This window comes from Dermacentor variabilis, chromosome 7, assembly GCF_050947875.1.
Source record: "Dermacentor variabilis isolate Ectoservices chromosome 7, ASM5094787v1, whole genome shotgun sequence".
Classification (NCBI taxonomy): Eukaryota; Metazoa; Arthropoda; class Arachnida; order Ixodida; family Ixodidae; genus Dermacentor; species Dermacentor variabilis.
Window position 1 is genome coordinate 54,729,581 of NC_134574.1, and position 144,179 is coordinate 54,873,759.

General features: G+C 46.6%; 2 protein-coding genes across 2 annotated transcripts; both read right to left on the reverse strand.

Annotated features, from left to right (window-relative positions):
• Positions 1-48,285: 48,285 nt before the first annotated feature.
• On the reverse strand, positions 48,286-99,214 carry LOC142589043 (putative thiopurine S-methyltransferase). Its single transcript, XM_075700831.1, has 8 exons — positions 99,006-99,214; positions 96,138-96,230; positions 80,515-80,644; positions 73,745-73,797; positions 69,931-70,005; positions 68,844-68,929; positions 53,017-53,061; positions 48,286-48,472 (listed from the first exon to the last, which is right to left on the reverse strand). The coding sequence occupies exons 1-8, from the start codon at positions 99,095-99,097 to the stop codon at positions 48,351-48,353; spliced, it is 696 nt and encodes a 231-aa protein (XP_075556946.1). The 5' UTR covers positions 99,098-99,214; the 3' UTR covers positions 48,286-48,350.
• Positions 99,215-113,041: 13,827 nt separating this feature from the next.
• On the reverse strand, positions 113,042-117,527 carry LOC142588639 (uncharacterized). The gene is made up of 3 exons (XM_075700467.1): positions 117,108-117,527; positions 116,757-117,061; positions 113,042-113,153 (listed from the first exon to the last, which is right to left on the reverse strand). Exons 1-3 carry the CDS (start codon positions 117,525-117,527, stop codon positions 113,042-113,044), a joined length of 837 nt encoding a protein of 278 aa, XP_075556582.1.
• Positions 117,528-144,179: the final 26,652 nt, after the last annotated feature.

Below are 144,179 nucleotides of genomic sequence, written 5' to 3' on the forward strand. Positions count from 1 at the left end.
ATTTTGCGCGTCGAAATATCCGCTTCTTTCTGTTGCCCATGCGCTTTAATTTCTTATTGAACCATGGAGAGCAAGTACTTGATGAAGCTTTCCTTTTAGCTATAAAACGATCAATAAGAGACAAGAGTTTGCTTTTATAAAGTAACCAGTTGTCCTTAACCTATCGCTGCTCAAAACCGGCCAAAATCCGATCAGCAAAGCTCTGAAATTCCCTATTCATTCCAGTTACGTCTGCTTTACCGTAGTCTTGGATGACCCCAGTTTTTTTTTTTTCTTGTTCGAAATCTTTGCCCGCAGGTTGAAGTGAATTATAGAGGGATCGCTAATTCCCGGTGAATGAGTTAAGCTGGTTGCTAGGTCTGGTGCAGTGGTAAGTATTAAGTCTAGAATATTAGCGGAAGGGGGTTTATGCGACTGGGAAGGCGAACGAGCTGAGTTAAGTTGAAGTCCTGACAAAAAGTTAAAAATTCTTTGCTTTCAGCTGACTTGTGTTTTAAGGAAACCGAGTCTCGTTCCCTCCTGATGTCAGGAAAATTGAAGTCGCCAAGTAAGAAGAGGAGCGATTTTGGGTATCCGATCAACAGCTGATTGACGACATCGTGCAGTTCATTACAGAAGGACAACGATGCAGTTGGTGGCCGATAACAGACACAAAAATATTTTTGGCGAGAATCAATGAGCACGCGCCCATACACACAAGCTCAAGCGCGGATACAATTGGAATAACACGGGAAGTAAGACAATCGGCAACCGCCAGCAGAACACCACCAACACACCGGTAATCGCGATCACTTATATTACGAAACGTAAATTCTAGCGCAACTCCTCTGCTCTTTGAACTTGTCATGCCGGCGTACCTTTCTCGCAGCTTTTTCAAAGCTTCCATTTGGTAGCGGCAGTGCATTACTCGGCACAGGACAGGTAGATCTTCGCGCACAATCTTCCCACAATAGGCAGCATTCCAAATGTGCCTAAAAAACAGGGCCATACAACATTATTAAAACATGTATGCAATGGAATTACATCGTAAATGTTTTCACATGCCAGGTAATATTGAGCTCGAGACATTATTTTTAACGGGGCTCGAACACGCTGATCCGTGTGACGAAAAAATTCTGCTGATTTTGGGAAATCTGGGAATATGTGAAATCGAAGCATCTTCTGTAAAAGTTCGAAACATTTAACAACGAGACAAAAGCGCAAATACAAAATGGCAGGTGTCGGCGTTCTTTTCTGTGCATTTGTATCCGAAAAACATTGTAGCAGAAAGGACTACAGAAATTTTCTGCAACATAGACTTGAATTCTTAAGGATTAATGATCCCGTCGTTGTTCTCAAAGCTAGTCGTCGAAATTGTCAAGGAATACTCAGGCCGCACTGTGGGCGCGTTGTCTATCAAGATAATATACGTATGTTAGTGTCTGCCTCAAAATAACTGCTTACTGGCATCGAAGAATGCACTGAGGACGTAAGGAAGCTTGCCTTTCACAGCATTGTGTGTATTAGTGCGCAAGTATTTCTAAATCATCTTGCTTCGCATAGCACGTCCACTTTCGTGGAGTGTAATGGTAGCGCTTATATTCAGACGAAGCGGTCTCTGGTAGGGTCGTGCATAGCAACGCTCTTGAGCGACTTGTTCTCGTCAAATTTCGATGTTGTTTGGCAGAAGCGCTTGGGAAGAACAGATCTCTTAAAGACATCTAGGATAGTCGACCGCTTCTAAGTCATCATGCAGAACGACTAAAGTGACTTCGCCTGAGAGATCAAGCGTACGTTGTCAGTGTTTAAGGAATGATAGCACATACTCGTTCTGAGTGGTTGCAGAACGAAAGTCGCGCACATGTTTAGATTTGCGGTTGACTTTCGCTTCTGGCCACACGTGTTGGAAATACGAGCCTCGATCAAAAATATTGCTGTTGTCCTACAGATCCGTGCAGAGCAAGTAAGTAAAAAGGGACATTATTCACACGTGCTTTCCTAATGCGCTGGGCAAATCATGACATCACAACAAGGACAGGAAACAGGCAGAGCGGCTCAGAAACGTAGGTTGCCCACAGCCTCTGGCACCGATCGCAGAAGCAATCTAGAATAAAATCGCGGAACTTTCGCGCCGAAAGCCAGCAAGCAGACGGTAGAAACATCCGTAGTTTCCGCCATCGCCTATATTTATTCAACCTCGCATCGCTTAGAGAAGCTGGGTCATCCATTAATCGGGACTAACACTATTAATCGCAAAAAAAAAAGCCAGCTGGCCTGTCAAAACGGGCAAGTCTCAATGCAAAGTCCAACATAGTACGTAGTTTGTAGAACACGTGAGTGGAGTTACCGACAGACCAACCCTTTCTTACGGCTCCCTGCCCGGCACAAGGGTAAGCATCACAACATTATATGAAATGACAGGGTGAGTTTCTCAGCGCTCCAATGCCATAAATGTTGGTATCGTCTAGTGCTTGAGCGTACCTCTATGGTCAGTAAACACAAGAATGACTGCAGGTGCGTCCTCACTGAAGCAGCCCTAATGGGGCATTAAGACAAGTGTGTTAGCAAGCCTTCTATCTCACAAAGACTTATCGTTTTCAAGTTGACGGGCACACGTGTACAGGGATGGATGACGCTCCAACTCTTTTGTCCTTTAGTTCAACTATTGTTTTCTTTCACATTGGTCTGTGCTCTTTCATCTTCTGTGCGATCTGTACCGATATACAGTAAGTATGTCGTGGAAATAAACTACGCTCGTCCTCGTCCATTTGTATCCCTCTCTCTCGCTGTCAAAAGCTTCGCGCTCTCACACATGTTTCAGCGGCAACTAGCCCAATTAATTACGTTACTCAGTGAAGTAGGGTTTAAATGCGATGGCAGATTCGAAGATCGTGACTTTTATTGACGTTGTTCTCATTTCGCTCTTTGTTGATTTCGCGACTGCGACCTTGTTTTGTTCGTGGTGATTTATGTAACTTTTACGGGGACGCGAAGTGCAGTACGCGATGCAGACTACCACGAGAGCTTTTCATTTTGCTGCTTCCTTGCAGTTGTCTCAGGGGCGACACGAATCCGACTTCTTAAATGTTACTTTCCATTTGAAGTCGCGCGCAGGTTCATCGACACAGTTGTCGTCTAATTTGTTGTGCCTAATAGGACCACCCCTTTAAAGCGATAGCTTTCCTGGTAGTCATGGTGGTCTGTCTAACCGAATTGCAGAGAAGGAGGGGCAAGATGTGATCTGGAGAGGGCGAAGGCACCGGGAAGAGGAATGCACAAGTACACCGTGGAGCTAGGAGGGGGCTCTCTTATCACGTTAAAAACTCGAGAGGAGAAACGCAGAGCTATTGAAGATGGTGGTGATTCGTTGGCATCTTCGAAAAGGGGCGGCGACAAATAGTCGCCTAGCTTGGTTGACCTAATCAAGTAACATACCGATATTTATCGCTCTAGCATCTTGTCTATGTCTGCTTAATCTTTGCTCTGTCTGTTGAAACTTCTATATCTACTTCGTAAACTTACCTATGCCTGTAATAAGTCTGGTTCGATAAATTTCTTCCCTGCTCTTTTTTATACCAACACTCTAAACGTATCTTGCACATCTCCAATGCTAACCGGCTTATGCTTCTATCCGCTTTAAATACCAGCGCTGGTGAGAGTGGGGTGCTCCCGCCAGCGCTTCTTGGCGGCAATCAATCTTCGGCAGCTGTCTGGGGCCATTTATGATTGAACACGCTATCACTGACTGACAATCCTCTTGGTTGATTTCCGTAAAAAAAATTATATTTTCTTTCTTTTTGCCGACATCTACTGCGAATTCATTCACTTATACCCTTGTGGAGCCTTACGCATCCTAGCTTGTCATGGCACCCTCGATTCATAGTTCAAGGTGACCGAACACTACTCTGCCGCTTGCTATTCGCGAACGCTCACTTCTCGTTGTTTAGTATAGACTATGGCTCTGCTCGCATCCACCGTGTTAGCGAATAAACTATGCAACACCTGCTATTCAACTGCCCCTTTAAAGATCTAAGACTTTTCCTGCGCAGCCCCCGTAGCACGCTCGATGAAAAGCGTTCAGTGGAGAGCAAGATGTTCTTGCCATGGTCTTGCACGTAGAAGCACATAATCATAAGAAATATGAATGGAGCTCAACTAGCCCTAGCCTCGGGATCCAGATGTTTGCACACAATTCTGAAGAATCTTGTGAACTTTTCTGAATAACGCCATGTGTGGATTGTGATAATAATAATAATAATAATAATAATAATAATAATAATAATAATAATAATAATAATAATAATAATAATAATAATAATAATAATAATAATAATTTCTGCGGTGCGTGAAGCCAAGGCGACAGAGCGACCTTCTCTGACGCAGTACTAAGCCTTTCAATTTCTCTGTCTCCTCCAGTGCGCCTAAACCATGCCCCATTTATTTGCAATTAAATTTTTCGGCCCTTTCTCTTATTCGGGCTGTAGCCTAAGACGCTGTTAACCTTCCTGCCTTTTCTGTGTATCCCTCTCTGCCTCTCTCTCTTCCTCACCGAGAGTGGATTGTACATTTTTAAAGTGAACAGACAGCCGTATTCTCTTCTTGATTGCCCTTCGCCTCCTCGCAGATAGTTTCACATTAAGAAAATGAATAGCTTTCTCGGCGCAAATTATTGAAGTTTTTTTCTTTCTTTTTTCTTTCCTTTATCAGGGGATAGTTGAGTTTGCAATAGTCAAGCTATATTAGAGAAAACATTAAAAAAAGTAAAGAGATGAAGACACCGTGTTGATTTCCGAAAAGTTTTTTTTTTCACAAAATTAAATTTTCTTATACAAAAGAAAGATGCAACGCCGAAGTGAATATTTTGTTCAACAGAGCGTCTGTTATGAAGAGCATCAGCGTGGTGAGTTCTTTCTCGGCGCCCCACGTAAAGGGAACACGCAGAGAAAGGGAGATATACATTTATTATAAAACAGAGACTGAGAGGGCTGTCTGAGCCACTGTCGTCAAGCCCGCTAGTGAGTGTCGGGGTAAGGGGAACAAAAAGGAGAGAGAGAGAGAAATTGAATATCACGACGACGAAGGAAAAATGCATGATCCTAAATAAAGTGAGCGCGGCAACATCGCCTAAGTTTGCGGACAAATAGAAGCTAGATTTCTGCTTTAATATCGTGCACACTATGAAAAATATTCAGTTTCTACACAGTGGATGGTGGGAAAATGAGCCGCGCGCATAATGTAGTGCACCGCATCTTTGTTACCTCTCCCTTATTCTAGCTCTCTCTTCAACACTGCAGGGATGCCCTTGTCAGAATGAAGTCGTAATGACTCACTTACATTTACGGGGACTGTACACCACCTAGCCGACAAGAATTTAATTTATTTCTCGATGACTTTCTATCAGCTGTAACAGATCAATACTAGTGGGTCATCTTTGTTAACAGAAACAACCTGCATAATATGCATAGCGGAGCAGAATGTCCAAGTGCGCTAAAAATTGATTGACTCAACGCTGTCGTTCGTCATATTTATAAAGATATGCAATGGGTTTGCCAGTGCGTTTCATACCTGAACACAGCTGTGCATATGAGCCTTCGTAACACCGAGTGCGTGTCTTCATTTCTGGAGCTGCATGCCTGAAAATGTTTCGTGAGATCATGATTAATCGCTTTTTTTCTGTCGTCTTCCTCAATAAATTTGGCTGTGTCTTTCAGCTTGAGGCACGGCTTATTGAAAGGTTTAGTTAGTAGTTTTTGATGAAAGTGAAGTCGAAAAGCCTTCACAACTCTATCAGAACTATTTGCAACATTGAGATCATTCGTTAGGCAATGGCTGCTTGGACTAGGATGAAGGCATGACCCGAGATATGACATTTTACTTCAACATGCTTCGGAAAAGTGCCAGAGCGAATAAAAAAAAATAATCTGAGAAAAATGAAATAAAACGAAAAGCCCAAAAAGCGAATGCAAATAAAAGTTAGGTCATACATGGTTGCATCGTTGTTTTTTGATCACATGAACCTTATCCTTTCCCAAAGCAATCAATATAAATACTTTTCCCTCTGTAAAGGTCACATGTATTGACCAGACATGGGGATAAAGGTTAAAGATACATGGTGTTGGACATTCAATGACGATTACGATGCTCCTTTATGCCAAATTTTAACGCACCTCTACACGAGTTTTCATTTCGCGGTATGTTGACTAGCGCAGACCATCTGTCTCGTGCGGCACGTTGGAAACGGAGCAGTGTGCGACGCGACTGCCTCGCTCATCGGGTGGCAAAAAGAGGCGGTACGTGGGGGAATCGGGGGAGCGATTCACAGCAGCCGCCGCAGACAGACCTCTGCTCATTCAGCGCTTTCTTTTCATAAAGACGACGCGCGCTATTCTGGCGCCATCTCGTAGTTATTGTCGCCGCAAAACCCGTCTTGGTGGCACTAAACTTTTCTTCTCAAGGTTTCGTCATAGTCACTTCCTCCGATTTCCATCTCATGGTTCCTCTGCACCCTCTGTCTGTGCTTTCCTCCTCGCGCACTCTTCGCTATCGCTGTCTTTCATCTGCTATGCACTCCGCGTTCGCTTTCATCCTTCGCTGTGTTAGTTTCCTCGGTTACGAGGGACAACACCAATGCTCGCCGCAGAAACGGGCGCCTAAGAGCTGCGCTCTAAAACCGCGCACTTTCACGTGTGGGCGTTCATACAAGAAAAACTCCTGGTACAAAACAATTAAAATATCTAAAATTTGTGAGGCGAAAATAAGCATCTTTCTCAGTATACTCTTCCAAACACGTGGACAAGTGGGCGCCAGCGCCCATGTGCCTTCTCAACCTAGGGAAAACAAAATGCTGTCTGTAGGAAGATGCAAAAGTTCATTCGGCTAATGCGGCCCCCATCCAGACCAAACTCACACACGCGTGCTCGCTGCGAACATTCACGATGCGCGTTATCTAGACGACCGTGGCATTATTCGGAACTCTAGTGTCATTACATCATCGTGGAGTAGCCGAAAAATTAAAAAGTTCGTGTGGTGGTGGTTCTAGAACTGATGAACGAAACGTGTATGTCGGCCTATTCACTCACGAGCACGCAGACTTGCTAGACAGTAATTTCACAGGCGTGAGGTACAGTGTCATTGAGTGCTGACGCGAACGAGTGCCACCGAGTTTGAGTAGGAGTGTCTATTAACAGGACCGAGTGCGGGTTAATACAAGTATGGACTAAAGCCATTGACGGTGATTTTGAGTGGGCGTTGATATGAATGCGAATAAGTACCGTCAAATGTGAGGGACAAATGCTGGGAGCTAGTAGACTGTGAGAGTAAATGAAAGCGACTGTGCGCGTGAGATGGTGAGCATGAGTAGGCATGAGTGGGAAAGTGAGTAAGTGCCGACAGTGTGAGTGCACATGAGTGCGAGCGAGTACATGGCGTGCGAAAACTTTGGTTAGTGTGTATGAGTGAATATTCGCTCATTCTTCCGAACTTATGAAGAAACGCTAGGACTGGTGGCATAGGATGCGGCACTGCAGCGTGCCTTCGATGCTATCTCGTCATTGTGCAAAAAATGGCACATGCCTATGAACTTATCGATATGTGAATCTATGTCTTTTACCCGAAAGCGCTGTCCCTTTCAGTCCACTTATCGCATTAGCTCTGTCAACATCAGCGCCACTTCAGCTTACAAGTACCTGGGTCTTATTTTGACGTCATCACTCTCTGGGATAACACATATCGAAATAATGCGTCGCAAAGCTGCGCGCTCACTCGGGTATCTACAAATAAATCTAAAGAAGGCATCCCCAGAGGTAAAGAAGTTGGCTCACGTGACATTTGTCCGTCCACAACTCGAATTTGCTTCTGCTGTCTGGCATCCATCTCAAGATTACCGAGCCGCATCATTGGAATCCGTTCAAAACCGAGCCGCCCGCTTCATCGCTTCACATTATTCACGGTACACTAGTGTCACTTCTTTGAAGCAAACAATAGGTCTGCCAACACTGAAGTCTCGCCGCATCATATCACGTCTTTGCTTGATGCACTCTTTTTTTTACAATCCACCCTCAAGACACCACATTCTTAAACCTCCATTACCAACTTCCTCTCGCATAAGTCACAGCTCTGCCATAGCACGTTTACCCGGCCGCTCATCTGCCATGACCGCTTCCTTCTTTCCTGATGCAATCGTTTATTGGAATGCGGTCCATGACAACTTCGTTACCTGTACTGACCGCAAAAAAAAATCATGAATACCTAACAAATCACTTTGAATGACTTTCTGTTCCCAGTGTACATCGTTCATGAACCCGTCATAAACCACTCGGAATGGTCTACCCCTCTCAACCCTTCCACCTAGTCTTTTTCTTTTGTTTCTTTTATTGCGAATGTATTGCCGTGTTACTTCTTTCAATTCGAATTTTTTCTTTGATTGTTTAAAGTCGTACAAAATCAGCAATGTTTTCTATTTCTTTTTCGTTGTTTTGCACGAAACCACTCTTACACGTGTTTGTACTGCCCCCCCCTCCTCTGTGTAATGCCTTCGGGCCTTCAAGGTGATAATAAATGAAATGAAATGAAATCAGACGAAACTTTTATATCTGTCACTCGGCAACATCGGATATCGTCATAATAATAACCATCCGTCATCAGCATAATCGCTATCAGCCTATTTCACACTCATTTAAAAACGGCGGTATTTCTCAGTGCTTTTCAGCTACCTATGTCTTGCGTAGAGGAGCGAAAGAACATAAAGAATGAAGACCATTATATTTGGTGTGATTTCGAAAGCGTACCTGTTTCCCCGGCTTTGCAACGACTGGTGTGTATTGAAGGCTTGAGTAAATAAAGCTGCCACATATCGTTACAACAAGAATGGCGTTTGATGCCGACAGCCACACTTCCTTCCACGTGGAAACTGGAGAGTTCTGAAAAAATGCAGTATTTGGCTTCAAAATTAATATATCGAGCGTTTGAAGGCAACAAGAAAGGCCTTAAACCGCTGTTGAGAGCATCAATTTTTTCTGGTGCCGGTGGTGGTTAGAGGTTTACATTGTCCAGTGGAAGGCCCGTGGTCTGAAGTCCTGAATTGCAGAGGCGCTGCGCAACTGGGCACAGAGCTAGATATACTTGGGCAATGTAAGCAACGTACATGTGCGCTAAAGGCAGCCAGAGTGCTAGTTCGCTTCCTGATGTCTGCGGGCCTACAAGGTAGGATGCCATGATAGACTGCAAATAGACTGCTTCAATTTTGTGCGATTCCTGCTTATATAATCGTCTTTCTCCCTTCCTTTCTTTAAATCAGCTTTTCATTTTCCCCCGAGTAGGGCACCTAACCGTATACTTTTTTCTCGTAACTTCCTTACATTTCTTATTTTGTTCCCCGCTGTCTCTGATGCGTGGGTGCGTGCGTGCATGCGTAGAAGAGCACGCGCGTTGCTGTTCTGTGAAACTTAAACCCGGAGTGCCATAATTCTCTCTAATCAAAGCAAACAATCATGTCTTCGCCAGGAGAAATGGCACAAAGAGCGCGGTTCGGCCAAATGTCCGAAAATAAACAAACAACACATGTTTGCTTTCCACCATTTCGAGCAAGGGCCCCGCCTTTCACGGAGATTTTTGTCCAGGAAAAAAGGCGACTGCGCGCGCGGGCTAATACCGTGCACTCAACTATATCGCAACTGCCACGCGGGCTTCGCACGCTCACCGCCGCTCCTGAGACCATGTCCGTCAGGACCGCCACAAGGTGAAGAAAGTGGCATCCCGACAGAAGAAAAGGTGCACCCAACTGGCGCCACCTGGCACATAGTGAGGAAGTAACCGAGGCAATCTGAAAAGAAAAGACTAGGTATGTTATGTAGAAGAGTATGCTATAAGAGTAAACAACTGTTCACGTTATAAGTAACCACTGGCACTGTTTCCCATCTTATGGTCTATGTACAAATGACAGAAGTAGATCAATTTTAGGCGTGACATGTTGAGACGTGATTATTAGTGCCCACAGGCTGACGAGATCTAGAAAAGTGGTAGGACGCATCATATTGTAAGCTGCATGATTTTCGCCCCCAAAACAAATGACGTAATTCGCACCGTCTTGACGTAAATGTCAACGTGTTGTGAACATAAAAAACGATGTTCAATTCACTTCATATATTCCATCTGACATCTCGAAAAAATTCTTGCCCGTCTCGCCGCAACAATACTCTACAGGAGAAAAATTCCTGCAGAACCCACATCACAATGATCGTCGACGCTACACCGATTAGCATTAAAGTAATATAGGGTCGCACCGTACTGCCAACGCCGAAACGGGTATGCAGCAGGCGCGCCCTCCTACGCTTCCAGTTGCACACGCAGCGCCATCTAGCTGCACTGCCTCAAAGTGCGCACTCGATTGCAACCCCGCCGAGCTTGGGAAAAAAATAAAGGATATTTTTTGGCGTTATAGAGCGGCACATTCCAAATGTCAGATATCTAGCTACCTACCTAAGTTGATGTCAATGACGTTCAATGACGAGCAGCACATAGCCAGTTTTCCCAGACGGTGTCGAAGAGGTTAATTGAACATCAGTACACGCCACATAGCCAGTACCCATACCCAAGCTGGTCCGATGGTTGGTTTCGAGCCTTCTTCCTTCAGCATAGCAACTCGATGCGCATTCATTTGATCATGGACTGTCCATTGACCCAGGTTGGCAGGAAAACGATTAGAAACGCAGGCAGACAGTCAGCTCCGGAAAGTGCTTGAAGTACCCGAAGAACGCTAACCGTATGAAGAGCAAGGCAATGTATGGCAGCTAATGCGACACCTCGAAACTGGGATTGCTTTGTCCGCCCGTACGTTTCATCGCACTACCCAAGACTGCGATGACCGTTGTCGTCGTTATTTTCTCGTCCAGCAGAGTTCCTTGTTGGGCTTGTTGATGCACACTCGTGAATGAACAGTAAATCACGGGACGGATGCTTTCACCACACAAGTAGACAGGACAAGCGCCTGAATGTTCAGCGCTCGTCCTGTCCACTGGTTTCATGCAAGCCTCCATTCAATGGCTTTCTGTTCATTGACAAGTACACGCTCGCCACACCACCTCCTCACCCACAGTCTCACTTTTTGCGCCGGGAAAAGAAAAAAAATTGTCCACCGCCGCCACTGGAAGGCTTGCCTTGCACACATATATTTAGATCCATCAGTTTATTGATTCCACTGCCTAAATCACATTTAAACTAAGCACATAATAGATATAGTAATTCTTATTAACTACATGGGTAGGATACTCAACCTAAGTGCAATAAATGCGTGCCATAGGCACAACCAACGTTTGAACTTATTTTTTTTTCTAACCACCACAGCAGTAAGCAGCGCTGTGGAACCTACCAGAAAAACGAAGAACCCACTTAGAAGCGTGAAATCAATCAAACGTATTATGAACACGTGATGCCGCGATTCCGCCCATGGTGCCAGAATCCATCCTTGCCAAGCACACGCTGATGACGCTGCCACGTTGCAAACCTGCAACACAATTGCACCAGCACATAGATTAATAGTTTTATGAAAACAATTCTGTTGTGCCTTACGAGCGATCCTGTGGCAAAGATTAAAGTGTGTGGGTTAACCAAAGATTATATGAAAAATACCAAGAACTCACATTCTGCCAGTTTAAAGACATTATATGAAGCTAGTGGAAACTTCGCCTGTTGCCATTGAAAAACCAGTTCAACCTATCTAGTGAGCCAAGTCGTTGCAAAAGACGTTCATTCAAGATGGTCGCATACGTTGTGACAGCTACCCAGGGCCCCAAGTTGTTGTAAAGCGGTTCGTCCAATAGCGGCACATTACCAGTTACACATTCACAGTTGCCAAAAATGGCATCAAAGAGCTTCATCAAAGTGTGGCACATGCCTAGTTTCCCATACACAGTGACCCAAGTTGGGATAAATGAGGTTCAATGAACAGCGGCGCATAAGGCACTGATGCATACCCAATAAGACAAGTTGGCGCTTTTTCATTGAACTGATGTCATTGATGTGCGCCGCGTACCCTGGGGCGCATGCTCAGTTACCGAAGTTAGCCTCAAAGAGATTCATTCAGGAGCAGCACATACCTAATTTCTAATGCCGAGTGGCTGAATTTGGCGTCACGGTTCATTGAAGAGTGGCAAAGACCAAGTGGAACGTACGCAGTACTCCAAGTTAACATCAGACAAGTTCACTGAACAGCGGCGCATACCTGAGCATTGTCTGCGAAGCCCTCTGCGCCGAAGAGCAGCTGTCGCGATGATTAGCACAGTACTCTCGAGCTTCTAGAACACACTCGGAGCATTGGAACCATTAGGTTTGATATAAGCTCTCAATCACTCATCTCCTTAACCTATCATTGCCATATTTCTTCTTCGCAACAGGTCCGAAATCATTTCATCCGCATTCTCACTAGCAGTAATCTTCCTCTCATGTTACTGATGTGTGCTATAAGCTCAGCATACTCCGTATTAGTACCCTAATAGAATTTAGTGTTTATCTATGTGCATATCGAGGAATTAAAGCGCATAACCTTCTCACGTTTTTTTCTTATGCGAGAGCTTACTGTTAAAATATTACACGGTTTTTTCTGTGCAACAATTTTTTTTACTTTCCAAGGCCCGTACTATGGTACCGAAAGGAAAGATGTTAACTTCTGTGCCTTATAATATTAAATGTATTGTTTCTGTGCCGTCATTTAAAGGTCAGCTTTATCACTTCATTTGTAACCAATAGGAAGGTTTCTTCATACGTGAACTTGTGAGCTAAACCTGAACTTTGTCTGCGCCGTCTGCGCCGAAGAGCAGCTGTCGCGATGATTAGCAAAGTACTCTCGAGCTTCTGGAACACACTCGGAGCATTTATTTTATTTCGTGATTCATCATTAGTACAGAAGGAGGTCCCGGAGTTACAAGAACTGTCAGGGGGACCTCCTATTAGTAATTTAACATTGCATGAATTAATACATTTTGGCAACATAGCAGCGACAGACATCAGAAAACGCGAAGTTAATAAAAAAAATAAACAATTACGAAAGGTTGCTTACAATAATTGAAGTTCCAAACAAGCAAATGAAAACGATACAGCGTATGAATAAATAAATATGTAGTGTTTGACGCGTTATGGAACATAGGAATGACACATGTCAAAGAACACGGGGTTAATGTAACAGATAATTAGAAATAAATATATGCTTACAATACGCAAAGTACAAATGTTATATATACTATGCGACAAAAACTTTGAAATGCCTAAGAAAGGAGAAAAAAGAAGACAAAGGAACATATAGAATAACCAATAAATAAAGGCTGTCGATACAATAGGTAAGTACAGAACCATTGAAAACTGGGAAATAGATTTGTACACAATATATACTTATAGTAACGAATCAGTAGCCAGTAGTGTCGTTAGTAAAGATTTCTTCGTCTCTCTCCTGAATGTTAATGTTGTGCGGCAGGCTTTAATATGGGATGGTAGATTGTTCCAGTATTTAATGGCCGTAAAAAGGGAAGTAAACATTCCATAATTAGTGTTTATTACAAACCATTAGGTTTGATATAAGCTCTCTATCACTCATCTCCTTAACGTATCATTGTCATATTTCTTCTTCGCAACAGGTCCAAAATCATTTCACCCGCATTCTCACTAGCAGTAATCTTCCTCTCATGTTACTGGTGTGTACTATAAGCTCAGCATACTCCGTATTAGCACCCTAATGGAATTTAATACCACTACGCTCCAGATCATCAATCAAAAGCCGCCAACGAGATTAGTCATGATCATCTGAGCGCCAGCTCACCAAGGCATTCCTGGCAACGAGGTCGCCAACCACGTGGCTGGAGATTTGACCCACCGAGCCGACGCCGAGGAATCTGAACCCGAGCGCATGCACCCTCTAGACTCGTACCAAGACATCACACAACACTACAAGCTAACCCGCAGAACCCACACAAGTCACTACCTAGAGAGCAGGAGCGATTCCTCCGAGCTCTACGGGTTAATACATTTCCCCACCTAACCAGAAATAACCTCATAGACCCTACACGATTCTCTCCGCAATGCCTCTTTTGCGGAGAGCCCGGGTTCCTCAGGCATATAGTAGGGGGTTGCAGAGCGGCACCATTAAATCCTGCGAACCCTTACTCCACTAACGAGCTTTGGGAGAGAACCTTGGCCAGCTCCGACCTCGAGGATCAGCAACGGCTGATTGCGAGGGCCCAGGACGCGGCCCGAGCTCAAGGCATTCTGGAATGAGGACGTCTCTCCTAAGCTGCATTCATCGAATAAAAATGTTTATTCTCTCTTTCTCTCTCTCTTTTAATTAAACTTTGGCTCTATTTTTCCCATGCAACTAAATAGGGGAAAGGAAAACACACTAAAAGCTACAAACGTGTAGCTTGAGTGCCCCTGAGGCCCAATAGAATTAAATACATGGCAGAGAAACAAAAACTCAGCCAACAATCAGTCATAACATGGTACATACACACAAGATTAAATTCAAATGAGTAGAAATTGAAAGGGGAAACAATCGTGTATATAAAGCAATAGAAGGTTTAAAAATGTGAAAACATTACAAAAAGATACAAAATTCCTTAATTAAGAAGTCGCAATTGATTAACCATTTTTGAAATCCCCTATGAAAAATTTGCACAATACCAAGGCGTATATACTCTGGACTTGGAATTATTTTGTGAGTTTAAGTAGTATTTTTGTATTGTCAGTTCTTTTATGTGCATTGCTGGTGTCTTTACTGTATTAATTTTCCTAGTTAAATTTTTTGGCTGTTTAGTATTGGTTTTCCTTATAACGCATTATAAGAGGTTCCTCCACAGTGGTTCAGTATGGGGCCGATTTCTGTACAATAAATGTACGCTCTTACATTCGTTCTTACATTACGTTCAGTCACATTGGCTGGTGCAAATAGGTGTCCTAAGCGCATCCCTATAGCTTTCATGTTTTAATTCTCTGTCTTCACGTTTCCGGTAGCGAATTTCCACTAACAGTCTGATCCAACGAGAACCGATATAAGCTACAATCTCTTTGTAACGAAAGAGCTTTGTTGTACGAGCCCATTCGTTCATCTACTTGTTGATTTATTCACAAGGCGTCAGGTTATGCTCGTTGCATATTTCATCTATCGCGATGTCTTCAATTCGAATCGCCTATATATCTTGTATGTGAGGATATGTATGCGCAGTCGTCTCAGCATTCACTTACTTTTTTGGCCTCCAAATACTCCTACTGTCAATGTTTCGTCTTGTAGGAATTCACCGCTGGCTCGCGCCCTTGAAGAAAAGTTGGCATCGTTCCGACAACGCTTCGCAACCATCCGTAGATTTAGTTTGTAGAAGAAACTACGGGTCCTGTCTGTTGCGATACAAGGTTGAATGGTGCAGAGGTCACATTTTCTTTGCTCGAAGTCTTCGAAATTGACATGAATGTTATGCGCCTCCTGCAACAGTTCCTGCATCTTTGCAGTCCTCCACAATCTCTCGACATATGACCCAGCTTGAGGCACCAAAACGATCGGCCAGCCTCAGTGGATCTCTTTCTTACTTATCGTGCTCACGTCATTACAGTAACAGGCCTCGCTGCGATGATCGGTACATTGGCAGAACAACATCCATTGAAGGCTGCTCGCTAAATTCAGTAGAGCGTGCTGCAGTGGGCTCAGTGGACTGCTGCCAACATATAGGGACTTGCCGCAGTTCTCCTGCAGCATCAAGCATTCCCGATGTTATTGGTCCGCCCACAGCTTCTCGGCACTGCAGCTGGTGATCGAAGAACAAGAATAATTCTTGCAGTTGTTGCTCGGTTAGTGTAAAGCAATGCCCTCTGACGTCTGTTTCTGTCGCCAATGAAGCCGCTTTCGACGTCGTTGCGCGCTTGTGAAGCTCGTGGAACCTCAAAACTAAGTCCGTTGGCAGAGCTCCTAAGAGAATTTCAGACAACTTGGCCCAGTAGTTTGCCACGCTTCTGCCAAGCGCCTTCAGGCCACATACACGCACATGTACTTTGCCATAAAGGTCTCGAAGTTGGCAAAGGTTGGACGACGATGTCCCATGCTGTAGATGCAGCCGACATTAAAAGTCTTGACTATGATCCTTTCGTTGCTGAGTTGGCTCTTGAGGATGTTAATTGCGTCATTGTAGCAATCCTTGGTAGCCTGGAATCAAGTACTTTACTCGTCATTGTGCACGGCTTCCGAAAACAACATGCAGAAACGTTGCCAATTCTTTCAGTTTCTGTCAAACTTCATTAGCTCGAGTTGAGGCAGCTTGGCCTTCGCACGTCCTGTCTGGCTGCTCATAGGAGGTTCTAATGGCGGCCGTCCTGAAGTTCGAAGCGTAGCTTCGATATAGCAGTCACAAGCTCGTCACAGTATTCTGTAGTATCGAAAGTGTCACTGTCAAGCAGGTTGTCGGACGTCTCGTGAAATATACCCCCCGCCGTAATTTGGCATCACAGCACCTCGCTTCGAGCTTGCAGTATACTTACCTTGGATCCCTAGGGACCTTGCATTCGCAACGCGCCTTGCACTTGGGCTATAAGGAAGTCCGATTGCGAGCGAATGCCTTCACGTGGTCTGAGCAGCGGTTCAATCTGTGAGCAGGTAGGCGGCAACTTTTCGTAAACTCGCAGGCTTCGATGAGTGATGTTGTGTGTCGGTGAGGTTTGCATCGTTGAGGGAGCCCTCGGTTTCGGCCCAAGGTGGTGGAGCTCTCGGTCCCCCAGCTACCCCACATTGTCACCGAAGGCTGACAATACCGCGCAGTGGAACGCCACAGAACACTGATTTAAATGACCGGCGTGCCGCTGCAACTCAAGGGTGCGAAGGAGCAAAATGGCATGACGATGATTGGCCATTTCCTAAATGTGGGTAAAAGAATTTCCAACAGAAAATAAATAGAAAAATGTGGGCTGTTCTAGTAAACTGCACTTCTACAAAGCTGCTTATGATGTTACGATGCTTGTATTGGTGTTTATAGTACTAAACCATGGTCTTTCGCTTTCCTTGCGGTTATGACAGTGTTTCCTGATCGTGCCATCAAAAACAATAAATTAACGAACCGCATAAGCCGCATCAATGATTGTGATAGACGGTATCCTTCTTTTTGGTACGTTGTCATTTGTTATGCCCATGCAGCTTATCAACCCGCAGAGTAAGGCAGTCGATTTCAACGCAGCAGAAGCCAGCTGAGGAAATACGTGTGCCTGCAATAGAAGGAGAACAAATGGAAGTGTCAAAAAGTTATAGCGTTTTGCTTGCAAAAACCACAACCTGAATATGAGGCACACCATAGCGAGAACCTATGGAATAGTTTGTAGCTCCTGGGGTTTTTAACGTGCACGTAAATGTAAGTACACGGGTGTTCTCGCATTTCGCCCCCATCGAAATGCGACCGCCGTGGCCGGGATTTGATGCCGCGACCTCGCGCATAGCAGCCCAACACCATTGCCACTCAGCAATTCCATGGCGGGTCAAATGCAAATTTTACTATTATGCTCTGAGAGTTCATGAGAGTTCATGTCTTACTGCCTGTGACGGAAGTGTTTGTGAGTTCAACAAGGATAACTTAAACACTGATCGCCGATATAAAGAGAAATTTTCACTTTGCGATGTAAATGCCTCCTCACAGATTCATTATCCTGCACTAACGACAACAGTCGGCCCTTTTTGCGCTGCTAGAATACTTGGGAGCTCTTCAGTGCATAAACCTCACTTAGGTTACAAATAAAACAGCGGTTTTATCATTACACACCACATTATATTCATAATTAGTGACAATCCTGTGCCAAACCATTTCTATTTATTATCACGCGTTCACAGTTCACAGGCTTTGCTTTTCTGTCGGTGACCGCTCTTTCGCCGCTCTTGCGCAAGTCTATACGAAAGTTTTTGAGTATTGTCGCGAATTCTGCAGTGAATGCGTTCTGTTTTAATCAAATTGCGTGCGCTCACTGCAACGTGATTCAAGGAGCAAATTGTGCGATAAATAATTTATATCTGAATGATATTACTGCTGTAAGGAAATGTTATGAGGCAACAGTGAAAAAAATATTAAACATGCAACAATTGTCAAAAACAAGAGGGAAAAGATGGCTGCGAAGCCTATGGCTTCTGTTATGTGGCAAGCATAATGCTTACATTACTAGGTTGCAGCGTCTCAGCAGCAGATTATTCGCTTGTGAAATCGCTCTTCGTGTATTTCTAGGCCCTACTTATTCTAATACATAATATTATGTAAAATTATGCAAATGCATTTTTTTGCATGCAAAGGTGCGTGGTTAGCACTAGAATTAGTAGAGGCTGTGGTAATTTATATGCCTTGGTTATTTTTCGTCAGGTTGAAAGGTACCATAGAGGTGACCAGACATTGTCGGAACAATTTATAGATTGTTGCAGTGACAGGTGTCGTGTTATATACATGTGTAATGAATGCACGCCTGGCGCCATAGAAGAAAACCACTGGTCGCATCCAACAACACAATACTGAGCTGACTGAAAGAAACACCACGTCAGCTGTTGAGATGCTCGTTTCTTTAGTGATCGATCTGTACTTCAGCGAATCAGGCATTTTCGAACATTTCCTTCGCAGGATGGCGCCATGGTGCTCATGACGGAGGAAAATGCGAGGCTGTAGGAATGCGTGAAACAGGCCATGCTCTGATTTCAGGGTCTAGCCGCTGCGATGTCCCAGGCGTCTTGCCTCATTGATTAGGTGGACAGCGTAATGGCAGAGAGACGCTACGGCGCATTTGCACTATTTACGTTATGTCCAATGCCTACTTTTATTCTTAGCCCATACAGTACTAAAAAAAGCTTCGCTATTACATTGCGTGTTCTGAAGCTGTTTTATTTTTCTTTCTTTTCTTCATATGTGAGATTGTATTTACGCTTCAGTTCCTTATTTAACAGACAAGGAACAATCTCAGTAATTCCAAGAATGACAGTTTCTAAGGTGGCGAAAACTAAACATTATACAAAATAATTCTGCAGAGCCAACCTTACAAATACTCTCCAATTTAATGCGATCAGCATGCAAGCAATCAAGCGAAAATCTATTTTCTAAGGACGCTTCTATTTGGAGCCTGCAGTGCTCATTCTGATATTGTCATTGTCTCGGCTACAAACTGCTACGTCATACACTTTTTAGGGGATCGGCTCTCTCTGCTATGACGCTCGCTCTCCAGGGTCGCCCCTGACCATGGTGGCATGACGAAGACGCAGTGACGACGATGGAAGGACGAAGAAAAAATGACGTCGACGGAACGATGGTGTGGCGGCGCGACATGACGACGCTGCATTTACGGTTCTCGGATTATGAACGCAAACGATTGCAACGTGACGAGGAGTGCGTTGGGAAAATTAGAAAACTATAAGTGTATAAATAGAATGAGGTGACGAAAAATGTATGACGATGACGACGTGACAAAGACGACATGACGAGAATCGGTTGGAAGTACGCCATTGTTCTTGTTTCTCGTCGTCCTGTCATCATTCGCATTTTTACGTTTATTAGGCATGATAACGATGAAGTGACGTAGAATGACGTCATTGGAATGACAAAGCCGGTCTAAGACTCATGGTGGAACGACAATGCGATGACATTTCAAAAACGATGACGATGGTGAGACGACAGCGCAACGATGACGGCATGCCGACTGTCAAATCACGACGTTGGTGTGATTACGACGGCATGTTAAGGCTAGATGGACGACGACGGAACAACCACGAAGGCACCAGGATGAGCAGCACATACTTAGTGGTGCAAACTAGTAGACAGCATGGGTCGCTAGGTCGGCCGTAGACAGACAGACAGACAGACAGACAGACAGACAGACAGACAGACAGACAGACAGACAGACAGACAGACAGACAGACAGACAGACAGACAGACAGACAGACAGACAGACAGACAGACAGACAGACAGACAGACAGATAGATAGATAGATAGATAGATAGATAGATAGATAGATAGATAGATAGATAGATAGATAGATAGATAGATAGATAGATAGATAGATAGATAGATAGATAGATAGATAGATAGATAGATAGATAGATAGATAGATATGCAGGCAGGCAGGCAGGCTCAAAATGCCCAAAAAGTGGGAAAGGATGCTCATCGCATTATTACACCCCATCTTTCACCACGGTTTAAGCAGATTTAAGCCAATTCTTCCTTAGAGAAACAGGAAAACTTTACCATTCTGCAGAAATTCAGGTTGTCCTGAACGCAGGCATCGACCTCAAAGTGAATGGAGTGAGTGGAACCAAAGTTAGAGGAGCCCGCTGACAGCAGTCTCCTTTTGGAATTTCTCTGCAGTCACGCCAATCGGTAATATATTCGCAGTTTTATTATGTAACATACCGTCAGTTCCCAGGGGGTCAGATAACGTGTCACGAAGTGTTTTCTGACGACTTTCATAAGTATGACAGCGTGGAGGCCCTGCAGACGCTGTTACTGCTGGCGATACAAGTGTGAAAGCGGGGCACTAGTATTCATTTTATACTGTGTATGCCGCCGATTCTATAGTGTGCGAGCTACCGACAGCTACAGCCATACGCGTCCCAGTTCGACAATAATGAATGTAATCCTCCCAGGAAGGCATTAGGGTAGCCGCCGCCGTGCGCTTTCGCTAAACAGCTGTGCGCTGCCACTCGCGCTCGCAAATGTTGCAATAATAACTGAGACCAACAGCCAGCAAATAAAAAGACAATCCGTCTGACAGACTGACAGTCACGTGCGGCATATTTTGATGTCATCAGTTCAACGCAATGAGTGAAACAATTTTCTTAAATGATCCATTGTGTAGCTGCCCCTGTCACTCACGACAGTATCCATTTTATATTGCTTACTAGCCACTAATTTAGTTGTACATGTGCGGGCAGCAAGCAACGCATGTCATTTCCTCGGGTGTTATCATCATCGAAGCCCTATGCGCAGGGACGCAAGTTGGCTTCGCAGGGAAAGAAAACGAACCAAAACACCACTGAAAGAGTCGACACCAGGCAGTTTAGGTACCATGGCAGGATCGAAATTTGACGTAAGAAAACGCAAAAATCACACGATGCGCGGCTGCCGCAGTAATACCTTATTTCCGCTGTTAAAAGGCGAGGGCCTCGCTTCTGCTGCCGGGAAGAAACATGGTGTTGCCGCTAAGCTTTACACGTGTATGCGCTATGTCTGCATGCTTGTACTATCACACAGGCACAAGCTTTGTGAGAGTTAATAGGGGAGCGCACTCCGCATGCTAGATGCCGAGCACTCTGAGAAGTACCTATCGCATTCTCGTACTTCGTAGGTTTAGTGGAAGCACTCCCTAATAGCGCTCGCGCGTCGTTTGCTGCTGCCATCACCGCATGGAATCTGTAAATGACGGAGCAGGCGGTTCCATGCACATGGGCATTGATTATGACCTAGTTGAACGCTTTCAAATAACAACGTGTAAGCGCCATCAGGGAGTGCACCAACTAAGTCTGCGAACTACGAGAGTGCGCTAGCCGCTCGCCAGAGTGCTCTGCGTGTACCTTGTGACAGAGAAACTAGAGAATACAGAAACTAAGTGTGAGGCACAAATCACCTGGGAGTCTCGTAACAGACAAACGATCATTGACTACTGCTTAATGTCGCAAGGGTTGTATAGCAAGCTCGCAATAATGCAAATCGACAAAGAGGGGAAGTGCAGCCTCGGAAGTGATCACAAGCGTATTAGTCTACAGTTGGGAGCCCTGCTCAAAAGAGAAATGCAGGGAAGTCAAAAAGAGTACGCCAAATTAAATGACGAACAAATAGCGCATATAGCGGCCGGCATAGAGGAGGCAATAGAGAAACATCCCATGGAAAGGTCGGATTATAATCAGTTAGTACTGCTCATTAATCCAAAAATAAAAGAAGTAAAAGGAGTAAACCACTGGAGAGGAAAGACGAAGCCACGAAGTTGGTCGAATAAGGAAGTTAGAGAGGCCATCGAACAACGACGGTTAGCATCGCGGGAACACAGCGAAGCAAAGAGGGCGCAGTTATCTGAAGAGGAAATAGGCCAAAAATTGGAATCTTATCGACAAAAGGAACAACAAGTGCAGGTCCTCGTCCAGGCTAAAATAAAGAAGTCCTCTGATCGCTGGCTGGCTGAAGTTCGCTATGCAACTAAAGGGGGGTCAAGAAAATTCTGGAACCATATAAGCTGGCTGGGTAAAGCGAATCATAGAAAGCAGGAACAGATTCACGATGCCGAAGGAAATTTTTTAGAGGGAGATAACACTGTGAACTACATTGGTTCAGTTATAGCAGAGTCATTTAGGAAAGACGATAGGGTAATCGCCCCAAATGAGGGAGCAACACAGTATAGCATAATATAAAACAGCTTAGAACTGACCAATCTTAACCGGAAAAAGGCGGAAGAAAATATTCCAAAATGCACGTCCGTGGCAATAGACGAAATTCCAATCAATTAATGAATTTGGCCCAAGAAGCAGGGAAATGCTGATAAAAGCATTGGATGCATTCATAACAAATAAGCAAATTTCGCACAGCTGGAAACAGAGTAAAATGAATTTTATTTATAAAGGGAAAGGTGATAAGAAGAACATAAAATCCTTCCGACCAATTACGATAACATCGCCTATATATAGGCTGGCGATGCAGGCGGTGAAATTAAAAATGCAGTCATGGGTGGAAAGTAATAGAATACTCGGAGAACTTCAGAACGGTTTCAGAAGTGGTAGGCGCTTAGATGATAGCCTCTTCGTGCTTACCCAGTGCATAGAAATAGCTAAGGCGGAAAATAGACCTCTGTATTTAGCCTTCCTGGACATAAGTGGTGCATACGACAACGTGAACAGGGAACTCCTGTGGAACATATTAAAAGATGAAGGTATCGGCCATGAGGTAATCGATTTTCTAAAGGAAATATATCGAGAAAATAATGCTGAAATAACATGGGAAGGAATTAAGAGTACGACAACTGTCGAGGTACACAAAGGATTAAGGCAAGGTTGTCCTCTATCACCGCAGCTGTTCATACTCTATATGATAAGTATGGAAAGAAGGTTACAACGAAGCAATATAGGGTATAATCTGTCGTACAGATTAGGCGGAAAGGTTGTTGAGCAGCGACTACCGGGTTTAATGTATGCGGACGATATTGTACTGTTAGCAGATAGCCAGGAAGATTAGAAAACTCTGGTAAATTACTGTGGAGATGAAGGTGACAGTTTAGGTTTCAGTTTTAGTGCAGCTAAGTCTGGTGGGGTGTTTTTCAACGATACAACTGATCAGGAGCATACAAGGCCATGAAATACGCCAAGTGGCCGAATACAAATATCTCGGGGTATGGATAAACAAAGGGCACATGTACACTGAAAACCACGAACAGTCTGTCATAGCAAAAGCGCGAATAGATGCCGGTATAATGAAACATAGAGCCTTGGGGGGGTACAACAGGTATGAGGTACTGAGAGGTATTTGAAAGGGAGTAATGGTGTCGGGGCTTACTTTCGGGAATGCGGTCCTGTGTTTAAGGGCAGAGGTTCAGTCGAGACTAGAAGTAAATCAGAGAGCTGTGGGAAGATCAGCACTAGGTGCCCACGGGAAAACCACAAACGAAGCAGTACAGGGGAATATGTGCTGGGCATCGTTCGAAGCACGGGAAGCTCAGAGTAAAGTCCTATTCGAAAAACGTCTGAGGAAATTGGACGATAACAGGTGGGCAGCTAAGGTACATAAATACCTATACAGAAAGAGCGTTGACTCACAATGGCGGAAAAGAACTAGAAAGCTAACCACTAAATATGCCAGACACGAGGACGAAGAAAGACAGAGCATTAAACGACAGGTTAAAAACGCGGAAGGTAAAAATTGGATAAATTCAATGGAAAAGAAGCATAGTGTGGAACTATATCGATACTGGCAACAGCAGATCAGGAAGGAAGCGCTTTATGATAACTCAAGAGGCAGTGCCCTACTCTTTGAAGCTAGGTCAGGATGTCTTAGAACGTGGAGCAGTAAAAAGAAATTTAACGAAGAAGAAGACGCATGTACTGTGTGTGGTAAATATGTAGAAACAATGGAACACCTCATACTAAAATGCGATGGTATCAATCCCGATGTCGATGCGGCCACAGTCACGCTTCCTGAGGCCCTAGGGTTCAGAGATAACAATAGTCATGTAAATAAATATGCGGTCTAAATTAACAAAAGGTGATTGGAGGATTGGTGGATCAAAAGCAGAGAGGTGACGTAAGGTTAAAAGGGTAGGAAGACGCATTTAAAGAAAATCGCGAATTTTAATAACACACAACCCAGGTAAACATAAATAAAAGGCAAAATAAATATCTGAGCATGGTGGCAACTGCCATCACCCCGTTTCAAAGGGGACGCTCCTACCTTCCATCGATCCATCCATCCGACACGCGCTCCCGCATTCCCTGTCATGAAGCCTTTGACTTTACACGCACGTACAGTCAACCGCTGTCTGAGTTTGAGGTTTCGAAGCAGTGACCATGATGTTCATTATTCCTAACGGTGAAAAACCAACTGAGAGGGAAGTGTAAAGCCCCTTTGTTCAAGACGCTTGAAAGGAGTGAACAGCCTCAAGCTTTAAATAACACTATCAATGTACATAAAACTCTGAAACACTCCCGAGTAACCGACAACAGAGTCGCGAAGTCATATAACTTCGTGATTAAAGCGCAAAGTATGAGCTCCCTGGTTCGGCCATACTTGGACAGTGTTTTTTCTGCGTGTATATATGCGTTTTAAGTGCATCACTTCTTTGAGCGAAACAGATTCAGATTCAAGTTGATTAACGCAAAGGCATATTACGTTACAACGATATAAGGGAGGAGGTCTCGAAGATAGTTACTGTAATGGTACATCCGGTGCAATATATGTGCAAGAATGCAGAGAGCAGTCGTAATAGTGAATGTGAGAAAAAAGAACATAAGCAAACATACAGTCAGTTGAGGTCTCCACCAATATAAAAAATATAGGCTCAATACAAATATGATGTTCGAGACATCGAGGAGCTTTTAATGTGTACAAAACTAGCGAAAACGCAGTGCCATATTATAACGGAAAAAATAATTGTACTCCACCAAGTACAAAAAAATGGAGTTAAAAGAAAGTAAAATAACTATAAGCACATTTTAAAGTAAATGCTATGCAAAGCAAAATTAACGGAATGTATATTTCTGTAGCATTATAATAAACGTAATGTAAAAATCACTGATAATAAAAGGAAATAGAAAGTTAAGTGGTAGAAGCAGATAAAATGTAACCCTCCAGCTTTCTTTTAAATTCATTGAGCTTACGTAATAAGACATTAGGTGGTTCTCTGTTCCAAAAAGCAATGGTCAAAAAAATGAGACTCTACTTACCGTACTTAGTGAACACCTTAGGAATAGAATCAAACATAACAATATAAAGGAAACAAATTTTTAATGAAACCACCCCGATCGCTACCAAGAATGCGTCTATCATGCTTTGGGAAGTGGTTATTTGTGGCACTATGTTGCACTATTATGCAAAATAGAAGTGAGGCGTGCAGACAGGACACAAGAGTAGAGAAGTGGACAACACGAACGCCGACTATCAACTGAAGGGAGCACCGAGGCGAAAAAAGAAAGAAGACTCAAAACTCATCTGCGCATGCTCATGAATGGTAACACCACGTGTAAATCGGGTACACGTGCCGGTCTGCGTGAGAGATAACTGTTAAGGCACTTAATCTCTTCCTTATGTAAAGTAATCGAAGGCTGACTCACGCACGCACTTCCACCATTATAGATATGCCATGCCTCTACCATAAGACGCGTATCTTCATTCTTATGCCTGTACAATATCGCGCATTCATCTAACTCTGGCGTGCAGTTACAATCTCGGCAATGTAGCGAAAGATTAGAAGGCGATCCACCGGTTAACGACCTTTTATGTTCCATTAGCCTCTGGTTGATACACCGTCCCGTTTGTCCTACGTAAAACTGGCCACAGCTAAGGGGAATTTTATACACCACACCCATACGACAGTCAGTAAAACTGTTGTTCTTATTGTGCTTCACTGGACAAATATCTGTTCGTTTTTTGCCTTTTACCCGCTCCTTTTTATTCTGTACGGCAGCGCATATCTTACCTAGCTTACTGGGAGCAGTGTAAACAACATTAACATCATATCTACTAGCAACTTTTTTAAGCCTGTGCGACACTGAATGAATATAGGGAATAGCCACTACTCCTTTTTTTTGCTATTACTGCTTTCTGTAATCACGTCCGTTCCTCTCGAAACCGACTTCTTTCGGCGCTAAGCCACAGTGGCCACCGCTACACTAGGATAACCTGCTTCTAATAGGCGCCGGACCTGCACATTAAAACTGGCGCTCATATTGTGCATGCAGGATCTGGTGAGGGAAGACTTAAGGCGCGACATGGCAATTCCGTTTTTTACTAAATTAGAATGCTTGGATTGAAAGTTTAGCAACCGCTTCGAAGGTCTTGGGGAGTACTGCCAACAAACATGATTTTGTTCGAAGATCGAGGAAATGTCAAGAAACTGAATTACGCGTCGCTGAGGAAATTCCTTCGTAAACTTTATTCCTCCCCCATAAAGTTTAAATTGCTGACTTACTGAGGTAGCAGCGGAATCGAATTCTTCCCTATTACAGAAAATCAGGTAATCATCAACGTAACGAAATATCTTGATAACGCTATCACCTAAGGCTTTCTCTAAGCAGTTGTCAACCTTACTCTGGTAAAGGTTGCTAAGAATAGGGGCAACTTTTGAGCCAATACAAATGCCTGATTTCTGCAGAAAAACGCCATCTCTCCACCCAATCAACGTCGACTTCAAGTACATTGAAAGAATATAAGGAATACTAGTGGCTATTCTGTATATTCATTCAGTGTCGCACAGGCTTAAAAAAGTTGCTAGTAGCTATGATGTTAACGTTGCTTTCGCTGCTCCCAATAAGCTAGGCAAGATATGCGCTGCCGTACAGAATAAAAAGGAGCGGGTAAAAGGCAAAAAACGAACAGATATTTGTCCAGTGAAGCACAATAAGAACAACAGTTTTACTGACTGTCGTATGGGTGTGGTGTATAAAATTCGCCTTAGCTGTGGCCAGTTTTACGTAGGGCAAACGGGACGGTGTATCAACCAGAGGCTAATGGAACATAAAAGGTCGTTAACCGGTGGATCGCCTTCTAATCTTTTGCTATATTGCCGAGATTGTAACTGCACGCCAGAGTTAGATGAATGCGCGATATTGTACAGGCATAAGAATGAAGAAACGCGTCTTATGGTAGAGGCATGGCATATCTATAATGGTGGAAGTGCGTGCGTGAGTCAGCCTTCGATTACTTTACATAAGGAAGAGATTAAGTGCCTTAACAGTTATCTCTCACGCAGACCGGCACGTGTACCCGATTTACACGTGGTGTTACCATTCATGAGCATGCGCAGATGAGTTTTGAGTCTTCTTTCTTTTTTCGCCTCGGTGCTCCCTTCAGTTGATAGTCGGCGTTCGTGTTGTCCACTTCTCTACTCTTGTGTCCTGTCTGCACGCCTCACTTCTATTTTGCATAATGAATCCTTACCAACTAGCTCAGCTTTCTGTCGTTCTATGTTGCACTATGTGCAGTGGACGGTTTTCCTAAAATACCACCGTGCCTTATTTGTATGCGGGAGCCAAACGGTACATAGAGCGCGACTTCCTCAAGGACATGTTCGGAACACCATGCAGCATCTCATACGACAGCGTCTCAAAACGATAGTTGTCACGAGGGAAGCAATCTCCTCATATCACCATGTCACCGTGAGGTACCACCGGTACCTAAGCACGGTGGTACCGTACCAGTGCCGGTTTGGCAGCTATGTTAGCTTTCACTATCTTCGGTAATAGGTCTACCAAACAGTTTAAACATGTCACAAGAAATGGCAATTAGCTTACAAGGAGAGTTAAACGCTTTAAAAACCCTTTACCTCGATTAGCGGATCCATGGATGCACGACACAGCTGGGAAGGCGCACTGGGAAGCTACTAAGTTATCTCGTACATTCACCGTGTCTAGCGGTTACAGTGCATTCGATCACAGCTGTAAGGTATGGGCTATATGTGTCGAAATTGTACAACGCCGTTTTCTGCATGTTCGGGCCGGGCAAGGACCGTAATGTAGGCTGAACATATGCAGCTGGAAATGCTCGCTTATGCACAGACGCACACACACAAAACAAGTAACTTTTCAGTTCAGTATTTGTGAGTGGTCTTCTAAATGAATAGTAATTTACCGCTTATGTAGCTTTGTCAACTGTGCACGTTTGAAAGAGTGCAACCAGCTGCAAGTTGCGGAATCTTGTTTTTACGTTTTTGACGTATACAGTAAATAAAAATGAACGTATTGTCTCCTTGCCTGACAGGCCTCCTCAACTGGTACTTTTTTTGTAGTTTAGTAGCTGCGGTGACTTTGAAAATATTTGGTGTGACGTCTAAGTTCGTTTTCTTTTTCTTAACTGCGCAACGCTTCAACGATTGCTGATGTCTATATTTAATCAAAAGCTTTTCGTAATCGGTGAAGGACATTCAGATGTGTATATTCCTCAACCTTCTAGGTTATTTTTTCCTGGAATGAATGTGACCTAAGGTGCTATAACTTAAAGTTTTTCCAAGCAGTTCTGTTCCATTTCTTCAATCAGACCTCCACAATTCGTTACAAAAAAAATTCGGGCCACGCCCACTTCGCTTGTCTTTCAGGCGACGTCAGGAAAACCACGAAAGCTGCTCACCTGATAACACTTGTATGCAATTACTATGCATAATTAGACCGAAAAAAATATTATTTCCGATTCTGGCGCGTTCTTCATCGTCAGCCTTTCGCTATTGATCAAAAGGTTTTGGGCTGAGCCCTGTTCACCTGTCTGTCACACCATGAAACGCTAAAAACTCACCACTTAGAAATAATGTGTACGCATTAAGGAGGCTATAATATCCCCAAAAAATCTGTTTTTTTTTTAAGAATAGCCGGGGACTTTACCGTTCCGATATGAATAGAATATGGCTGCTCGCCAATCACTCTGGCAGTGGTTTCTCGAAGCTACCGGAGAGAATTGATTTATTTGTGTATAATAAAAACATTTGCGCTGCGGATAGCGTTGTCGAGCCCTTCCGGTTCGTACACGACACCGCTCTGTCAACCTTTATTTACTGAGTGTACGTTTTAGCGGCTTTTGTACCCTTCGGTTACACGTCGGCAAGACTTTCTGCTAGATACCGAAATTTTAGGAAGAAGTTGGTCGATCGTCGACGCCGGAACTGGCCTCCTCATTCGGTTATTTGCTTTCACTAAGCTAGCCTGGCCTCACGGATGCGCTATCCACTTCTGCATGCTCCTCGCCTCTCGTCAGCTAACTATATTTCAAAAAAAAACATTGTCAAGGTAGGCGATGCTATTCGCTTTGAAGGCAAACAAAAGTGACCTCCGATAAAACGAGGAGAACGTTTCATTGGCATCCGTCAATAACGCTGCGAGTGACCGCCAGATGCTTGCTTTGGTGGTTACGCAAAGTTGACGTCAAGAGATTGGAATAAAAACAGATGGGCATAGTTTCACATAATAGGGCCTGTGTATTGTTTCAAACTGTTTGTAAATCGAGCCTGCTTTTCTTTGCTTCTCTATTGTGTTGCTATTATTTTATTTATTTGCTATTACTTTAGTAAATATATTGTGCATTGCTGTGACCATCTAAATGCATCTAAATTTCTTCATCATCTAGCCTGTCATTTCATCGTTTAATAATCAATCGTTAGCATTAGGCGTACCTGGTACACTTGTGAATTGAGGCCATGAGGCATCGCCATAAAAGATGGCAAGTTTTCGCTTACAAAAAATCTCGATTCTATTTTGTGCGACAGCATTTCGCTGGGACGTATCCTAGCAAGCCCTCCTAACTTGTATCCCTGATGCCCTTCGAGCTACGCGTCATCTGCACCTACTTGTAGTCGGGGTTGCTAAGCAGGGATTGCCCGGACACATTATTTACACCCAGGAGCTCGTCGTCATCAGCAGCAGCAACAGCAACAGCAGCCTATTTTATGACCACTGCAAGACGAAGGTATCTCCTTGCGGTCTCCAATTACCCCTGTCCTGCGCCAAGCGATTCCAACTTGCGCCTGCAAATTTCCTAATTTCATCACCTCACCTCTTTTTCTGCCATCCTCGACTGCGCTTTCCTTCTCTTGGTACCCATTCTGTAACTTTAATGGTCCAGCGGTTATCCGTCCTACGCATTACATGACCTGTCCAATTGGATTTTTTTCTCTTCATCATCATCATCGGCCTGGTTACGCCCACTGCAGGGCAAATGCCTCTCCCATACTTCTCCAACTACCCCGGTCATGTACTAATTGTGGCCATGTCGTCTCTGCAAACTTCTTAATCTCATCCGCCCCCCTAACCTTCTGCCGCCCCCTGCTACGCTTCCCTTCCCTTGGAATCCAATCCGTAACCCTTAATGGCCATGGGTTAGCTTCTCTCCTCATTAAATGTCCTGCCCATGCCCCCCCCCCCATTTCTTTTTCTTGATTTCAACTAAGATTTCATTAACTCGAGTTTGTTCCCTCACCCAGTCTGCTCTTTTCTTATCCCTTAACGTTACACCTATCATTCTACCTTTCATAGCTCATTGTGTCGTCCTCAACTTAAGTAGAACTATTTCTCTGAATGTCAACCAGAAGAGCGGCTTTTCCCGTTTGCCCTCTTGTCCAAAACCTGCATCTTAACGTTATGCTCAACATTTCTCGTTGCATCGCGTTTTGCGCGATCCTTAACTTGTTCTCGAGCTTCTTTTTCAACCTCCGAGTTTGTGCTCCATATGTTAGCACCTCTAGAATGCAGTGATTGTGCACCCTTCTTTTCAGTGATAGTCGCAAGCTCCCAGTCAATGAGTCCCAGTGCCCCGTATGCCCTCCAACCCATTCTTATTCTTCTTAAATTCTATTCTCATAATCAGGATCCCTTGTGAACAATTGAACTAGATAAACCTCCTCCTTCACAGACTCTAGAGGCTGACTGGCGATCCTGAACTCTTGTTTCCTTGCAACGCTATTGAACACTATCTTTGTGTTCTGCATTTTGATCTTCAAGCCCACTCTAACACTATCTTGAGGTGCTCCATCATTTGTTGTAATTCGTCCCCAGTGTTGCTGAACAGGACAATGTTATCTGTAAACCGAAGGTTGCTCAGGTATTCGCCATTGATCTTCGCTTCTAAGCCTTCCCAGTTTAATAGTTTTGTAATATACAGATTTATTACGAGACGCTAGACACACTCTAGTTGCACCGACAGTACACGAACGCTGATCGCGCGCACAACCGACACAAGAGCCGTCTTCATCTTCCGCCATTTCACTACATTGGCCTCCGGGAGAGAAGAGGAACCATCCTGGTGACTTACGGCGTAGGTACGATGAGGGGGCCATAGTACGGCTTAAGTCGGTTGACATGAACCCTGTCACGCCCGCGATGCCTAAGGTCGGGTGATGGTCTCACAGGTTCTACAACGTAGGTGACAGCGGAGGTACGGTCTATGACGCGGCAGAGGCCATCATAGCGTGCAAACAGTTTAGTTGAAAGGCCAGGGCTGTGAGCCGGGACCCACAACCAAACAAGGGAACCAGTCGGGAAAAGTGGTGTAAGCGGGCCACTGTCACGCCGTAGCTTTCGACGACCTTTAGCAGCGGTCGTAAAGGTTCGCGTGAGCGGCCTACAGTCCTCGGCGTATTTGGCGGCTTCAGACACAGGCGTGCATTCGGAAGCGTCGGGTCGGTATGGTAGCAGTGCGTCCATAGTACCCGAGGGCTCTCGTCCATACAGCAGAAAAAAAGACGAAAGGCCAGTGGTAGCTTGTGTGGCCGTAATATAGGCATACGTGACCAACGGCAAAACAGTGTCCCAGTTACTGTGGTCCGAGGTGACGTAAATAGTCAACATGTCACCGAGTGCGCGGTTGAACCTGTCTGACAAACCGTTCGTTTGCGTGTGGTAGGCTGTAGACTTGCGGTGAACGACGCTGCATGCAGCGAGAAGGGCTTGGATTACTTCGGACAAGAAGACACGTCCCTTGTCGCTGTTCTCGTCGTGCGCCATGTCGAAGCACGAAGTTCCGCAAGAGGAAAAACGCAACTTCGCGCGCAGAGGCTGCCGGGACTGCGGCAGTCTCGGCGTAGCGCGTCAAGTGCTCAACGCCTACAATTATCAATCGGTTACCCGAGTAGCTGCAGGGAAGTGGCCTGTATAGGTATATGCCGACGCGATCGAAAGGCCGAGCCGAGCAGGGCAGCGGCTGTAGCTCACCAGGAGGGCGCTGTGGAATTTTACGCCGTTGGCACGCCGTGCAAGTGCGTACGTACTGGCGCACGAAGTGATACATACCGTGCCAGTAGAAACGCTGCCTTAACCGAGTATGCGTTTTCAGAACGCCGGCGTGACCATTATGGGGAGCAGCGTGAAAATGAGCGCATATGTCAGAACGCATGTGTCGTGGTATCACAAGGAGCCATTTGCGACCATCAGGCAAATAATTTCTGCGGTAAAGGACGTTGTCGCGTGCGGCAAAGTGAGCGGCTTGGCGACGAAGTGTTCGAAAGGAGGGTGCGGTGGATGGGTCGTGGAGGAAATTCAGCGTAGCTGAAAGAAGGGGATCCTTACGCTGCTCGTCTGGCATGTCAGCGACGTTGAAGGCTGACATGGATGCGAAGAGCGGAGACACTGAAGCCACATCAGAAGGTAGCGGTGATCGGGAAAGAGCATCGGCGTCAGAGTGCTTTGTGCCCGATCGGTAGACAACGCGGATGTCATATTCTTGTAAGTGAAGCGCCCATCGGCCTAGGCGACATGACGGGTCCTTCAACGAGGACAGCCAGCAGAGCGAATGGTGGTCGGTGAAAATGTCGAAAGGGCGATCATATAGGTATGGACGAAATTTGATGGCATCCCAAATAATGGCCAAGCATCCTTTTCTGTTACTGAGTAGTTGGCTTCTGCCTTCTTTAAAGTGCGGCTTGCATACGCGACGATGTACTCATCATAGCCGCCTTTTCGTCGTGCGAGGACTGCACCAAGTCCGATGCCGCTGGCGTCTGTGTGTACCTCTGTAGGCGCTGTGGGATCGTAGTGTCGAAGAATCGGTGACGAAGTAAGTAGACGACGTAGTTGCTTGAAGGCTCCGTCACAGGAAGTTGACCACGCAAAGATGCCGTTGGTAGCGGTAAGCAAATTGGTCAATGGTGTGATGATAGTTTCAAAATTGCACACAAAACGCGAAAGTAAGAGCAGAGCTCTATAAAGCTGCGGAGCGACTTAAGAGTAGTGGGCATCGGAAACTCTGCAACCGCGCGAAATTTGGCTGGGTCAGGAAGCACACCGTCCTTCGATACAACGTGTCCCAATATTGTTAACTTGCGGGCAGCAAAACGGCACTTTTTGGTGTTGAGTTGGAGGCCAGCAGAGGTGAGGCAGGTCAGTATCTCACGCAAGCGAACAAGATGGGTCGGGAAATCTGCCGAAAACACCAGATTATCATCAAGGTAGCACAGACATGTTTTCCATTTATAATTACGAAGGATGGTGTCCATCATACGCTCGAAAGTAGCGGGCGCGTTGCAGAGCCCGAATGGCATTACGGTAAATTCGTACAAGCCATCGGGCGTGATGAAAGCTGTCTTCTCGCAGTCATCTTCTGCCATCGGCACTTGCCAATAGCCGGAGCGAAGATCGAAAGATGAGAAGTACTCCGCGCCTAGTAAGGAGTCGAGGGCGTCATCTATCCGAGGCAGCGGATAGACATCTTTACGAGTGATCTTGTTGAGTTGACGGCAATCCACACAGAAGCGTATTGACCCGTCCTTCTTGCGTACTACTACAGGAGACGCCCAAGGACTGTGGGAAGGGCGAATGACGCCACGGTACAGCATATCGTCGACCTGCTCGTCAATGATGCGTCACTCGGCTTCCAATGCACGGTATAGTCGCTGGCGTAATGGAGGATGGGAACCAGTGTGTACGCTGTGAGTGACGGTTGCCGTACGCCCCAGAGATCGTTGTTCACAATCAAACGACGAGTGAAAATTCTCAAGAAGCGCGAGGACTTGCTGGCGATATGGAGGTGGCAGATCAGCGTCTACGACAGATTCAAAAACGTCTGACGACGACGACGACGACAACGATGATGATGACATGCACAGCACGGGAGAAGTGAGGGCGTCGAGCTGAGAACAGGCCGTGTCATCGGAAGCATCGAGAATGTGAAGCGGGTCAAGGGGCTGAACACGACCTAGTGATTCGCCGCGCAGTAAGGTCACAGGATAGTGAGACGAGTTACACACAAGCATAGAGGATAATCCAGATGTAGTGGTGAGGACAGCAAAAGGGAGAGGTAGGGCCTTGCGACGTAGCAAAATAGGCGACGGTGTAAAAAGTAATGTAGCGTTTGGCGCGGTAGAGCAATAAGAGACGGGCACAAGCACAGACATTTCGGGTGGTTTGTCGGTATCGGACACAACGGTGAGCCTGGAGGCTTTACCTTCAGAAGAATCCGGCAGCGGGGAATCGGCAAGCGGGAAAAACGCCACTACGGCTCGGGCACAGTCGATGATGGCACAAGGGTGAGACAAGAAGTTCCAGCCGAGAATGATGTCATGTGAACATGAAGACAACACGAAAACTTCGACAACATAGACAATGCCGTCAATGATCACCCTTGCAGTACATTGAGGAAGCGGGTCTATATGCTGCGCAGTCGCGGCGCGTAGAAGCATGCCAGACAACGGCGTTGTGACCTTGCGGAGGTTACGACAAAGCTTTTCGTCGATAACAGACACTGCAGCCCCGGTATCAATAAGCGCAATTGCGGCGGTTCCTTCGACCAAAACATCCAATAAATTGCGTGGCGACTGTGCAGGCCTTGTAGAAGTCGCGAAGCTTGCAGTTCGTGTCTGCGGAACTTTAGCAACTAGTTTCCCTCGCTAGGTGACTCGCGGCGACGCAAGAAGGAAAGCGAGCATCGACGCGGTGATGGCGACCGATGGGTGCCGACAGGGCGTCGTGGAGGCGGCGAGAACTCTGGTTTGGGAAGCATCACATGCCCGGTAGTATCGTCGGAATAGCCATATCCAGGCGTTGCGACAGCAGCGTTAGCAGGTGGCATGCGACGACGGCAGAAGCGTGCGACATGGCCTTCGATACCGCAAGCAAAGCATGTGGGCCGGTTGTCGCGTGTACGCCAAGGGGTCTGAACTGGGCGTCGAGACGGAATTGGAGGCGACGTGGGAGGAGGTGCAGCTTGAAGTCGTATTGGCGCAGGAAACGCTAACGTCGGCGGCGCAGGTCATGCGGCGACTTCGGCATAGATCAGAGGTGCAGCCACGGGAGGGCAGGGTTGAACTTAGGTAAAGACCCAGCAAGTTTCTCGCGAATGGTCCGCCTAATGGGACAGACAGACAGACAGACAGACAGACAGACAGACAGACAGACAGACAGACAGACAGACAGACAGACAGACAGACAACGAACTTTATTTAATCCGGGGGAGCTACTGTCAGGACCTCCTAACGGGAGGCCATTGTAGCCGCTGGCCGCGCCCACGTAAAGTATAGAACGCCGTGACGCTCCGCTCTTTCCTGGGCCCTCTGGATAGCCTGGGCTTGCTTTCGGAGTACCGTGCTTCTGATGGCCTCCTCCCATTCGGCCTCGCTGGAGAGGAAGTCGTTAGGCAACGCGGGACATCGCCAGAGCATGTGAGCCATTGAGCAAAAGGTTTCAGTGCAGTCGGGACAACTAGGGTCCACATGCGAGTACATCCTATTGAGGAATCCCCGCGACGGGAAAGATCCCGTCTGCAGCATTCTAAGTGTAGCTGACTGACCTCTACTGAGCTTCGGGTGAGGCAGAGGATAAATTCTCCGACCAAGTTGGTAACGTTTAGTAATTTCATTAAATGTGAGGAGTGGATCGTTCTGCTGAGTCCCTTCCTGCCCCTCCGGAGCCTCCAGACCTTCGCGGCGCGTGAGTTCTCGCGCACGGTCATGGGCAAGCTCTTTGAGGTTTGGGAATCCCTCGAGAACGTTCGTCCCCATATGTGCGGGGAACCACGTGATATAATGAAAACCGGGGCAAGCCCCTTTTTTCCAAAATAGAGGCCGCTTCTCGTGCGAGGTTACCCGACTCGAAAGCTCTGATTGCTTCTCTCGAGTGGGTGTAAATGTAGGAACGCTCTGGGTCACACAAGGCCAGCGCAACCGCAATTTGCTCTGCTATACTCGCCGTGGCCGCTCTGACCGAGGCCGAGGACCGAAGCACCCCCCGCCCGTCTACAACCGATAACGCGAACACTCTCCTGTTCCCGTACTGCGCCGCATCGACAAAGACCGCGGAGTCTCTGTCATCTCTAACTTTCTTCAATATGGCTCGTGCACGGGCTTTACGTCTACCCTCGTTATGCTGCGGATGTACGTTCCGCGAGGAGGGCCTCATTAGGTAGGTCGCCCTCGTTTCTCGTGTCAATGTTATACGCCGGTCCTCCAATATCCTAGGAGCCATGCCAACCTCGTCGAGAATTCCCCTGCCAGCTTGGGTCGACGATAGCCTAACCACCTGGGCAGTGACCTGTGCCTCTATGATCTCGTCTATGCTATTGTGCATACCGAGTTGATCTAGCCTGTCGGAGATCGTGGCAATAGGCAAGCCTAGCACTTTCTTGATGCTCTTGCGCATGAGTGTATTTAATTTGGTCTTTTCCGTTTTTGTCCACACTAGAGCTGACGCCACATAGTTAATATGGCTCATGAGAAACGCGTTGTACATCCGAAGGAGGTTGTCTTCACCTAACCCCTTCTTTCGGTTGGACACCCTAGCAATTAGCCGCAACATATTCTCTGTTTTGGCTGTAACGTGGGTAATTGTCCTGGCATTACAGCCCCTCGCGTCTATAAGCAGGCCTAGGATCTTAACTGAGTCGACTCTAGGAATTTTTTGCCCATTATTCGCGTATAATGCCATGGGTAGCTGGTTGAGGGGTGTCAGACCTCGAACCCGTTGCCTTGCGGGTCTGTAAAGCAACAGCTCCGATTTACTCGTAGACAGCTTGAGACACGTGTCCGCGAGGTAAGCCTCCGTCTCATCCAAGGCCGCTTGTAGAGCTTGCTCCATTTCAGCTAGGGAGCTCCTTGGGTACCAGATCGTGATGTCATCTGCGTAAAGTGCGTGACTTATGCCCTGGAGGCCGCCCAGCCTATCTGATAGACCCTTCATGACTATATTGAAGAGCAGTGGCGAGATGACTGATCCCTGAGGGGTACCCCGAGCTCCCAATCCGTACACGCTCAACCGAATCTGCCCCACCTGAATAGTAGCAGTTCTATTCATGAGAAACGACCTGACAAAGGCCTGGAATTTGACTCCCTGGCCTATCCCGGCCGTGGCTTGCAGAATGTATCTATGAAACACTGTGTCGAACGCCTTAGTGAGATCCAGGGCGAGAATCCCTCTCACGTCTCGGGTGCCACTATCAAAGATTTGCTTCCTTAGCATTAGCAGAACCTCCTGCGTCGATAGGCCGGGCCGAAAACCAACCATATTGTGTGGGAAGAGGTTTCTGCGCTCTATGTACCCGGAAACACTGTTCAAGATCGCGTGCTCCGCTACCTTGCCTATGCACGAGATTAGTGATATTGGCCTCATGTTGTCCAAATGAAGGGGTTTTCCTGGTTTAGGGATGAGTGTCACTATAGCCGACCTCCATCCGTCAGGCACCTGTCCTGTCTCCCATACCCTGTTGACCTCCTTAGTAAGTAGTTCCACTGCGTTATCGTCCAGGTTTCGTAATAGCCTGTTAGAAACTTTATCCGGACCCAGGGCTGATCTGCTGTTTAAATTGTAGATCACCGCCCTGATCTCTGATTCTGTGAAAGGCGCGTCCAGTTCCTCTACCCTCGCGCACTCGATCTGCGGATAATCATCTTCCTGCGTCGGCCCTATAGGAAGGTATCTATCCGCGATCGCATTCAAAAGTGACTCTTCAGTACCTGCCTCCTGTTTGTGCCAGTGAATGAGTTTATTAAGTATTTGCCTTTGATTATGCTTTGTCTGCGAGTCACCCAGGAGGTGCTTGAGGAGGTTCCACTTCCCTCCTGAGCGCATGGACCCGTCTACTGCCGCGCAGACCTCGTCCCATTGTAGCCTATTGAGCTCCGCACAATATCTCTCAATCTCTCTATTAAGCTCCGCAACCTTTTTCCTCAGCCTACCATTTAACCTTTGTGTTGTCCACCTCATCAGAATTGACAATTTCGCCTCCAGCAGATGCGCTAGGTGCGGATTCATTCTTAGGACCTCCGCTTCTGTTTGTACTACCTTAGTAGCCCTCTCGACGTCCTCCGTTAGCGATTCGATGGCCTCGTCAAACGAGGAAAATGTGCTCGTTCGCTCCTTCCTAAGTTTCCTGAACTCCTCCCAGTCCGTGACTCGATATACCCTGGCGGGTCGGGCTTCCACCGTTAATGTTACCGCTACTATGAAGTGGTCACTGCCCAGGTTCTCCTGCTTATTGGCCCACGTTACGTTACCTACGTTTCTTACACAGGCCAAATCAGGCGTTGTATCTCGCGCAACTGACGTGCCCAGCCTAGTGGGGAACCCCGGGTCAGTAATTACCGAAAACGCAAGATCATCCAGGATCCTAGCCAGGTTCTCTCCTTTTACAGTCCGTCTGACGTAGCCCCATGCATTATGAGGAGCGTTAAAGTCCCCAGCAACTATCAGAGGGGATTGTTTGGCTATCGAAGTCGCCTTCCTAAGCAGGGAGTTAAATGTCTGTCTCTGGTCCGACGGCGGGCTATAGACATTAAGAGGAAGCTTTAGCTCGGGTGCTCCTATCTAAATACATGTAAAAGGAGAATTGGTTTTTCTCGGCAACCACAGCACCGAATTTGACGAGGTTTGTTGCATGTAAAAGAAAAACTTAAAATCTAGTGACTGTTGGTTTCGAATTTTTGAGTTAGGTTGTCAATTTTTCATTAAAAATTGGCGAAAATTGAAAATTTTCAAGAAACAAAGCTATCAAGTTTACAACTCTGTAACTCAACAGCAAAAAATGATAATGCAATTCTGTGAATTGTATCTAATAGTACATATAAAGCGGACAAAATCGATATGTTGCACATGAATATAAAAAAATTAGTAATGTGGAAATACAACTTTTGCACAACCCTTGTAATCTACGTAACAAATTTACGTAAGATGTAAAATGACATATCGAATTTGTCCGCTTTGAATGATCTAATGGATGACGTTTACATAACCGCAATATCTGTTCTCAATGCAGAGCTATGAATTTGTAAACTTCGTGCTTCTATATTTTTCAAACGGTGAAATATTTGAAAATCTTTTTAAGAATATTCTAGCCCTAAATCGAAATTGCGCTTACAACAGTCACTAGAATTTAACTTTCTCTTTCAAGTGCAACAAATTTTATTAAAATCGGTCCAGGGCTTATCTCATAAAAACGTTTTTGCGTTTTACATGTATTTGAATAGGCCACGTCGGAGTTGGGCCCGAGCTAAAGCTTCCTTAAGCACAAAGACGCTCTGCTTGAGACGCCCATGTGGTATAACCTCCACGAAAAGGGCCTCCATTTTACCCCGTCCAGATTGGATTGGATGTTCAATAAAGGCTAGATTTTTTTATCATCGTAGCTAGTCCTCTGCCTCCCTCGTTCCTGACCGACACAGTGTTGAAGCCAGAAAGGGTAGGATCGTCGCATAGTGTCTCCTGTAATAACAAAATCTGCGGTTTTTCCACCTCATTCGCCAAAAGTTGCCGTAGCGGAGCCTTGCGCCTTTGAAAACTAGCGCAGTTCCACTGCCTTATTACCACCTCTTTGTGATCACCCGCCATGATGCTACAACATACCTTGCTCCACAGCCGGAGCAACCTCGGAGTGATTCACTGCCTTGCTTTGCGCTCGGACCTTGGCTTTGGCCTTAATCGCCGCCCTTTTTTCTAGTATGGTCACTCTTTGAACCAAAAGCTTTACGCTTTCCTGATTTTCTTTACTTATCCTAAGTAGTTCCTCCAGCATCTTTCTTTGCTGGACCTCTCCCTCAGACGTTTCCGAGTCGCTCTCGTTGTTAGGAAGGGGGGCCTTACGCTTTGCTTTAGTGAGCCCTACGCGGGGTATATGTTCGACTACCTGTGGCGTCTGGCTGCTCGCCTCTACTTCAATGGACTTTGGATTTGCCTTGGCCGCTTTGAGTCGGCGTACCTCCTCTCTAAGCTCCTTAACTTCCTTAAGTAATGCGTCCACGTGCGACCTATTACCATGCTCTGGCGAAGCCGACCGCGTTACCTCCGTGGGTCTCTGTAGCTCCTTCTTCTTCTTCCCTTTGACACGATCCGCCCAGGTAGGCTCCTCCTGGACCCGCACGCTGGACACCGAGTGCCCTCTTGATCTGAAGCGCTGCCTGATTGCGCCGCGCTTCTGCGCAGTTGGCGTGCGAGAGCGGCTTCTTCCGGTGCTGCGCTCCTGCACAGCTGGCGTACGCGAGCGGCTCCTGCCGCCCGCCGTGATGACGTCGGTTCCCAGCTTCAGCTGCTCGGCGCGTCGACGCCGCTGCCGTCGTCTTCTTCTGACGATATATGAAACTTGAAATTTGTCCCTACACTCTTTGGCCGCTGTGGGGTGCGGGCCACCGCACAACGTGCATTGCGGATCGCACTGGTGATCTTCCGCCGGCGATCGTTTGCCGCAGGTGCGACACCACTTGCTTCCCGGGTTGGGACATACGTCAGCCCGGTGGCCCAGTCCTCCGCAACCGTAGCAGACTTCCGTGTGGCGTCGGTACAGCGTGCAGCGAAACATGCTCGCGCCGCATGCCACGTAGTTGGGCACCCTCATTCCCTCGAAAACTACCACCACCGCTGTAGTGTTCTTGATCCGCCTGGCCTCCAAAGCGCCCGGATTCCGATTATTTACAATCCTCGCTCTGAGTTGAGCCTCGCTGACTTCCACGTCGACTCCTCTTATAACTCCTCTACACGTATTCTCGGGTGGGGCCAGGTACGCCGCCACCCCAAATGGGCCTTCACCGAGCCTGATTTGCTGCACTCGGGGGTACGCGTCCGCGTTTTTCTCGTGAGGAGTACACACGACAAAAATGTTCTGAACTCCATTGGGACACATCGTGTCCTCTTCGATTGCGGCCGGAGCCAAGGATGCCGCCATGGCCAAGGCTTGCTCAAAGCGTATTTTACTGATCTTGTTGACATTCAGGCCGTCGCGGGGTCTGACAATGCGAAAAGTGTCCCTCGGCAGTCGAGGCAGCCTGGAAGCAGCGGTGACACGTCGTATCGCGTCGCGTGGTGCGGCGGTGCGGCCGCCGTCCCTCCGTCTGCCACTTGTAATTCCACCGTCTTGACCCGAAGAATATTCTTCCCTGCGCCTGCCGGGCCGGCGGCCGTACGCCACCTTCCATCCCGCGTCGCATGCCTCTTCTTGACTAATCTCTTCTCCTTCCACAATGTCCATCCTGGATTCAAAGTCCCACATGCGCGGGAGTAGGCCTAAGCCTACCCTCGCCGTGTTTCAAACACTCGCAGAACGGCAAAATGTCCTCCCACCGACGAAAATCCGGTATTGGCAGAGTCCTCTTGACGTGCCACGTCGATTAAGGCATAACTCGCCCGGTTTCGCAGGGAGACCCACAAGAAAATATTGATGAAAGCTGGAGCCGATGTCAAAGCGTCCGCACTAGTCGACTTCTTCCTCCCTCCGCCTAATGGGAGCAGTCAGAGATGTGCCAAACTGGGGAGGTAGATAGTTGAGAGGCAGCGTAGACAGCTGGCGCGCCGCCTCCTCACGAATAAAATCTTTAATCTCAACAGAGAGCGATGCCGCTGGCGTGGAGTGCTAGCAAAGCGTAAGGCCTGAGAGAGAGTCGCCATGTGCAACAGCGCTGCGCGAAAGGACCCGTTGTCAACGCAGCTCATCGATGCTCTGGCAAAGAGTGACGACAGTAGCGACAGAAGTAGGGTTTCGCGCCAGGAGCACTTGAAATGCGTCGTCCTCGATGCCATTGAGGATGTGCTTCACCATGTCCTCTTCACTCATAGTGGAATCGACGCGGGCGCAAATATCCACGACATCCTCTTGTAGCTGGTGTAAGTCTCGCCGGGCTGTTGAGCACGCTGGCGCAGGCGCTGTTCAGCACGGATTTTTCGCAAGGCTGGGCGAATGAAAACTTCCGCGAATGCTGTTTTGAAAGCGGACCAGGTTTGCAGTTCCCGCTCATGATTCTGGAACCACAGGTTTGCTACGTCAGCAAGATAGAAGGTGACGGCATGTAGCTTTGTCGGGCCATCCAACTTGGGATCAATGACGCGCTCGTAGGTAGAGAGCCAATCTTCCACGTCAGTCTCACCTGATCCGCTAAAAACAGGAGGGTCCCGCTGCCGCTGGACGGCGCCGCACATGATAGGAGCGGCGGATGCTCCAAGCGGATTGTTGGGAGCCTTGTTCATGGCAGCGGTTGGAGGAGTTCTCAAAGTTCGACTGCGAAGTTCCAGGGTGAGGTCGGGGAGTGCAGCACCTTCCACCAAATGTAATATGCGGATTTATTACGAGACACTAGGCACAGTCGAGTTTCACCGACAGTAAACGAACGCTGATCGCGCGCACGACCAACGCAAGAGCAGTCTTCTTCTTCCTCGTCTTCACTACAATTTGAATACTTCTAAACATGCAGTGAATAGCACTGGAGAAATTGTCTGCTTGTCTTACCCCTTTCTTGATAGGTAAAGTTATACATGTGCAGAACCAAAGTAGCTGTGGAATCTTTGTAGCTATCCCCTAAGACATTCACGTATTCCTCCCGTGCTCCTTGATCACGTAATGCCTCATTGACTGCTAGTATTTTTACTACATCAGATGTCTTTTCATAATGTATGATTGGTTGTACTCTGCAGATTTCTCGGTTACCTAATTGATGACATGGATGTGATCCATTGTAGAGTATCCTTTCCTCAAGTCAGCCTGTTCTCTTAATTGAATGAAGTCAACTGTTGCCTTCATTATATTTGAAATTATGTTTGCGAATATTTTATACAATGCTGTAACGCACAGTTGAGTGACGGTGCTTTAATCACTTTAACTTGGGCGAACCTGTGCCCGACACACAGCTAAACGAGAGCCTCACTAGAACGTCCACAGTCTTTTCGTAAGGGACCCGCACCTCTTCTTTCCTCGTGTCCCGCGCTGATTGCACCTTGCTCCGATTGCGCGTGCCTTGCGAGCCCTGTTGCCTGCTTCACTGCCGCTATCTTTCGCAGGTAGCAGTGAAACGCTGGACGGACGCAGGAGGCGGCTGGCGCGCGTAATTTGAAATCATCTTGTGTCATTGTCCCACTTCCAAGAGTGCATCGTCCCGATGCTCATACAGAAGACGGTGGTATCTTGACTGTCATGAATTCGCAGTGTTTGTAGGCGGAAACAGTTATTGCCTGTCATAGTACGGTTTCATTCGGATGACATGGACGTTTTCTGTTTGGTGCCGCCGTCGTGATGAGGTTACTTGACCTTCTGGAGCAACTTCGTAGTTTAATGGACTAATTCGGCGAATTATCCGACACGAGCCAAAATAACGACGAAGAAGCTTCTCGGATAGACCGCGCATCCGTACGGGGGTCCACACCCATACTTTGTCTCCAGGTGCATACTGGACGTCTCTTCGTCGCAAGTTGTATCGGTCCGCGTCGGTTTACTGCTGCTGCTTAATGCGGTGTCGCGCCAGCTGCCGCGCTTCTTCAGCTCTTTGTGTGAAGTCGGTGACGTGAGTGTAATTTTCGAAGGTCTCATCTACTGGTAGCATTGCATCAAAGGTTGTGGTGACGGTCCGGCTAAAAACGAGTTGGAAAGGTGTCATTTGAATCGTCTCTTGCACAGCGGTATTGTACGCGAACGTTGCGTACGGTAGTGTCCTGTCCCATGTTCGGTGCTCCATGTCCACGTATATTGACAACATATCAGTGAGCGTTCTGTTCAGTCGTTCAGTCAGTCCATTTGTTTGCGGATGATATGGGGTGATTTTTCGGTGACTGGTGTGCGTCAATATCGTGATGGGCTGTGTCAAATGGGCAATAAATATGGTTCCTCGGTCTGTGATGAGAACTTTAGGAGCGACATGCCGTAGTACTATGTTAGTGACGAAAAAATCAGCTACTTCACTGGCCGTTCCCTTGGCAAGAGACCCTGTCTCGGCATATCAAGTTAGGTAGTCAGTTGCAACTACGATCCAACGCTTTCCTGATGACGATGTGGGAAAGGGGACAAGTAAGTTCATTCTCACTTGTGCGAATTGAGTTTCCGGTGGCTGTATCGCTTGTAGGAGACCTGCTGGCTTGAATGGTGGTATTTTACGTCTTTGGCAGTCCCGGCAGGTTCTTACGTAGTGTTGCACAGAGTTCAATAATTTTGGCCAGTAATACTTCACGTGGATGAGCGCGAATGTTCTACGCACTCCTAAATGTCCTGCTGATGGGTCGTCGTGGCATGCTTCCAATATCTCGAGTCGTAACTTTGAAGGTACGAGGAGCACAAATGTCTCTGCACTGTGTTCAAGATTTCTTTTGTACAGGACATTATTTCTCAGGACGAACGACGACAAGCTGCGGACAAAAGCTCGTGGAATGTCGACAGGATGTCCTTCTAGGTAATCAATGAGCAGGCGTAACTCCGCATCGGATCGCTGATGCTGAGCCATTTGCGATGTTGTCACAGCTCCTAGGAACGGGCAATCCTGTTCATTTTCCCTAAGCGTAGATTCCGTGTATTCAATCGGTGCACGTGACAAGCAATCTGCATCACTGTGCTTGTGACCGGACTTGTATACGACCGTTATATCGTATTCCTGCAGCCGTATACTCCATTTTGCCAGCCGTCCAGATGGGTCTTTGAGATTCGCCAGCCAGCACAACGAATGATGGTCGCTGATAGCTTGGAATGGTCGGCCATATAAGTATGGTCCAAACATGCTGATGGCCCATATCACCGCGAGGCATTCTTTTTCTGTCGCTGAGTAGTTCACCTCAGCCTTCGAAAGTGTTCGACTAGCATACGCAATGACTCGTTCCTCTCCGTTTTGCCACTGAATGAGGACGGCACCGAGGCCTAAATTGCTTGCGTATGTGTGAATATCAGTTTCGGCTTCCTCGTTGAAATGACCAAGAACCGGGTGGTTCTGAAGACACTTTCGGAGCTCATTGAAAGCATTATCCTGCTCATTCAACCAGACGAAAGGCGCCTCTTCCTTTGTTAGACGCGTTAGTGGTTTGGCGATCCTTGAAAACTTTTTGACGAAGCGTCTGTAATAGGCACAAAGTCCTAACAATCGCCTAAGATCGTTTTTGTCGGTTGGTTTTGGAAATTTCTCCACTGCCGCAGTCTTTTCGGGGTCCGGGCGAATGCCTCCTGAACTGATGACATGGCCGAGGAAAAGAAGCTCGCGAAAGCCGAAATGACATTTCTGCGGTTTTACCGTCACACCTGCTGATCTAATAGCTTTCATCACAGCCCGCAGTCGTTCTACATGCTGCTCGAAGGTAGTAGAAAAAACCACGGCATCGTCAAGATAAACGAGACAGGTTTGCCATTTCAGACCGGTGAGCAGTGTCCATCATGCGCTGAAATGTGGCAGGTGCGGAACAAAGGCCGAATGGAAGCATTTTGAACTCATATAGTCCGTCTGGCGTCACAAACGCCGTCTTTTCACAATCTCGTTCGTCCACTTCTATCTGCCAGTACCCGCTTTTGAGGTCCAGGGAGGAAAAGAATTTGGCATCTCGTAGTCTATCTAGAGTGTCATCGATTCTTGGAAGTGGGTACACATCCCGCTTTGTGACGGCGTTCAGTTTTCGATAATCAGTGCAGATGCGCAAGGTCTGGTCCTTTTTCTTAACAAGTACCACAGGCGACGACCACGGACTTGCCGACGACTGAATTACATCGTCTTCCAGCATTTCCTTAACTTGACTTCCTATAGCTTATCTCTCTTTTTGTATCTGGTGCTGAAGTAAGCTTAGGGACCTATAATTTTTCAGTTCTTTAACTTCTCACTTTTCGTGGATTAGTATATTGTTGGCATTCTTCTAGTTCTCTGGAAGCTTTGAAGTGGTGAGAAATCTTGTATAACGAGCTGCACGCTTTTCGAGCATGATATCTCCTCCATCTGTGATTACTTCGAGTCTTATTCCAGCTTCTCCAGCCTCTTTTCCCCCCTCATGTCTTGCAAGGCACTTTTAACTTATTCGCTAGTTATAGAAGAAGCCTCTGTATTCTGTTCATTGCTGCTTCGAATGGAGGTAGCGTGACTGCTCTCGGTACTGCGCAGGGTCCCTATAACGTAAAACTATTCCAATGTGTTTTTATTCCAATCTCCTGACGTCAAATTTGCGTAACCGCCGATGCAAGCATCGGGCGGTCACCCGCAGGCTTGTCCGAACGGACCAATCAAACGCTCTCCTCGTTCATAGGACGCCGCTTTCGTTTGCTTGAAAAACGAATGACATCGCCTACACTGAGCAGCTTGTCTTATCTAATTGGCTGACAAGAGGCAAGGAGCATGCTCAAGTGGAGAGGGATTCGATGGGGCCGAGCCAGCGCAGTGAAAATCGATAACCGGATGAAGAGGGTGGTACCGGCGTCTCCGATTGGTCCGCTTTCCCTTACCTAGCTTGCGATGGCTCGTCGACAATCACGGCGGCCTGCAACGGAAGCTTAAGAAGGACGCTAAAACGGATCCTCAGCAAAGAAAAGTAGGCAGAACGGGGTTGTAAACGTGCTGAAATCGCTCGAAGACGTTACACGGCCGCGTAAAAAACTTCTATTACACACAAATAAACCCATGCTCTCCGTCAGGTGCGAGTGTCGAGTGCCTGAGCGATCGGCGGCGGCCATCTTTTATTCCTTTCGGAAGGGGGCAGCCTGCGGCTATTCAGAAGAAAATTCAGTTTTGTTCGGCATAATAATGCATCTTCAACGCGTACACGTCACTTTGACGCAATGAGTTCTTGCGGTTTTGGGACGTCGCGTGAGAGGCACGTGAAATGGGTGCAGCCCCAAGGCTTTTGACCAATAGCCTAGGTCTAGTGGCGAAAAGGCGTCGAATCAGAAATAAGAATTTTTCTTTGGTTCGGTCAAATCATTCATAATCGGTGTGTACACGTCATATCAGATGGGGAGCTCTCGTGGGTTTCGTGACATCGCGTGACAGACAGGTGAAGTGCGTGTGGTCCAAAAAAGTTTTTGACCAATCGCGCAGGGCTGATTGCAGAATTGGAATAGAAAAGTTTGGAATAGTTTTACGTTATAGCGCCCCAGGTCAGTATAGAATTGTTCCGCTGCTTTTACTGCACCTTCGAAATTGCATATGATCTTACCCTGCTGGGCGTGGAGCAGAGGTAGAACAGGCTTTTAATCTCAAGGTCGTTAGCTCGATTCCTCCTTCAGTACACTACATCTTCAGGCTTGGAGTGGGGCCCGACACCAGCAAAAGATGCCGAGAGCCAGTGAGGCCATACTAGTCACGTTGCAACGAAATTAGGGAGGCCCACAAAGCTACTACAAAAAGACACTCCCTCGCCAGAACAAGAATTGGCCTCCCTGGTGCAGCATTCGGCCACTACCTCCCTGATGACTCCTAGAATTAACCGGGAGCTCATAGCTTCACCTAAAATGAAGCTCGTGAGCGTTGTCTGCACTGTCACCAAGGGAATGCGCTAGGTGGTGGCAATGTTTAAGCCGGCAGCGTTATCCTCACATGGTTGGCCGAGAATCATTCCGCCTGAGCATCGCTGATCTACTTCGTGTCGCGAAGAAAGGCGATCAACAGTCGTAAACTTTCGTTCCCATTGCTGCGAACCTTTCAGGGAACACTGCGCTTTCAAAGCTGGCGTGTCGAAAGTCTTTCGCAGAAATGTATGTTATGAAGCAACGTCTTTCTTTCGACGTCAAATTGTGGGCATAAGCAGATGGAGTGCTCTACATCACCGGTTTCAGCATATATGACACAAAGCTGGGGAAGCAGATAGTCAAGTTTTAAATAATCAAGGCCGGGCACGCGGCCCCGGTAGTCTACGGCATACCCGATAGCATGCTTACCGAGGTGCATACTAATCAACCCTGATGGTTCTAATCATGGCGAGGTAGGCAATGTGCATCGGTATACAAGAGGCACACAGAATGTTCAGCGTAGAAGAATGAAAAAAAAAACATTTTTTTTTATTTCTCGTAAGAAAATAATGCATCTGTCGTTGCTACCGGATCCATCACTTCGAGCTGTTCGCTGGTGTCATGTGCCACAAATATGTTGTCGCGGCGGCACGTCCATCGAGGAAACGCGGGCGCTCATTAGTTTGGCTGCCAAGCAAAGTGATGTTTGCAATGTCTCCTGCGACAGAGAGAGAAGAGAGCACTGATCAGTTGTCGTCTAAACATGTCGCGGAAATAAATTATCTTTTGTATGTTGCTGTACACCCTAACTTATAGCAGTCAACGACCCCTTGTTTCCTCTGAACCTCATTTCTGAACTCACTCAGCTACTATGTAGGCCACATTTCTTTCTCTTAAAATGTGGTTTGATAATGAAACCAAGCGTTATTCATATAAAGAGCATATGAGCTGAGGTTATGTTATCATCGTCAGTGATTGAACAATTATTGTCGCTTTAATAAGGAACATGAAATATTCCATGTTCAGCAACTGCTGACGATTTCAAGCCTCATTCTTCCTGTGCACTTCTGTTTTGTTGGAAGGTGCGTTACAGTCGTTCATGCGAACGTTACATCTGGTCAGATAGTTTATGTGGCACTTGTCGTCTCTGACCCAGGGCGCGGTGATGGCTTGCCTCAGAAAGGAGGACGCTTACGTCAGGAGAAGGCAGTCAAAACGTTAACGCTTCTTCAACATCAGTACTCCTTCCTGCTCTTGATTTGCTAGACATCGACGCAATGAAAGAAACATCAAGCAGACACAGGTAGTCCTAAATAACCAATCACCCGACCTCTCGTTCATTCATATGGAGGACAGTGCTTGTCTCTTGATTTTATGTCGTGAGGCCATCTGAGCCTCTCAAAAGGTTTTACGTTTCTTAATCCGCAACATCGAATATATTGTAGCGTAGACAACACTTCTGTGAGAATACGACTAATTGTACAGCACATTAGGCATATTTCTAGTTTTCGTAGAAGCTATGACTGCCAAACTTTTATTCTACGCGAATCTTACACCGTATAAAATCAGCCAAACAATATTGCCTCCTCTAGTATAACGCTAGACGTTGTTTATGCTCGCATTAAAGGCGGAAAAGTTTCTTCTGGGAAAGCCACATGGGTTTATTTTAAAGCTTCGTGCAGCTTGTAATGGGTATCAGTTATTGCTTTGATTTGAACAAGAAACTATTTTTGCGCGAACGAAGAAAAATATTGTAATCAGATTGGATGCTACAGCCTTCATTTCGGGCAAAAATGAACTTCCGGGCCGCGATGTTTTTTTTTTTTTTCAGATGTGTGGAAAAATTATCTGATAGCGAGCGCTCTCGCACTTCATGTAAGGTGCGCTCTGTATATTGCCGCCTAAGTACGCGAATGGTGAGAACGAAGAACAACTTTCAGAATGCCACAAATACTCTGAGCCATGAAGCTGCTTGTGCCCAAATTATTGAAGCTTGATCGTTTACTAGCTAGCATAAGGAATACGTTTCTATCCTGGCCTTCAGCTACTCACCACCTCTTGATACCACCGTCTGCTTGTTTTAATGTAAATAAAGAAAAGGAAAATCAATCTCGTTCTTTTTCTCGCCTATATGACGATTCCAGAGGTCACCATGCTCTCACTATTCAGAGCGTTCAGTTGACATCTCTCTTCCTGTTCGACCAATCAGCTACATTTTATGGTTGTTGCCTTGTCACGTAGGTATCGGGGAACCACAGTCATTATATGGCAGACCACTCTCATAATTGTCATCCAAAGATAACTCCAGGCAGGCGCAGGCGTTACGGTTAGATTCACGCGAAAACTGGAAAGAATCAGACTACTACTTTCGCTGTGCTCTACTAAAAAAGTGCTATCCTGGAATGAAATTTTTTCGATGGCCAGAAAATTAGCGATTTATTTAGTGCCAACGCCCCAATACTTCAAAAATATGGAAACATATTATTTTCGAGAGGAATTGACGTTTTTTTTTTAGATTTAAATGCGTAAGCATTTCTATGCCTACCCAAGGAGGAAATCAGTCCGTCCGTCTGTCACGTATGACTAATCGCTATAATTAAATTAATGTATAACTAAAAATAAGTTCGAAAGTGAACACGTCGGCAGTGGTGAGTTTCTAACGATTCCACGCTCAGAAGCCGAGTGTCTTACCCACTGAGCTAAACAACCACATTTTTTTTTTCTTACAGGAGAGCACAATTTTGAGCAAGACAAGAAAAGCAATGTGCCATAGAAATTTATGATGACTGAAAACACACTCAGAAGTCAGGCAAGCACGTGAAAGCGTCCAATAAAGGCGCGCAGCCCGGCGCTGTTTCTTGCGCAGCGTGCACACTTCGAACCATAAGCAACAGATTTCCGAAAAAGCAACCGAAGGCTAAGCGATGACTCAGTGTGCCTGCCGCACATTCTAGGGGGCGCCAAAGGATATGTATGCCAAGTAACATGAACTTGTCATACGGCTTGGTCACAGGGGTCTTTCAAAGGTAGGAAACGAATTATGTGTTGTGTTATACCTAAGTCGTTATTAAGTCATCTTTGGAGAACGTGCCAGACGAATACGGCATCCGTACAGTCTACCAAGCAGTGATCAATAGCTTCAGCATGTGGACAGAAATGGCCGTTGGTCGACTACGGAACGAAACAGCCCCTTTGGTTCAACCAGGTTTTGGCAACTCTTCCTTTCAAAACCTGGGCTAAACCCCTACGCCTGCACGAGGTGAGTTTTACCGGAGGTACAAAGCACATGGCAAAAAAAGTTTTTCTCAAGGCTTTCTTGAAAGATTTGGTGATGGTGGACTTAAAGCCTTCTCTAGGACCACATGCAGTGTCGCATTATAGACAATATGAAAATTCCAATATTACGAAAATTTAATTCTAAACCAGCCACATGCCCGATGCGTTTTGGTGGTCGCGGGATGTGGCTTTCTTTGGGGTGTTCCTTCAGCGACGGAAATGTAACCGATCTCTGGGCTTATGAGCCTCACTTTGCCCAATACAGATACATAAGCAGTCAATGAGTCTATAAAAAGTGATGAGGGGTTATGTGGGTCTGATAAAGGTTGATAATGGCTCGACGGGGATGGATAAAGTGCTAAAGAGCGATTAGGGCTTATAAAATTGGAAGCAATTCTGATAAGGTGAATAAGCACCAATAAGGGTCGGATCAAATCCAATAAGATTGATAAGGACCGATAAGGGTTGATAAGGCTCGGATCGAGTACGATCAGTTCTATAACAACCAATAAGTGCTGACAATGGTCGTATCTAGACTGATAAGGTTTGTAACGACCAATAAGGACAGATAAGGTCGGATCAAGTTCCATAAACATTGATAACTACACCAGGCTGTGTGGAGGTGAGCGAGTGGCACAATGCTTACGCATACTTGGACAACTCCCAGATGAGTTTCTGCGTGAATTTTCTTCCCCACAAAAGAGCCACGAAGGCCGTTACAGGAATGCGGCGCATTCTTTTAAAATATTCTCCAGGTGATTATTCAGCAACTATACACGAGAGCAGAGATTAACGGGACTTTCCGGCAGCATATTATTAGCGTTGGTGGGACCGAGTCAGCATGTATGTAATAATCCCTGACGAAATAATTACTTAAACTCACTAACCGGCTTTCAGCGATATCTAAGGGACATGTTAAAATCCCTAAATTCAAGTTTTCCGACTACGCAAAACAGAATTGTCTGTCAAAATTCTGTTGCTAACGCCTGGCTCACAAAATTCACAAGCAAATAGCGTGGAGAAACATATTGGTATTACGGTTGACATTTAAAAGCAGTCAACAGTGAAGTGTGGCGTTCAGAGATAGTCCGAGCTTTCTTGTTTGCGATATCTTCGTGAGGCTTGAACAGACCTCGGGGACATAATGGCTTTTGAAGTGGGTTCTTACTTCCAGGTGGTCTGTTACGAACGTGAAGAAGTAATTTTTCGAAGTGCCCCGTTCAGATGCTGAATCTAGCATCGCATTGTGCGTTTTTTTTAATTGTATTCAAAGAGAGTTCGGTGGCTATGTGTGGCGCCAGCTGCTCCTCCTCCCCGATGGCAGTTTTCCTCATTCCGTCCATTGAAAAAACTGGGACAGAAGCACTGGAATATTTGGGCACACAAGGTTCGCGTACAAAAATATAAAGGTACAAACATCATAAATGTTCATAAAACATTAATGTTCACAAAGTACAGCTGTTATTGAGCAGTTGCAAATGAGATCACTCTTGTGTGCCGCATTCCTAGCACAACGCTCACTTACCGCAAGCAAAACCACACCAACTCGACAAATTCAATGACAGACACTTCAACAGGAATACATGCCGCGCCGTTTCAAATTCATTGTCGCGAAACCCGATGTTCATTGCCTGTATACAAACATGACGATTTAACACCATGCGATGACAATTTTGATCGTGCCTGCTGGATTTTCGCGTCAACTCGAGCTGTTCGAAACTTCGTTCACGGGCGCTTTCCGTCGTCTGATGCCAGACGACGGTCCAGATATATTTGGCGCTAATTTTCACAAAATCTGGAAGTAAGAATATGCTTAAAGGACTTCCATGCAGTTTTTCCATGCGTCGGACTTTATATATTCAGGATTTCATATACCCTGGGCGTGACAATTTATTACACGATCGCTTCCCAGTCAATTTGAACAAACACTGAAGCCACTGAGCAGCATAATGTCCAGGAGCTCGCACGGGCATACTGCATCCTTACCGTATAGTTTACGTATGGTTGCCTCATCCAGGCTTCGCGGCGAACCTGAAAAATAAAAAGTAAATATAATGGACTTTCCTCGTCTTAGATTAAAGGTTGAAAAATGTTTAAGAGGACCCCGAAGCACATTGTTATGAGCTGAGAACGCGAAAGCGCTTCTTCTGGCCAGTTTGTTGTTACGAAGGGGTACTGCAAAATGCTTTGCCGAGTTGTGTTATAAAGAATGAGACAGTGTGAAAAGCCGAATTGTGTTTATTTACATGATTTGCTGCAATCCAAAGTGGCGTCGACATCACTTTACATATCTCTCTATATTTCGTCGAGGCTGTATGCGTCACAGATTTCGGGTACACCGAAAGAGTACGGCCACCACGGTGGTACTATTTCCATCGGTGGTATCATAAGGAAGCAACCAACACAGACACGAAGGGCAGCGTAGGGAAAAAATACTTCTAGTCATTAAATGGATTAAACAAATGATAAATTGAGAGGAACGAAAGTGGAGTAAAATATGACACCCATTCCACTCTGTGAAGATGGAATGGCAGCGAAAGCTGACGACAGTAAAAGCTCTCAATCTAAAAACTAAGTTTTTTCTCTGCCATTCCATCTTCACAGAGTGAAATAGTTGTCATATTTTGCGTTCCGAGTCGGGCGTTGTTGCTCGTTCGAAGGTGCCCGGGCTCGCGATTGTCGTTTTCGCTCAGCATCGCGGGAACGTTCTTTGTCCGTGGTCGTTTCGCGCCGGCGCCGTTTGTATTCTCGATGCTCTTCCTTTCGGCGCTCCTCCTACGCATGTTGTTCTTCGGGTGTACGAACTATACGTGTCCGTCCCATCGATAACGCAGCTGTCGAATGGCTCACACCCCCGTAGACGCGGCCTTCCAATTACGACGACAAAAGAGAATTCCACGCTGGAATGATGAGCGGCAACGGAGCCAGATGGGGAAGAACACGACGACGACGACGAACACGCGAACAGTGGCACTAGCGCGTTAACGCGGTTAGCGCAGCAAATTTTCGAGTCCTCTTCGAAAAATTTTACGAAACATTTTTTTTTTCAAAAACACCTGCTCTTATCCGTGCGCCTGGGACCTCCTCGGGTCCCAAGTGCGAGAAGAATAGTTCAAGGGCGCATAACAAGTTCCCGAGCCCATAGCGGTACGTGCCATTGAGCTTGGGTCCTTTCTGCACTATCACCGGGATCGGCCCACATGAAGATTTTTTCCGTTGCCGGATGCCAAAAAAAAATATGCAAGGATCGTGATAAACAGCGAAGTTATGTGTGACTAACCTTCCGTAGTTCTGGTCGCAGGTGGGATGCGAATTCACGCCTTCGCATCACGCGTGCGATGCTCTTAGTAATTCGGATACCGTAGCGCCGTTTTCCCATCCACTTTATGCGGCATTTATGTTTATCTGCTAGAACCAACTCTGGAAGCATTAGCCAGCACTGCCAGTCACAAGCTTTGGCGATGGATGTGGAACATCGTTTCTGCCGCAGGCGCCAAGTGTACTTCAACTTTTTGGGTGTAGGCAAATAGTCAATAAACCCACACATGCTACCTGCAGGCATCAATGCTGCCGGATTCGAGACCCTCGCTATGTAAAAAACGAGAAGAAAGAAAACAGAGGAGCCCAATTTTTTATAATGATATAATAAGAAGCCAAACAACAAAGGTGTGTGAGTGGTGGCGCTGGTTAACACTCCCAAGATTATTTCTAGCAGATAAACATCAAAATTATCATCATCAGCCTGGTTACGCCCACTGCAAGGCAAAGGCCTCTCCCATACTTCTCCAACTACCCCGGTCATGCGCTAATTGTGACCATGTTGCCCCTGCAAACTTCTTAATCTCATCCGTCCACCTAACTTTCTGCCGTCCCCTGCTACGCTTCCGCTCTGTTGGAATCCAGTCCGTAACCCTTAATGACCACCGCTCATCTTCCCTCCCCATTACATGCGCTGCCCATGCCCATTTCTTTTCCTTGATTTCAACTAAGATGTCATTAACTGACGTTTGTTCCCTCACCCAATCTGCTCTCTTCTTATCTCTTAGCGTTACACCCATTATTCTTCTTTCCATAGCTCGTTGCGTCGTCTTCAATTTAAGTAGAACCGTTTTCGTAAGCCTCCAGGTTTCTTCCCCGTAGGTGAGTACTGGTAAGACACAGCTATTATACACTTTTCTCTTGAGGGACAATCGCAACCTGCTGTTCATGATCTGAGAATGCCTGGCATACGCACCCCAGCCCATTCTTATTCTGATTATTTCAGTCTCAAGAGCCGGATCCGCGGTAACTACCTACCTATCGTAAACTGCTGTTCCCTTCCGAGATTGTTAAACATTACTTTAGTTTTCTGCAGATTCATTTTTAGACCCACCCTGCTGCTTTCCCTGTCCAGGTCAGGGAGCAGCTGGTCCCCTCAGTTACTAAGCAAGGCAATATCATCAGCAAATCATAAGTTACTAAGGTATTCTCCATTAACTCTTATCCCCAATTCTTCACAATCCAGGTCTCTAAATACCTCCTGTAAACACGCTGTGAATAGCATTGGATAGATCGTATCTCCCTGTCTGACGCCGTTCTTTATAGGGATTTTGTCGCTTTCTTTATGGAGCACTACGGTGGCTGTGGAGCAGCTATCGAATCTTTCAGTATTCTTACATACGGCTCGTCTACACGCTGATTCCGTAATGCCTGCATGACTGCTGAGGTGTCGACTGAATCAAACGCTTTCTCGTAATCAATGAAAGCTATATATAAGGACTGCTTATATTCAGCACAATTCTCTATCACCTGATTGATAGTGTGAATATGGTCTATTGTTGAGTAGCCTTTACGAAATCCTGCCTGGTCCTTTTGTTTACAGAAGTCTAATGTGTTGCTGGTTCTATTTGCGATTACCTTAAGTAAATAGCTTGTAGGCAAAGGACAGTAAGCTGATCGGTCTATAATTTTTCAAGTCTTTGGCGTCCCTTTTCTTATAGATTAAGATTATGTTGGCGTTCTTCCAAGATTCCGGTACGCTCGAAGTCATGAGGCCTTGCGTATACAAGGTGGCCAGTTTTTCTAGAACAATCTGCCCACCATCCTTCAACAAATCTGCTGTAACCTGATCCTCCCCAGCTGCCTTCCCCTTTTGCATAGCTCCCAAGGCTTTCTTTACTTCATCCGGCGTTATTTGTGGGATGTCAAGTTCCTCTAGACTATTTCCTCTTCAATTATATTCGTGGGTGCCACTGGTACAATATAAATTTCTATAGAACTCCTCAGCCACTTGAACTATCTTATCTATATTAGTAATATTGCCGGCTTTGTCTCTTAACGCATACATCTGATTCTTGCCTATTCCTAGTTTCTTCTTCACTGCTTTTAGGCTTCCTCCGTTCCTGAAAGCATGTTGAATTCTATCCATATTATACTTATTTATATCAGCTGTCTTACCCTTGTTGATTAACTTGGAAAGTTACTCCAGTTCTATTTTAGCTGTAGGGTTAGAGGCTTTCATACATTGGCGTTTTTTAATCAGATCTTTCGTCTCCTGCTATAGCTTACCGGTATCCAGTCTAACGAAGTTACCACCGAGTTCTATTGCACACTCCTTAATGATGCCCATAACATTGTCGTTCATTGCTTCAACACTAAGTACTCTTCCTGAGGTAAAGCCGAATACCTGTTCTGTAGCTTGATCCGGAATTCCGCTATTTTTCCTCGTACGCTTAATTTATTGATAGGCTTCTAATGTACCAGCTTCTTCCGTTCCCTCCTCAAGTCTATAAACATAGACACCCCATAAATTGAATGGAAAGACGGTGGCGCGATAACTCAATTGGCAAGAGCACCGCACGAGTAATGCGAAGGCGTGGGCTCGCATCCCACCTGCGGCCAGCAGTTTTTTCATCCACTTCCATTTTCATAATTTAGCATTCCTTTAATTCAAATAATAAGTACGTGTACTTTCCCCTATGCTCTCCTTGGTGTCTTTGTTGACTTCTTATAATATGACTAATAAAAAGTTGGCCCCTCGGTTTCCCTTGTTCTCTTCCGTGCGTGATGTCGTTTAACTGCCTCCGGTGTCGTCATTCTCTTGCCATTCCAGTGACGGTGTACTTGTGTCGGGGTGCAAGGGCACTATAATGGCTTTCTGATTCGAGTATCAGGTGGAGACTATACACACAACCCGCACCATGTATGGGAGGTACCGCGGCTGCAGGCGTTTGCTGCGGTGTAGTGGAGCGCGCGCCGATTGTTGCTGTCGCAGGCGTTGGCGCCGGCGTCACTTCCCGTGGCAGAGGTCACGTCCTTTCCAGACACGGCTTTTTCGGACGCCTTTTGCGCACGCCAGATGGGTGCGCGCTTTCGCCACTCCAGCCAATAAAGGCTTTAGCGTTAAAAACGTATCCGATTGAAATCCGTTTCAAGAGTTGAAATATCATAACGACACACTGTGAATGGCGATAAGTACGTTTTACCTAGAAATGAATTTCGCCAAATTGGTTCGAACACGCGCATCTCTTTATATTTTTCCTGTACGCATCAGACTACGAGGGTGATGAAATAATGGTAACTGGAGCGATCCACGAAGGTCTATAATAAATTGGACTAGCCGTATCTCTTCTTTTACACCGGAAATAAACACGCATTATGTAAAAATTTGCACCGTATGAAAACGTAGAACATCAATAGGCAATAACGAAGATCAACTTCGAACTCCTCAAAGTAACCGCCTAAATTGTTTGACAATCGGTAGACTGTTTCGGTAGGCACAAGAAGGTCGAGTTCTTTAGCAGAGCCATAACAACGATGCAATTGTAAGATATTCCACAATTAGTACCATTTTATTCACACTCAATTCGTCACACGGGAGTTACTGGCATCGCGTCTTGGAAAGGTCTGTAAATTTTTTGTTTAAGAACATAATATGTCCACTCAGAAGTTCTTGTGTTTTCAATTGATGTTCTCTTTCATTTACTTCTACCTTTATTTAGACCAGGAGCACAGAAATGCGCCAAGAGCGCAGCCGTCGAGGTTATGGCATGGCGGGTTGTTGCAATAGCACAACGCTACAACCTCGCAGATACTAGGCGCATAAATGTTGTGCGTACTCAAAACTTTGTCACACTGTTAGGAGCTGGTACAGCCAGTAATGAACTTGTGTTTGCACATAACCTTATGATGTGTTCGATACCACAAACATGTCATGGCGTCAACGTAGAGTGCTATACACATGCGTTTCCCTCCTCTCCACGCTAAGTCCCGTTTTCCAACTACTCTAAGGAAGCCGTTGCATTGAGGGTGTGACGCGGACAGCGCCTATTAAGTTCACCTCATTAACTTCTGTGAAGCAGTTATATTTCAAAGAAATACCTTAGTTATTCTCTCATAAAATAAGATATTGGATACATTTATGTTTCTCGCGTCTTTCAAAGTAGTCATTATGCTAGCTAGAATAGAGAAAATAATCGTTGCAAGTTGATTGAAGTATTATGGATTGGTGATCTTATGTGGAGACTTATAGAAGTGAAAGTATGCAGATTATTTTTCCAATTAAGGCGCATTGCCCTGCTGAATACTGCGGTAGCTAAACTATGCATGTCTTCCTGGTGTTAAAGGTGTTCAAGTTATGAGCGGGCATTTGTTTTATAATATTGTCACGCACGAGTTTGTGCCACTGTGGACAAAAGACGTTGGGAGGTGAAGAGGAGGTTGAAGTGTCTCGACGATCGGTAGATGGTGTTACCCTGGCTACTGAGCTACATTTAACGTTGTAACTGTATATACTGTAAATAGATATCCCCGTAACATTTTGGTGGAGGTGCAGGGTACTCGCGCCACAAGCCGGCCCTGAATATTCGCAGCGGGCTTCACATCGGTTCCGCTGTTATGGCTACTCACGCTGCCTCCACCGCTCAGACGTCAGCTGAAGTAGTGCTAACCCAGCTACGTTGCTCGGGAATTGTCATCGGCACTGGAAAGGTCGACGTCGAATACTGGCTGACGTCGTAGGAACGCGTCGGTAAGCACAACAAGTGGGATGCCACGCTTTTGCTGGTCAACGTGATCTTTTACTTGGGAGGAACCACGAAGGTATGGTTCGAGATGCATGAAGCCGACGTTATAAGCTGGGACTCCTGCAAGGAAAATCTACGCGATCTTTTCGGAAGACCTGTGGGACGTCAAATGGAGGCCAAGCAAGAGCTAGCGTTTCGTGCCCAGATATCAACCGAATCGTACGTCGCGCATATTCAAGACATTCTGGCTGTCTGCCGTAATGCGGACGCGGATATGCTGGAGGTCGACAAGGTAGTACCCATCTTGCAGGCCATCGCGGACGATGCGTTCAACCTCCTGTTTTGCAGGAACTGCTCAACGATCGAGTCCATCGTTAATAAATGCCGGAATTTTGAGCAAGCGAAGAGCAAACGCATCGTACAACGCTTCAAGCGACTTCCGAATACGGCTGGCACCTCCTCCTGCAACGACCCTCCGGCGTCACATCCGCCTACAAGGCCAAAGAAGTTGGCGACGAATTACACAGGTCATTCGTCGCGAACTTGAGGTTATGGCTCCAAGTTCTCACTGCTCCCACACGCATGACAACATGACCATGTCGCTCATTCAAGCTGTTGTGCGCCAAGAAATTGCAAACACGGACATCCAGTCTGCCGTCCGACCATGTCCCACCCCTACCGCTCTTGTGATTGCCTCTGCTGCACCTCGATAGTCGCTCCCGAATCGATATTGAAACCCCTCTGAGTGGCGAACACCGGATGACAGACCAGTTCGCTTTGCTTGCCCCTGGTTGGTCACGTCTCCCGCCATTGCCATAATAGCCACTGGTACTTCTCACCTCGACCGTATGCTGATCGCCGCTTCGACTGAGACCCTCGGCCTCTGTCGCCCCTCACTGAACCACACAATGCCGACTTTCCCTCTCGGGGAAACACCACTAGCCGCTCGCCCTCGCCGCAACGCCGTCAGTCCAGTTCACCTACACCCCGACGTCCCTCGTCCCTGTCCTACGCAGGTCGCTTCTCGGGAAACTAAGCAATCTAGCCCCCGGAGGTGAGGATGCATTGACGACTCGGACTGCAAAACCTCTGCTGTCCCCTGCAGCTCGACCGAACCTTGCTGAAATATTTATTATGACCCGTTGAAGCCCTCATCGATACTCGCGCTGAAGTGTCGGTTATGCGATCAGACCTTCGTAGCCGTCTCCGAAAAGCCCTGACACCTGCCGAATCACCTGCCGTCCGAGTAGCTATTGGCAGTACAACAGCCGTGATGGGAATGTGCGCTGCCCGTGTTACCATTGCCGGCCGTCCAGTGTTAGTCTTGTTCACTGTACTGGCCGAGTGTCCCCACGAAGTGACTCTTGGAATCGACTTTCTCACTGCCCATTCAGCCCTTATTGACGGTGCAACCGGCACCCTTCACCTTGAACTGCCTCGTTATTTTGTCGACCCGACCGACAACCACAAGTCCCGCCTTCGTTCTACTGAATTAGTTCGACTTGAACCTGACGCTGCGACTTACGTCCTCATGTCGCCTTCTCCACCACTTGGAGATGGCCCCACGGTGTCCCCACTTTGCGACGTCCTCCTGGCCCGTCAAATAGCACTACCCAGCTCAATTGTAACTCTTGTCAACAATCAAGCGTGGCTTCCTCTTCTGAATTTTCGTTCGTGTCTGCAAGTGCTTCCTGAGGGTGTATCTCTCGCTGTGCTGTCCCCTTTGGAAGACTGTGGAGTAGCTGCTCTTACGCCCGAACCACGATTCGACACTGCTGCAGCTTCGGCCCTACTCACGTCACGCTACGGCATGTTTACACCAATGATAGCTACTGATTTACGACCTGCGTACGCCGACGCCCTTCAGCATTCTGATGTCCTCTGAAGACAACTTTGATTTTGGCAATCGCACGTTAGGTCGAACCCGTGTCGTTACACGTCCAATCCACACTCATGACGCTCCTCATATACAGCGGCGGCCCTACCGTCTGCGGCTGAACACCAGGTGATCCAAACGGAGGTGGACAAAATGCTCTCCAATGTTATTATCGTCACTTGTCGTTTTCGTTAAAAAGAAGGTCAATACCTGGAGATTTCGTATCGATTACCGTCAACTCAATAAGATTACCAAATGTACGTGCATCCGCTTCCACGTATTGATTACGCGCTGGACCGCTTACACGGTGCCAGTTATTTTTCGGCGATTGATTTGCGGTCTGGCTACTGGCTAATTGCAGTAGAGGAACGAGATCGCGAAAATCGCCTTCGTCACCCCAGATAGTCTCTACCAATTTAAAGTGATGCCTTTCGGACTGTGTATTGCCCCTGCTAGCTTCGAGCGCATGCCTGACATGCCTCTGTTACCTTGATGACGTCATTGTTTTTTCATCGACGTTTGAGAGCCACCTTCACCGACTCTCAGCTATCCTTGCTGTTTTTCGACGAGCTTGCCTACAACTCAATTTTGCAAAATGCCATTTCGGCCACCGCCAAATACGAGTACTGTGTCACTTGGTTGACGCTGCTGGCGTCCAGCCTGATCCTGATAAAGTTTGTGCCATTGGTGAGTTTCCACTTTCGCGTTCTTCTACCGATGTCCGAATTTTTCTAGCACTGTGTTCCTATTTTCGGCGATTTATCCAGTATTTTGCCGAAATCGCTCATCCTCTCACACACCTCCTCAAAAAGGAGCCCACTTTTCGTTGGAGACCCAACCAGGCTGCAGCATTTTCAACGCTTATCAGTCGCCTTATCAATCCAACCGTGTTGGGTCATTTTGATCCGCATGCCTACACAGAAGTTCGCACTGATGCCAGCGGCCATGGCATTGGCGCTATCTTGTCCCAACGACAGCGGGACACCAATCGCGTGATCGCGTATGCATCCCCGTAACAATATTGTCGATACAACACCCGGCAGTTCTGTATCGACTATCGGCACCTTAACTAGATTACAAAGAATGATGTGGCGCTTTGCGGCCAATACACGATGTACTCGATTCTGTCCATGGCGCAAGGTAGTTTTCTTCTTTAGATCTGCGTTCTGGCTATTGGCAAATTGCCGTTGACGAGCAGGTTCGCGGAAAGGCCGCATTCCTTACACACGATGGGGTCTCGACCAGTTTAAAGTCATGCTCTTTGGGTTGTATCATGCCTCAGCAACATTCAAACGAACGATGGACTGCCTCCTTCGCGGGTTCAAGTGGCCCACTTGCCTATGCTACCATCACGATGTCGTTTTTTCGCCTACATTTCCCAGTCATCTACAGTGACTATGGGCTATGCTGCAGCTATTTCGCAACACCCGTCTTCTACTGAACTCCTCCAAATGCCGTTTCGGCAAACCTGTGATCACCATACAAGGCCATCTTGATGACGCTGCCGTTATCGAACGTGACCTTGCCAAAGTACTTGCTGTTACAAATTTTCTAACACCCGTTCTTAGCAAGACGCCCGATCGGTGCGTCGTTACGTAGCCCCTTGTGATTTTTGTCAGCGCCAGAAAAATGTGCCACTCCAGGTGCGTAGCAAGGGGGGGGGGGGGCTTATGGGGCTTCAGCCCCCCCCCCCCCCGAAATTTTTTTCGTGCTGTCATGCACCGCCGACCAAAACAACCCGCGGGGCGGGAAATCATTCTGGACTGTCTAGAATGTCTTTTTCACACTCGAAAAGACATGTCAGCGCGAACACTGCGAACTCGTACTGGATATCGCGGCAACGTCCATGCACCGGAATTCGCATAATGCCACGAGCTCTATCCGAGCACAAAGTTTCAAGAGTATATTATTGGTGAGCGGGCTCATCGCGGCATCTCGCGGAGGCCGCGGAATCTACCGAGCGCATGGAAATATATTTCGAAAATTTATGGGTATAAAGTTCTCATAAACTTTTGATACAAAATGTGCATTGATATATGCAGAGTCCTGCTTTAGAATTTCAATTCTGGAACTTTGTGGGTTTAATGTTATAAACATTTGACGTCAAAGGTGCATTAACTTTTCTAAAGTCGTACATGGGACCATACAACGAGACAAGCCAAATCAACACATTAGCCGACAAGTTGGCAAAGCAAGCTGCGAGGTCTGATGAGATGAAGCCTAGTGGTGGTTCATTTGTGCCGTGATGTCACTGAAAAGAATAACAACATATTTTTCTCCTGCACCAAAGCACCCATTCAAGACATTAAAGCCGGCAAAGATAACTACGTTCTTATTTATTTTTTTACTTTGACTTTTGTTCCCGAAGACACATTGAGCGTCTTCAATTTTCTTGTTCTCACTACCCGCGGGCTGCTGCAGTCAGCTAGAGCGCATGGGGTTTTGTCGTGTTGCCCCAACCGCCGCATGGCGCACTTTGGTGCGCGTTCGTTTTTGTCTGGCCGAGTGGATTTTTGCCTGGCACAGTTTGGGACACCTTCTGGCTAGTAGCCGAGTAAAAGAAACAATGGTCGCTCTTCGCCATCACTGTGGGGACTCGACGGATAGCAACGCGTTCGCTTGAGCGTAACTTCTCCGGAAAGTCTTGTCTCGCCGGTGTAGGATACCGATCAGTATGCGTATGGTTCTCTATGGGCCAAGCGTCTCACGTTTCCTTCGATATTCCTTGGGTAGCCACATTAGGTGCCCAAAATAGGCATTTGATTGTGGCCAACATGCTTTCCTTGGCGTTTTCTTTTATTTCGGTGCTCCGGCCCCACAATAAAAGAAGACATTGTTGCGGCGCAGACAATTACCCCATGGTCAAAGTTCGATTTAGTTTCTTCTTTTTCGGAAAGTAATGGGCCACGGGACGCTTCAGGTGTCGGATACTCTTATTATATCAATTATATGTACACTCTAGGCACATTCCTGCCGTCACCTTCAGGTTTCGTATACAGTCCTAGCGCGATAACATTGAGCCCGCGCGCCACATGCTGCATGTGCGAGTGAAAGCGTAGGGGGGGGGGGTGGCATGGGTGAGCCGACGATGGTGGCTCGGTCTTGTGTGCGCAAGGGAGAAAAGCGGGGAGAAAGCACGCCGCCTTCCATCGCGTGCGATACATCGGGGGGAGTGGAGGGAGGGGGGGCGGGTTTTAGGATTCTGTGAATTTGTGATTGTCCAACATATTTATTTGCCTTGTTTGACGCGTTATATACGGTAACTTTTGTTTAGATATGTACATTTATTGGAGATTTATACGTATATTTATATATCTTGTTGCGGGCATTTGTGTATACGTGCAGTGAACTTCGTTTCCAGTGACACTTTTCTGTCCTTTATTAAGCTGTATCTTCGCATTTATAAAGTACGAGGGCGAGTCAAATGAAAGTAAGCCTACCCACACCGCGCAATAATGGTTCGGTTCATTATCTCCGAGGCGTGTGCGTAGCACACAGGCACCTTTCATTTACAAACGTGACAATCAAGTGAGAGTAAATGTTCTTTAATGCTCTTATACGCTGGGTTGAACACGGTTGCGTGACATAATGGACGCTCCAAAATTTGAACAGCGTGCGGTCGTGCGGTTTCTTGACAGCTGAACGTGTTTCGCAAAAAGACATTAGTCACCGTATGCCGGCCGTGTACGTTGAACATTGTATTTCATTGGCCTCTGTGAAGCGTTGGAACAAACGGTTCAAACAAGGACGTGAAAGTTGCAAAGACAATCCAAGACCGAGCCAAAGCCACCGTTTAATCACAACCAACACAATTGCAAAGGTCGATGAGCTTATTAGACAAGAACGGAGGATAACCATCGGTGAGCTGGCAGAGCCTGTGAACATCAGTCACGGTTCGGTTCGCATCATAATTCATGAACATCTCGGTTATCGGCTCTTTGTGCTTAATAAATGCCCAGGATTGTGAACCACCGACAGAAGACGGAGAGGTTCGGCGCTGCCTTGACTCATTTGGTCCGCTATCACAATGAGGCTGACGACTTCTTATCTGTAATTGTCACCGGGGACGAATCATGGTGCCACTACTAAGAACCAGAAACACGACGGCAATGCTTACAGTGGAAACATTCGATTTCACCCCTTCCAAACAAAGCAAAGCCCTTTATTTCTGCCTGAAAGGTGTTGACCTTTTCTTTTATCATCAGGGGCCATTACTGACCGTATTTGCTAAAACTAGAGAGACTATCAATCGTTTACGGTATTGTGAAACACCGGATCGGCTGGGTGTCGGTATCAAGAACAAACGACGTGGAAAATTGATGAATGTGATCATCTTGCTCCTCGACAATACCCGACTCCACGTCGTTGATATGGTTAACACAAAACTGGCCAAGTTCAAGTCGGAAACGCTGCTACATCCGCCATATAGCCCAGACCTGTCGCCTTTCGATTTCCACAATTTGGGACAATTGGAAAAACAGCTCAAGGGAACCATATTCGTGTAGGACGATGACGTGAAAGAGTCAGTTACAGATTTTTGAAGCAGCAATCCAAGGAGCTTTATGAGACGGGAATCACGCGACAAGTTAGTCAGTGAAACAAATGTCTTAGTGCTCATGGAGACTTCTTTTAAATAAGGTACCCCATTTGTCATATATTCGCGTTGGCTCACTTTCATTTGACTCGCTCTCATATATTTTGCAGAACTGCTGCATTTTATAAGTGCTCTCTGTTGCGACCATAATTTCGGTGCAATTACTCACAATACACGACCGGTGACAGCTCCTCCTGCGTAATACATTGGCACGAAGGGCACCGCCACTGAGATTTCTCCCTGGCCGTTGCGTATGTAGAAAAATGTATACAATGTTCTTGAATGAAAAGGTTTCATTAAAACATTTGTCTTCAACTTCTTCATATCGCGGCCCTTACATTTTTCATATCAGCTGCGTGCACTGCTTTGCTGGTTGCGAAGTGATATATGGAAGATGGACCATGGAAGCATTGATGTCAGTTACTTCGAACACAGTAATTTTGGGGGCATAGGAGTATATTCATTTATGAAAAAATACATAGTTTACTTGACAGTGCATAGAATTAAAAAATTCCTTTGCAGCATCTTTGGCAATGGCATTGCAGTTATTGTCGTGTATTTGACACTTCGACAAATTCTATTAAGAAGAGGCCGAGCTGCAACCTGAGACCCCCCACCCCTCCGAACGAAATTTCTGGCTAAGCCACTGCGCCACTTCCACCTGATGGCTATCTTCAGTCTCTCGATATTCCATATGACCATTTCATTGCGTCGGCCTCGACTTACTTGGCCCGTTCCTCCTGTCTGTCCCAGGAAACAGATGGGCAGCCTTGCTACAGACTGTGCGATTCGATTCGTGGTTACCCGGGCACTTCCCGCCAAAAGTGCGACCGACGTTGCAGACTTCTTGCTCCTCAACGTCATTCTCCAACACACGGAATCTAGGCAACTAGTAACCGACCGGGGTAGACAGTTCATTTGAAGCTCGTCGAGGACATTCTACACTCTTGGTCGACGCAACACAGACTGACCACGGCTTACCACCCACAGACGAACGGCTTGACAGAGCGACTGGACCGAACGATTAACGACATGCCGGCAATGTATGTGTCCACCGACCACCAGGGCTGGGATACTGCGTTGGCTTTTGTGACATTCGCGTATAACACGCCAAGACATGAGACCACTGGGTATTCGCCTTTATTTCTCTTATTTGGCTGAAATCCTGCGTTGCCCATGGACGTGTTGGTGCGTTCTGCATCCCCTCCTACCGCGTATGCTCGAGAGGATATTGCCCGTGCCGACCATGCAAGTCAAGATTCCCGTGCTCGATTCAGCAGGTCCCAGATCCAACAATAATCTCGGTACGATATCCATCACGCGATCACCCACTTACTCCCGGGTCCCGTGTCCTCCTCTGGTCTCCAGCGCGCCTTGTCGGGCTTTCTGAAAAGTTGCTGTTCCCGTACGTAACGTGCGAAATCGCTCCAATGTGTTCATCCGCATCGGCTTAACCGCGTTACCGACATCGTTCACGTCGTCCGCCTGAAGCCCTATCATGTCCCAGACAATGATTAACTTTGTGTGCTGTGAACATTTTCCTTGCTGTCATTTTTCAACACGAATCAGTGCTTTTGGTACCGGGGGGGGGGGGGGGGGGTTAAGGTTATGAGTCACCTATTCTGCGAAAGAAGAAGTCGTATAGCAGACGAGAAAAAAAGTGAGCTGTGCACAGCACCACCATCTTTGTTGTCGTGGCACCAGTCACTATGTGCGTAAGTATTGTATATAAACACTTTTTGACATCTCCCCGTAACAACATGAAGTTACGGCGACAAATAATATGCATAGATTAGTTATTTGTAGATTCCAGAAAATCGTATACGGAAATCACAATGTCAAAGAAAATTGGTGCAGCACAGCCTCGACAACAAACCCCATCTGCCCAAAGTATTACGGCTTTATCATTCGAACATTTTGCTGGCTCTGCAGTTCACCATGTCATCATGTTATCTTTTTGTTGTTGTTTTTTGTCACTGGAGACGAAAGCTTACATGCACCGTAGCTGAAGCGCAGGAGAGTTATATCCGCTCATAATTTCATTTGTATTCAGGTAAATGAAGAATAAAATACTAGAACTACATGTGCGCCAAACACGGTAGCTTTTGCAGCACACACAGCGCTTACTGCACCTCTTCTGACAATAGTAAAACAAGTGTAAAATGCAAAAAGAAACGATAAAAAAGAAAAAGCAGAAGCGAAAGCTCAGAGGAAATATAACGACCCCTTCAGGCCCTTGATTTCCCATATGCATTTTCATGGCGTTGCACAGCAGTGACCTTGAGTCTACTTTGGCCCTAGATTGTGCCCTATAAGTAACGGTGCCAAAGGCACCCAAAGTGGTCGGTAATGCAAAGGCAGCAACATACACGTTACTGATTGTCTTGAATCACTTGTCTTAATGGACGTGTGCGCTATTTCGAGCACCCACTGTAAACGCTGCATGTCACATAGAGCTTTCCCACGAGCTCCTCGGCTTGTAGAGCTTGTGATCAGTTCAGCTGCATGCTTTCATCAGGTTTTGCGGCGAAGCGTTACCCTCAGGAGTTCCCATCAAAATACACTGGTAATAAATAGCTTTGCTTGGCATACACTGCACAAAATTTGACGAAGTTTATTGCATTGAACAGAAAAGGTTAGTCTACCGAATGGTCGGGAGCAGATTTCTATAGCGTCTTTTTATAGCCTTGTTAAATGTCACAAATGAAAAAGAAATTCAAGCATTAAACTTAGAACACAACAAAAAAAAACATTTTTAAAAAAAGGTATCACAATTTTGTAAACTGTGCTTATTAAGCCAACTAAAGATGAAAAAATTATGTGTATACATCACTATGTACCACTAACTTGTGGGTAAAGCTGTTGCAATACATTCGTAAGCATTGTAACAATTGGAAGCAAGTTTTAAACTGATATATCAAATTTGCTGTCTTCAGATGTTCTAACAGGTGTAGTTTACAGAACTGCGGTATGTCTTTGTGGCAGTGTAACATATATGTAAACTTCGGATTGGTTCAGTGGTTACCTAGCGAAGGTATTTCTACGTTTCACGCGTAAGAAGAAAACTGCGCTAAAAACGCGAGCACGTTGAGAAGAAATAGAAAACACATACGTTACGTCAGCTTTGTCTCCTTCTTGTGTACGTGCCGGCGCTGTGCCATTTTGTCCTTAAACGAGGATCCATATCAATGCGGCAACTTACACTCTTGGCTGCAATATATTTTTACGTATCACGTGTGTTTGTATAGGGAAATCAGAGTTGGCCCCAAGCAAAAGCGCCCTCTTATGGGAACTATTGGAAACAGAGAAAGCCGGTGGTGGCGCTGCTATCTGTACTCACGGTTGTACCAGGGGGCGTCGTAAGTGAGCGCCCAGAGGCCGTAGGAAAAATCATCGGCAAGGAGAGATTTTATATGGGCAGTATACCTGGAAAGAAGACAAGCCGGTCGTCAACTAAAATTGCCTCCAATCGAATAATGAACTATACGCTCAGAATAGCGTAAACATTATTTCGTCTTTGCCAGCTCCAATGATTGAAGTCGGCAAGATTCAGACGTAGAAAGGAAAAGAAATGCAAGGGACGTTAACTAGACTTCGTCCAGTTCACTGGCCAGGGGGGAACGAAGGAGACAGAACATGGGACGTTCGGCTGCAGTGGCCATGCATATTTCATAGCAGTGACATTTCAGAGTGATTTCTGATAAGCACTATCTGCCACGCCAGTTATACAAACGAAAGTATCTATAATCACACACACACTGTGTGACTAATCAGGCGCACACAGTGAATCATGCAGACTACAGAACTTCCACAGCAGTTTTCTTGATACCAGTATAGGAGGAATAAAAAGGGTTCAAGCCTTCTCTCACCGCCCCACAAATAACGGCACGGCCTTACGCGAGCCGTTCTGCGCTGGCATTTATCTGGATATAACCACATCCGCTTCAATGGGCAAGTGATTATTCAGCATAGCTAATTCTTATTAAGGAACATGCCCTTTTGCTGCACGAATGATGCTTGGATGTACGAGATACAATATGTCCAATCATCTTCCTCAGCCTATTTCATGCAAACTGTCGGACTAAGGTGTCCTTTAGCAATCTCCAGTCGTCTCTGTCATGCGTTATTATACTTTACTGTATTTCTGGACATTTTCTAACATCTTGAATGGGATTTTACATCGTAGAAGAAAGAACGCCATCATACCATCGAATTCCAGTGGGTTACAAGTCATTCTGGAAATGCAGGAAATGATGTTGCTTTTTGCGATAGCGTGCACTTAAAAAAGATGTGGCTTCGCTGAAGGAAATACATATTTGACTGGGGATAGAAAAGACTAACATACTTGGAAAGTGTGAGTTCGATAACAGAGAGGCCACGACAATGCGGCCGTGTGCTCTGACAAGGGGTACTTGAAAGGAGATTACCTTGGTCGGTCCTCTTGCAGCACACATGTGAAACCAGATCTGTCCCAAACAATATCCATGCGTCCGGCGCACTCTCTGGAATAACGCCATTCGAATTTATTTATTACGCACACACACAGACACACACACACAATAAATATATATATATATATATATATATATGTGTGTATATAATGTTCAGTCACTCCTTCATTCATCTATCTATCTAACCATCAATCTATCAATCTGTCTATCTATCTATTTATCCATCTATCTATCTATCTATCTATCTATCTATCTATCTATCTATCTATCTATCTATTTTCAGCTCTTCTCGAGCTATTCAAGAGACGAAATTGCAATTGTACAAGTTTTCAAGGCGTTGGGAAAGTATTACCAAAAAATAGCAATCCCCATTAGTGATTTTGTCACTTGGGTTCCCTGCTATGTAAATAAAAAAGAACTCTCCATGAGGATCTTTCTGATTCGACACGCTCTTATTGGAAGTTTTCACTGTGGGTATTCAGCTCTGAGTATTCGCTATCAATGACACTTAGAGGTATTCTAACAGGAACCGTGAGTTTTGTCTTCAGCTTATTCGACTGCCCAAACATTTCTGGAATCCTGTGCTTGAAAAGGAACGATGCTTGGGTCAAGCTCCGATCAGAGATCTTCTTTTAGGCCACGTTGTGCCCCGCCGGTACAATAGCATCACGAACGGGCTAACGCGTACGCGAAACGAGTACAATCCACTAATATTCCAACTCATCGCTCAATCTTGGACTAAAAAAAAGTCGCACTTTCACCCGAAAGGAAAGAATAGATTGCGACAGCAAATAAGTAGACAGCTATACGAAGCAGGGTGATAGTTTTATGGGCCGCATAAACTTGTGATCATTCGCTTACTAATTGGCTTAACAAGCGTAGTGTCAAATATGAACACATCTCATTCGATGACCGCGCACACTCGCTGTCAGAACAGTGGAGTGAGAAAGCGCAGCATCAGCAGCGAGCGAACTGACCTTCGTGCTGCCTCTCGCTTCAACAAGAAGCGTCGAGAACGCATAGCACACGAAGCTATCAGCACTCGCACTCTGTCTCCATCGCAGTTCGCTTTCAAGACAGAGCCCTCGTGGCCACGCGTGGTCACGCTAACATGTTATTTGATTACTTTAGGGCGTATATTTACATCTACGAATTATAGCGGGCGAGTTCGCAAAGCGTATCCACTTGGAACAAATGCTTTGGACTGCATCAATTTCGAGATATCAATTTTCAATTTGTCGGACGAAATGCATTCGTGTTCCAGTTACTTTTGTTTTTCAATGCATGAGACGTTTTCAAAAAGCACTCCCTTACCAAATGCCCATTTCGGGCCTCTAAGGTATTTTGAATAAATAACTAAATAAATAATAAAATAATAAATAAATAAATAAATAAATTACCTCTCTGTATTTCAGTATGCATGTGGCTTGCCCTCATGGTGGATAAAATCATAATGTGCACAATGTGTGATGTTTGCTTCTTTTGTCTTAGACTGAATTATTCGACAAGATAACTCATTTTGCTCTTTTTGAGTTCATCAGAAAGAAGTACATACTTGGAAGACCGCTGCTCTAAGTAACGACTCATTTATTCCCTAAATTAAATATCACTATTTTTAAGAGCATTCTGTGCTTCATTAATACTTTTTCGTTTCATGGTATTTTAATGTGTACGCACAAGAAATACGACATCTGACGTTCTAGCGAACTGCCTATTTTTGTTCCTCCAACAGTGCTGTAATTTTCAACTTAATTCAATAAAATAATAATGAACATTTTTTTGCGAGGTGGTTTGGTCTGCTTTTCAATATCGTGTAAAAAGCCGAACTTTGTTTAGATATCCAACATGAATATACACATTACATTTAGAAAACTACTTATGACTTTTCTGTAGAAACAGGTGCAAATTACAAGAAAACTGGTGACAGCGTGGCCAATGCGGCGTCTCTTTATGCGAAATTTCAGGCAAATTCATGCGCCAATTACCTTCAATATTCACAGAACTTTCTATCATTCCTGTAATATATATATATATATATATATATATATATATATATATATATATATATTGTCACAGCCTAGTAGGAGACGGGAAAGCCGGTGTCGAGTACGTGTAAAAGCACTTTATGAGAGCAGTCAACGCGACGTCGCCGTCGCCTCTGTTTTTCTACTCGCGCATTACTTCAGCGTCGTTCTCATCGCCTGGCACATATACCCGCGGCGACCATATAGGATGTGGCAATATATATATATATATATATATATATATATATATATATATATATATATATATATATATATATATATATATATATACGTTCAAACTCCTGTAAAGAACGACACTCTTTAAAAAGCTTGCACCCTTTGAGGCTTATCTTTTCCCAGAACAGTAATCATCATCCGCGTTGCTTGCGTTTCCTTTCTTGAAAAGTCAGCGCTTGCTACTTTCTTGTCGATGATAGAATGCTGTGTCACGCTGACTTGAAAGTACCGTTCCTAACTTGGAAGTACCGGCTTCCCAGCGTTAATGAAAGGAAATGTGGACAAGACAGATGACGATTTTTGTTTTGGGACAAGTCCCAAAGGGTGCCCATTTCTTTAAGAGGAAGCTCTAGCTCGCTTGCTGTATCTAATACATTTAAAAGGAGAATTCGTTTTTCTCGTCAACCACTGCACCAAATTTGCCGAGGTTTGTTGCATTTAAAAGAAAAACTTAAAATCTAGCTACCGTTGGTTTCGTATTTTTTATTTAAGACGTAGATTTTTTATTAAAATTGGCAAATATCACACATTTTTTGAAAACTAAACTATCAAGTTTACAACTCTGTAACTCAGCAATGAAAAATAATATTCCAATTATGTGAATTGCATCTAGTAGTACATCTAAAGGGAACAAAATTGATGTGTTACACATGAATCTCAAGAAAATTAGTAATATGGAAATACAGCTTTTGCGGAACCCTTGTACACAACGCAACGAATTCACGTAAGATATAAATGGACATGCTGAATTTGTCCGCTTTGAATGATCTAATGGATACCGTTTACAGAACCGCGATATCTGTTCTTGATGATGAGCTATTAATCTTTAAACTTCGTGTTTCTATTTTTTTCGCACTTTAGAATTTTTGAATATTCTTTTAACAAAATGCAGGCCCTAAATATAAATACCGCTTCCAACAGTCACTAGAATTTACCTTTCTTTCTCGAATGCAGCAAATTTCCTTAAAATGGGTCCAGGGGTTATATCAGAAAAACGTTCTTGCGTTTTACATGTACTTGAATAGGCCGCGTCGGAGTTTGGCCCGAGCTAAAACTTCTTTTTTAGAGTGAACGCACTCATGCATGCTTCTAAAATGTGATGATTACAGACGGCTATAACTTTCACAAGTTCGGTATTATACAGACAATTGTCATTTTTTACAAGAAAGATTTGGCAGCCAAATATGCCACTCAAATGCCTGTAAAAACAGCAGGATACATTATTACGGTGCAGTAGTCTCAGAATCTCGGACAACCGCCCCTAAGTTCATAGCCCTTGATCTCCGCCATATATACAGCGTAGCGCCGTGGACACAACGAACGATCAACGTGTAAGGAGCCCACAGGAAAGGAAGCTCTGTTCCTTTACCAGAAGAATCTCACGGATAAAGGTCATTAGGTTGCCACTCATCGATGAAGTTCGTTATCGCGCCTTGTAAAAAATGAACTTTAATAATATCGGTACTGTAATTAGGCGTGCCCTGCGTAGACCGAATTCTACACTGAGGTAGCCACGCCGACATCCTCACCTTTTGAAGTCAAAAATGTCACAAATGAATACTCTGATCTTCTTGTCCGGAGTCTGTAAGAGAAGACATTGCTGAAGGTTCAGCCGAGTCATACATCTTGAAACGAACGAGTTAACATACCGACAATGGTGTTTCCACAAAGCAGGCACACTTCGCAATAATCAGTAATATTATTCTGTCCACATAGATCGTACTAATCAGCATCATTATTCAGTGTACATAGATCGTGTTTGTTTATGTAAATACTAGAAGACATGCGATAGAATGCTAAGCAAGATAGAAGTTTTTACAGCAGACCCAGCAATAAGAAAACTAATGAAATATCTATCCTCATGTGAACACAGATGAACCCGATAATTAAAGCTTCATAAAGAAAGAAAAAGAAAATTCATATGCGGGCTACACAAATTAAAGGAGTCCTCACGTTCTCCCTAAAATCACCTTGTTCCGCCCGACGACGTCTACTAAGAATTCCTCAATGGAATGTTTACCTTTACCTAATCTGCTCCTCTGTTAGTACGCTTAATTCATTTTATTCAACGTTGCCATGACAGCATACAGATAGTTCTTGGCATCTCCTGTTAGCGGATGCACGCTGTAATTACCCAGGATACAGGAGGCTTGTGCGACCGTGCAGAATCACTACCCAATTTCTTGTGAAGCGGTTTCCGTTACTTTCGAGCAGTAGCAAAAAGAGTTCCAGTTGCCTGTAATGAAATCACGCACGCTAAAATGTTTTTCGTGCACAGCTGGTCAGAGTGAAACTGCCCGCGTACAACGCTTTCAAGCAATTCTTGAAGAATATTTACAAAGGCAGTATTCCAACCACACACATATTACTTGGCAGAACAATTGCCATAGTCTAACTGTTTAACCCTTTCGCACACTTGTTAAATAATTTTTTTGTAAAGGCTATGTTTGTTCCACATGCATTGAACTTCATTAGCACACTAATTTGCCTTATTCTTTCTCTCTTTTTCGCTAAATTTGTTCTGTGTAGATTTTGCAGTTCTGCCAGGGAAACTGTCTATGTTCTTTTCACTTAAAGAACACAGCCATAACGCTCCGGGGAACTTGCATACGTAAATTATTTCGAAGGCCGCAATTAACCCACAAGCTATGAACTTTTCCTACACAATACCCACAATCTGTCCCTAATATGCGTCAAGCATAAACAAGGTGCCTTGTTTCGTTCACAGAGAATACCACAGAAACCAACTTCGAGTTTGATGTAATGCATAAAAAAATGAGTGTTTAGTAATTGTTGGCAACATTTCTGGTTAGCAAAATAATATGAAAGTTTCCTCGCACATTATGCTTATATTGCCCATTTGTACCGAATTTGAAGTTGGTGCATAGGCGGAAAGTTTTCATTTATCCGGGAGGGGGAGTGGGGGGCAACGAGCTTTCCGAATCCCCTTTGTATATATATATATATATATATATATATATATATATATATATATATATATATATATATATATATATATATTCGTCTTTTTCGCTCGCACTTGAAGAAAATTCGTGTGACCTCGAAGAATGGTTCACTGAAGTGAAGGCCTTATTTGACAATATACAAGACCTCATAGCAGTATTTCACAGCCTCAGTCCTCTCCCACTACCAAGAATCTGGCGTCTCTCGGTGGTGTAATCTACGTTCGCGTAATTGTCGTACACTTCACTATCACCAATACTGCTTCGCTTTTCCGGCGAAACTGCAGCTTGTCTCTGTCTCTGTCTTGTATTTTTCTTCTTTTTCTGTGAGTCCGAATATAAGCGCTTCTGGGCATGACTGCTGTTGATTCTGATTTCGAGCGAATCCGGCTTGGCCTCATTTCGGCTCCTGAGTAAATTATACAGGGTGCCCCAACTATCATGCACCAAGACATACAAAAAGAGACGCTGCGTTACTCGAAGAAAACCTAGTGCATATTCTTCCATTACATATTATTTCCATTACAGTGGAGTAGCAGCCAGTAATTCTTTCGTTCATGAAATTTAATTCGACAATTGCAATAATTGTGTAATTCGAGAAATACCATTCTAATTATCACAATGTAAATGAGGCACTTGTAGGAACCCCCAAATGGCATCTAACTACTGTGTTATCAGCGACGTACTAATTGCGTGCACTTTTTTTCCGACTAGCAAACAGACCTCATAAAATATAAAAAATAACACGTGAACGCGCTCCCATCTTCATCATAAAGCCGCGCCCTCAAACAGGCTGATTGAAAGCAACTGCATTGCCTGTCACAAATCCGAAGAGACAGCGCATCATCTTGATAATGGTACGGAAGAAACACAAACAGCAGCTGTTGCTGCTTTGCAACTATTCCTCCCTCTCTACGTCACACTTATCCTTCTCTCAAGGCCGACTGATCACATTGATAACAAAAGTTCCTTGATAACGCGGCCGAAGGGCCCTCTGACCACGCACGAAACGCGAAAAGCAATGTAACATGCATAGAATGTTTCGAAATTCCGGCTTTGCTCGCACCGCATCGACAAAGTGCGCGCGCAGTTATATTTCGCGCCAGAAACATGCTTCGGACCAAAGCCAAATTAAAGTGACAGATTTAGATTTTATGAGAGTGTATACGTGCAGCAAAAACAGGTCCGTGGCATAAAATAAAAGCGAAATAATGGAACCGGGAAGCGACCCACGTGTTGAAGAAAGGCAAAACCGATGCGCTCAAGGAAGTAAATAGCCACTTCTAAATGAGCCGAATTGGCAATCGGGACGACTGCACAAAAAGCAAACAGAAGATACATCAGATTTCTGTGTGCCCTTATTGTCTATGAATTTGTAAGTGCCGTTAAACACCAGCTGCTGCCTAGAGGATGCGTTCGAATTGATGTCATTCAGCAGTTACGCAGTACTGTGTCCGTTTTATCACATCTTCAGTGGCTTTCTTTATGACCGACGCTCGAATTCTACGGCAGACATCCGTTATCCTTCTCTTGAGGTAATAAGACCTCCATCTCGATCATGTAGGCACGGTCTTTCACATAACCCCAAATAACTTAAGAAATCGAGTGGAGAGAGGTCAGGTGACCTAGCCGGCCAATTTACAGGTCCGTGCCTTCGAATCTATTGCGCATGAAAGTCGCATCCAGCCAGTTTGGTGCTCGGCTGTTGCTGTGTGCTGGTGCCCCATCCTGCCGATACCACGGAAGTGGAAGACTTGACAGCGGGACTTCGCTGAGAAAGTCATTCACTCCTTCTTCAAGGATTTCGACCACGTAATGCTGTCCGGTCAGTTTGTGACCGAAGATGGGACTGATTATAGCACCGGCGTAAATTCCGCATGCCACATTGAACGATCACTGCTTCTGGTGCCGTTTGCGCTTTACACAGTGTGCATTGTAGTCACGCCAATAGTGTGCATTATGCAAATTTACCTAGGCGTTTCGAAAATTGGCTTCATCTGTGCACATGCTGTTGCACAGAAAGTCCGGTTACTCATCGGCTTTTGTGGTGACCGAATTCGAGAAAACTACATGACCCTACAGGTCCCTATCTTCTAAGCATTGGTGCTGGCTAAGGTGGTACGGGTGCAAGGCCGTCACTTAGAACCCTACAAATTGATGACTTAGAAATTGGTACCTGGGTGACCACGTCCCGCATGCTATCATGACGGTTGGAGGCCATAAACGCAGGAATATTCGTGCGCAGGCTAGGTCTCAAAGATTGAGTCCTACCCCACTGTTTCTTGAACCTGCCGGTTTGGCTCAAGTTTTCATGATTTCTGATGATAGTCGACACGTTTGGTCTACCGTCACACTTCCCATGACTGATATATAGTTGCGGCCTTCCTATTGCTGTCATTCGCAGCTCCCCAAGGCAAGAATCATTTTTACCTTCTGCTCATTAGAGAGAGAAATGGCGAATGGGACGAAACAAAACACACCTTTAAGCATTTGAACTTGTCAATTTGTTGTCAACTTGACGTTATGGTGATAGGCTTTGTGGCAACAAAAAAAAAAGAACCATCCGTCCATTTTATGCTATGACAATAGCTATCAAAGCTTGTTTCCAACACGAAACGCGACGTGTTACTTCAGCCGGGGCGCGGTAGTTAAGGCACTGGCTCGGCCACGATGATTTACTTCATTTCCTTTATTTAGTTCTGGCTAACTCGGAGGAAGCCTGTTAGAGGGCGCTGCTTTATGATGTCGGTGGGAGCGCAGTCGCGCGGTATTTTTCATATCTCGCGGGATTTATCTATCGTCGGAAAAAATTTGTACATAATTAGTTTGTCGATGAATATAGAGCTATTATATGTCCCTTGGCTGTGCCTACAAATGACTCAGTGACACTTCGATAATTGGGATATTACGTCATGAGTCAGAAAGTGAATTACAATTACCTAAATAAGTCTCAGTAATGAAAATATTACTGACAGCTACTCTACTGTACCGGAAACAATATGCACTACGTTTTCTTCGAGTAACTAATTGCTCTTTTTTTTAACTAGGTACGTGAAAGTTAAATGGTACATCCTGTATACATAGTATATGCGTGCAAGTGACGATGTTTCCGTTCCTATTAAAGGATGTAAATTACGAGAAGATTTTTTTTCATGTCGTTAGCACTGCTTAATGCAAAGAGAAGCAATACTGAGGCACATATCATTCACGTGCGTTTTACACGCCGTTGATAAAAGACTGCATGCCGAAGGGGTCACTGAATCTGCAGGTTTTTTCCAGTCAAAAAAGCACGCAAAGCAATGTGAAACGAGGTGAAGATACAGCAACATATTTATTAAGCATATGCTATGCATACCTTTCGAAATAATCTTTAATTGGCTACCTCCTTCTCTTTCAAAAAATATAAATACTTTGTCCTGCGTAAATATTTAAATATACTGTGTGCATGGTGTTTACAGTGGAAATTTAAAACAACGCATCTTGAACTCAGAAAATACGGATGAGGCAGCCGCCGCTGGTACTTTTAATGCGATTGTTCTCCTATTGTCAGAATTTGCAGAAATAATGCGAAATTAGGAATTAAACGCCGTGCACGTCCGCGCCAACAAGGATGCAGTAGTAAGCTATTAGCCACAATAAAATTTTAAGTCGAGGCAAGTCAAAAGAAACATCAAATAATGTGGGTGACAGAACTCTGCTAATGACATTTTAGATGTGTGTGTGGTGTGTGTGTGTATGCTTCGGCATCGCCGGGGGCGGGGGGGGGGGAGGGGTGCTCTGCTCCTCCGGAAAACACTGGAGGGGGCTCGGGGCCCGGAGCCCTCCCGTATAGTCGGCGCCTATGGCACGCCCTGCATATATTTATGACCTCTGCATGCAATTGACGATGTTTCCATTCCTAATAAATGTTGTAAACTATTAGAAGTGTTTTTCTTGATGAGTCTTTAGCTTTGCTTTCTGGAAAGAGAAGCGATACTGAGATACATATAATTCACATGCATTTCACAGGCCGTTGATAAAAGGTTCTGCCGAAGGGGTCACTAAAGTCTACAAGTCCTTTTCAGTGTCGAAAAAGCACGCAAAGCGTTTTGAAGTGAGGGGAACATACAACGTATTAGTTCTCTAGGCATAAGCTATACATACCTTTAGAAATAGTTGTTAATTGGCTGCCTCCTTCTATTGAAAAATACCATAAACTTTGTCGTGTGTATATATTTAAATATATTGTGTATGTGCATCTTCTTTAGAGTCGAAATTTAAAAGCAATGTTGATGTGAGAACATACGTATGAGGGAGCCGCCGCTGGTACTACTAATGCGCTTGTTCTCCTATTGTCAGCATTTGCACAAATAAAGCGAAGCGTGAATTAAAATCCGTGCACGTCAGCGTCAACACTGATTCAATATGCTATCAGCCACAATAATTTTTTAAGAGAAAATGTAGAGGCAAGTGAAAAGAAACCTCAAATGATGTGGTTTACAAAACGCTGGCAATAACACGTTAGGGGGGAGGGTAGCCTTCGGCATCGGGAGGGGGGGGGGGCTTCGTGGCTCGGGCCCCTGAGCCTCCCCCGAGGTCAGCGCTCATGAGTTGGTGACTTGTATAATTTGGTTAGGACTCTGGGAAACATTGTGCATAACGACAGCATGACACTCTTGAACGCTTGAATAACTAATTTTCTATAAAGGCTTCAATTATTCTACGAAGAGTAAACTTTACAGTTAGTCGCTCACAACACGCTTCATAATTCAACAAAATGTAAACAACGTGCAGGTCACAGTTCACCACGAAGGCTAGGAAAAAGCAACTACGTGCCTCGTAAAACGTATACAAGAGAAATGTTCAGTAATTACTTTGAGAGAACGTAATTACGCTGCACGTTTGAAACTTTCGGTGCACGTCATGCATAGAGTTGCCCCCATTTCCTCAAGATATAAAATTTCTGCCATTCTTAATCCTACCAGGGAAGTGGGGAAACTTTGTAAGAGCGATTTAATTTAATCTCACTTCAACATCAGCCTGCATATCGCTCCTATTATTCCCCGTATATCCTGATAATATAAACGTCGTGAGTAACTTACCTTCTAGAAAACATCTTAAAACATGCGTTTAACGTTTTTGAGCGCTTCTAGTCGCAATATAAGTTTCGCTGTGAGAAAATAAATTGCAATGTTCCAAGAAAAATGTCATGTATCACAGTGCCGGGTCATCACGTACCTCACGTTACTCTTGGCAAACAAAGAGTAAAGTATTTTTTGTCTTTTTTAACTATGCCAAAACATTGAGTTTCGCTTAAGCTTCCACGTGAATGTAAACCTGGCATGTGTGAAGCGTACCTGAAGTATTTTGCAGTTGATGACTGGGCACACGGACTCTTCCATCTCAAGGTCGTTCTCGTGGAAGTACTCGCGTATGCACTCTTCGATGAACTCAACGCCGACCACGCGGTGTCCCATGTCACGGAACCTGAACGTGAAGAGAGAGAGAGAGGGAAAAAACGACGTGAAAGCTTTTCCTTCCCCTCCAACAGCCTAAATATATTCTCAGAAACACGAAGAGTCATCCGAGTTTTTTCGTTATAATTTGAATTACTGCAAGAACAATGTATTTTTGTGCACAAAAGTAACCCATCGGCACCCCTCTTTAGTTTTGACCTCAATATGTGCATCAGCCAGCAAAGATGCCATCGCTATAATTTTTTACAGAGAAGCTGTTTACCCCTGGCCTCCGTATGCATACCCTACATGCGTTCCCAGGCGTGGGGGAGGTGGGGGGAGGAGTACCTTGGGCGGCTCATGTTCATACTAGGGACACTGCGCATGGAGAGGAATCACACCCCTCGCATGCGTTCCTAGGGGGGTACCCTGGGCGGCTCATGTCCTTATTGGGGACATGGCGCGTAGACACGAATGGACACGGGTAGGGGAAAAGGGAAAGAGTGTGGCGGCTGCGCTGCAGCGAATGAGACAGATAGGGGAGATGGCGAAACAGTATGGCGACGGCGCCTGTGCACGTGGCCTGTACTTCCTTGGTTATAACGCCAAGTGCGTCGGAGGTGCCGGCGCGGCTGCAGCAGCGGTTGGTGGTGGTGAAAAGCATTTATCGGGCTATATATACAGAGTGGTGCTCCGGGAGAGACCTCTAGTGGGTCGCACCCCTTGCAATACTGGGCGGAGTCTCTCATTCTGGAACCCCGTTGGTCTTGACCGCTGCGCAGGTCCGCGAACTAGGGCTTGTTGGACCGATGGTTCCTGGCAGCCGAGTAGGGCCACCTCCCAGCTCTCTCGGGAAGGGGTGATGGGGAGAAAAGGATTTTGCCTGCATGCCCAAACAATGCGGAAGGGGTCGGCCACCTCCCCACAGATTCAGCAGCCGCCGTCAAAAGAAGGATCAAGGTGCTTGAGAACCGCCGGGCACAGCAGGGAGTTTGTAAAGAGCCTAAGGAGAGTTCGTTCGCCAGCTTTACCCAGTCCCTTCATAGGAGCCAGGTAACGGCGGTGTTCGGCATGACAGTGCTCATTCATGTCTTTAAAAGAAAGAAGAGGGCTGTAATCTGGATCAAGGTCCTCCCAAGTGATGCCTGGTGCCCTGTAAGTGAGTACGCGGGCTGTCTCATGGGCGGCTTCGTTACCTGGCATGCCTTGGTGGCCGGGGACCCATGTGATTGAGTGACGACTTGGATCGCAGTCGCGAATACTGCGGCGAAGAATTTTGTCAGCGAGAGGAGTGATTCATCCCAATTGAAAGTTACGACAGGCTCCACGGGAGTCTGTGAGGATGAATTTAGAGTCGGGATGGGAGGCTGCGAAGGCGATCGCCACCTCCTCCGCATGCGTTGAACTGGGTGATCTGAACGAGAGGCCGTCCACTTGTCTTTCCTCCTGTATGATTGCAACCGTGTACCATCCCCCCCTGGAGTGGTTGGGGCCTGCAATATCGACGTAGAAGACGTGTTTCTTAGAGCCATAGTGGCGGTGCAGGGCATCGGCCCGCACCTGGTGCCGGCCATTATGGTCCTCCTTGGTCATCTTAGTAGGAAGGGGTCGAACGTAGAGAGCACGTCTCCACAGTTCGGGCACTCGAACCCTTTCCATCATGTGGTGGTCATGTTTAATATGTAACCGGTCCAAGAGGCGTAGACCGGACACGGTCTAGGCGAGACGCGCGTATTGGTTAACGAGATGCGCCTCGCGAATTTCCTGATAGGTGTTCACCACCCCCAACGCGAGAAGACGCATGTTGGAAGTGGAGATCGGGAGGTCGAGGGCTCTCTTGAGCATTTTGCGGAGTACAACCTCCAAGCAATCTTCGTCATGTTTCCGTAAGAGTAGGTAGGGAGTCGAGTACAGTACTCTACTAGTTACGAAGGCATGTGCGAGCCGCACCGCATCCTTACTTCGCAACTCCCCTCGCTTGTTGGAAACGCGGCGAACCATCCGGCCCATCTGGTCGCCGACCCTGAGGAATTTGGCAAGAGTTATGTCTGCCTTGCGATGTTGATTAATGAAGATACCGAGTATTCGAATCTCCTCCACTTCTCGGATGGGGTGACTGGCGAGAGAAAGCTGAACTGAGATTTTGCACTTCGGGGAAGGTCGGATATGCACAAATTGAGACTTGGACGGGGAGCATTGAAGGCCGCAGTACGTGGCATAGTGGTCTACTATGATCGCAGCTGCTTGCAGGCATTCCTCGATCTCTCCTATGTTTCCCGTAGTGGCCCAGGTGGTGATGTCGTCGGCGTACAGTGCATGCTGAACACCATCGACACCCTGCCGGGACGTGTGTCATGGCAATGTTAAAGAGAAGCGGATACAACACAGCGCCTTGTGGTGTGCCCCGTGTTCCCATCTCAAACGGGCCGTACCCGGTCTCTTGCAGACGTATATAGGCCAAGCGGTCCGTTAAGGAATATTGGATATAGTTGAATGTACGAGCGCCGCAGTTGATCTCGCTAAGATGCTTTAGTATGACGGCGTCCTTAACATTATCAAAGGCACCCTTGAGATCGAGTTCTAGGACTATCTTGTCGTTATGTCAGTGTTCTGTGGGTTCGAGGATGTCGTGATGAAGCTGTAAAATGATGTTTTGAGCCGACTTATGAGGTCGAAAACCGAGCACGGTGTCGGCGAAGGTGTTCTTGCTCTCGAGATATGCCGAGAGGCGGTCACGGACCATCGTTTCCACGATTTTTCCTACACATGAAGTGAGGGAGATGTGCCGGAGGTTGTCTTTGTTTACCGATTTCCCGGCCTTCGGGATAAAGGTTGCCAATGATGTCTTCAATCGGGTGGCAACGAAGTGTCCCCGGTCCAAATGGCGTTGATGTATTCGAGTGGGCTCCGTACGCCCTATATCGAAGGTTTGCCAATAGTTTGAATGTTACCTTATCCCTCCCGGGCGCCGTCCCCCTGCGCATTCGTGTAAGAGCCGCGCGAAGGTCGTGAAGCTGGAAAGGCTGATCCATTTCCGGATTATCGCAGCCTGCATGCGAATAATCCATCCCTCGCGGGTCTCGATACTGATTAAGATATTGGGAGCGCAAAGTGTTCGCTAGCTGCTCCGTGTTTCCTTGTAAGTTGTGTAGTGCGCAAGTGAGGTGTTTCTTGGTTTCCGATCGTGTTTGTGTAGGGTCTGTCAGACTCCTGAAGAGCCGCCAAGTGTTGCGGCTTGACATCTGTCTTGCTGCACTGTTACATCTATCTACCCAGTTACTGTCGGTGAGCTGGCCAGCGTACTCGGCTGCTTGCTGAGTAAGGTCAGAGACGCGAGCGCGGAGTTTACTATTGTGTTTCTGCCACCGCCATCGTTTGTTTAGGCTGCGGCGAGCTTCCCAGAGGTGCATCAGGTGGTTATCCACGTCCGGTGCGCGTTCCGTAAGCTGTATCTGCTTTTCGTGTGAACAGAGTGCTTGCATGAGTCCGTGCGTTCAAGTGCTGTGGCCTTGTTCCAAGAGAGAAGTTACTGGGAGGGTCTGGGGGAAAGCATTCCAGTCGGAAAGTTTGGCTTGGGCAAGGTGGCAATATAAGGGTCGAGTGTAAATAACAGTGTTCAGTATGCAGTGGTCGCTGCCGAGGGTCTCCTCGGTGTTGATCCAGTCTGCGTGTCGGATGTGTTTCGTGAGGGTAAGGTCGGGGCAGGTCCCGAGTGACGGAATTCTCTACACGTGTTGGGTGGACCGGGTCGGCTAGAAGAGTGATGCCCAGCGTAGATATAAGTCCCGCCAACTTACGACCGCGCGGCTCTTCCTTGCGATAGCCCCACATGGGACAGGGGGCGTTAACATCGTCCACTATCACCAGGGGATTGCGACCCGCGATCATTAGCGCTGATCTAAAGATGTTATAAAAAGTGGCGTTTTTTTTTTAGTTTCTGGGGGCAGTATATATTAAGTATTTGTACGGGGCTCTCTGTTCGCCGCAGGACGAATATTCCAGATTTAGGTCGAGCTCAACCTCCTGCGCTGTGTAGCCTTTATTGACTAGGACACAGGTGGACGGGTCTCGCTGAACAGCGTTACAGCCCGAGAGCTTAACCGCAGCTCCGGTTTCTTGCAGTGCAAGGACTGCGGCGGGGTATTCGAGATCGTCAATGTACGCCCTTAGGTGGACGCGTTTCGTCCTGTCTTTGAAACCTCGACAGTTCGACTGTACAAGAGAGAGAGCTTGCTGCCTTTGCGGGGGGCGCCGGCCTCTAGGGGGTTGGTTGGGAGGGGACGCAGCCATGTTGATTTGAAGGGAGATCACCTTAGAGAGCTGCCCCAGGTTCCGTCATCTGCAGCGGGAGCGATTCCGGCTCCTCCGAGAGTTCGGTTAGATCGATGGGTCGGGTGAATTTTGATGGCCGGTTCGCGTCTTTGAGGGGTCCTGTTCGGCGGAGAAGCCGGGCGTTTGACTCAAGCCACGTCATAATGTTGGCCGTCACGGCGGCCGTAACAGTGGCTGTGACTGCCTTGAGAAAGCTGTCTTGCATTTGGCCAAAATTTGATATCTGAGTCGTTTATTCGGCAAGGGCGTTTTCGAGGGTTGTGAAACGCACGTGAGAGGTAGAGGGTGTGAGGTCCGCTGGCACCACTTGCATCGGTTCCGGAGCTACCTGGGCAGGGAGCGGGGAGGACCGAGCCGTTTCTAGAGCGTGAATTTTGGCGTTAATTTGAGCATTTTGTGCCCGGAGAGTCTCGAGCTCGCGGCGGAGGCCCACAGCGTCAGAATTAAGGGGGGAACGAGAAGGAATTTTTGGTGGGGGAGAAGGTAGGGGAGTGCGGGGAGGCGGAGAAGGCCCGTCTCGGCTGCCTACCTTGGGCTGAGCCGTATTATTTGGTGCGCCAGGCGGAGGGCCCTCGATAGCCGGGCAATCCCCGTCTTGGAATGTAGGGGCGTCTGGATCCCGTGTCGCTTTCGGGTTCGTTGACCGAGGAGACTTGGTGGCACGTCCATGTAAGGTGCCCGCCGGTGGGGCTGGTCCGGTTGTGCCTTTCGTCCTCTTGTTGCTAGTCGTGGGAGCTTTTGGAGTGGTGTCAGGACCCGAGGGCACTGCAGTCCGAGGTTGGGTTCGTTGACCGGTCGGCTTGCCCGGTTGTTGCAGCCGTCAGAATTTGGCTTTGCAGTCTTGCGAGCCCGTAAGATGACCGCCACCGCACGCGATGCAGGCAGGAGTGCACTCGTGGGGCGCCATGTTGCCGTCTTCGAGGACTGCGACCGTTTCGCCGCAGTGTCCACAGCGATTGTCTTGAGGATTCGGTCATAAGTCCGGGCGGAGACCGATGGTGCCACATCGGAAGCACGCGGGAATAGTCCGCTTATATTCGCGCACCACAGTCACCACACTGTTATAGTGCACGTAACGCGGTACTCTATGTCCCACGAAGGTAAGCAGGGCAATCGTCGAATTCCCCAGCTTGCGGATGAAGGCTCTCTCTCCTCCGCGCCACTGGACTTTAGATTTCATGGTGATAGAAGTTTCCTGCTCTTGGACCGCAATAATCCCCCTGCAGACTTCACCGTTGACTTCGGCGTGTCCGACCACCGAGATGGGGCCTTTGGAAGCATTGAGTGTAAATTCCCGAGCGAGCACATTCGCCGCATTGACGTCTTGAGCAGTGGCAATGATGATATTCTAGTCTCAGATGGGCAAGACACTAAGAATGTCCACCGAAGATGGATTTACATAAGTAGAGAGCAAAGCACCAAGCTCACCGTTCTGCAGGGCTGTCTTCAGGGAGATCGTCACTCTGGGCTTGATGACAATCGTGAAATCTTCTTTGCAGAGTCGAGGCATAGTGGTGGGCCGCCATTTCTTCGATCCCGCTACTTGCGAGAGCTGAGGGTTGGACATTTCAGGATTCGGAGGCACAGAAACACCGGCTCTCATGAAGAGTCCGTTAACCGCCGAGGTTTTCGAGCGTTGCTGGCGTTTACGAAGTGCCACCAACGAGAAATGGCCTTCATCCACTATCTCCTCGGTCGGAGTGGAAGTTTCAAGTGAAGACGGACCTTTTGCGACGTCTTCTGACCAGGTCATCGCCTCGGGATCATACCCGCGTCAAGCAGAGGCCGCCATGGCGGCCGCGGAGAACGATGGAGATCGAGCCCGGCCCTTAGGCCCAGTTGGGTGAAGTAGCGGAGACAAAAATTGGCCTAAAAGGCCCAAAAACATGGTCCACCTGCTCCAGAGCGGTATCTTCGGGCGCCGGGTGTTGTCCGTCCAGTAGAAGCAAAATTTAACGGGGTCTCTTGGATTTTTTCTGTAAACCGGAGGAAAATTGGCGGAGCCGATGTGAGGCGCGTCCGATCGCTCCGCACTCACAGCGCTCCCCCGCAGCGGTTGCGGCAAATGCATGAGAGTTGCGGTGACCGCGGCGGCGCTTGTGTCGGCGTATGGTGGTGCCGTGTGAAAAAAACTCATGATTTAAAATGTATGCAGTCCATGTATGCGAACCATGTACGCAGCCTAAATACAGATTTGCTGGTAATCTATCCCCCTATGAATGTTGCGGCCCCACAATTTTTTTTTCTAGTTGAGACTGTTCTTCAGACGTATGACTATGCCTTAAACAAGAGCTAACGGCAACTCTCTTGTCGAGTAGTGTCCAATCATTCTTTGAAAATGGGGCAAAACGAAGCCTTGTGCATGAGTGCGAGTGTATAGGGTCAGCTTTTCTTTTATGTTTCTAATAATTTTTCATTCTCCGTTCGCCATCCTACACTGCAGGATAGCCAACCAGGCTCAGCCAGGGTAACATGGATCCCTGCCTTGGCCCTATCAATTCTCTCTCTCTCTCTCTCTCTATATATATATATATATATATATATATATATATATATCGGTGCTAGCTATATATATCGGCGCTAGGTTATCAGTTACAATTGAAGGGGCCTCTTTATGACGAGCCAGCAAATTTCCTGACCACATTTCTACATTTGATTATCTACTAACCTTCAGATTACCTCCTACATGTTACAGCGAAGCTGTCTATAGCTACGCTCCCGAAAAATCGTGGCGGCAAATAAAAAAACGCCTTGCGCCAAAGCCAACTTTCTCTCGAATGCGCGGTAACTCTCAATCTAATGTAGAGAGCTCGGAAAAAATTGTACTGAAATTGGCCGCTAAGATGACTTTATCATTACGCCGAGTTTCATTTACTTATCATAATCAGTTAGTTCACAGTGACGTTGCAAATACTGTGACATTCTCGACTGCTGCCAATACGTGGGCTTCTACAGGAGGGAAACGGAAAGCCCCATGTTTGTCCGCTAGAATAAAACTCTAGTCCTTGCAGGTTTCATTCCGCTAATTAACTAGGAAGTATGCACGATCGCAAATTACAAACAAACGTGTTTTGTTTCCTGCAATCCTTTGGACTACGCCCGGTCAGCGCATACCGTCGCTAGGATCGAGGCTCGGCTTAAAGGCCACCTGCGTCTAAACGACGTTCCGTCGCAGCTGCATCGGCAACACCTGCGTCTTCAGAGCGGCGTCGTAAATGCCCTTCGGCGGTGGCTCTGTGTATGTATGACGTAATGCGTGACGTGGTGCGCACTTGATAAGGCGACCAAGCGGAATCTTGGTACCATTTCGCTCCACCGTTCGCTTTGGGAAGGCCACGCGTGACCCGTACGCCTGGAGAGTTACGTACCAACAGAACACTATACCAGTATAATTTACACCACCATAGCAGCTTCGCTCGTCAACCACCTTCACAGGGTGAAATGGCTCCTTAATTTTCTTCTGCTTGCTTTTTCTCTCTCTCTCTCTCTCTCTCTCTCTCTATGCATTTTCCTTCTTGTCGACTCAGCTTTCTTACTCAGCTGGTCTTCATGTCCGTTGCAGGATGAAGGCTTATACCAGTGACCTCCATTTACCCTTGTCTTGTGCCAGCTGATAGTATAATCAACAGCTTACGGCTATCCTCGAAAAAAAGAATGTGTACGCTCATTGTATTCTACCGGTACAAGAACAGGGAGCAGAAACTTGGAGCTTAACACAGAACCAGTTTAGAACCGCGCAAGGAGCGATGGAACAAAATATAGTAGACGTAATGTAAGGTGACAGGAAGACAGTGGTATTTCGGCTAGATGTGAAACAGACATAGCCAATATTCTACTTCATATTAAAAAGAACTCGTGCAGCCCATGTTCGAATCTATGCGAAGGGAAGCTCGATAAAAGCACATAATTAAATTCTTCACAGCTAACTGCGATGCGTAAAATTTGGTGCTCACAGTTGTACGCACAGAAAAATAGGGCACTTATTAAGCAATATTTAGAGATTCTGTGCTTCTTGTGTCACAGTGGGACACGAACATTTAGGAGTATTGGCCATGATTGGACACGACCACAGTGACACATATCGAATGGCTAAATCAACCAAAGTAAAACAAGAAATTCCTGAATTATGATATTATCATTCTATCAGTGTGCTGGAGTAATTCTTCGATTGTAGGGTAACATTCTATGTTCATGTTTTACGTATGAATTGTGCAAAGTAGAACGCTCCTTCAAAAAAAAGCAACTCAAGGAATCTGTTAAATATAATTCACCATTGTATTAACAGATCCGTGTGCATTAGAAACGACTGTGAGCTGGCATTATATGTGCAGGTTTCATGCAGGAATCATTTTTTTTTACGTTGAAGTAAGCCGAACATAGCTGGTTAGAATAGAAGGTTGATATGAGTCCCTTTTTTGGTACGTTTACATATCCTATATATGTATATACCATCAGCCTACTTTATGCCAACTGCTGGACGAAGGGCTCTCCCTGCGATCTCCAATTACCCCTGTCCTGCGCCAACCGATTCCAACTAGCGCCCGCGCATTTCCTAATTTCATCACTCCACCTAGCCTTCTGCCGTGCTCGACTGCGTTTCCCTTCTATTGGTATCCATTCTGTAACCCTAATGGTCCAATGGTTATCAAACCTGCGCATTACATGACCTGCCCAGCTTCATTTTTTTTCTCTTGATGTCAATTAGAATATCGGCTATACCCGTTTGCTTTCCGATCCAAACGGCTTTTTTCTGTCTCTTAACGTTATGCCTAGCATTCTTCGTTCCAACGCTCTTTGCACGGTCCTTAACTTGGTCTCAACCTTCTTTGTCAATCTCCAAGTCTCTGCTCCATATGTCAGCACCGGTAAAATGCACTGATTGTACATCTTTCTTTTCAATGATAATGGTTAGCTTCCAGTCAGGAGCTTACAATGTCTGCCGTATGCGATCCAACCCATTTTTCTTCTTTTATGAATTTCCTTCTCATGATCAGGATTCGCTGTGATTAATCGGCCTAGGCAAACGTACTCATTCACAGACTCTAGAGGCTGACTGGCGATCCTGAACTCTTGTTCCTTGGCCCGGCTATTCATCATTATCGTTGTTTCCTGCATATTAATCTTCAACCCCACTCTTACACTCTCTCGGTTAAGGTCCTCAATCATTTGTTGTAACTAGTCTGCATTGTTGCTGAACAGAACAATGTCATCGGCAAACCAAAGATTGCTGAGATATTCGCCACGATCTTTACTCCTAAGCTTTCCCAGTTTAATAGCTTCAATACTTCTTCCAAGCACGCAGTGAAATTATGAAATTATGTTATGTTAATTATGCTATGAAGAAATTATGTCACCCTTTCTGACCCCCTTCTTTATATGTATCTTCCTGCTTTCCTTGTGTAGAATTAAGGTAGCTGTAGAACCTTTGTACATATTTTCCAATGTATTTACGTAAACGTTCTGTACTCCTTGATTACGTAATACCTCTATGACTGCTGCTATCTCTACTGAATCAAATGTCTTTTCGTAATCTATGAAAGCCATATATATAGGCTTTTTGTACTCTGCGGATTTCTCGATAACCTGATTAATGACATGGATGTGATTCATTGTAGAGTATTCCTTCCTGAAGCCAGCCTGTTCCCTTGATTGACTAAAGTCCAGTGTTGCCCTTATTCGATTGGAGATTATTTTGGTAAATATTTTATATAATACTTGGAGTAAGCTAATGGGCCTATAATTTTTCAATTCTTGAACGTCTCCCTTTTTGTGGATTAGTATAATATTTCCATTCTTCAAGTTTTCTTGGACTTTGCAGTCGATAGACACTTCGTATAAAGAGGGGCCAGTTTATCAAGCATTATGTCTTCTCCATCTTTGATTAAATCGACTATTATTCCATCTTCTCCTGCCGCTCTTCCTGGTTTCATCTCTTGCAAGGCCCTTTTGACCTCATCGCTAGTTATAGAAGGAGTTTCTGTATCCTGTTCATTACTGTTTCTAATGGAGGTATCCTGAATCATCTGGGTATTGTATAGGTCAATATAGAATTCTTCCGCTTCCTTTATTATATCTACGAGCTTGCTGATAATATTACCCTGCTTATCTTTCAGTGCGTACATATCGGTTGGTCCTATGACAAGTTTCTTTCTCACTGATTTCAGGCTGCGTCTATATTTTACGGCTTAATTGCTTCAGCCTTTCGCACGTTATAGTTTCATATATCACATATTTTCGCCTTCTTAATCCGCTTTGACAGTTCCGCGAATTCTATCTTATCTCTTGAGTTGGACACTGTCATGCTTTGTCGTTTCTTTATTAGGTCATTTGTTACTTGGGAGAGCTTGCCTACTGGTTGCGTTGGAGCCTTACCTCCCACTTCAATTGCTGCCTCTGAAGCCAGCCTAGTTACGATTTCATTTATTAGCTCTATATATCATCATCTCTCTGTTCGAAAGCTGTATATTTGTTTGCAAGTACCAGTCTGAATTTGTCTGCTTTTACCCTTACTGTCTCTAGGTTGACCTCTTCCTTTTTGACCAATTTTGCTGTTTCTCTCATCAAATTGAGGTGAATCCTAGCCCTCACTAACCTAGGATCCCTGCACTTTACCCTACCTATCACTTCTACATACTGCACTATGCTGGGATCGGCATAAAGTACGAAGTAATTATTTGTTTCACCATTAGGGCTTTTCCAGGTCCACTTTCTGTTGCTACGCTTCCTGAAAAAGGTGTTGATTATTCTGAGTTTATTCCTTTCCGCGAATTCTACCAGCATCTTTCCTCTAGCGTTCCTTGAATCAACGCCGTAGTTGACAATTGATTGTTCACCAGCCTGCTTTTTCCCCACTTTTGCATTGAAGTCCGCCATTACTACAGCATACTGAGTTTGCAATTTTCTCATCGCTAATTCAACGTCTTCACAAAACTGATCTGCTTCCTTATCATCGTGACTGGATGTTGGAGCGTAGGCTTGTGCAGCCTTTAATGTATACCTGTCATTAAGTTTGATTACGACTACAGCTACCCTCTCATTAATGCTGTAGAATTCGTCAATGTTGCCCGCTATGTCCTTATGGATTAGGAAACCTACCCCGTATTGCGTCTGATCTGGGAAACCTCTATAGCAGAGGGCATGTCCATTATCCAGCAATGCGTAGGTCTAATCTCACTAAGGCCGATGATATCCGCTCATTAAAAACTCGTAAAACGCGCAGTAGTAACATCGTGTTTCAATATTCCTCTGATGAAGTCATGTGACCACAAAGTGGCAACCAGTTTCAGAGATCAAGCCAAGCGCCTGGCAGATTCTGGTTACCCGATGCGTATATTCATCTCTGTAGCGGAGGGCTTGAGCAGGAAGTGTAAAAACTCATAGAAGGGAAGCAGTTCCACTGCTAGAGCAAAGAAAGTTGCTGTGGTACCATACATTCATGGTATATATTTTCACATAATCTCAGAAGAATAGCGGCAAAGTCAGGGGCAGACGTGGTTTTCTCTGCCCATGAGTGTCTACAGAAGCTATTCAAACAGGTTAATTCAGGATATAACAAAAGGAACGCATGTTCCACTCAACATCGCAAACAATTTCTAATTCAAAACGTTGTCTGTGCCATTCCGCTTTCTTGCGGAAGAACGTATGTTGATAAAATAGCAGATGCATCAATGAGAGACTAAAAGAGCATCAATATAAGGTCACTAGGGTAATCTTGGGTCATTTGGCCATTCGTTGCCGAGATTGCCCCTGCAAACCAACGTTTCGAAGTACTTCTATTTTGTTTAGGGCACATAGCAGGATGTGTAGGGACGTTGTGGAGGCTCATGAAATTTCAATATTAAAGGAAAGATGCGTGAGCAAGCTATCAGTGTTGCTATCTGAAAAAGAGATACGATTCCTCGGCTTATCGTTACAACTGTTACAGCACATACTTTGATCACGCCTTGGAGATGTGTACGTTTCATCGACATGCACCATTGATTGTTCTTTTTTGTTGTCTCGTTCGTTACCGCTCGGACAGCAAATATTTGTCGATGCGTGCGAAGATAAAATCTATAGTTGAAAGTCAGCGCTGCCTCAGTGTATTCATTTCTTTCCACGTTCTCGTTCAGCCGCGCTTACACACTCTATCTTGAACTTGCATTAATTCTAACCCCAGGGCGCATCCATCTTGAGCCACTACGAGAGCCCTCCCGGACGAGAGGGGAGCTTCGGACACCGTGCTCGCCCAGTTCACTTGCGCTTAGCTAGCCAAGCCACAGCCAGAGTCCACTAGAGGGTCTGCGCCGTTTTCTGTCCTCGATCGAGAGAGGGCCCTTGGTCTGGATCCATCCCTTGTCTTTGAGCCGGGTCTTGACCTAGATCTGGACCTGTGTGGAGCTCCTGTCTTTTCGGTCTCTCCGAGCCTGGGGACGGACTCTAGGTTCCTCCTGCCGCTTTGTTCTTTGTTTTTCCAGGAGATCTCTTCTAGCCAATAGTGTCTGCCTCCTGTCTTGTGTGCTATTGAATTTATTCATTGGCGTAGTTGTTTGTCGCTTTCAGTTCCTGTTCCTTGAGCTGTCCACTGTTCCCGTCTTTTTTCTTTAATAAATATGGTGTTTTGAAGCATCCCTTGCTTTTTTCTCCTGTTAAATGTGCGTTACCGCACAGATATCCGCTTGGCTCGCATTTGTGCTCTTCGGTTGGGTTCAGTGTCCCGTAAGACCGGCACCTTTTGTTTTTAGGTTGTGGACAGACGTTAGCCCTGTGTCTGACTCTTCCACAAGTAGTGCATGTATCATATTAGTTCTTGTATGAGGAACATTTGTACTCCGCACCGCTATAGTAAACAAAATGCGGCACATATGTCCCTTCAAACACAATAACCACCGAGTCTGTTTGTCCCATTCGCCTAGCATGTAGAATGTTCGGGTTTCTTTGGTTTGTCGTATTTTGGTATTCCGTGTATTACCCCATTGGATACATTTTCCGGCGCCATGATGAATGCGGTCGTGGCGTAAGTTTCCTGGTTGATGCGAATTTCCTTGATACTGCTGTATTCGTGGCGTTTTCCAAAATCGGTGAGCTTATGATTTATGGTGTTTTGCCTTCCGTTAATTCGGAGTAGGTCTGCCTCAGCATACTCCATTCTTTCAGTGGCCGCTATAGCAGGATTCTGTCCCTGATGAGCGCTATGTGCTTTGTTGTGTCATATGCAGGCCTTCTCCCGGTCGTTATTATATTGCAGTCGCTTTCCAGCAGCTGCGGCTGCCTCGGTGGCGAGCGTCGGTACACGTGTACGTTCATCGTGCAAGCGCACTCTCCACTCGCGTCTCTTTCGTCCTTGTTTGCCACGTTGGCGTCAGCTCTCGCTTTGTATCTGCGTCCGTGGGCTGCGATCTATCCGTTAGCATTTTCGTATTCTTCAGGAGGTAGTGATTCTCCTTCTATCTCCACAACCTCCATCACGCCATCCTAGAGCGAGCCGGAGGCCAGCGTCTCTTTGTGTGGACAAAGCGCTATCGCGCCGGGAGCCGAGAATATGGCGCCGTAAGCCCTGGTTCTTAAGGTTAGCCAGGCCTTCGGCTTGGTGTGGAAATTGAAGACTCGTAATACCACAAAAACAAAGGTCCCACCTTGCAACTCTTGGCATCCGCTGAGTCGGGAAGACGTTAGGCAAACTTCTTGGTGGTTGAACATCCCGTGGTCGGGATAGTTTCGCCGCTAAGAGGAGTTGGCGGAGCCCATACGTTAGGCGACTGAATGGCGTAGCACCGTGGCGATCCTCCCCCTTCTGCCATAGAGCTTCTTTTTTTTTTCGGCAAGATTCAGTACCGTCAAATCCCCGATCACACAAACGAATTCTTGTCAGTCATATCTGTGATACGTGCAAAGATGTTTCTTTCTTTCTTATTTGTTTGTTTGTGTTTATTTATTTATTTATTTATTTATTTGTTTATTTGTTTGTTTGTTTGCTTGTTTGTATGTTTGTTTCTCTGTCTGTCTGTATTTGCTCGTTCGTTTGTTGGTTTTTCGCTACCACTGCACCGATGCCACTGCACATTGTGTTTGCGCATAGCCCTTATGCGGTCTGTGAAAGGAGTGTTTATATTCGTCGATTATCAGGCGTTCCACTATCACGTTAAAATGACAGGGCACTTTAAAAGCAGTAAAGACGTATTCTACTCTCACTTTTCCTTTCTCCGCACTGCATCAGGGAGCATAAATCCGTATAGAGTAAACTCTCAGTTGTACGAACGTCCGTTTATCGAATATTTCAGAATAACGAACTTTTGAAAAATCCCCGGCAGTTTTCGCATAGATTCTATGCAGAAATGTTTCACTTAAACGAATTTCGGAACAATCAATATTTCAGTTTAACGAACTCGCTCAGAGGACTAAGGCTTACTTTTACGATCAGAACCGATGTTCGCCCTCATCAAACCGCCACTCCAGCGGCAATGTAACGTCGCTGGCGCTACAGCGCCCCTGGGGCAAAGCGGCGGCGTGGAAAACCAACGGCAACAAGGCATGGCCTTCGAGATCATCCGCACAAGACGAGCAAACATGTAATCTCGGAGGCCATGAACAAAGTAACATCGCTGGCGCTTACAACGCCGCCAGAGCAAAGCGGCGATCGGTCACACCATAAACCACGTGGTGTGTGTTTCTATGTGTATGGTTGTCGTCTCCTCCTTTTGAAGAAGAGGCGAAGAAGACGAAGAAGAGGAAGCTGCAGAGCCAGTTTCAAGCCCTATAACTCTAGCTGAGGTTGTAGGGTACATTGGAAAGTTGAGAGACTGTGTCTCAACAGCAAACTGTGCCAGAAGAAGTGTACAAAACATTGACTCTTTGGACAGTTTTGCTACTTTCTGTGCTTTAAAAGTACAAGTGCAGAAAAGGTTACAGATTTTTTTCTAAGTGATAAAGGCAGCATTATAACTGTTATGAACCTTGTACTTGTTGATATATACAAATTCCATTTCACACATATCTAACACTATGGATGCCATGTCTTTTCCTCCATGAATTGCACTTCAAATTTTGACTCTGTATGCCATGCCTTATGTTGGTCTAGTGACTATTCAGTTTAGTGAACTTTCAGTTAAGTGAACTATTTCCTTCGGTCCCTTGAAGTTCACTTAATTGAGAGTTCACTGTATATTGTTTACTATGAACAGAAACATGCCGCAGAATTTTGTAAGGCAACTCACCATTTTAACTCGTGCGCTTTTCCACAGAGCGGAATGAACACTTGGGCATTCGTTTTTCCAGCGAGGATGACATCCTTGTTCTCTATCAAACGCCTGTGTGCAAAAACAACAATAAACATTTGAACACTTGAGGAAGAGAGCAAGCTAATTTAGCGCTCACTGCTACCGGGGGCTTTTTCAAAGATATTTCATCAAATGGGCCAAAAAATTAGATAATCTGCGGTTTGTGAGGGCAAATTATCGTTAAAGAGAATCTCCTACGTGACTTTTACCCACGTACGACACGCTGCTGGGCGCCTGCAAGACGTAATGCCAGTCAAGTGCTGAAAACATGGAGGAAGGAAATAATAGGAAGGAGCATATACCGCGACACGATTGAAGCCAAACCTTACGGCTCAATAGGTGATGGCACGTCAAGGTACACGTTTGATTTTAGATTTTAGCAGAGCCACGGCAGGGCAGCTGAACAAGCGCACACCGAATAAATCTGTTTGCATAGCTACCGCAGCACCGAACTTCTCAGCAAATCAGTGAGTGAAGTTGTTCACACCTCTTTTGTTGTTCTATGCCACGCAAGTTGGACCAGTCATCCGCGAACTTCGCAGATCCTAACACCAAAGACTTTATTCACGGCAACAGTTTATTTCTCTAGTCGAAACAGTGGCGCTTAATATGCGGCACACCACGCTGTAAAGGGCCCCTCACCAGGCCTTATAGCAAATTTTGGTTATACGCTGTAAGTTGGTATGTGTCCGCTAGGGAGCGTTCTGTCGCAAAAATTTTTCAAATCTGCTCAATAATTGCCGAGACAGAAATATTTAAGTGCCGCGAACCCATTATTCCAGCAGGCGGGCTCCACTGTCAAGAAAGACGCTCTCTCCACTCGCCCTCTCTAGCCTCCGCAAGCGAAATTCCTTCCCTGCGTTCTTCCGTGACGGACCTCGAGGATCACGGGACGCATACGTCACAGGCCCCGCCTTTATTTTTGTTTCTTCTCGCTTTTTGGCGCTGCGAACTTCTGCGGATGGCGTCGCGCGCAAGCTGTTGTCTCGTTCGCACAGCGCACGATTTCGCGCGCTGTGCACAAGGAAACATGACTATCGGTATAATTCCGTGCTACACGAATAATGAGGCAGAACAAGCGGACCTGAGAGCATGATCACGCACTGAAACACGGTAGAAAGTGACATAGTTTCGGTACCTGCGCACGTGAACGCACGACCGTGGGAACAATCAGACGAAGCGAAAGTACATCTATCTTGCTTGGGTACAAAGTAAAACAAAGAACACGCAGACATTCCGTGTGTGTGTTTTATTATTTCTCTACACTTCGATTCTTCAACTCAAGCAAGAAATCGTACAGATAACAGATGTTTTCTTGAATAATTCTCGAAGTCACGTGTCACCCCGAGCGACGTCACACTGCGGACACCAGTACGTAGGCGCAGGCAGACGAGTACGTCATCCTCCGGCTCGGAGCGCGGCGGCCGCGAGTAGAAGGAAGGACGGCGTTCTGTTTGAAATTTCAGATCTTTCGGCGGCGCCTAGCCATATAATATTTTGTAGATGCGATCGCTATCGCACAATGTATGCTCGCGCTTGTCAGCTCAATATGACCAGAGCTGGTGATGGCCCCTTTCCGATGTTATACCACAAACTGCCGGGTCCGTCAATTCAACCTTCACCTTGATAAGTCCGCTGGTTTTCTTTTTGTGAATACTACGACCCAACTTTAGGAGAGCCGCCGAGAGATGGAAGTATGTGCCTAAACCATGAGAGGAGCAATTTCATCTAACATGTTCTGAGCGTTTGAACAACTTTCATTTGTTGAATTGTTATGAGATCAGTTTTGCTCTCTTTGGCAGTACCAACAGTAACTGTCACGTTGTAATTGTGACTTTATGCATGGTTTATAAGGCAAGGCCGGGACCACGAATCTACTGAGCGCATTGTCACAACTGAGGTATCTATGCCACCCCCGATTAAGTAAAATTATGCCTCCATCTCAAAAGCCTCTACACTGCAATAAAATTACGGACATGTCCAAAAAACTCTTTTTTTTTTGTTTTCTTCGGAGAGTGCAAGTTCACACAGCACACGATATGCTATATAGCCACAAGTCCTCATATGCATATCAACGGACGCATGCTACTGCATCTAATATATTAAACAGAGACGGGCTTACTGTACGAATTAAGCGACATAATGGCTGAGAGTGAATGTAGCAGGACAACTCAAAGCACAACAATGAAAGTGCACATATTCTTGCACAAGCCAGGAGGCGCCAAGACGCTCTCATTTATCACCCCAGCATCGCTGACGCCGGCCGCTAAGGATGCGAAGAAAATGAGACGGCATTAGGAAACAACGAGAACCCACGCATCATCTTTCGTCCGAATGTCGCCAACAGTGCTTTGCCGAGCTGAAGCTCAGGAATGTTCGCGCGCCTAATCTCGATCGCAGTTTCGGCACCTCGTGAGAAATGTGCGCATTTGGAAATTATCGCAGCTCGGGCACTCTTGCTTAGTGATAAGCGATTGGTGATGTCATGGCGAATATTTATGGCGTGCTTCCCTTTTTGCTGCTATGGCGCTTGCTAGGCTGCGCGTTCTGGCGCTGGTGTCTCTAAGGAAAGGTTCACCGTGAGATGCCCGTGAAACGGTGCCTGACGCTGCATTCATGAAGAAAGAATTTCTCTTACTAATCCGCTCCACCCCCACCCCCCCACCCCCGAGTTGAAATTATCAAGGCTACTACCATGATTAGGATAACGACATGGTTTTTACTTAAAGGCCACGGTGACGATTGTGTACGCTTGAGAAGGCTTTTGCCTCTCGAATACCTCCGACTAAAGTATAGAGAGCTCACCTGGAAACGCCAGGGAGTTGCCATGTATGGGTATCTTCCTTCCACCACGCCTTCCAGAAATCCAGGCCATCGTTTACGGGTACGGTGGACATCGTAAGTGCAATAGCTTTCAACGTTTTCAGTTCAGGTGCCGAGTGGCAGCAGTGAGCATAGTGTTCGCATTTATCTGCCTAGCTGCATCCGGTGTCACCATGGCTCCTGCTCGTACAAACGTGTGCAACAGCTGCTGCCATTCAAGGGCACTGTAGAGGAGGCGCTCGCACACCAGAACTTTTAGAGGGAAAGTCACCTACCCGCGGCTTTCCTGTTGCTGCACATATGACATCCTCGCAGTCATTAATACAGTAATTAGACTAGACAGAAAGGTAGTGCTAGAATTTTCGACGAAGCTGAAGCTCACCTAGCTAGACAATTAGGGCCGCACAAGCAATTCACTTCACTTGGCTTGTGGCATCTACCATGCCGCGCAACTAACGGTGCTTTCCACTTGTTTTGCCTCCACCGCCATTATTTTGACAGCGGAGAAGTACCGGCCTGTCTCTGTAACAATAAGAGGGGGGAATGCTCCCAGGGCCCCCTCTGAATCCGCCAGTAGGTAGTAGACCTGAACGCCCGCCTGCGCAAACTCGTCATTAACAAACTTAAAAGTACAAACCCTGGAAACCACATCACACGCTAGGTCGAAGACTACCTGCATGACAAAGGAATTCGATTCTTAGGCCCGGATAGACGAACATTAACGCCATTTCCAGTACGACGCGGAACACCATAGGGGCCTATCAGATCGCCAAACCTGTAAGATCTGGCCATCGAGGGCCTTCCAGCCCGGCTCAACATTCCCGACCTACCACAGGCAATATACGCCGAGGATACCACCCGGCTGCGTTAGAGGTTGTCCTGCAGAACAAGAAGCCACGCTTCAGTCTGGCTTAGTGATGACCATATTAATAACAACGAATCTATGTTTTACACATTCACTTTTTATGCGCGCAGCAGCCTCGATCAATTCGAATCAGCGCTTTCTGCTTGGCAGGAAACTTGGCAGTAGCGCCGAAAGTACAGTGCACGACACTAAGCATCATTCTGCTTATCCTGCGGGTGTGCTTCTGGTCGGCTGAGCATCGAGCCCGAAAAGCGCTGAGCTACAGCGAATGCACACAGGGTACTACATAGGAAAAGTTTCGCCTCGCAAGGAACGGACATTGTCTGCGCCTGCAACTTGAAATGACAGAGCCTACGTCACTGGTCTCTCCGTATAAAAGAAGCCACTCAAGCCCCGAAGCTTTCGCTTGGCAGTAGTGGCGAAAGTACAGTGCCCGACACTAAGCATCATTCTACTTATCCTGCAGATTAGTGCAAAGCTACAGTATTTGCATATATTCGTCCTTTTTTCGTCGCTGCTGTCGAGTATCGTGAGGTTTATTGGGGCTATTTGTTGAATTTCTATTTTTTCTCGCCTGTTATTCCTAAGTACGACTACCAAACTGTCGAAAAAACTGGCCAAGATAAAGGATGAACTAAAGTCTGATTTTGCTAAAGTAAGAGACGAGATGCGGCATGAACTGAAATTGTTTCGTGAAGGTTTAGAAAGAAATCTACGAACAGAAAACCGCGAGCTCATAAATGAGCAGAATAACATGGCAAGAAGTCTGGATTTCGCACTTCACGCAATTGATGAACTGAAAACAAAACTGATGGAATGTACTGCAAAGAATGCTAAACTCGAGAGTGAAAACGCGGCTCTGCACGCTAAGTGTTCCTTTTTAGAAAGCACTGCTCAAAGCTTAGAAACCCGACTCGTGCAAACTGAGCAATACTCTCGTGAGACCAACCTAGAGATTCAGGGTGCAGTGAAGACCGAGAGTGAGTACTTGCGTGACCCACTTTCCAAACTTGGCTCTACGATCAATGAACCAATCGCTGTATCGGACATTGAAATGGGCCATCGTGTACCTGCACGCAGTAGTGACCGGACGAATATAATCGTCCAGTTCAAGAGACGCGCGAAGCTGCATAGCGTTTTCCACAAAGCCAGAAAAATGCGTCTCACAAACACAGATCTTGGGTTGGAAGGCTCTCCTTCGGTGTATGTGAATGCACACCTTTGCACTGCCCTGAAGAAGCTTCTCGCGATGGCCGTGAAAAGAAAACACGCGCATCACTGGAAATCGGTGTGCTCGTTTAACGGCAAAATTTTTGCAAGACAAACTGACGACAGGCCCGTTCTCCAGATAAGAAATAAGAGTGACGTCGAGAAGATAACGTCGGGGCAGCCGCAGGTGTAAAGTGAGGGAGTAGCGCGAATTTGTGTACCGCGCAACTATGGCTGCTCCCCGTCGTCAAAATGGCTCATCAAGAGCTTGCTCTCCGGCGTCTTATTGCGGAGCAGGATGCATCAGCCACGGCTGTTTTGCATCTTAATTCGCGCTCAGCATGCGACAAGAGTGACGATATCATCCATTTTCTGGCACAATTTACTTTTGAGTTTAATGATATCGGAAACATGGTACTACAGTAACTGTGCTATGCTGACTTTACAAGGTTATCACCGCTTTTTATTAATCAGCCCAGCAAAAAAGGCGGTGGTGTTGCACTTTTTGTTGAAAGCTATGCAAAACATGAATTAGTACCAGACTATACGAGAGTAACAGATGACTACAAAGTACTCATCGTAAAGAGTAAAAACAGGATAATACCTCTGGTGTATCGCCCACCGAGCGGCAATGTTGTCACTTTTCTAGATTTTTTTGAACCATTCCTACATTATGCAAGCATGAACAATTTGATTCTTGTGTATGGCGGCGATCTTAATACAGATGTACTTAAACAGGTTAACTCATCGTTACAACTGAACACGTGCCTCCAGTCTGCAGGTTTTGTTAATACAATAACCACACCAACACGCATTACAAGTCATACATCTTCTTTACTTTGGTATAACGTTTGTAAACAGCGTTAAGGTGCCTCAGAAAGGCTGGCCGACGTTTCCATAGGAGGACCTATCTTCGTCAAAGGCGGCCTCGTCATCCTTGGCATGTTAGTTTTAAAGGGTTATTGCAGTGCTGTCACGTGCGGGTATTGTCGCTGGCGGCTAGTTTTAAAGGGAGAGACCTTTGAGGTAGCGAGCGCTGTCGTCCGACGTCTGTGACCTTCGTTCCCAAGACGAGGGGACAAGAGCGGGAGAGTGGGGAACGCGGGGAGAAAAGAAAAGAAACAGCTACTCTTTCTATAGCTCTTCTTACGCTGAAAGAATACGTTTTGAAGAGCTTTGAAAATAACTACTACACAGTCGGCATTTTCACAGACTTTAGTAAAGTTTTTGACAGCCTCGATAACGAGATCCTTATTTGGAAGCTTTGTTTGTATGGAATTCGTGGGAAACCGCTAGAATTACTCAAATCATCAATCAGAGGCGTTCATATTGTGCCGTACACTGCGCTTCAATGAGCTCGCCTATAGTGTTGTGTAGGCCTAATTGCAGCAACTTGTCCGTGCTGGTGCTGATCGGTAGTCTTATGGCTAGTCTGTATATTTTCCGAATGAGGCATTCTAGTTTGATCTTTTCCACGACCTGCCATTTTAAGTACGGCGCTACGTACACTATTCTACTTATTACGAAGGCCTGTATTAACCTGATTGTGGTTTCCTCTTTCATCCCGCTATGTTTATTTGTTATCCTTCTGATTAGCCTCATGATTTGCGCTACAGTTCCCTCCAGTCTTCTGAGGGTTTCTCCGTTGTTGCCCTTAGCTTCAATGAGGAGCCCCAATACCCTGATCCTATCGACCTTGGGTATGGGTTTCCCATCGGCCGTATTTAACTGTATCTCCTCTCTATGGGTGAGCTCTTCCCTGTAGTTGCCTGGTTTGTGACCTCTGCGAGTCGGTCTGTACAATAACAGCTCCGATTTCTCTGCCGTGTTAGCCCTGTCCCCTCCAGATATTTTTTCGATTGTTTCGACCGCTGTTTGAAGCGTTTGTTCTATCTGCCTGTCACTTCCGTTTCTCACCCATAGGGTGATATCGTCTGCGTATAAGGTATGATTTAGACCCTCGATTTCTTGTAGCTTGGCTGGCAGCCCGATTAGCGCCAGATTGAATAGCATCGGTGATAAGACCGAGCCCTGTGGCGTACCTGCGCTGCCTATCTCGATATCCTCCGAAACTAGGTCCGCTATCGTAATCTTTGCCTTTCTACAAGTTAAAAAATTGCGTACATAATCGTACGTGCGTTTTCCCAGTCCTAGTTCGCCTACTCTATCTAGTATCCTTGCATGTGTTACATTATCGAAGGCCTTTTTTAGGTCCAACCCGAGAATTGCCTTTGTCGATCTGCCCGAATCGTCTATAATCTGATGTTTTAGTTGTAAAAGAGCGTCCTGCGCTGAGAGGTTTCTCCTGAATCCTATCATCGTGGGCGGGAGCGCGTCCCATTCTTCAAGGTAGGTGGTTATCCTCGCCAGGACCGCGTGCTCCATGAGTTTCCCCACGCAAGAAGTGAGAGATATGGGTCTCAGCTTCTCAATTTGCAGTCGCTTGCCCGGTTTAGGTATTAACACGATTTGTGCCTTCTTCCATTGCTGCGGAATCTGCCCTGCCTCCCAACATTCGTTAATATATTCGGTTAACTTAGCTATAGACTCATCGTCCAAGTTCCTTAGCGTTTTATTTGTTACACCGTCTAGTCCGGGTGCCGACTTGGTATTGAGTTTCTGCAGGGCTGCCCTGACCTCTGACTCACCGATTTTGCTGTCTAATTCGTCATTTACCTGCCCTGTGTAGTCAGGGTGTATGACGGGCAGCGCTTGCGAGATGTATCTTTTCTCGATTTCCTTGAGGAAGTCCTGCTCTGTCCCTCGGTACGTTTGTATTAGCCGATTTATATTTTGCCTATGTGCCGACTTTGTCCCGTCCGGGTCTAACAAATATCGAAGGATGTTCCACGTTTTTGCCATTCCTATCTGACTGTCCATGTTGCTGCATTTTTCCTCCCACTGTTGTTTGAATAGCTGCTGGGCGTACTGTTCTATGTTCCTGTTCAATTTGGCTATCTTTCTACGAAGCGTCCGGTTGTGTTTTTGTTTTTTCCATCTCCGTTGCAACCCTGCCTTAGCTTCCCACATGTGTAGAAGCTTACTGTCTGCGTTCTCTAAATGCGCCTCCTGTGGGACTGTTTTCGTAGCTGCCGCCACATCTCCCTTTAGTTTTTCGGTCCATTCCTCAATACCTTGTGTCGTGTCGTCGGCCTCCTCCCTTATTTTCCTGAATTTGTCCCAGTCGACAATCTTAAGTGGTCTACCCTTTGTCTTGCGCGGTCCTGCCCTTACCGTTATTTCTAGTATATTGTGATCGCTCCCAAAGTCGTGTTGCGTATTTGTCCACTGCGCGTCCCGTATGTTCTTGGTGAATGTTAAATCTGGCGTAGTATCCGCGCAAACGCTGGTTCCTATTCTCGTGGGAACCGATGGGTCGGTCACGAGGGTCAGGCCTTCCTGTTGCGCGTCTAGCCATAGGTTCCTGCCTTTTTGAGTTTCGATTTTGTAACTCCATGCCGCGTGTTGGGCGTTAAAATCGCCTCCGATCACTACCGCTCGGTTGTCCGCTATGGCTAGGGTTTTTTTAAAGAGCGATCGAAATTTATGGTGTCTGCACTTTGGACTGCTATAAATATTTAATACAAAGAGGCGGTCCTTCGTTTTCCGCATGGGTATGAGTTCTAAAAGAATGTGATCGATTGACTTAACTTCTGTGTCGTGTTGAACGACCGAGTGATTTCGCTTTACCAACGTCGTTAGCGCCTTCGTCTCCCATTCGGCACTACCAAAGAGCTTGTAACCCGACAATTTTGCCAGCCCATTTGTTTACTGCATCATTATAATATCCGGGTTTTCTTTGTCTTTAAGGTGTTGTTGCAAAATGTATCGTTTTCGATCGTATCCTCTACAATTCCATTGCCAAATTGTGTATCTAATTCGTCTGTCCATTCTTGGGTCACTTTTGTTTAACGTTTCTATAAGTGATATCGTAGCCGTAAACGGTGAGGTTTAGTTCATTATGTACACGGATGATTGCCCATTGTGTGTCTCAGGTCCTGATGCGAATGAACTTGTGCAAAAATGTAATAAAACTATGGCTAGTTTGTCCGATAGGACACAGACAAAAAAGCTTAAATGCAAAGAAAACGAAAGTTGTAATATTTCGCGCAAAAAATAAACCACTTAACATTAGTCATGCTGTTTATTTTCAGAGCCAAAGCATTGAACTGGTTGAAGAATTTAACATTCTTGGAGTATATTTTGCTTCTAATTTACGTTGGGATGGCCATATCAAACATCTATGCGGCAAACTCTCTGCGGTTACCGGTGCTATGGCACGTTGCTGCACATTTCTACCTAAGAGAGCAAAACTTCAAATATACTATGGTCTCTTCTTATCATATATAAATTACTCTTACGTTGTCTGGGCTACAACATCTAAATGTAACTTGCAAAAGCTGGTAATACGCGAAAAGAAAATCGTTTGGTATATACAGAACGTTAATCGTCTTTCACCAACAGATAAAATATTTCTCAAATACAGACTGAACCGCGTAGATAAATTATACGAACATAGATTACTAGAAACATTTTACTTCTCATCCGAATATGTTAAGAATTATATTACATCCCTTGCCCAGCTAGAACTCTGCACTCACACAAAACATACTACACGAAACCCAGAGGTAGGGAAGGTACAATGGTTTCGAAACAATTACAGCCTACAGTCCTTAACACATATTATACCAGCTGTACTAAACAAATATAAGCCCACAGATACGCTAAATAAAAATGGTTTGCGTGATTTCTTTTTTTATACTGACACGTTAGTATATTGCATTAAAGTGTAAAATGTCATTTTTTATGCATACGTGCGATGTGTAATGTTTGTTGTGTATAAAGCCTTCTGTGTATATATCATGTGAGTGCTACTACCATGTAAGGCACCCTGGGCCTCCGTCAAGCTGCTGCGACAGCTTTTTGCCTAGGTGTCCCTCAAGTTCCTTTTGTTTCTGGTAAATGAAATTGATTGGTTGATTGATTTTTGTCGGAATATTTGTTTACTGACAGGATCAGACTTCCGTGGACATCCTAATTTCCCAACCTTTTCGTTTAGCAGTGTGCACGACTGGCCCACTACTTAGCGAGGATCTTGAGCTCGGGCTGTCCCTTTAGAAACCTTTAGATCGTCCCATTGGAAACGCAGGAGCGCTCGCATGAGACAGCAGCGGAAGCAATTATTTGAAAAAATGTCAAGCTTAAATAAATATTCAGTGTATTGTGGCTGCAATATTTTAGGTCAGCCATAAATATATATACTATTGACAAAACGCGTTTTACAAAAACATTTAAACGCTACATTTACAAGTTATTCATGCAAAAAGACGCAAAAACTATCGGCATTATATTGCGCATTCAGGTTTCTAACTTACATACGATACAGGTCCTAAACAGTTTATATATTACGTCCCATAATTCCTTTAACTTGCATTGCCATATATTGAACCTGATTTCACGTAGCCTACATACGGGAGACAATAGTTACATGAGGAACTCTAGTTTTTGGCGTAAATTTTATTTGAAATTACTCTGTCCGACATAAAATCAGCTTTCACATAGCTTACGTGAGGCAGCTATCACTTGCATGTGAAGCTTAGTACAAAACGGTGGCCTTTTGTAAGATTACATTCTTTGGGAACTTTGCCCCATTGCGGTATGTACCTAACCTTGCATGCCACGACTTGGTCCACTTGCTGGGCGCCGCTAGATGTGTCATTGAGTTCATGCCGCAAAAGACAACTTGGACCACTGGTATTCGCCCCTGGATCTGGGCCCAAATAGGCAGTATCGGGCACTGTGTATTTGCCATAAAATATGTGCTAGGGCTGGGCAATATCGAAAATACATGCATCTTAGATACAATCTTAACGTACTCTTTTGGTATCCTGCGTCTATATCATGATACATTCGGCAAGACGTGCATCAGTATCTGCATTCTTGATACATCATACGAAGTGTCGTGCATGTAAGATACAAGATACAGTTATAGCAAAATCCACGAAGACGCCCACAGCAACTGAGGCAAACAATTCATTGTACGGGACGGCAATTTTATGCTATTTTTAAGAGCCAAATACGATTGAGAAAATTGGATGCTTTGTGGCACTAGTATTATAATTGTTACAATTTTACTGTAACTTTCTAATTATACTGACTAGGTTGGAATGTTGCAACTGCAGAATAGAAGTCCAGCAAACGTTTTAAAACTTAGAACAATTTTCAAGAACTACATTCTGAACACACGTCGTGAAATGCATTGCTGTTCCAGCGAACAGCTATACACGCATTTAGCGAAGTAGTGCAGAAACACATAATTTGAAAAAGGAATGCACATCGCTAAATATTTTGAGTGCTCTGATTAGACTTTACGAGTGATGAGACAGTTGTTGTTCTTTTTTTTTTACTTCAATCGCTTTTTTTTTCGAAAAAACTACAAAAGCTATTGTAATGAGGTCACTATAGGTTAATTATCTGCTCAGGCGGACATCATTCGCGAAAATACACCAATTAACTTGCAAATTAATATAATTACAAAAATTTCCTTCATAGTTACCTATATTACGGCCTATTTTTATACTGGAATGATGAGGCAGTCATCATAAAAGTGCAGTTTAGTCTTCTCACTTTTCGAAATGGTCACGTAGACCGAGATGGCTGGCGTCAAATTATCCCTTCAATTTACCTCATTACGTACGCTGCACCGCCACATTCGATTCTCTGTCCAACCCGTGCGTAACGTAAAAGCGTGGCACAAAATGAAGCTGCGGTTTCACTTTTTCCTTCCCACGTTCTTATTCCAGCTGCGCGTGACTCCCGAGTGGCTGCATACTCATTCCAACAGCAGAAGCGAAATAGGCCGCTTCATGTCACTGCAAAGACAAGCTTTATTTTACGCCGCCCTACAACGTCGCAGGGATGTTGCACTGCGCGCCGCGTTTCGCAGTGCTGCGTGCGGAAGCGGGCCAATCGAACGATGCGTTAAAACTGGAGGTGGGCGAATACCGACGTTTCAGAATACGTATCGAATAGGAATCGCAAGTATTGAATATCCAATTGTCATACGCCTGACGCATATATTTACAGCGTGCATATTTATTTCGGTATAGCTAGGCCCCACGTACGCCTGTACTGATTACTGCAAAAAAGGGAGCTGATTATCAGGATCAACTCTAAACACAAGATCACTAATTGTCAATACTAAAACAGCCTGGTTGCAAAAAAAGATTTCCAAGAATGAATGGCTGGCGTATGACTAGCCTTCCAAAAACGCTAAACAAACGGTAGTCGAAAATATGAGAGGTTGTAGAAAAAAAGAAATTTACGAACGGCTGAATGATTCATGTGTTATATACACATTTAAAGAGGGCCGTTGCATTTAAGGCATCACTGGATGCATAGTGAAAGACAAAATTGCTTCATGACTAGACTTCCAGAAACGCTGAATGCCAAACTACTTGCAAAAATAACAGCATGTCATGTAGGCTTCCACCGCGAAACATTAAACAAAGCTTTACTTTCCCATTTTGTTTCTGTGTGTCTTCAAGAACGTTGTCGTTGTTCGAGGTCTGGTAACTCGCGAGGCATTGTTCGGTTTACGGAGAACTGCAGCCAGATTTTAACAGCCAGCTGTCGCGACAGACTTATTGTAAGTCAAAAAGTTTGTGAACCTCGCCGGGTTTCGTCACTGTGGGTGCTGCGGCCTCGCTGTTCACTAACCGAGTAGGCCACCCAATCACAGCGGATGACACGCGCAGCGCACGCCACTGGGTTCCTCGCACCACCGCCAGAGAGCGCTCGCCTCCGCGCATCCGCGGAAATATCAACCCGTTAGCTGTCGAAATAAGCGAGAGACGTTTGGAGTATTAGTGGAGAAAAGGAAAGCAGGGAAGAGATTGATACGACTGGATCCGTTAGATGCATAGGCAGCGTTGCGAGGTAGCTAGAGGTGTTCTGAGGAAGAGAAAAAATAATAAAGAGATGTATACAAAAAAGCTAGAATCGAAAGCATGTATGACACGCCTGAGTAACTCAAGCAGGCTAGGTGACTATTTGTCACCGCCTCGTTTCGAAGGGGATGCTAATACACCACTATCATCATCACTCGCTGCAGCGGCGGCTCCGGCCGTGCGGGGACAGGAAGCAAAGGAACCAGAAAGCTCGCCTTCACGCATCCCCGGTAGCGGCGCTGGCATGGAATAACCTCTCTATAGTGTCTGAATAAAGCCTTCGCAGCACATTATGCGGACATTGAATAAATACAAATTCATGTTCCGCCTATTCATGGCTTCGCTGCATGTAAACTCCTATTCGTTGGATATGTTCCATTTTAGTTTAAAATTTTCGAAAATAGCAATTAGTTCCTTTCTTTAATACGGATGCGACTAGTTATTGTGTAATATTGGATTTCTACGCGAAACTTCGAATATTCACCCATTCTTAAAAATCGCACTGCACACCCCCATAGACGTTCCCTAATGGAAATCGAAGCCGCCAAACCAGACGCTAAACAAGAGAGCAATGCTCAGTTGACCTAATGTATCGTGATCTGATAGTACGCTTACCAGTGCAACCCACGTCATTATTTCTACTCGGCAGGAGCCGGTGCCCTCTCTCTTTACTTTTTCCTCTTTGCTCTTGGCGTGTCTTTATAAGCAAGCGCAATAAAGGACGCAAGAAGTTTTTCGCCCTTCACTATGTCGGCCTGCTCAATGTTTCGCACACAACCATAACGCACGGAACGTTACATGGTGTCAGAAGTGGCCGCCCAGTGCAACACTTTCCAGCGGGAGCGGGACCTCGGGCGCACCCAGGAACAGACATGGATGTGCTGAAGCCACCGGGACCACTACTCATGACAGGTGATATCGGCAGGAATTGGCAACGATTTAAGCAGATGCTGGAGCTCTACTTAACGGTAACAAAGCCGCATGACAAACCCCTGAGCAAGGCAACGAAGACAGAAGTGCTACTGAGCTTAGCAGGGGAGGGCGCATTAGAAGTTTTCAACAACTTCTCATTCACCGAAGGTGAACGCAAAGAAGACTACAAGACTGTCGTTGTCAAGTTTGGCGCTTACTGGGATGCTCAAACAAACGAAGTATACGAGTGGTATCTGTTCCGGAAGCGGATGCAGACAGCGGGGGAGAGTTTTTAACAGTTCGCACGAGACGTGAGGATACAAGTCCGATTGTGCAATTTCGAAGAGCTGACAGACTCCACGATTCGCGACCAAATTGTGATCGGCATTTGCAATGACAGCCTCCGGGTCAAACTCCTGCAAGACAACGAGCTCACGCTGGCCAAGGCCGAAAAAAAATATGCAAGGTATCAGAGGCAGTTGCTTTGCAATGCGAAGCATAGACGAATATAGTAAACCAAGTAGATCCAGTCATGACGCTCGGATCTCAACCAAGCATCCAAAAACGTTCAAATGCTCACGTTGTGGCAGAGAACACAGGCCACGCGACTGCCCAGCTTATGGCAGAACTTGGAGAATCTGTAACGCAAGGAATCACTTTGCTGTTTGCTGCTGAAGAGCGGCGCTCGCAGATGGGCTCCAGGATGACGGTGATGGCAACGACATTGAAATTTTAGGTGTGTGTACCGGTGACATACGGAATGAACTAGATTGGATGGTGATAGCGAGCCTTGGCGGCGACGAACTCAAATTCAAAGTCGACACGGGATCTCAAGCTAACCTCATACCGTATTCAGCCTACAGGAAGCTGCGGCCAATGCCGCCTGTCAAACGCAGCAACACCACTTTGCGGTCGTACGATGCGGCAATCATCAGACATCTAGGTGTCATCAGCCAAGAAGTAGTCATCGGTGACAGACGCCAGCATTTGGACTTCTTCGTCTCCAAGAGAGGAAGGCAGGCACTGCTCGGACTCAAGGCAAGTTAATTGCTCGGGCTAGTTACCAGGACAGTCGACGCATGGCAGCAAGCAACTCCGAACAAGTAATGCAGGAATTCGACAAGCTATTCGAAGGTACCGGCTGCGTACAGTGACACTACAAGATGGCCCTGTTTGCGACTGCCGTCCGAGTGGTTCAAGCTGTCCGACGAGTTCCTTTGGCCCTAAAGGAACCACTTCGCAATGAGCTGAAGGGGATGGAGCAAGCGGGCATTGTGACAAAGGTCAACGAACCGACTGAATCGGGAAGCCCATTGGTAATTGTCAAGAAAAAAGATGGAAAGTTGAGGGTGTGCATGGATTCCAGGATAATCAACGATAGCATAAAACGGGAGCATTACGAAATGCCAAGGCGGGTGGACATAGATGCAGAAGTGGTCGGTGCAAAGGTGTTCAGTCGACTTGACGCGAAAGCTGGTTTTCATCAAATTCCTCTCGATGAAGAAACGTCAAGAATCTGCACTTTCACAACTCCTTTCGGAAGGTATAGGTTCTTGCGGATGCCCTTTGCAATTGCGTCAGAAGTATTTCAGAAGACTCAGAGAGAAATATTTGATTCCTTACCGGGCGTTCATGTATATGTAGATGACATTTTGATTTGTGGAATCTGGCAGGAACAACACGAGCATCGGTTGATATCCGTACTCGAAGCTGCTAGGCAAGTTGGTCTTAAGCTAAACGCAGAGAAGTGCAGGGTTGGTGTTCACGTAATTAAATTTCTGGGTGATATTATCTCGAAAGACGGCATAAAGCTCAACCAACGGCTGATCGAATGCATGAAACAGATGCTCATTCCGGCCGATAAACAGGGAGTACAGCGTCTTCTGGATGTAGCCAAAAATTTTCCCAAGTACCTTCCGACTTTGTCGCAGAGGACGTCTTCTTTGTGCAGCCTAATGAAGCATGATGCTGTATTTTCATGCACACCAAGCCACACGCATGAATGGCGCAATATCTGCGACAGCCTCGGCCAGCAGCCACTGCTAGCTATCTCTGACCCTCAGAAAGAAAAGAAAGTGACACCAGATGCATCAATGAATGGTTTGGGTTCAGCTCTCATGCAGCGTCACGGAAGTGAATGGCGTCCTGTGGCGTACGCATCAAGGTTGCCGACTGACGCGGAACAGGGTTATTCACACATAGAAAAGGAAGCATTAGCAGTGACTTTCGGCTGCCAGAAGCTTCATTACTTCACCCATGGTCGACAGATTGTCTTGGAAACTGATCACCGGCCATTGATAGCTATAGCTCAAAAAGCAATCGCTGATATGCCGCCTAGACTACAATGATTTTTATGCGTCTGCTCAAATATGACTATGTCCTTCGATACGTTGCAGAAAAGACCTCATCTTGGCAGACATGCTCTCGCGAGCCACAGCCGTGATGCCAGACCAGGGTGATGCAGACGCTGATGCCGATGTGGAAATCCATGCTGTGAGTGCGGTTACAGCTCTTGTCAGCAACGTCCTGTTGAAGCGGCTAAACGAAGATACTAGTAAGGATCCCTATTCGCGCGCGACAATTCAGGCCGTTCGCAATGGCGAAAGAGTTGAAGGAGAGCTGAAACCATTCGCAGGCGAGCTGTCAATTGTGAAAGGTAGTCTACTGAAAGGTACAAAAGTGATCGTGCCTGTGTCCATGAGAGGCGTGATGACGGCACGAGTGCCTGAAGGCCACATGGGATTAATAAATGTAAAGGAGGGCAGGAAGATTCAATTTCTGGCCAAGCATTAACCCAGATATCACAGAAACGATCCATAGGTGTGCTGTGTGCAAACGCTATGCATATAATCAACCCACCGACCCACTCATCATTAGACCTGCACCGCATTGCCCATGGTATAGGGTCGGTGTCGGCCTATTTGAATACGGTGGAAGGTCGTATCTTTCAGTGTATGACGCTCCTTCTAACTTTCAAGAAGTGGAGGAGCTGAGTGACACATCGGCGACTACCGTCATTGACAAGCTGATGCCATATTTGCGATATATGGTGTTCCATATTAGGTATGCACAGACAACGAACCTCAGTTCAGAAGCCGATAGTTCTGCCGGCTTGCAAGCATGACTTCAGGCATGTCACCTGAAACCCGGAGTTCCTGAGGTCCAACGGACTTGCAGAGAAAGGCGTACAGGTAACTAAAAGAATTTTGAATAAAACGAAAGAAGCAAGAGAAGATTTCTGGCTGGGGCTACTTAGCTACAGGTTGTGGTGACACGGCATGCGAGCGTGTCTCGTATGCGTGTCGGAAGGAACAGTCGACGAGCCGCGCTCCAGGTGACGAAAGGGAAAAGTCCCCCGTTTATTGTGCTGGCCGATAATATACATTCTGGGGACGTCACGTGTCACAAGTAGCTTGGCACTCGCAGTGGTTGTCCAGCTATCTGTCGTGACGTTACACGCCGCACACAGGCAGGCGATAACAGCACATCCCTCTTTTTCAAGGACAGGAACATTCGCACATACATGGTAGAGAATATGTTATACCAGAAAAAAAAACAGAACAGCAAACCACTCAAAGTCACGTCGTATGGATTTCTTCCCCACACAAGAACATTCGAAAGTACAAGACAGAACATATATTGTACTAGAAAAACACTGAACACTAAACACCAAAGCACTACTCATCAAAGCCCAGTCGGATGGGTTTCTTCACCAGTCTACCAAACCGTGTTACAGTGGGAGTGGGGTCACCACTGGCCACCGCGCGAGTTGGAGGCCCCGCTGAATCTGTTGCAGTCGCGCCATCTAAGCTATGAGCCAATTGTGCCGCGCTCGGCTGCTCCGCGGTTTCTGGAAATTCGTAAGTTTCCATGTGCGCCCTTTCTTTTGGGAGACGGTTAAGCATTCTCCTGTTTCGGCGGAGGCAAACGCCGTCGTCTCTTCGCACTACATATGACCGCGGTTTCGGTGCTCGTGCGAGGGCTGTGGCCTTGGATTGCATGTCTGTCACCCAGACCAAGTCACCTGCTTTTAGCTCGGGAAGCCGTCTGGCCCGATGGCGTCGGTTGTAGTAGCGGCATTGCCGCCGTCTCACCGTCTGGTCTCTGGCCACGACTTTCGGGCTGCTTTTTCCCGGATTTCGATGACATGGTAGCATTGGGACTTGTCCTCAGTCTCCTACCCATAAGTATTTCCGCAGGACTGACCCCAAGAATGCCGGGCGTCGCCCTGTAAGCCAACAATGCCAGATAAGGGTCTTTAGACTTTAGAAGGAGGTGCTTAACCGTCTGAACCATTCGCTCTACTTCCCCGTTGCCCTGCGGGTGCCTCGGACTCACGGTGACATGGCGAAACCCGTATGACATAGCGAACTGTTCAAACTCAGTCGCCACGAACTGAGGACCGTTGTCGGTCACCACGCACTCAGGGATTCCATGCCTAGAAAAAATACTTTTCAGTCTATCAATGACCGTTCCCGACTTTGTGGAAGGAAGAATGGCTACCTCAGGGTAACGTGAAAGATAATCCACGGCGACAAGATATGCCTGGCCGTTGATTACGCACAGATCTACTCCCACTCTCTCCCAAGGAAACGATGGTGTTGCGGTTGCTATCATGGGCTCGGCTAGTTGCTGGGCATGTCGTGCGCAAACAGTGCACTGATTCACGAACTGTGCCAGATCGGTGCTCAATCCTGGCCACCAGACAGAACCTTTAGCAATATTACGACAACGCACGATACCCTGGTGCCCATCATGTAGTCTACACAGCACTTCCGTTCTTAGAGACTGTGGGATTACAAGCCTTGTTCCTTTCAACAAGAGACCATCAATTATGCTAAGGCATGCTCCATCTTGCCAGTAAGGCATGAGGAAAGAAGGAACATTCGGTTTCCTTGGCCAATTGGTTTTACACAGTCTGCGCAGGTGTTTGCAAACGGGATAATTAATTTGACATTCTCTCACTCTGGATAAAAAATTGTCCCCCGTTTCCAAGCCAAGCAAACACGCCTTAGAGTACGCTGTGATATCTGACACACTCAAGCCTTTTTCAGAATCGCTGCCTGCTACAGGGGATCGCGAGAGGGTGTCGGCCGTGACTAGCGATTTGCCGGGAACGTACTGGACCGTGAAAAGATAGCGCATAAGGCGTAGCCGGAAGCGTTGAATTCGAGGGGGCATATCATCAATGGCCACCTGGCCCAGTAAAGACACTAAAGGCTTGTGATCAGTTTCAAAGGTAACGTTTAGGCCACGGATGTACTCGTCAAATCTTTCGGCTGCCCACGTGAGCGCTAGCGCTTCTTTTTCTATCTGGGAGTATCGCCGTTCTGTGTTCGTGAGAGAACGAGACGCGAAAGCTATTGGTCTACGGTGACCGTTTTTCTGCTTTTGAAAAAGAACAGCTCCCAGTCCGAAAGAGGATGCGTCCGCTGAAAGGATGGTAGGAAGCGTTGCATCGTACATGGCCATACACTGCGCAGAACAAATGAGCTCCTTTAGCTCGTTCAGCGCTTTTGCTTGGTCACACCCCCAGACCCATTCGCTATCTGTGCAAAAGAGCACGCATCGGAGCGGTAGTTTGCGGCAGGTGAGGCAAAAAGCGACCTAGGTGATTGGCCATGCCGAGCAAGCTTCTCAGTTCGGTGACATTTTTCGGTGCGTTTAGATTCTTAATAGCGCTGACCTTCGCTGGATCAGGCTCAATTCCGTTCTCATTCAGAATATGGCCCAGAAATCTCAATTTATTAACGCCAAACAGGCACTTTTCTTTGTTCAGAGTCACGTTTGCGCTAGCTAGGCGTGACATAACATCAGCTAAACGTTCGTCATGCTGGGCTTTCGTATTACCAAACACTAAAATGTCATCCATGACGTTGACAACGCCTGGCAGGCCACATAGGATCTCTGACATCCTTTTCTGGAAATACTCCGGAGCGGACGTAATTCCGAACGGAAGTCGGGTAAAACAGTACCTCCCGAATGGAGTCAAGAACGTAGTTAGTTCTTCAGAGTCCCTACTCAGTCGGACTTGATGGAACCCCGAGAAGGCGTCAAGCTTCGAAAACCATTTCGCGCCCGCCTAATGCTTGTTCGACCGTAGGTAGCGTGAAGCGTTCACGAACGACGCACTTATTTAACTTTGTGAGGTCGACGCATACTCTCAGTTCCCCCGACTGTTTAGTTACCAGGACTATTCCTGCGCACCAATCCGTGGGGCCGTCTACCTTTCTAATTATTCCCATGCGCACGAGTCTCGATTTCCTGCTTTAACCTTTCCATGAGCGGAATCGGCACTCGCCGCGGAGCGGTTATGGCATGTGGAATTGCGCCCGGTTGTAGCCTGATTGTGTATTCTCCTGGAATAGTGCCTAGACTACGACTCATGCGCGGAAAAAGTGTCTCATACCGTTGCTTCTCTGCAGTTAGCGAGTCGGCAAATTTAACGATACCTAAAGCCTCTAAGGCTGGCAGCCCGAGAAGTACGTCGCGAAGAGGGCTAACGACATAGCACGTTTGTCGGACAGTCCTCTGTTTCCACGCAATCTCTGCGACAAATTTGCCTAGAACATTGAGCTTGTTCCCGCCAGCCCCCTGTAGCACCTTGTCTGCGTTATCCAGGTGGGTGGGCAATCCTGGAAATGTAGAAGGTAGAACCGACACTTCTGCACCCGAATCAACTTTAGCAAAGATAGGCACAGAGTTTATCAGAACCTGGACATAGCGCGCTTTCCCGGCCGCGTCAATCGCGCCAATGAAAGTTTCCCTGTTACCATGTTCGACAGCCGAGACGCGTACCTTTCTTTGCGCTGAAGGCAGGCTTTCGCAAAATGTCCTTTGTTACCACAGTAGTGGCACTTGGAAGCTTTGGCTGGGCACGTCGACCTCGTGTGCGCGTCGCCGATGCAGTAGGGGCACCGTCCCTCTTTGTGCTGCGGGCGTTTCTGGTGGCCTACGGCGTCCACGATGGCACCTTGGTCCTGAAGTTCTGGCGGGCTCCCGATGTGGGCACCCTCCGGTCGAAGGCTCTGCTGCTGCTGACGCACGGTTTCCTCTAGGCGAGCCTTGGCCAGCGCCGTAGCCAATGTCAGCTGCGGATCCATCTGCAAGGCCTCGGATAGTTGCATGTCCCGGAGCCCGACGACAAACCTGTCCCGGATGAGTCTTCTTCATATCCCCAATGTCGCAGCGGTCTGCCAGCACGTGAAGTGCGGTTGCGAACTGATCCACCGACTCTTCTGGTCGTTGCTGGCGTCTGTGAAAGCAGGCACTTTCATAAACAATGGTCCGCTCTTTGACGAAATGACTGTCGAACCTCTGCTTGACGACATCGTAACTTTTTGCTTCATCGTCGGTCAGCTCAAATGTAGCAAAGACTTCGCGGGCTTGGCGTCCCATTGTGTAAAGTAGCGTGCGCACCTGGGCCTCTCCCGAACGTTCGTTGAGAGCTGTGGCGAAGCGGTAGTCATCGAAGTGGTCGATCCACGCCGGCCACTCTGACGTTTTGTCAAAGTCCAGCGGTGGTGGCTGCTGGAGCCCGGGGATTACCGTTGCGGGCTTGTTTGCCATTTTCTGGAAATGCCACCGTCCACAGCCTCAGCGAGATAGTTGACCACCGCCCACTTCTGACACCATGTGGTGACACGGCATGCGAGCGTGTCGCGTATGCGTGTCGGAAGGAACAGTCGACGAGCCGCGCTCCAGGTGACGAAAGGGAAAAGTCCCCCGTTTATTGTGCTGGCCGATAATATACATTCTGGGGACGTCACGTGTCAAAAGTAGCTTGGCACTCGCAGTGGTTGTCCAGCTATCTGTCGTGACGTTACACGCCGCACACAGGCAGGCGATAACAGCACACAGGTCAACCCCCTTAGAAGATGGAGGATCACCCGAAGAACTGCTCCAAGGAAATCGATTAAGATCGACTCTTCCTGATTTCAGCAACCAGCAGAGAACGCAAGGGCGGAAACATGTTCAAAAGGAATATTCAAGGCGGGTTCTACCACCACTGGAAAAGGGACAGACTGTTAGGCTGAATAAAAAGTTTTGGTCACTGAAAGCGAAAGTAGTTAAGCACGTGTATCCAAGATCGTACGAAGTGTTGACCGAGGACCACAAAACACTATCGCAACAGGCCACATCTGCTCCCCACAGGTGAAGGTTTCATCCAGGAAGCACTGGAAGATGACCACGGTACTGACGAACGCAAACAAAGTACACACGCCGCTCCAGACCTGCCCGACCAGGTTAACGTACCGCTTGCAATGGCGACAGACCCCACTACATCATTACGAAGATCTCGCCGCCAGTACAGACCACCTGAACGTCTGCAGTCCAACTCGAATTTCCAATAATTGTCTTGAAATCCTTAGTTTTTAATACTGTGAGGACGTGCATAACGTAGCTGCTGTTCTAATATGTATACTTTCAAAAGGAGAGGGATGTATAGTGATCTGATAGTACGCTTACCAGCGCAACCCACGTCATTATTTCTACTCGGCAGGAGCCGGTGCCCTTTCTCTTTACTTTTTCCTCTTTGCTCTTGGCGTGTCTCTATAAGCAAGCGCAATAAAGGACGCAAGAAGTTTTTCGCCCTTCACCATGTCGGCCTGGTCAATGCTTCGCACACGCCCATAACGCACGGAACGTTACACCTAAATGACACAGCGCGCCAGATTGTTCTAGGGCTGCTACATAAAATTTGGCCAGCAGTTTACTAATGATTTAGAAATCATTTCGATAGAGCAGCGGGGCTGCTATCGAAATTTGCTAGCAGCGTGAGAATGTGCATACAAGAGAACGCAGAGCCCACTTTTGCTCTATCCTTTCACTTCGACCATTTCTTGCTACTTCAAACGAAGGTTCGTTTCCCTTTCTCCTACTATCTTGAAAATTAACAACTTTCTACAGTATAGCTTCCGTCTTATTTACCTCTATATAGGCGCTTTGCCATAATAAGAAAACACGCTGAATAATTTCTGCGCTATTTCTGAACGTTACAGACGAATGATAATCGAGAAATATTTAGCGTCATTAGCGTTACTAGGATACTTAGCGCACTTTCCGCTGTCTCTCTTTCCCGTCAACTTGAGTCACTTGTCACGGATGGTCGAATGGGTAGAGCGTCGGGTGCTGTGCTGAGGTAACCGCCGGACGATGCAACTTAGGTCACTGGATGTGTACCGCCCTTCAGTGAACTTCCTTGACGCCAATATTGGGTCTCAAGGTATGTGCCGATCTTCAATGAACTGGTTTGATTCCAGCGTGGGTCACAGGGTACATTGAAATTACTCGGTATGTGGCGCTGGGTATGCGCCGCTCATGGATGACCCTCTTTGCATACGCCAACTTTGGTCACTGAGTGAGTATCGCTGTTCAATAAAAAAAATCCTTTAAAATTTCTCCGGAGCTGGGCGGAGTGGAACGTGCGTCATGTATGTTTAGACTATCTTGCCTGAGTATATTCACACGCGAGCCGCTCGCAGACTTAGCGACGCCGCCAGGTGTCGCAGCGTGTGCAGGAGGCGCGAGACGGGAGCCCGGCTGCATACATGCCTCATGCATGATACGTTTTGTCGCTGACAATAAGGCTTTTCGTTAAATTGCGTAAACGCTGATTGCATTAACGTAGACCTCCATCGTGAGCTGGGTTCCGTCGAAATTTTTCCCTGTAACACCGCTTTTAAGGAATCAGGTACCCTGCTATGGATTCGCACAATACTGCTCAGTGCTTTGAAGTATCACGACTACTCTCGTTTTGATTTCATTATTTGCTGTCCAATACAGCTCAATAGCTAGTTTACCTCTCCATCTCCCCTATCCACTATATTGTTTCCCAGGTCTGGTGTAACACCATCTCCTCTCCTGCTGTCCACATGTATATGAGCTACTTACTGGTTCGTTCCATGACATATTTGCACATTTTCTTCGCTTTGAGCTAATGTACTTAGAAATCTGCCAACCTTTCCCGTAATTTTCCTACGCCCTTCCTATAGAATGCGAAAATGGGGTTGTTGTGGAATGCGGACGACCGCGCAAATATACCGCTCCGTTAGAGCATATTTTTTAAAGGTTCTACTGGTGAACTGAGCGCGTGTAATTAGTGTCGTTATGCTCCCTTATATGAGGATTAGATGAGGATTACCTGCTTAACTGCTGTTACGTTATTTTCCGCTTCTTCATCGGGTGGATACAAAGTGATGCCAAGATGTACTTTCTGCAAAACCACCCTTAGCGGTGCGTACGGGTACACGTCGAACATTAACATTCGGTTAATATTATGCTCACATTCAGTATCGGTGCAAACTCAATATGACGCGTTCATGGTAAACACGAAGGTATTGGCACCTCTTGAAATTGAATGGTGGTATATCTCACCAAAACTTCGTTCTTTCAACATTCTGGTGTTCTTGCGCGTTTAAGTGCCTTGATACCTAAACTACATTTGCTGTCATTTACTTAAGCATGGAAATGAAAAATACATAGCGCGCCGTATTGTGTAAAAACTCTGTTAAGTCGGTACAATGCGCACTACCTAGTCAGTGCTTAATGTACAGATTACGCACTGATGCATAGTGTTGGTTAAATGTCATGTACACAAACGCGCACCTAGCAAAATAACAAGCTGACCCACTTTGCGGTTCGGCCATACGGCACTGTATTGTACCTAGTTTAAAGACGTCATGGAAAAATCGCCGATTGCTTAGCGTACGTGGTTTAAGCTGATGCAAGTCCGGCCGGCCACATAGGCTGTTGCACAATAGCGATATATTACTTGCCACAATGTCGAAAAAATATTCTTACGCGTTATCACAGGAAATTTGAAATTAACGACGTGTACGGGCAGGAGATAATTTGCACGTACGTACGTGCAAACGTGCAGCGGCGCTTATAGCGAGCTAAATAAGGAAAATATCTAAGTATCTAATGATACAATTGGCAAGTATCTTATCGGATACGATAAGTTTGCGATTACCTTGGGTCTGTATATCATACATATGTGTAAAATATTATGCTCCCAAAAAGATGGGAAGAAGCCGAAGTTAGAAGCGAGCGTGGAGCTGAGCGCGCGCCTGCATTTTTTTATTTGTTTTGACAAGCGTCGAATAAAGAAGACGTTCTCCACTTTGGCTCCGCTTCCTGGTTTTCAACATATGGTGCCGTGACCGGGATGTCAGATCTACAGTTGAAGACCCCTGACGATGAAGCGAGCTACCTGGAGAGGACGACCGACCGACGCGATCAACGCGACGACGCTGCGACAGAATCGAAGAACGATCCACGTTATCACGAAGCCACCGATTCCCGACGTGACGACATGGAAAGACTACGACAGAAGCGTGCTACCGTTCGAGCGGCAGTCACCAGGATCATCAACGACATGACAACTCTTTTGCAGACGGAACCAACACCATCTGGTGAGCTGACCGACCATCTTAACCTATTGAAGATAAAGGAAACTATGCTTACGGCCCTTGATAACCAAGTAGAAGAGCATGTTACCGATGATAGCCTTGAGGATGAGCTTCAAAGCGTCGGACAGTATCAAGAATCTATCGTCCTCACGAAATCCCGCGCTGAACGCATTTTATCCGATCAGAAAACGACTACGCAAGCATATCTCACGATGACTTTCATGAAGCACGCGCACACGTTAAGCTACCGAAGCTCGATGTGCCAAAATTTCACGGTGACCCCGTTAAATGGCCAGAATTTTGGGATCAATTTGAGTCTACTGTTCACCATACCCGATACATCACAGACGTAGACAAATTGAAATATCTTCGGAGTTACTTGATGGGTAAGGCGGAAGGTGTCATCAGCGGCCTGTCGAAAACTAACGAGAGCTATAGCATAGCTATAGAACTTCTCAAAGAAAGATTCGGTCAGAAGTCACTGATTGTTAACGACCACATGTGTCGCCTTCTAAACCTACGTAAAGTTCGTTCTTGCGAAGATTTCGAAGGGCTTCAAAGGTTGCATGAAGAAGTGCAGACTTGCGTCAGATGCCTGCATAACCTTGGCGTCGAAGAAAAAGAATATGGAGTGCTTCTGAAAACTGCTTCAATACAAAATCTTCCGCAAGAAATGGTACTCCGTTATAATCAGCGCATCTTGTCTTCGACAAATACAGGCGTTACTAGCGACAGGCTAGATGAAATGTCTGTTCTTCTAGACTTCTTGAGTCTTGAAGTAAGAAGCCGGAAACAGACTATAATGACGACTTCTGACAAGAGAGAACAAGCCTCAACCGCAAAACGACAATCCAATGAGCATTTCCAAGGTTCTAACTCCATGTTAACCGTGAAACTGACTCCAGAGAGTTGTATAATATGCGGAGACAAGGATCACTCGGTGGATGTCTGCCCATCGGAACTAAAGATAGACGAGAAAAAAGAGAAACTACGCAAATTTGGATGCTGTTTCCGCTGCGCTAGATTATTTCACAAAGCTAAGGAATGCCGAAACTGGAAGACACTAAGCTGTGTGAAATGCAAGGGGCCACATGTCACCACGATGCGTGACCCAAAATGGAAGCAGAACAACACGGAAACGCAGACAGCTGTTTCAAGCTCGTCAACAGACTCGCTAAAGTACAGAGTTCTTCTGCAGACCGTCCAAGTTTGGGCTCTGGGCACTGGAAGCAAATGTTTTGTAAGAATGTTGATTGATGGTGGCAGTCAGCGCAGCTTCATCACGGAAGAATTGTCTAGGAAGCTGAAAGCCACTGTGTTAGCCGAAGAGCAGCTCACCATCTCGGGATTTGGAAACGTTTCATCACCGCGGAAATATTATAGGAGAGTACGAGTCACGCTGCATAGCCAGTACGACTCAAACTCACTTGAAGTAGAGGCTATAGAAGTTCCCGAAATATGCAATGACTTGTCAGCATGGAAAGAAACAAATTTACTTGCAAAGTTGAAGAGCAAGAACTTACGTTTGGCTGACGTCAACGCAGTTCAAGTCTCGCCTGAGCGTGGAATAAGCGTCCTTATATTTGCAGACTATTACGGGCAGCTCGTCAGCGGTAGAAATCATCGACAGGACGACTCCTTGACCGCCATTGAAACGATCCTAGGATGGACACTTCATGTAGATACGAGAAGTCCGCCTAAGTTCTACAAGCCGAAAACCATAAGAAACTTCAATATATTGTCACGTGGTGGTGACGTTGAAGAACATAGTAGCAATACTGTGAACGACAAAACTAATTTTATTGGGCGAACCTGTGCCCACAAGACCGGCTACACTTATAGCACAGCGATAGCGGCGAACACGGCCGACGATCTTCGAAAATCTAATCAGCGGGTCAAGCGCGTTGGCTTTTATAGATGAGTCGTCGAATGTTCCAGATTAACCGCTGGGACCCGCGTGTCTTCCACAATGTTCTACACTATTCGCGTCGCGCATACATGCAATCAGATTACACAAGTTGCGGTGAAAGACAGTGGACGGAACCATTGATAACATTCCAGAAACTTCTTTTACAAGCAGGCGCGTCCTGCGCTGTGCGATAACATTTGTTAGGCCGCAAAACGTGGTCGCCCGATAAAGACATGTACAGGCGTCCAAATCTTTAACTGGCGTGCGCGAGCGGCGACTTTTCCGTGCCTCAGCGCCGTATGACGGGGCGAGGCTGGCAACAGCTTAGCAGACGATGGGCCCAGCTGAGCGCGCTTTGTCCGCATGCGCTTAGCCTCATACTCTTTCCAGCCGCGCCCCGTCATATGGCGCTGACGCACGGAAAAGTCGCCGCTCGCGCACGCCAGTTAAAGATTTGGGCGCCTGTACACGTGTCATTACCCCCTCTTAAAAAGCATCGACCCGATGCTGCAAACAAACGAAAGTAATAAACAAAAGCACTCGTAGCAAAGAAAACAACAAAAATAAGGAAGTTCGTCAGCGTCCATAAAAGGGCTTCAGGCGCACCACGTGGACCACTTCAGATCGTGCGCGGCGCCGCTGTGAATTCGAAATGCCGTCTGGCACGACCTCATAGTCAAGAGCGCCAATACGTCGAATGACCTTGTAGCGTCCGAAATAGCGCCGGAGTAGTTTCTCACTGAGTCCTCGTCGGCGTATCGGGGTCCCCAACCAAACACGGTCGCCGGGCTGGTACTCGACGAAGCGTCGTCGGAGGTTGTAGTGTCGGCTGTCGGTCCTCTGCTGGTTCTTGATCCGCAGGCGGGCGAGCTGTCGGGCTTCTTCGGCGCGCTGGAGATAGGTAGCGACGTCAAGATTTTCCTCGTCAGTGACGTGCGGCAGCATGGCGTCGAGCCTCGTCGTCGGGTTCCTGCCCTAAACCAACTTAAATGGCGTGATCTGTGTTGTTTCTCGCACCGCCGTGTTGTAAGCGAATGTTACGTACGGCAGGACCGCATCCCACGCCTTGTGCTCGACGTCGACGTACATTGCTAGCATGTCGGCGAGGGTCTTGTTCAGGCGCTCTGTGAGACCATTCGTCTGCGGATGGTAGGCAGTTGTCCTCCTGTGACTTGTCTGGCTGTATTGCAGAATGGCTTGCGTGAGCTCTGCTGTAAAAGCCGTTCCTCTGTCGGTGATGAGGACTTCTGGAGCACCATGTCGCAGCAGGATGTTCTCGACGAAAAATTTCGCCACTTCGGCTGCGCTGCCTTTAGGTAGAGCTTTAGTTTCAGCGAAGCGGGTGGGATAGTCCGTCGCCACGACGATCCACTTATTTCCGGAAGTTGATGTCGGAAACGGTCCCAACAAGTCCATACCGATATGCTGAAAAGGTCGGTAAGGAGGCTTGATCGGCTGTAGTAATCCAGTTGGCCTTGTCGGTGGTGTCTTGCGTCGCTGACAGTCTCGGCATGTCTTGACGTAATGGGCGACATCGGCGGTTAGGTGCGGCCAGTAATACCTTTCTTGTATCCGCGATAGCGTCCGGGAGAAACCGCGGTGCCCGGCGGGTCGTCATGTAGGGCGTGCAGTACTCCTGGACGCAGCGCCGACGGAACAACAAGAAGGTAGTTCGCGCGGACTGGTGAGTTCTTCACGAGTAGGTTGCTTTGAAGCGTGAACGCCGACAATCCACGCTTAAATGCTTCAGGGACAACGTCGGTGTGCCCTTCCAAATACTCGGCTAGGGCTTTCAGCTCCGGGTCTCCTCGTTGCTGTTTGGCGAAGTCTTCCGCGTTTATTATTTCAAGGAAGGCGTCGTCATCCACGTTATTTTGCGGCGGCGGGTCAATGGGGGCGCGTCATAGGCAATCGGCATCTGAGTGTTTTCGTCCGGACTTGTAGGTTACAGTGATGTCTTATTCTTGTAGCCTGAGGCTCCACCGTGCCAGCCGTTCTGAAGGGTCCTTTAAGTTAGCTAGCCAACACAACGCGTGATGGTCGCTGGCCACTTTGAATGGCCTGCCATAGAAGTAAGGGCGAAATATCGCTGTAGCCCAAACGATGGCGAAGCATTCCTTTTCCGTTGTAGAATAACCGCCTTCCGCTTTTGACAACGACCGGCTAGCGTAAGCTATCACGTGTTCATGTCCATCTTTTCTCTGGACTAGGACGGCACCGAGGCCTCGGCTACTGGCGTCAGTGTGGATTTCGGTATCGGCGTGCCCGTCGAAGTGCGCAAGTACGGGCGGCGACTGCATGCGTCGTTTGACTTCTTGAAATGCGTCGGCCTGCGGCGTTTCCCACTTGAACTCGACGTCACATTTAGTTAGCTATGTCAGCGGCTCGGCGATGTGTGAAAAGTCCTTGACAAATCGCCTGTAGTAGGCACACATGCCAAGAAATCTACTCACTGCCTTCTTGTCGAAGGGCTGCGGGAACTTTGCGATGGCAGCTGTCTTTTGCGGGTCTGGACGGATACCAGATTTGCTGATGACGTGGCCTAGGAACAGAAGCTCATCGTAAGCGAAGCGGCATTTTTCCGGCTTCAGAGTAAGCCCTGATGACTTGATGGCCTCTAGTACTGTCGCAAGCCACCTGAGGTGATCGTCGAAATTTCCGGCGAGGACGACGGCGTCATCCAAGTAAACGAGACAGGTCTGCCACTTCAATCCTGCTAAAACCGCGTCCATCACGCGCTGGCACGTTGCAGGCGCCGAGCACAGTCCGAATGACATAACCTTGAACTCGTAGAGGCCGTCTGGGGTGGTGAAGGCCGTCTTTTCGCGATCTCTTTCGTCGACTTCTATTTGCCAATAGCCAGACTTGAGGTTCATCGACGAGAAGTATTTAGCGTTGCAGAGCCGATCCAATATGTCGTCTATTCGTGGGAGGGGGTATACGTCCCTCTTCGTGATCTTGTTCAGACGACGATAATCGACGCAGAAACGTAGGGTTCCGTCCTTTTTCTTCACCAGGACCACAGGCGATGCCCACAGGCTTTTCGACGGCTGGATGATGTCGTCGAGCAGCATTTCGTTGACTTGTTCTCTTATAGCTTCTCGCGGCGAAACTCGGTAAGGGCTTTGCGGAGTGGTCGAGCGCAGTCCTCGGTGATTATGCGATGCTTGGCGACTGGTGTTTGTCGAATCCTCGATGACGTCGAAAAGCAGCCTTTGTATCGTCGGAGCAGACTTCTGAGCTGCTGTTGCTTAATCACGGGGAGACTTGGATTAATGTCGTAGTCTTGTTCGGGAACCATGGTCGTCGGGGTAGATGCGGCGGAATCCGAGAGGACAAACGCATTACTGGTTTCCAGAATTTCCTCGATGCACGCGATCGTCGTGCCCTTGTTGATGTGCTTGAACTCCTGGCTGAAGTTTGTCAGGAACACTTCTGTTTTCCCTCCATGCAGTCGGGCGATCCCTCTTGCGACGCAAATTTCACGGTCTAGCAGTAGACATTGGTCGCCTTCGATGACGCCTTCTACGTCAGCGGGTGTTTCGGTGCCGACCGAAATAACAATGGTGGAGCGAGGCGGGATGCTCACTTGATCTGTGAGCACGCTCAAGGCGTGGTGACTAGGAGGGCTCTCCTGCGGTATCGCTTTATCTTCCGACAGCGTTATTGACTTCGACTTCAGGTCGATGATTGCGCCGTGTTGGTTCAGGAAGTCCATACCGAGAATGACGTCTCGAGAACACTGTTGGAGGATAACGAAGGTGGCAGGGTAAGTCCGGTCATGAATGGTTATTCTTGCCGTGCAGATTCCAGTCGGCGTGATTAGGTGTCCTCCAGCGGTTCGAATTTGAGGGCCTTCCCATGAACTCCTAACTTTTTTCGACTGGGCGGCGACGTGTCCACTCATTACGGAGTAATCGGCCCCTGTGTCCACTAAGGTGGTAACTGCGTGGCCGTCGAGAAGTACATCGAGGTCGGTGGTTCTTTGTCTGGCGTTGCAGTTAGGTCTTGGCGTCGGATCACGGCTGCGTCGTGCTGAACTGAAGCTGGAACGTTGCGTCGTCAAGTCGTCTTTCGTCGGTGTAGTCTTGGCTTCCTGACTTCGTCGGGACGGCGGCGTGTCGTTATTATGTCGTCGAGATGGTCTCTTCGTCGTCTTCGTCGGCGGCGGAGGATCTTCGTCAGTTCGACGAACAGCAACCGTAGCTCCATCGGTTACTGCTTTTAGTTTTCCGGATATGGGCTCGCAGAGCGGCCCCGTGCTGGGCCAATGTATGGACGGCGCTGCGGCGACAGGTGGCGGCCTGGTGACGGCGACCGGGATGGCCGTCGAGGGCTCCACTGAGTAGCGGCGAGCTAGTCGGCGATGTCACGAGGGCATTCGCCAATCTGTGGCCGCGGCGCGTTAACGGCGAACCCTGGGAGTCCCATCTCCCGGTATGGGCATCGGCAGTAGATGTGCCCGGTTTCTCCGCCGTGACAGCAAAGCGGACGGTGGTCGGGCGCGCCAAACATCAGTCTTCCTAGGAATGCTGCGTGGGGCGACGGGTTGGCGTGCTTGCGGTGGGGATGGTGATGGACGACGGAACTGTGTCGTCACTGCTTTCTGCCGTGGACGCGCAGTGGGAGCATGATGGCGGGCTACAGCGGCGTATGTCATCGCTTGCGGCTGAGGCTGCGGCGATTCAGGGGCTACTCCGACTTGTTGTTGGAGCTGCTCACGTACGGCGTCGGCAATCGAAGCCACTTGAGGCTGTGATGATGGGAACAGCTCATGTAGCTCCTCCCGCACGACCGCTCGGATAGTCTCGCGCAGGTCGTCGGTGGCCAGTGATTGAACTCCGGCGTAGTTTGTCGAGTTCGTGCGGCTGTCGAAATGCCGGTTTTGCATCTCGAGTGTCTTCTCGATGCTGGTGGCCTCGGGAAAAAACTCGTCGACGGTCTTCGGTGGGCTTCGTACCATTCCGGCAAAAAGTTCCTCCTTCACGCCACGCATGAGTAGGTAGACTTTTTTCTCCTCGGGCATTTCAGGGTCGCCGTGGTGGAACAGATGGCTCATTTCTCCCGTAAAGACGGCAACGTTCTCGTTAGGTAACTGCACTCGGGCGTCCAGCATAGCTTCGGCCCTTGCGCACGATGCTCGCAAAGGTGCGCAGGAAGCCGCTACGGAACTGGTCCCATGTTGTCATGGTCGACTCCCAGTTCTCAAAGCACGTTCTGGCGGCGCCTTCTAATGCGAAGTATACATGCCGCAGTTTGTCATCGGTGTCACAGTTGTTGAAAGTCGCGATTCGTTCGTAGGTCTCAAGCCAGGATTCCGGGTCTTCACTGACTGCTCCATGAAAGGTCGGTGGGTCCCGAGGTTGCTGCAGGATAACGGGGGACGCTGAGGCAGCCATTGGGGTTGTCCTGGCCACGATCTTCTTTGTCGTCTCAGGTAGAAGCCCGTGCTCTGGGGGCAGTCCTTGCAGTCGGCGGCTAGCACGCTGGTCTTGGGCGATGTTGGTTTTGTCCTCGGGCTTCGGGCTTGGATCGCGGCTTTGAGGGGGCGTGCGGTACATGAACGCACAAGCACCTCCACCAGATGTCACGTGGTGGTGACGTTGAAGAACACAGTAGCAATACTGTGAATGACAAAACTAACTTTTATTGGGTGAACCTGTGCCCACAAGAGCGGCTACACTTTAGCACGACGATAGCGGCGAACAGGGTCGGCGATCGTCGAAAATCTGATCAGCGGGTCAAGCGAGTCGCTTTTAGAGATGAGTCGTCGAATGTTCCAGATTAACCGCTAGGGCCCACGTGTCTTCCACAATGTTCTACACTATTCGCGTCGCGCATACATGCAATCAGATTACACAAGTTGCGGTGAAAGACAGTAGATGGAACCATCGATAACATTCCAGAAACTTCTTTTCCATGCAGGCGCGTCCGGCGCTGTGCGATAACATTTGTTAGGCGGCAAAACGTGGTCGCCCGATAAGGATAAGTACACGTGTCAATATGCCTAACGGAAGCCAACGTTTCCCAGCAACTGAGGTATTTCTGGGGAGTAGAACATCTGGGACTGACTAACGAAGACATACTTTCGAAAGATGACGAACACGTCCTGAAGAACTTCGTGGAATCAACTATTAGAAACAATGGTTGCTATCAAGTTGAACTGCCGTGGCGCAGCAATTGTTCGCAGCTTAAAAATAACCGGGATGTCGCGTTAAAGAGGCTGGAGTCATTGCAGAGAACGCTACATCGAGAACTAGAGTTTCAGAAGGAATATGGCACTGTCATGTCCTTCCTTTCTCCTTCCTGAAACTCTGCTACACCACTTCCAACTGGTAGAAGACAAATACCCTTCTACTGCCAAACTATTGAAAGATCTTCACAGAATGGCGGCCACTAATAGTCTGTCGGCTACTAAAGGACAGTCATGGAATTCTTGGGCCGAAACTATCTGTTTCAGGAGTCCACAAAACGAAGAAGCCGATACAGAGGCAGAGACAGCGAAAAGAGAAAGCGATGCCATGAAATTTAGAAAAGAGTATATGAAACTTTTCGGATTTTGTCTAGCCTAGGATTATTTCTATTTAGTTGTGTGTGAAATATGTAACCAAGTCACAAAACCACAGGCTCTGCGAAATCACTTGGAGCAGCGGCATGGGAACATTGACACCTTTGGTCGGCGTGACCACACTGCTGACACGTCCATTCTCCACCCGGCGGGTGGAGGGAAGTCGTCGGGGCGCAGCTCCTTGTCATTGTCGTCATCATCGTCGTCTTCAACGTCATCGTCTTCCGCTCCGCGACACTCGAGCGGGCCTGCCGGGCGCCCGTCGTCAACAGCAAAGGCTCCATCTGGGTCCTCATTGTCAGGGACGCACAGCAGTGCGGTGAAAAGGCTAAAACGAAACAACCACACGCTCGCCCCCGTTGTCCGGGTGGAGCGAATGCCACTTCCACGACAGCCTGAAGCCATGGCCGCCAGCAACAGCTTACCAGGCCGTGAAAAGGAATTACCTTCACCCCAGCAGCCACCACCTTTATCCCCTGGAGTGCTAGGAATGCCGTCTGGACCGGGGCCAGGGCAGGCCAGCCACATAACACCCGACGCATGCACCAGCAGCACGTCAGCAGTGGTGGCTGCGACGGCTCCCACTGTGGCACCTACTCCCATCAGGAAGACACCTGCCAGCAATGGTTCCACCACGAGCGCAGCATCAAAAGACACACCGTCGTCACGCGAATTACTTCAACGAACATGGAAACACAGAGAACATGTGTTAAGCAATTTCTGGAACCGGTGGCGACGAGAGTACCTTCAAGAACTTCGTTCAGCTCACATTAATGAAACTAGACACTCAGAATCAGTGAAGCTTGGAGACAGTACTGATAAAAGAATTAAACTCGCCAAGACAATTGTGAAAGATGGAACAAATGACAATCATTTCCGGACAGCGACGGCAAAGTTCGCTCATGCAAAGTGCGCACTTCTAGTGGCAACACGTTGCGGAGACCGGTACAGGTGCTGTACCACCTAGAATCTGCTGGACAAGCTCCGTCTTGAAAAGAAACAAGCACACGCAAATTGTTCGATCGGGAGCTGTTAAATATTATGCTCCGAAAAAGATGGGAAGAAGCCGAAGTTAGAAGCGAGCGTGGAGCCGGGCGCGCGCCTGCATATTTTTAGTTGTTTTGACAAGCGTCGAATAACGAAGACATTCTCTACTTCGGCTCCGCGTCCTGGTTTTCAACAATATCTGTTCAGTATCTTGTATCTGTATCGTGATACATTGCCAAAGTATGTTTGCCCAGCCCTGGACTCTGCGCCCATTCTCTGTCAATCCCCCAGAATGAATAAGCGTTGCCTCCAAGATGCGGGGCACATTGGTGTGTCAGGGGGCTCAGAGGCTACAAGGGGATTTTGTGGCGGCGTAGCTAGACGGCGTTATGGAAATTAGATATTGGTATTTCGGTAGGGGGGGTGGGGGGGGGGGGAATCAGAAAAGCGATTGACAGAACCGCACTCGTTACACGCATAGATATGCCTACAAGATAGAGATAGACGCTTTAACGAATACAGAGAGGCGGAATGCTAGACTATGACATATCAGTAAAGCCTGATTAGATTAATCAGGCTAGGTAAGTATTTGTCGCAGCCCCGTTTCGCAGGGGATGCCAATAAATTTAATCAAATATCATCATCATCAATGTTACTGGCGTTTTAAGGGATCCATGGGCGCGGACCGAGCATGCGAGTACGACGAACAGGCGGCACTGGGCTTCTTTGTTCTCTAGAAATGTGCAAGCAACATTGGCGGGCGCGCACAATTCTGAAAATCGTTCTTGCGCGGGCGCGTCGAAGGAGACGAAAGGCAAATAGCCTCACTACCAGCTGAGGTTAGGTTTGAAATGTTGCATTCTCGAGATTTCGGCGGCTTAGCGCTCTGCGCTAGTAACCCGTGAAGAAGTGTATTTCCACGTGCCTCGTTCGGGTAGGGGGCTCAGCAATCCTATCTCTCAGTGCCTCACCCAAAGTTGCTGCTTAACGCTCAGAAGTTTAAAGAACGCTAGCGCTACCGTTATGTGGTGAACGACAGTAAAAGATTTTTCATTCGGAATTGAGAAGGAATTAAGGCGAGCGTCGGAGGAATTGCTAGTGCTGGGTCCCTGGGATTACTGCAGTGACGCTTTCGGCCCGCTGTATCATAGCTCGGCGGACTGGGGAAGTAATTGAGCTCACAGGCGCTGAATTGACACGGACAAGAAAGACGACAGGACGTCCGTTAACTATCAACTGATTTTATTTTAGGAGATTGTACTTCTATTGGGAAAACGAATACAAACGAGAAATTATCGCTCGTGCAAACCAGCATTTTTCACATAGGCAATTTCTCTTCAGCTCAGAGTAATCCACAGGGCGCTGATGCCGTTACCACCCTCTTTTACAATCAAGCTTGCTTCGATAATTCCCCGCGTATTCTTATCAGTATTTCTAAACATGACGAAACAATCGTTAAACAGTGGTTTCCACCCACAATCGTCACAGTGCACTGAAACAGGCCCGTCTCGATAAGAGTTCAGCCTATGCTGCCTTAATCTGTGATTGAGGCATCTACCGGTCTGCCCTATGTAACTTCTTTGTGATCGTCTATGTTAACCCTACAAGTGTCTGCTTCATATGTTGACGCCGGTACAATGCAATGATTATACACTTTTCTTTTCAACGTCTTTTATATAGGCCATAAAATTTTCGCCCTCCTGCTACGCACGTCGGCGGAGCTTGCACCGTGCGAAGCGGCCATACACTTCTTCGAAACACGTCCTGGAAACGGTCCAAGTGGCAAAACTTGGACCGGTGTTGGTCCAAGTTTTGGACCAACATCGCAATGCTGTGGTTTCGTGGTTACGAAACCACAGCATTGCGACGTTTGTAAGGTAGAACAGGACATTGTGAAGTTTCTTAGTGTCGTCCCACCTGTGCGCGCTCTCCCTTCCAAACGACGATGGCCCATGTTCTACGTCATCGTTGCCGCTAAAGTAAGCGAGATTGCGCTGGTTCAGCACACAGAACACGATGGCCGACGAAGATTGGTCCGTATGCCTCTGGGTCAGGCATTGTCGGGGCGGTGAGAAACATCCGGCTTCGGCGTTCCAGGCTAGGTTACCCCGCAGCCCCACCACTTTTATGAGAGGATTTATCGACAGCGAGCGGTAGGCGAGAGTTCTGCGCCCACTTGTCGTGACCTGCGCTCGCGTGCCACACTTCTGCTTGCTCCAGTCTCTTCTTCACTGCAGCCAAACTATTACTGCAGGGTAGTAAGTTGGTGGGATAGTTAGGCCAATATCTGGGTAAAGCTCAGTTCTGGTACAACAGAAAAACAGAGAAGTTAACGGAGCAAAGTTCGTGTCTAATATTCCGACTTTCCAGGCTATGCCCTATAGCTTTAGCATTTACTCAAAAGTTATGAGTTTCAGCTTTGACCCTCTCTGTGGCCACTGAAGTAGCCGGTATTTGGACGCGCTAACCTCGAAACTATGATTTTTCTCTTTTGATGGCTCATTTAGGTACAATTTTCACATTTCTTAAATCCCAATTTTAACCACCGAGCTGTATACCCCAGTTTGCGTGGTTGTCAGTTTCTGCGGCGTGTGCATCGAGAATGCGCAAGATTGCCTCTGATGGCAGCGACGTGAGCCTAAGCATTTTGGAGGCAGAAGAAATCGTACATTCACGAAGACGCTGCTCAAAAAAAAAAAAAACACCACCCATGCACTCCGTACAGATGATAAACCAGTGAAGCTGAAATGTGCGTCCCCGATGTTTATCACTAGTTAATTCCGAAGATTTATTAAAATCTTTCTCAATTATTGGTTACGTCATTAGGTTCCTTAATGAGATGACGCACACGTTTCGCTTGGGTTTATCAGAGTGCTTATTTGCAATGCCGTACATGGGGCTTCGCATAATCACCACCATGGAAGGGTGCAATGAGCGGTTCACTGTATCAGTCCAGCAGTTTCATCAGTCTTTCTGAACTATGTTACGCACTTATGTTTCGTCATGCATTATTCGTGGTGTTTATGACTCGGTCGTGCACAGCAGTGACACACCGGGGCCGCACATTTTATATTAAATAAAGACATGGAGACATGGAGGGATCCTAGGTTCGAAACTCGCTAGCACAAGTCTTTTTTTTTTCCTTTCGAATGCTTTCCTCTTTTACAATGCATTGATTTCTTCACAGAGATGGTCGAGGCAAAGTTAGAACGCAGGCCAGAGGTTGCGCGGACAAGGAACGCGCGAATAACAGTGGCTTCCGAGAGCGAGGGCGCCGCGGCGATGCCCTCTCCCCTCGCGCAACCCCTGGCGTACTGACGTAGCAGCAGGTGAGCCCTTTCGCCCGCTCTGCTCCGTCGAGGCGCGCACGCGGCGTGGCGTCGCAGCCAATGAGAATATAGGTGCCGTTTTGGTGCTACGGACACCGGCTGTTTCAGTCAAAGGAGCCATTCAGTGCTTTCGCATCAAAAAACGCTCGTGTACCATGCATTGCACGCACGTTAAAAAGCCCCAGGTGGTCAAAATTAATCCGCAGCTCCAACTACGGCGTGCCTCATAATCAGATCGTTGCTCTGGCGCGTAAAACCCCGGATTTTACTTTTTTTTTCCACATGGATGTTTCGCGTGCAGAAGAATAAGAGGTGGAATACAGATGTCACCAACCGAGACTTCCTGTCATATTGTCTCAAGTAGAAACGGCTTCCTTATCTTGACGACCGCTTTTCAATCCCAACGCGACGTTCGCACATGCATAGGAATCGTCACGTAGGACCAGACGTCTCTTAATATATTCAAGCTTATGATGTCCAAACTAAAAATAATTTCATGGCTGCGCCTACTGCCATGCGTGTGCGGATAGGCATACACGTTTTTTCTTTGTTTCTTGTGCTTTTTTTCTAAAAATCTGGCAATCAGTAATCATTTCTTGTGTATAGACTCTGCGGTACCCTTACAGTCATGTCCTTTGTTCGGTTGCTTTCACCTTGAAAAATAGCGATCGCATATGCGAATTAAGTTTTGTACTTAATTTGTAGCCCACAGGTGATGTGGCACCACTAATCAGGCCAGCACGTTCGGGCCAACCACGACGCGTTAAAGGCACACTGAAAAGGAACAAGCAAGTTGAGCCCATAATAAGCTATCCTCCTACAATACAAAAGAAATACGCAAGCCTAGCGCACGTGTTGGAATGTCTGTGAATTGAAGCTTTCGTGAAGCGGTTACTTCAGTGCTATAAAACTAAATGCGGTACTCATAATTGCCTTTATTGTCATCTGTTACCGGCCGAAGTGGCTTAGCGGCAATGGGGTTGCGCAACTAAGCACGAGGTGTCGGGATCAAATCCCGGCCGCGGCGACCGCACTTCCGTGGCGGTGGACAGACAGACAAAACAATTTATGAAGTCCTGAGAAGCGCCGCACTTAGAGCAGCACCGCGGCCCGCTCCCATGTGGGGACGGGGAGGCTTAGCCTCACCGCCGCAGCGTGGGCTCTCTGGATAGCCCGGAGTTGTGAATGCAAAAACGCCGGTGTCCAAGGCTTTGGGCGCACGTTAAGGACCCCTTGCGCTCAAAATTAATCCGCAGTTCCCCACCACGGCGTGCCTCATAATAAAATCATGATTTGATCCATTCATTCATCATTCATTCAAATTCATTCATTCATCGTCAGCTGTGCAACGCGCAATCTGATGCAACGTTTATGTTTATGCACAGTACCGTTAACAACAGTATTGCGAAGCAATGTTTTTTATACGCTCCTCCATTCACAATCTAAGCCGAAATGCAAATCAAACAGCAGCTCATGCGAAGTCACACGTACAGACAAAAGTCGTGTTTGTCGAGGGAAGAATGGGGAGGACAGTTGCATAAGCACTGAGGGAACTACGACGCGAAAGACGGGGGGGAAACGTTGACTGTTGTTTTTCCAGTTTCATTCTTGCGTCCGCGTTCTAACGCAAACTGCCACGCGCACACGTACTCACGTGGACACGGTCTCGCGGTAACGTGCTACGCGACGTGAGGCAAGACAGCGTGCAGCACCCGCGGTCACAAAAATGCGGGTGCGTTGGCTACGAAAGCGTTGCTTCGAAATCATCCTTACAACATGAAAATGTTTAATAAATCTAAGAGAGAGAGAAAGAAATATTTTTTTTTTACAAACGTCTTTATTTCTGCATTTAATAGGCGAAGCCTTGCGGCAAAAAAAGGAGTGCTCTATGGGGGAGGGGGACCGGTGCTCTCTTCTTCCTCGAGGTGAAGTGGTCCCGCGGTCGACTCTGCAAAAAGGAGGCCAAGCCCTTTCTTTTCCCTGAAAGATAAATATTTCTCTCTGAAAAAGTCCAGGCAAGCACCTGCTCTGGCGCGCTTTTTCAGAGAGAAATATTTATTTACAGAAAGGCAGAGAGGAGGTCGGCTTGAGCTAGAGCTTGCTCTGACCTGCTACTCCACACTGGGCAAAAGCGACAGGGAGGAAAAGGGCTGATGATACTCTCGAAGTACGTATTGCGTTCTCACGAACAGACACAAACGCCCTACTTAGCCGCGTAGGGCGTTTGACCAGCTCGACGACACAAACGAGTGCGTAAATGCTACCCAGGATTTAGATTCCGTATGCCTCACAAGCTCAAACGAAGTCAAACAAGCATGGTGCACCGGATTTGCCTTGGTATCGCACTCACCAAGCGTTACAGACACCTCATAGGTTGCAGTGATACTAGCTCAAACTGTGAATACTGTATACGGTGCTAGGAACACTTGATCATATACTTTGCGTTTGTCCCGCGTACGCGCAAGAACGATAGCGATTAGTCTCTTCCATTGCCAACGTCGATAAGAGGCGAATATGAGACGAGTTTCTTTTGGGTCCTCGGCCTAATGCGAACAGCGCAGCCTTTATTACAAGTGCCGCTCTTGCCTTTCTGCCAGCCACACGGGGCTAGACGCCCGGCTTCAGAGATCCCACAGCGTTGCAACTTGTATATTCGCACCTGCTACTCATATCATGTTCACCATTATTGGTACACCTAAGACGCAAAAACAAAGCACGGGCGGCGACAACGCGGTGAAGTTACCGCACCCTGTCACCATGACGTCATGAATTTTGTGTGCCTGCTCGGGCCTAGTTGATTTCTTATTTTTAAAGATGGACTACATTGTATTCTGAAGCATTCAATAATTTAACTTAGCAAGTTTCGTGAACCTTTGCCGCGCCGGAACGCCCTAAGTGATAGAAGATGCTTCGAATTCCACGACGTCACGCTAACGTGCCGGAGCTGGGAATTCGGCGCGAAGTTTTCCCTCCATTCACTCTTTCAGTAATTATTCTGCTACGACGAAATTAACAAAGACAGAGGGCCGAATTCATAGAGGCTTTATTTCGAAAGTACTCTTTCTGACTGGTCGGTCGCCTTCGGTAATTATGCGTCCAGCATCAGCACTGGCATATAGATTTTCTCTTAGGAACAACTCTAGCGTAAGAGCTTTTTTTTTTAAATACGGGCTAGTGTTCAACGGATAGTTTATCAGCCTAAACTGACTTAGTGTTTATCTTTAGCATCCCTTTAAAACAGACGCCTCAGACAACGACACAATTGATATTATCGAAAAGATGCGCCGTTGGACATGCTGCCTACCGAGGTTGCGGTATCGTGGTACCTTATTCTAAACAAAAAAACATGATTGATTTGTTCGAAAGAGCATATTCCAGCCAGTTGTGATCTTGGACGCATTCTTCGATCTTGGACGCAGTCAGCAGGCCAGCAGCGCAACATACGAAAATCAACAACGAAAAGCTTTGTGAACCCTGCCATTGATTTTCAGCTCAATATTTAGAGGAACAGCTGTCCTCGTTCCGCTCCATTTTATGTGCAGTAGCGAAGCATTGTCGCCAGCCGGAATACGATTTCACTCTATGTAGCTTTTGATAGTTTCTAGGGCTCGTAATGTCACGTAGAAAAATAGCTGCTTTTCTTTTATATCTTGGCCCTTCTTCATTTAGAATTTTGTTTGCCAAGTGGTGCAAAACAAACAAAACATTGTTCTCGTGAAGCACTTTATCAGGCGAAGCTCTCTGACCCCACAGCCAATACGCCGCCGCCAAGCCAAAACTGCAGATTTTGCTATCGTCAAGGGCTTTTCAATGATCCTATGATGCGACGAGTTTTTTCATTCTTGTTTCATTTATTTTCTTCCCTCGCTTTCGCTCGCTTCGACCTTGTTGTTGCTGTCACGCCGGCTATAAAAAGGCAACATTTCTATAGATCGTGCTTCATTCCCGAAACCATATTGCAACATGTGTTCCATGCGATGTAACCCTGAAATTGCTCTTTACGACCGCGCATTGATTCATGTACTTCTCGATGAAAGCATGCTGCAAGATAAACACATGCCGTGGTCCTTTCAAGCCGATGTTGTGCAGTGTCATCCTGCAAGGCAGAGGCACAGTGCCGTCCGTGCCTTGCTGGTTTCCTCGCATGGGGCGCCACGTCGTATCCGTTCGCAACAGCGGACGCAGGAATTCTGCGCCAGGAAGTTGCAGTCGTATTTCACGTTGTGGCAGCTTGCTACCTGCAGCACCCAGTGCTCCCGGCTAACAGAGAATGTGTATGGATCTGGAAGAAAAATTTAACAACGCGTCACGGCCGCAGAACGCTTGAGAGAGGCACAGCCATAAACTACGATTCAGCGTGGCCCATCCACAGCGCTCAAAAATGGGGGAAAGGGAGGAGGCATTTCACTGTATGCGGCATTGTCACTTCTTGTGCTGCGTTTTTTTTTTTTTTTTTGCGTTGTCAGCCATTGCTGCGCCCAGTGGGTCGGGACGGAGATGCCTTGTCGCATTTAACTTCCACGTTCCTGTTCTACATCCTTCATAGTTTATTCGACCACCTGATGTCAGAGAAGTGCAGTACTCTCCCGACCAATTTACAATCGCCGTGGCCGCACCAGCGTATTTGCGACCAGCTGTGGCTACAAATAGCTCCAAAATGAGGGCCAGGAAGTTTATCTAGCAGCTGATAGTTGGGCGGCTTCATAGCTGGTCGCGTGGCCTCACTAACAAATGACACGAAGAACCGCTCTAGTTCAGGTGCTGGTTGCTATTCACGTACGTGCTGCACTGCTATATTAAGAAAGCTGAAACTTTTTTGTTCTTTTCACTAACCTCATTTGAAGCAACCTAGGCACTATTGTTTCAGGTGTAGTTTAGGATCCTAGTGCTTTGGTCATTATCGGCATCGCACGGATCATTCATTCTAACAGAGCTAGACTTGCCAGTCATAATATTCTTCTTCACCCGAGGGTTCGTACCAATTATGCTAAACAAAAGATCCCATTCTCCACCATAAAATTTTATAATCGGCATCGCACGGATCATTCATTCTAACAGAGCTAGACTTGCCAGTCATAATATTCTTCTTCACCCGAGGGTTCGTACCAATTATGCTAAACAAAAGATCCCATTCTCCACCATAAAATTTTATAATAATTTACCAGTTCACACTAAAGCTACTGGATGCTAACAACTTTCAAACAACTGCTAAAAATCATATCTCATAATTTCACACTATAAAATGTACTAGGGTCCGCTCTGTATGCGTCGTTTCTGCAGATATATTTTCCTCTTCTAATTAGGCCTTTTCGCGCTCATACAATTATTTATATAGATTTGCTACTTTATTCCGCAGCTATTCCTACTTCAGAGTAATTATAACAAAAGGTCCCATTACAGTACACCACTCTGGGACCTCTTTCTGTATACTTGTAACCATGGTTACAGTGTATGCATACAGTGCACTATATTTTAAGCCAATAAATTGAATATGAAACTATGTTGTAATTCAATTACCGGAATAGCTTAGATAACTAGATTAGAATTTAGTAACGTTGGTCGTACTTGTGTAAACTTTTGTTGCTGCTGTGCTTTCAAAACATGGCACGTGCCAACAATATTGGGCGTTCTCGTCGTCATGATCAAGTTAGGCCAATAATATTCTGCAAACCATAATGTTCTTGTTATTGTGTCCAATCACTGTTCTTGTGTCAAGAAAGAGGCCGTTTCACATGAGTATTTACTAGGATTATAACAAAAATTAAATTTGCATAGCAAAGTGTGAGTTAAAGGTACATTTAAAATTATTTTCAAAAAACCTGAAGACTTTTGAGATAAAATAATCTAACCTCCATGAGTATGAAAGCATTGATCATTTCGGAAATTCAACGAGGTAATTTTTTGAGTCCGAAATAAAATTGTAAATGGCAGGAAAAGAATCCTTTTGCTTGAATCGCAACGAAGACGCCCCAAAAGAGAGAATGGTTGGCGAGCCATTGCCAAAGTTGTCTAAATTATGCTTCTAAGAGTTTTCTTTGTTTTAAAAATCGGCAGCTCGAGAGAAACAAAATATCTATAGATTCATGCATATTGACAAAGTAACATGGAGAGGACATAGCCACACTAGACCTGTACAAGTAAAATATTTAATGCGGAATATACCATCACCCTTTGGAAAACGAAACTTCAAATTGTCTTGAAGGGCACCAATTATAATTCAACCGGAAACAAAATGGTGGAATTAGGAGATGATATTAGGTAGATGTTGAGCAAATTGGCCGTGTGGAGAAATTTCCGTACCTAACCGCGGTTACATACTTAAGCCGATGCAGGCAAAACGGATATAACAGGGCCGTTGAGGGATGCTCGTGCCAGTGGATCAGTCATTTCGTTCAAGTCCAATCCACGTTGTTTCGTTACCTAAAGCGTGTGAGCTTGCTGCAAGTGCGGAGGAACCATTGAACAAAGTGTTCGCAGGATTCTCGAATTTAAGAATGCAGTAAGTGTCAGTGGATAACCATCTGCCTGATAACAAATCTCTGCCTGTATGCGTAGGCATGCAGGCAGAGATTTGGGTGCAATGACCGCTAGTGTGGCATTTTGGGAAAGTTTTCGTAATGCTACAATCGATATTGTTCCTGTCTGAAGTATGCGTGTGGAGTCGGGAAGGCGAAGAGAGTAGTAGACACTTATGGCTTAGTTAGTGATGCATGGCGCTGATTAGGCAGCAGACTTAAAACAGGCACGTTCACGCGCACATGAAAAGGAAACATACACAGGCGCTGGCGAAAAGAGTAAGACAAATGAAATTCAGAGAAGATCCCGAATCCTGCTTTCTCATTGCGCAGAGAAGCGTCACTTGGCTATTATGTCGCCAGTAGCTAGCTGGATTAGTTGATCTTGTGATACGTCAACTAAATGCCTGCTAGGAAGTAGTTTAGCATGATTCGATAATATGTCCTCAGACTAAATTTTGAGCCCTGCAGATGTATCATTCGAATGGGGAAGTTGACATATGGACACATTCAAGTGTTGTAACTGTGATTGCAGAAAGCTGTGTGATCGCAAGCACGATACGTAAAAACACTCGGACGGTTCAATGACAAATGCATATTGTGTACATCTCATCGAAAAATCACCATTTTTCAAAATTTTTGGAAATGTAAGTATGCGGAATCTAAAATTAAGAGTGGGTGTATGAACTTGGCAACGAATCTAGGTAGCCCAATGCACATGCGTGTCGCTTCTCTTCGCAAAAGCACCAGAGATTTCATTTTATAGGCGAGACCAGCAAATTGCAATGCGAGTCGAACATACATCTCATATATCAGTAATGTAGTCCTCCGTAGTCAAGAGCGACGGTGACTAAGCCCATGGAGCATAGCTGCGGCACGTTGTGCCTCAGTTGTAATGTGTGTAATGTGACTCAACTAGGCGAGCTTATCATTATACATAACACCTAAGCTACTTGACCAAGTCAACTTGAGGAATGGTTTCCTGGCGGTATTCGAGAGATACATGCACCGTTAACGGAAAAGTCACTGCAGCACGTTCACTAACATTTAACGGCACGTATAGCCGGAAGATGATGATCATGATGATGATGATGATGATGATGATGATGATCCTCTGTCATGGCTCCTACCCACTAAAGGGGATAGGCCAAAAATCGGGCTGCAGGAGATATCTCAAGTAGCCAGCATCGTGTATTAGCTATAAGGACGTTTTTGCTCTGTTCCAATACTCGCCGTAGACGGCAAGGTGGACGGATAAGCGGACAGCGGCCATCTTAACTATGGTTCTAATTCTCACAAAGACGTCAAAGTAGGCAGCTTCGCGAAGACAGCATCGAAGTCAAAAACGATGCAGGCTTCTCTCCTGTCCAAACAAGACGGCGGCTGCGCAGGACGCTTGGAAATCCGGCGGAAATGTCACGTGCGCACAAGGGAAAGTAGACACGCTTTCCCGTGTCCTTAATGTAAGCCGCACCATGTTCTTCATAAGTTCGCAGGCGCATTGACTTAAAATACAGAAATACTTGTTTGCAAAATTGACTCGCCATCCCGGCTGGGCAAAAGTGGATATCCAGCGAAGTTGCTGAAAGCCACCACTATAACTGCTGAGGGGGTTATGCAATGCTTTATTGCTCTAGAGCAATAGTTGTAATGGTAATTTAGAGTAACGTAATATGGGAGTAATGGTAATTTTGACAGCACGCCACCGCTGGTCATATTGCCGTTTCTTTTTCCTTTAACGCTCCTCGTATTCACGCTGCTCCTTGGGAGGTGCAGGCTATCAAGCTGTTTGCGCAAGCGGCCGTTCAAGCTCCTTCAAGCTGTTCAAGCTCCTTGTGCAAGCTGCCGTCGCCGCGGCAGCTTGCACGACAAAATACAGTTTTAGTATAGTATAAGTGGCACCACGCTTAACGCTAAAACAGCGGGGTCGCAATGCGAACGCGCAGAACACTACAGCAGCTTTGCGCATTGCGTGCCTCCACTATTTTCGGAAGGTAGCGGGAGACACTCGCTCGCAAAGTACCGATGCTAAGAAACAGCGCTGTCGTACATGGCGGCACCGACGGCTCCCGCTTCACCGTGAATTCTCGTGATGGCCACGCTCTCACTCTCGTTTATCGCCATGAACTATTGAAATCAGCTTTCCCTTCTCGTAAACTCACTCGGAACGCTGGACATGAGCGTATAGCACGTCCAATTTCTGAGATCGTTCGGCGATTCCGGCGTCCCTAGGCCTGACGACACAGGCCGGCATAGTAACAAAATTATGCCTAGTGGATTGTCTTGGCTTGAATATGTTTGTCGCGAGGTACCAGACGGCGCCCTGTCTATGAACGTCTTCCTTACGTTTGCCTTCCAGTAAGTTAAAATAAAAGCCTTCAAGCGATGCGTTTAACATACGTAAGGTGACTAACAGGCGTAAAATTGTCTACTGTGTAAAAATGCTGGTTTGACTGCTCTGAACTAGATGGCGAGCCAGTCAACTGTGGAGCTTTGACTACTCGCACCTAGACGGCGTGGAGAAATTTTGCACTTGAAGCGCATCGTTGTTTTACGCTATGCTGAAACTCCGTCGAATAGCGTATCGAAGGTATAGCGTGCGAACACGCCAGTGCTAACGCAATCATCTTATGCTATACCAAAACTAGACAGTTTCAGTATAGCGTAAAATTCTTACTGTCTAGTAGTCTTTTCCGTGAAACGTATGCGGGCAACGCTACGCGCTTCGAATTGTTATCAAGAGCGCCTTATGATCAATTATGTAGTTCCCACGCTTGTTTTCTGTTTGTTCATTATCGAAACTAATGTTCTTCTGCATGTTGTATGCGTGATTCCTAAGAAGATATGCACTTTCGCTTCACTTTGCCGAGTGCTTCAAGTCTGCTTCAACTACGCCGCGGCTCGGCCTTGTATTGCACAACCTCCGGGATCAGCCCACATTTTTGCCCATGGACGCCGCCACGAAAGATGACGACCAACAAAAGGCGAACAGTTTCGCTATAAAATCTCTGCTTTTCTCGCCTTTTTCTTCTCGCCGTGAGGTGGCGTCACATCGCGTAAGCGTCATGCAGACGGCTCGAAACGCGTTCCATTACTCGGTCTCGAAGCTGGCTCGTCTGTCTCCTTAGCGGTCTACGTATTAAACAAGAAAATGTTTAATAAATCTAAGAGAGAGACAAAGAATTCTTTTTTCTGCAAACGTCTTTATTTCTGCATTTAATAGGCGAAGCCTTGCGGCAACAAAAGGAGTGCTCTATGGGGGAGGGGGAGCGGTGCTCTCTTCTTCCTCGAGGTGGAGTGGTCCCGCGGTCGACTCTGCAAAAAGGAGGCCAAGCCCTTTCTTTTCCCTGAAAGATAAATATTTCTCTCTGAAAAAGTCCAGAAAAGCACCAGCTCTGGCGTGCTTTTCTGGACTTTTTCAGAGAGAAATATTTGTTTACAGAAAGACAGAGAGGAGGTCGGCTTGAGCTTACTCTGACCTGCTACTCCACACTGGGCA

What these genes read in the sequence shown, in the direction of transcription:
- LOC142589043 (XM_075700831.1), bottom strand. Translation starts at nt 99,097, where the DNA reads ATGTCCACCGTACCCGTAAACGATGGCCTGGATTTCTGGAAGGCGTGG. An exon ending in AAAGCGCACGAGTTAAAATG is followed by an intron (nt 80,645 to 96,137) that starts GTGAGTTGCCTT and finishes CTTCACGTTCAG; the next exon opens with GTTCCGTGACATGGGACACC. An exon ending in CTGCAAGAGGACCGACCAAG is followed by an intron (nt 68,930 to 69,930) that starts GTAATCTCCTTT and finishes TCTTCTTTCCAG; the next exon opens with GTATACTGCCCATATAAAAT.
- LOC142588639 (XM_075700467.1), bottom strand. Translation starts at nt 117,527, where the DNA reads ATGGCAAACAAGCCCGCAACGGTAATCCCCGGGCTCCAGCAGCCACCA. An exon ending in AGAAGACTCATCCGGGACAG is followed by an intron (nt 117,062 to 117,107) that starts GTTTGTCGTCGG and finishes GAGGCCTTGCAG; the next exon opens with ATGGATCCGCAGCTGACATT. An exon ending in TGCCTTCAGCGCAAAGAAAG is followed by an intron (nt 113,154 to 116,756) that starts GTACGCGTCTCG and finishes AAATTCTTTTAG; the next exon opens with TTACCTGTACGCCTTTCTCT.